Genomic DNA, 144179 nt, shown 5'->3' with positions numbered 1-144179 from the left:
TGTCAAAAAATGTTAGGAATTATGTGATCCTTACTAGCTGGAAGTAAGGGAGTTGGGGCATGAAGGTATTTCTAGGAGTTGGACACATACCAAGTTTAGCACAGTTCTGGGCATCCTTGAAATACCAAACAAACTTGTTCCTACATAGTAACTTGCAACTTTGAATGAGATTGTGCTTGCTTACAGCAACGTGCTACATGTTCTGAATGCCCGAATTGGGAATCTGTGTCAAAACTTTGTTAGGAATTATGTGATCCTTACTAGCTGGAAGTAAGGGAGTTGGGCATGAAGGTATTTCTAGGAGTTGGACACATACCAAGTTTAGCACAGTTCTGGGCATCTTTGAAATACCTATACAAACTTGTTCCTACATAGTAACTTGCAACTTTGAATGAGAATGTGCTTGCTTGCAGCAACGTGCTATACGTTCTGAATGCCCGAATTGGGAATCTGTGTCAATACTTTGTTAGGAATTATGTGATCCTTACTAGTTGGAGTTAAGTGAGATGGGGCATGAAGTTATTTCTAGGAGTTGGAGACATACAACGTTTAGCTCAGTTCTGGGCATCTTTGAAATATCTATACAAACTTGTTCCTACATAGTAACTAGCAACTTTGAATGAGAATGTGCTTGCTTACAGCAACGTGCTATATGTTCTGAATGCCCGAATTGGGAATCTGTGTCAAAACTTTGTTAGGAATTATGTGATCCTTACTAGCTGGAAGTAAGGGAGATGGAGCATGAAGTTATTTCTAGGAGTTGGAGACATACCAAGTTTAGCTCACTTCGGGGCATCTTTGAAATACCTATACAAACTTGTTCCTACATAGTAACTTGCAACTTTGAATGAGAATGTGCTTGCTTGCAGCAACGTGCTATATGTTCTGAATGCCCGAATTGGGAATCTGTGTCAAAACATTGTTAGGAATTATGTGATCCTTACTAGCTGGAAGTAAGGGAGATGGAGCATGAAGTTATTTCTAGGAGTTGGAGACATACCAAGTTTAGCTCAGTTCGGGGCATCTTTGAAATACCTATACAAACTTGTTCCTACATAGTAACTTGCAACTTTGAATGAGAATGTGCTTGCTTACAGCAACCTGCTATATGTTCCGAATGCCCGAATTGGGAATCTGTGTCAAAACTTTGTTAGGAATTATGTGATCCTTACTAGCTGGAAGTAAATGAGATGGGGCATGAAGTTATTTGTAGGAGTTGGAGAAATACAACGTTTGGCTCAGTTCTGGGCATCTTTGAAATACATATACAAACTTGTTCCTACATAGTAACTTGCAACTTTGAATGAGAATGTGCTTGCTTACAGCAACGTGCTATATGTTCTGAATGCCCGATTAGGGAATCTGTGTCAAAACTTTGTTAGGAATTATGTGATCCTTACTCGATGGAAGTAAGGGAGTCGGGGCGTGAAGGTATTTCTAGGAGTTGGACACATACCAAGTTTAGCACAGTTCTGGGCATCTTTGAAATACCTATACAAACTTGTTCCTACATAGTATCTTGCATCTTTGAATGAGAATCTGCTTGCTTACAGCAACTTGCTATATGTTCTGAATGCCCGAATTGGGAATCTGTGTCAAAACTTTGTTAGGAATTATGTGATCCTTACTAGCTGGAAGTAAGGGAGAAGGGGCATGAAGGTATTTCTAGGAGTTGGACACATACAAAGTTTAGCACAGTTCTGGGCATCTTTGAAATACCTACATAGTAACTTGCAACTTTTTATGAGAATGTGCTTGCTTGCAGCAAGGTGCTATATGTTCTGAATGCCCGAATTGGGAATCTGTGTCAAAACTTTGTTAGGAATTATGTGATCCTTACTAGCTGGAAGTAAGGAAGATGGGGCATGAAGTTATTTCTAGGAGTTGGACAGATACCAAGTTTAGCTCAGTTCTGGGCATCTTTGAAATACCTATACAAACTTGTTCCTACATAGTAACTTGCATGTTTGAATGAGAATGTGCTTGCTTACAGCAACGTGCTATATGTTCTGAATGCCCGAATTGGGAATCTGTGTCAAAAAATGTTAGGAATTATGTGATCCTTACTAGCTGGAAGTAAGGGAGTTGGGGCATGAAGGTATTTCTAGGAGTTGGACACATACCAAGTTTAGCACAGTTCTGGGCATCCTTGAAATACCAAACAAACTTGTTCCTACATAGTAACTTGCAACTTTGAATGAGATTGTGCTTGCTTACAGCAACGTGCTACATGTTCTGAATGCCCGAATTGGGAATCTGTGTCAAAACTTTGTTAGGAATTATGTGATCCTTACTAGCTGGAAGTAAGGGAGTTGGGCATGAAGGTATTTCTAGGAGTTGGACACATACCAAGTTTAGCACATTTCTGGGCATCTTTGAAATACCTATACAAACTTGTTCCTACATAGTAACTTGCAACTTTGAATGAGAATGTGCTTGCTTGCAGCAACGTGCTATACGTTCTGAATGCCCGAATTGGGAATCTGTGTCAAAACTTTGTTAGGAATTATGTGATCCTTACTAGTTGGAGTTAAGTGAGATGGGGCATGAAGTTATTTCTAGGAGTTGGAGACATACAACCTTTAGCTCAGTTCTGGGCATCTTTGAAATACCTATACAAACTTGTTCCTACATAGTAACTAGCAACTTTGAATGAGAATGTGCTTGCTTACAGCAACGTGCTATATGTTCTGAATGCCCGAATTGGGAATCTGTGTCAAAACTTTGTTAGGAATTATGTGATCCTTACTAGATGGAAGTAAGGGAGTTGGGACATGAAGGTATTTCTAGGAGTTGGACACATACCAAGTTTAGCTCAGTTCTGGGCATCTTTGAAATACCTATACAAACTTGTTCCTACATAGTAACTTGCAACTTTGAATGAGAATGTGCTTGCTTGCAGCAACGTGCTCTACGTTCTGAATGCCCGAATTGGGAATCTGTGTCAAAACTTTGTTAGGAATTATGTGATCCTTACTAGTTGGAGGTAAGTGAGATGGGGCATGAAGGTATTTCTAGGAGTTGGACACATACCAAGTTTAGCACAGTTCTGGGCATCTTTGAAATACCTATACAAACTTGTTCCTAGATAGTAACTTGCAACTTTGAATGAGAATGTGCTTGCTTACAGCAACGTGCTATATGTTCTGAATGCCCGAATTGGGAATCTGTGTCAAAACTTTGTTAGGAAGTATGTGATCCTTACTAGCTGGAAGTAAGTGAGATGGGGCATGAAATTATTTCTAGGAGTTGGACAGCTACCTAGTTTAGCTCAGTTCTGGGCATCTTTGAAATACCTATACAAACTTGTTCCTACATAGTAACTTGCAACTTTGAATGAGAATGTGCTTGCTTACAGCAACGTGCTATATGTTCTTAATGCCCGAATTGGGAATCTGTGTCAAAACTTTGTTAGAAATTATGTGATCCTTACTAGCTGGTAGTAAGGGAGATGGGGCATGAAGTTATTTCTAGGAGTTGGAGACATACCACGTTTAGCTCAGTTCTGGGCATCTTTGAAATACCTATACAAACTTGTTCCTACATAGTAACTTGCAACTTTAATGAGAATGTGCTTGCTTACAGCAACGTGCTATATGTTCTGAATGCCCGAATTGGGAATCTGTGTCAAAATTTGTTGGGAATTATGTGATCCTTACTAGCTGGAAGTAAGGGAGTTGGGGCATGAAGGTATTTCTAGGAGTTGGACACATCCCATGTTTAGCTCAGTTCTGGGCATCTTTGAAATACCTATACAAACTTGTTCCTACATAGTAACTTGCAACTTTGAATGAGAATGTGCTTGCTTACAGCAACGTGCTATATGTTCTGAATGCCCGAATTGGGAATCTGTGTCAAAACTTTGTTAGGAATTATGTGATCCTTACTAGCTGGAAGTAAGGGAGTTGGGGCATGAAGGTATTTCTAGGAGTTGGACACATACCAAGTTTAGCTCAGTTCTGGGCATCTTTGAAATACCTATACAAACTTGTTCCTACATAGTAACTTGCAACTTTGAATGAGAATGTGCTTGCTTACAGCAACGTGCTATATGTTCTGAATGCCCGAATTGGGAATCTGTGTCAAAACTTTGTTAGGAATTATGTGATCCTTACTAGCTGGAAGTAAGGGAGTTGGGGCATGAAGGTATTTCTAGGAGTTGGACACATACCAAGTTTAGCTCAGTTCTGGGCATCTTTGAAATACCTATACAAACTTGTTCCTACATAGTAACTTGCAACTTTGAATGAGAATCTGCTTGCTTACAGAAACGTGCTATATGTTCCGAATGCCCGAATTGGGAATCTGTGTCAAAACTTTGTTAGGAATTATGTGATCCTTACTAGCTGGAAGTAAATGAGATGGGGCATGAAGTTATTTCTAGGAGTTGGAGAAATACAACGTTTGGCTCAGTTCTGGGCATCTTTGAAATACATATACAAACTTGTTCCTACATAGTAACTTGCAACTTTGAATGAGAATGTGCTTGCTTACAGCAACGTGCTATATGTTCTGAATGCCCGATTAGGGAATCTGTGTCAAAACTTTGTTAGAAATTATGTGATCCTTACTAGATGGAAGTAAGGGAGTCGGGGCATGAAGGTATTTCTAGGAGTTGGACACATACCAAGTTTAGCACAGTTCTGGGCATCTTTGAAATACCTATACAAACTTGTTCCTACATAGTAACTTGCAACTTTGAATGAGAATCTGCTTGCTTACAGCAACTTGCTATATGTTCTGAATGCCCGAATTGGGAATCTGTGTCAAAACTTTGTTAGGAATTATGTGATCCTTACTAGCTGGAAGTAAGGGAGAAGGGGCATGAAGGTATTTCTAGGAGTTGGACACATACAAAGTTTAGCACAGTTCTGGGCATCTTTGAAATACCTACATAGTAACTTGCAACTTTGTATGAGAATGTGCTTGCTTGCAGCAACGTGCTATATGTTCTGAATGCCCGAATTGGGAATCTGTGTCTAAACTTTGTTAGTAATTATGTGATCCTTACTAGCTGGAAGTAAGGAAGATGGGGCATGAAGTTATTTCTAGGAGTTGGACAGATACCAAGTTTAGCTCAGTTCTGGGCATCTTTGAAATACCTATACAAACTTGTTCCTACATAGTAACTTGCATGTTTGAATGAGAATGTGCTTGCTTACAGCAACGTGCTATATGTTCTGAATGCCCGAATTGGGAATCTGTGTCAAAAAATGTTAGGAATTATGTGATCCTTACTAGCTGGAAGTAAGGGAGTTGGGGCATGAAGGTATTTCTAGGAGTTGGACACATACCAAGTTTAGCACAATTCTGGGCATCCTTGAAATACCAAACAAACTTGTTCCTACATAGTAACTTGCAACTTTGAATGAGATTGTGCTTGCTTACAGCAACGTGCTACATGTTCTGAATGACCGAATTGGGAATCTGTGTCAAAACTTTGTTAGGAATTATGTGATCCTTACTAGTTGGAGTTAAGTGAGATGGGGCATGAAGTTATTTCTACGAGTTGGAGACATAAAACGTTTAGCTCAGTTCTGGGCATCTTTGAAATACCTATACAAACTTGTTCCTACATAGTAACTAGCAACTTTGAATGAGAATGTGCTTGCTTACAGCAACGTGTTATATGTTCTGAATGCCCGAATTGGGAATCTGTGTCAAAACTTTGTTAGGAATTATGTGATCCTTACTAGATGGAAGTAAGGGAGTTGGGACATGAAGGTATTTCTAGGAGTTGGACACATACCAAGTTTAGCTCAGTTCTGGGCATCTTTGAAATACCTATACAAACTTGTTCCTAGATAGTCACTTGCAACTTTGAATGAGAATGTGCTTGCTTACAGCAACGTGTTATATGTTCTGAATGCCCGAATTGGGAATCTGTGTCAAAACTTTGTTAGGAATTATGTGATCCTTACTAGCTGGAAGTAAGTGAGATGGGGCATGAAATTATTTCTAGGAGTTGGACAGCTACCAAGTTAACTCAGTTCTGGGCATCTTTGAAATACCTATACAAACTTGTTCCTACATAGTAACTTGCAACTTTGAATGAGAATGTGCTTGCTTACAGCAACGTGCTATATGTTCTTAATGCCCGAATTGGGAATCTGTGTCAAAACTTTGTTAGAAATTATGTGATCCTTACTAGCAGGAAGTAAGGGAGATGGGGCATGAAGTTATTTCTAGGAGTTGGAGACATACCACGTTTAGCTCAGTTCTGGGCATCTTTGAAATACCTATACAAACTTGTTCCTACATAGTAACTTGCAACTTTAATGAGAATGTGCTTGCTTACAGCAACGTGCTATATGTTCTGAATGCCCGAATTGGGAATCTGTGTCAAAACTTTGTTAGGAATTATGTGATCCTTACTAGCTGGATGTAAGGGAGATGGGGCATGAAGTTATTTCTAGGAGTTGGACACATACCAAGTTTAGCTCAGTTCTGGGCATCTTTGAAATACCTATACAAACTTGTTCCTACATAGTAACTTGCAACTTTAATGAGAATGTGCTTGCTTACAGCAACGTGCTATATGTTCTGAATGCCCGAATTGGGAATCTGTGTCAAAATTTATTAGGAATTATGTGATCCTTACTAGCTGGAAGTAAGGGAGTTGGGGCATGAAGGTATTTCTAGGAGTTGGACACATCCCATGTTTAGCTCAGTTCTGGGCATCTTTGAAATACCTATACAAACTTGTTCCTACATAGTAACTTGCAACTTTGAATGAGAATGTGCTTGCTTACAGCAACGTGCTATATGTTCCGAATGCCCGAATTGGGAATCTGTGTCAAAACTTTGTTAGGAATTATGTGATCCTTACTAGCTGGAAGTAAGTGAGATGGGGCATGAAGTTATTTCTAGGAGTTGGAGAAATACAACGTTTGGCTCAGTTCTGGGCATCTTTGAAATACATATACAAACTTGTTCCTACATAGTAACTTGCAACTTTGAATGAGAATGTGCTTGCTTACAGCAACGTGCTATATGTTCTGAATGCCCGAATAGGGAATCTGTGTCAAAACTTTGTTAGAAATTATGTGATCCTTACTAGATGGAAGTAAGGGAGTCGGGGCATGAAGGTATTTCTAGGAGTTGGACACATACCAAGTTTAGCACAGTTCTGGGCATCTTTGAAATACCTATACAAACTTGTTCCTACATAGTAACTTGCGTCTTTGAATGAGAATCTGCTTGCTTACAGCAACTTGCTATATGTTCTGAATGCCCGAATTGGGAATCTGTGTCAAAACTTTGTTAGGAATTATGTGATCCTTACTAGCTGGAAGTAAGGGAGAAGGGGCATGAAGGTAATTCTAGGAGTTGGACACATACAAAGTTTAGCACAGTTCTGGGCATCTTTGAAATACCTACATAGTAACTTGCAACTTTGTATGAGAATGTGCTTGCTTGCAGCAACGTGCTATATGTTCTGAATGCCCGAATTGGGAATCTGTGTCAAAACTTTGTTAGGAATTATGTGATCCTTACTAGCTGGAAGTAAGGGAGATGGGGCATGAAGTTATTTCTAGGAGTTGGACAGATACCAAGTTTAGCTCAGTTCTGGGCATCTTTGAAATACCTATACAAACTTGTTCCTACATAGAAACTTGCAACTTTGAATGAGAATGTGCTTGCTTACAGCAACGTGCTATATGTTCTGAATGCCCGAATTGGGAATCTGTGTCAAAATTTGTTAGGAATTATGTGATCCTTACCAGCTGGAAGTAAGGGAGTTGGGGCATGAAGGTATTTCTAGGAGTTGGACACATACCAAGTTTAGCACAGTTCTGGGCATCCTTGAAATACCAAACAAACTTGTTTCTACATAGTAACTTGCAACTTTGAATGAGAATGTGCTTGCTTACAGCAACGTGCTACATGTTCTGAATGCCCGAATTGGGAATCTGTGTCAAAACTTTGTTAGGAATTATGTGATCCTTACTAGCTCGATGTAAGGGAGTTGGGCATGAAGGTATTTCTAGGAGTTGGACACATACCAAGTTTAGCACAGTTCTGGGCATCTTTGAAATACCTATACAAACTTGTTCCTACATAGTAACTTGCAACTTTGAATGAGAATGTGCTTGCTTGCAGCAACGTGCTATATGTTCTGAATGCCCGAATTGGGAATCTGTGTCAAAACTTTGTTAGGAATTATGTGATCCTTACTAGTTGGAGTTAAGTGAGATGGGGCATGAAGTTATTTCTAGGAGTTGGAGACATACAACGTTTAGCTCAGTTCTGGGCATCTTTGAAATACCTATACAAACTTGTTCCTACATAGTAACTTGCATCTTTGAATGAGAATCTGCTTGCTTACAGCAACGTGCTATATGTTCTGAATGCCCGAATTGGGAATCTGTGTCAAAACTTTGTTAGGAATTATGTGATCCTTACTAGCTGGAAGTAAGGGAGATGGGGCAGGAAGATATTTCTAGGAGTTGGACACATACCAAGTTTAGCTCAGTTCTGGGCATCTTTGAAATACCTATACAAATTTGTTCCTACATAGTAACTTGCAACTTTGAATGAGAATGTGCTTGCCTACAGCAACGTGCTATATGTTCTGAATGCCCGAATTGGGAATCTGTGTCAAAATTTGTTAGGAATTATGTGATCCTTACTAGCTGGAAGTAAGGGAGTTGGGGCATGAAGGTATTTCTAGGAGTTGGACACATCCCATGTTTAGCTCAGTTCTGGGCATCTTTGAAATACCTATACAAACTTGTTCCTACATAGTAACTTGCAACTTTGAATGAGAATGTGCTTGCTTACAGCAACGTGCTATATGTTCTGAATGCCCGAATTGGGAATCTGTGTCAAAATTTGTTAGGAATTATGTGATCCTTACCAGCTGGAAGTAAGGGAGATGGGGCATGAACTTATTTCTAGGAGTTGGAGACATACCACGTTTAGCTCAGTTCTGGGCATCTTTGAAATACCTATACAAACTTGTTCCTACATAGTAACTTGCATCTTTGAATGAGAATCTGCTTGCTTACAGCAACGTGCTATATGTTCTGAATGCCCGAATTGGGAATCTGTGTCAAAACTTTGTTAGGAATTATGTGATCCTTACTAGCTGGAAGTAAGGGAGATGGGGCATGAAGTTATTTCTAGGAGTTGGACACATACTAAGTTTAGCTCAGTTCTGGGCATCTTTGAAATACCTATACAAACTTGTTCCTACATAGTAACTTGCAACTTTGAATGAGAATGTGCTTGCTTACAGCAACGTGCTATATGTTCTGAATGCCCGAATTGGGAATCTGTGTCAAAATTTGTTAGGAATTATGTGATCCTTACTAGCTGGAAGTAAGGGAGTTGGGGCATGAAGGTATTTCTAGGACTTGGACACATCCCATGTTTAGCTCAGTTCTGGGCATCTTTGAAATACCTATACAAACATGTTCCTACATAGTAACTTGCAACTTTGAATGAGAATGTGCTTGCTTACAGCAACGTGCTATATGCTCTGAATGCCCGAATTGGGAATCTGTGTCAAAACTTTGTTAGGAATTATGTGATCCTTACTAGCTGTAAGTAAATGAGATGGGGCATGAAGTTATTTCTAGGAGTTGGAGAAAGACAACGTTTAGCTCAGTTCTGGGCATCTTTGAAATACCTATACAAACTTGTTCCTACATAGTAACTTGCAACTTTGAATGAGAATGTGCTTGCTTACAGCAACGTGCTATATGTTCTGAATGCCCGAATAGGGAATCTGTGTCAAAACTTTGTTAGAAATTATGTGATCCTTACTAGATGGAAGTAAGGGAGTCGGGGCATGAAGGTATTTCTAGGAGTTGGACACATACCAAGTTTAGCACAGTTCTGGGCATCTTTGAAATACCTATACAAACTTGTTCCTACATAGTAACTGGCATCTTTGAATGAGAATCTGCATGCTTACAGCAACGTGCTATATGTTCTGAATGCCCGAATTGGGAATCTGTGTCAAAACTTTGTTAGGAATTATGTGATCCTTACTAGCTGGAAGTAAGGGAGATGGGGCATGAAGGTATTTCTAGGAGTTGGACACATACCAAGTTTAGCTCAGTTCTGGGCATCTTTGAAATACCTACATAGTAACTTGCAACTTTGAATGAGAATGTGCTTGCTTGCAGCAACGTGCTATGTGTTCTGAATGCCCGAATTGGGAATCTGTCTCAAAACTTTGTTAGGAATTATGTGATCCTTACTAGCTGGAAGTAAGGGAGATGGGGCATGAAGTTATTTCTAGGAGTTGGACAGATACCAAGTTTAGCTCAGTTCTGGGCATCTTTGAATACCTATACTAACTTGTTCCTACATAGTAACTTGCATCTTTGAATGAGAATGTGCTTGCTTACAGCAACGTGCTATATGTTCTGAATGTCCGAATTGGGAATCTGTGTCAAAATTTGTTAGGAATTATGTGATCCTTACTAGCTGGAAGTAATGGAGTTGGGGCATGAAGGTATTTCTAGGAGTTGGACACATACCAAGTTTAGCACAGTTCTGGGCATCCTTGAAATACCAAACAAACTTGTTCCTACATAGTAAGTTGCAACTTTGAATGAGAATGTGCTTGCTTACAGCAACGTGCTACATGTTCTGAATGCCCGAATTGGCAATCTGTGTCAAAACTTTGTTAGGAATTATGTGATCCTTACTAGCTGGAAGTAAGGGAGTTGGGCATGAAAGTATTTCTAGGAGTTGGACACATACCAAGTTTAGCACAGTTCTGGGCATCTTTGAAATACCTATACAAACTTGTTCCTACATAGTAACTTGCAACTTTGAATGAGAATGTGCTTGCTTGCAGCAACGTGCTATACGTTCTGAATGCCCGAATTGGGAATCTGTGTCAAAACTTTGTTAGGAATTATGTGATCCTTACTAGTTGGAGTTAAGTGAGATGGGGCATGAAGTTATTTCTAGGAGTTGGAGACATACAACGTTTAGCTCAGTTCTGGGCATCTTTGAAATACCTATACAAACTTGTTCCTACATAGTAACTAGCAACTTTGAATGAGAATGTGCTTGCTTACAGCAACGTGCTATATGTTCTGAATGCCCGAATTGGGAATCTGTGTCAAAACTTTGTTAGGAATTATGTGATCCTTACTAGATGGAAGTAAGGGAGTTGGGGCATGAAGGTATTTCTAGGAGTTGGACACATACCAAGTTAAGCTCAGTTCTGGGCATCTTTGAAATACCTATACAAACTTGTTCCTACATAGTAACTTGCAACTTTGAATGAGAATGTGCTTGCTTGCAGCAACGTGCTATACGTTCTGAATGCCCGAAATGGGAATCTGTGTCAAAACTTTGTTAGGAATTATGTGATCCTTACTAGTTGTAGGTAAGTGAGATGGGGCATGAAGTTATTTCTAGGAGTTGGAGACATACAACGTTTAGCTCAGTTCTGGGCATCTTTGAAATACCTATACAAACTTGTTCCTACATAGTAACTAGCAACTTTGAATGAGAATGTGCTTGCTTACAACAACGTGCTATATGTTCTGAATGCCCGAATAGGGAATCTGTGTCAAAACTTTGTTAGAAATTATGTGATCCTTACTAGATGGAAGTAAGGGAGTCGGGGCATGAAGGTATATCTAGGAGTTGGACACATACCAAGTTTAGCACAGTTCTGGGTATCTTTGAAATACCTATACAAACTTGTTCCTAGATAGTAACTTGCAACTTTGAATGAGAATGTGCTTGCTTACAGCAACGTGCTATATGTTCTGAATGCCCGAATTGGGAATCTGTGTCAAAACTTTGTTAGGAATTATGTGATCCTTACTAGCTGGAAGTAAGTGAGTTGGGGCATGAAATTATTTCTAGGAGTTGGACAGCTACCAAGTTTAGCTCAGTTCTGGGCATCTTTGAAATACCTATACAAACTTGTTCCTACATAGTAACTTGCAACTTTGAATGAGAATGTGCTTGCTTACAGCAACGTGCTATATGTTCTTAATGCCCGAATTGGGAATCTGTGTGAAAACTTTGTTAGAAATTATGTGATCCTTACTAGCTGGAAGTAAGGGAGATGGGGCATGAAGTTATTTCTAGGAGTTGGAGACATACCACGTTTAGCTGAGTTCTGGGCATCTTTGAAATACCTATACAAACTTGTTCCTACATAGTAACTTGCAACTTTGAATGAGAATGTGCTTGCTTACAGCAACGTGCTATATGTTCTGAATGCCCGAATTGGGAATCTGTGTCAAAACTTTGTTAGGAATTATGTGATCCTTACTAGCTGGTAGTAAGGGAGATGGGGCATGAAGTTATTTCTAGGAGTTGGAGACATACCACGTTTAGCTCAGTTCTGGGCATCTTTGAAATACCTATACAAACTTGTTCCTACATAGTAACTTGCAACTTTGAATGAGAATGTGCTTGCTTACAGCAACGTGCTATATGTTCTGAATGCCCGAATAGGGAATCTGTGTCAAAACTTTGTTAGAAATTATGTGATCCTTACTAGATGGAAGTAAGGGAGTCGGGGCATGAAGGTATTTCTAGGAGTTGGACACATACCAAGTTTAGCACAGTTCTGGGCATCTTTGAAATACCTATACAAACTTGTTCCTACATAGTAACTGGCATCTTTGAATGAGAATCTGCATGCTTACAGCAACGTGCTATATGTTCTGAATGCCCGAATTGGGAATCTGTGTCAAAACTTTGTTAGGAATTATGTGATCCTTACTAGCTGGAAGTAAGGGAGATGGGGCATGAAGGTATTTCTAGGAGTTGGACACATACCAAGTTTAGCTCAGTTCTGGGCATCTTTGAAATACCTACATAGTAACTTGCAACTTTGAATGAGAATGTGCTTGCTTGCAGCAACGTGCTATGTGTTCTGAATGCCCGAATTGGGAATCTGTCTCAAAACTTTGTTAGGAATTATGTGATCCTTACTAGCTGGAAGTAAGGGAGATGGGGCATGAAGTTATTTCTAGGAGTTGGACAGATACCAAGTTTAGCTCAGTTCTGGGCATCTTTGAATACCTATACTAACTTGTTCCTACATAGTAACTTGCATCTTTGAATGAGAATGTGCTTGCTTACAGCAACGTGCTATATGTTCTGAATGTCCGAATTGGGAATCTGTGTCAAAATTTGTTAGGAATTATGTGATCCTTACTAGCTGGAAGTAATGGAGTTGGGGCATGAAGGTATTTCTAGGAGTTGGACACATACCAAGTTTAGCACAGTTCTGGGCATCCTTGAAATACCAAACAAACTTGTTCCTACATAGTAAGTTGCAACTTTGAATGAGAATGTGCTTGCTTACAGCAACGTGCTACATGTTCTGAATGCCCGAATTGGCAATCTGTGTCAAAACTTTGTTAGGAATTATGTGATCCTTACTAGCTGGAAGTAAGGGAGTTGGGCATGAAAGTATTTCTAGGAGTTGGACACATACCAAGTTTAGCACAGTTCTGGGCATCTTTGAAATACCTATACAAACTTGTTCCTACATAGTAACTTGCAACTTTGAATGAGAATGTGCTTGCTTGCAGCAACGTGCTATACGTTCTGAATGCCCGAATTGGGAATCTGTGTCAAAACTTTGTTAGGAATTATGTCATCCTTACTAGTTGGAGTTAAGTGAGATGGGGCATGAAGTTATTTCTAGGAGTTGGAGACATACAACGTTTAGCTCAGTTCTGGGCATCTTTGAAATACCTATACAAACTTGTTCCTACATAGTAACTAGCAACTTTGAATGAGAATGTGCTTGCTTACAGCAACGTGCTATATGTTCTGAATGCCCGAATTGGGAATCTGTGTCAAAACTTTGTTAGGAATTATGTGATCCTTACTAGATGGAAGTAAGGGAGTTGGGGCATGAAGGTATTTCTAGGAGTTGGACACATACCAAGTTAAGCTCAGTTCTGGGCATCTTTGAAATACCTATACAAACTTGTTCCTACATAGTAACTTGCAACTTTGAATGAGAATGTGCTTGCTTGCAGCAACGTGCTATACGTTCTGAATGCCCGAAATGGGAATCTGTGTCAAAACTTTGTTAGGAATTATGTGATCCTTACTAGTTGTAGGTAAGTGAGATGGGGCATGAAGTTATTTCTAGGAGTTGGAGACATACAACGTTTAGCTCAGTTCTGGGCATCTTTGAAATACCTATACAAACTTGTTCCTACATAGTAACTAGCAACTTTGAATGAGAATGTGCTTGCTTACAACAACGTGCTATATGTTCTGAATGCCCGAATAGGGAATCTGTGTCAAAACTTTGTTAGAAATTATGTGATCCTTACTAGATGGAAGTAAGGGAGTCGGGGCATGAAGGTATATCTAGGAGTTGGACACATACCAAGTTTAGCACAGTTCTGGGTATCTTTGAAATACCTATACAAACTTGTTCCTAGATAGTAACTTGCAACTTTGAATGAGAATGTGCTTGCTTACAGCAACGTGCTATATGTTCTGAATGCCCGAATTGGGAATCTGTGTCAAAACTTTGTTAGGAATTATGTGATCCTTACTAGCTGGAAGTAAGTGAGTTGGGGCATGAAATTATTTCTAGGAGTTGGACAGCTACCAAGTTTAGCTCAGTTCTGGGCATCTTTGAAATACCTATACAAACTTGTTCCTACATAGTAACTTGCAACTTTGAATGAGAATGTGCTTGCTTACAGCAACGTGCTATATGTTCTTAATGCCCGAATTGGGAATCTGTGTGAAAACTTTGTTAGAAATTATGTGATCCTTACTAGCTGGAAGTAAGGGAGATGGGGCATGAAGTTATTTCTAGGAGTTGGAGACATACCACGTTTAGCTGAGTTCTGGGCATCTTTGAAATACCTATACAAACTTGTTCCTACATAGTAACTTGCAACTTTGAATGAGAATGTGCTTGCTTACAGCAACGTGCTATATGTTCTGAATGCCCGAATTGGGAATCTGTGTCAAAACTTTGTTAGGAATTATGTGATCCTTACTAGCTGGTAGTAAGGGAGATGGGGCATGAAGTTATTTCTAGGAGTTGGAGACATACCACGTTTAGCTCAGTTCTGGGCATCTTTGAAATACCTATACAAACTTGTTCCTACATAGTAACTTGCATCTTTGAATGAGAATCTGCTTGCTTACAGCAACGTGCTATATGTTCTGAATGCCCGAATTGGGAATCTGTGTCAAAACTTTGTTAGGAATTATGTGATCCTTCCTAGCTGGAATTAAGGGAGATGGGGCATGAAGTTATTTCTAGGAGTTGGACACATACCTAGTTTAGCTCAGTTCTGGGCATCTTTGAAATACCTATACAAACTTGTTCCTACATAGTAACTTTCACTTTGAATGAGAATGTGCTTGCTTACAGCAACGTGCTATATGTTCTGAATGCCCGAATTGGGAATCTGTGTCAAAATTTGTTAGGAATTATGTGATCCTTACTAGCTGGAAGTAAGGGAGTTGGGGCATGAAGGTATTTCTAGGAGTTGGACACATCCCATGTTTAGCTCAGTTCTGGGCATCTTTGAAATACCTATACAAACATGTTCCTACATAGTAACTTGCAACTTTGAATGAGAATGTGCTTGCTTACAGCAACGTGCTATATGTTCTGAATGCCCGAATTGGGAATATGTGTCAAAATTTGTTAGGAATTATGTGATCCTTACTAGCTGGAAGTAAGGGAGTTGGGATTGAAGGCATTTCTAGGAGTTGGACACATACCAAGTTTAGCACAGTTCTGGGCATCTTTGAAATACCTATACAAACTTGTTCCTACATAGTAACTTGCAACTTTGAATGAGAATGTGCTTGCTTACAGCAACGTGCTATATGTTCTGAATGCCCGAATTGGGAATCTGTGTCAAAACTTTGTTAGAAATTATGTGATCCTTACTAGCTGGAAGTAAGGGAGATGGGGCATGAAGTTATTTCTAGGAGTTGGAGACATACAACGTTTAGCTCAGTTCTGGGCATCTTTGAAATACCTATACAAACTTGTTCCTACATTGTAACTTGCAACTTTGAATGAGAATGTGCTTGCTTTCAGCAACGTGCTATATGTTCTGAATGCCCGAATTGGGAATCTGTGTCAGAACTTTGTTAGGAATTATGTGATCCTTACTAGCTGGAAGTAAGGGAGATGGGGAATGAAGTTATTTCTAGGAGTTGGAGACATACCAAGTTTAGCTCAGTTCGGGGCATCTTTGAAATACCTATACAACTTGTTCCTACATAGTAACTTGCAACTTTGAATGAGAATGTGCTTGCTTGCAGCAACGTGCTATATGTTCTGAATGCCCGAATTGGAAATCTGTGTCAAAACTTTGTTAGGAATTATGTGATCCTTACTAGCTGGAAGTAAGGGAGATGGGGCATGAAGTTATTTCTAGGATTTGGACACATAGCAAGATTAGCTCAGTTCTGGGCATCTTTGAAATACCTATACAAACTTGTTCCTACATAGTAACTTGCATCTTTGAATGAGAATGTGCTTGCTTACATCAACGTGCTATATGTTCTGAATGCCCGAATTGGGAATCTGTGTCAAAACTTTGTTAGGAATTATGTGATCCTTACTAGCTGGAAGTAAGGGAGAAGGGGCATGAAGTTATATCTAGGAGTTGACACATACCAAGTTTAGCACAGTTCTGGGCATCTTTGAAATACCTATACAAACTTGTTCCTACATATTAGCTTGCAACTTTAAATGAGAATGTGCTTGCTTACAGCAACGTGCTATATGTTCTGAATGCCCGAATTGGGAATCTGTGTCAAAACTTTGTTAGGAATTATGTGATCCTTACTAGCTGGAAGTAAGTGAGATGGGGCATGAAGTTATTTCTAGGAGTTGGAGACATACCACGTTTAGCTCAGTTCTGGGCATCTTTGAAATACCTATACAAACTTGTTCCTACATAGTAACTTGCATCTTTGAATGAGAATCTGCTTGCTTACAGCAACGTGCTATATGTTCTGAATGCCCGAATTGGGAATCTGTGTCAAAACTTTGTTAGGAATTATGTGATCCTTACTAGCTGGAAGTAAGGGAGAAGGGGCATGAAGTTATTTCTAGGAGTTGGACACATACCAAGTTTAGCTCAGTTCTGGGCATCTTTGAAATACCTATACAAACTTGTTCCTACATAGTAACTTGCAACTTTGAATGAGAATGTGCTTGCTTACAGCAACGTGCTATATGTTCTGAATGCCCGAATTGGGAATCTGTGTCAAAACTTTGTTAGGAATTATGTGATCCTTACTAGCTGGAAGTAAGGGAGTTGGGGCGTGAAGGTATTTCTAGGAGTTGGGCACATCCCATGTTTAGCTCAGTTCTGGGCATCTTTGAAATACCTATACAAACTTGTTCCTACATAGTAACTTGCAACTTTGAATGAGAATGTGCTTGCTTACAGCAACGTGCTATATGTTCTGAATGCCCGAATTGGGAATCTGTGTCAAAATTTGTTAGGAATTATGTGATCCTTACTAGCTGGTAGTAAGTGAGTTGGGGCATGAAGGTATTTCTAGGAGTTGGACACATACCAAGTTTAGCTCAGTTCTGGGCATCTTTGAAATACCTATACAAACTTGTTCCTACATAGTAACTTGCAACTTTGAATGAGAATGTGCTTGCTTACAGCAACGTGCTATAAGTTCTGAATGCCCGAATTGGGAATCTGTGACAAATCTTTCTTAGAAATTATGTGATCCTTACTAGCTGGAAGTAAGTGAGATGGGGCATGAAGTTATTTCTAGGAGTTGGAGAAATACAACGTTTAGCACAGTTCTGGGCATCTTTGAAATACCTATACAAACTTGTTCCTACATAGTAACTTGCAACTTTGAATGAGAATGTGCTTGCTTACAGCAACGTGCTATATGATCTGAATGCCCGAATAGGGAATCTGTGTCAAAACTTTGTTAGAAATTATGTGATCCTTACTAGATGGAAGTAAGGGAGTCGGGGTATGAAGGTATTTCTAGGAGTTGGACACAAACCAAGTTTAGCACAGTTCTGGGCATCTTTGAAATACCTATAAAAACTTGTTCCTACATAGTAACTTGCAACTTTGAATGAGAATGTGCTTGCTTACAGCAACGTGCTATATGTTCTGAATGCCCGAATTGGGAATCTGTGTCAAAACTTTGTTAGGAATTATGTGATCCTTACTAGCTGGAAGTAAGTGAGATGGGGCATAAAATTATTTCTAGGAGTTGGACACATACCAAGTTTAGCTCAGTTCTGGGCATCTTTGAAATACCTATACAAACTTGTTCCTACATAGTAACTTGCAACTTTGAATGAGAATGTGCTTGCTTACAGCAACGTGCTATATGTTCTGAATGCCCGAATTGGGAATCTGTGTCAAAACTTTGTTAGGAATTATGTGATCCTTACTAGCTGGAAGTAAGGGAGTTGTGGTATGAAGTTATTTCTAGAGGTTGGACACATACCAAGTTTAGCTCAGTTCTGGGCATCTTTGAAATACCTACATAGTAACTTGCAACTTTGAATGAGAATGTGCTTGCTTCCAGCAACGTGCTACATGTTCTGAATGCCCGAATTGGGAATCTGTGTCAAAATTTGTTAGGAATTATGTGATCCTTACTAGCTGGAAGTAAGTGAGATGGGGCATGAAATTATTTCTATGAGTTGGACACATACCAAGTTTAGCACAGTTCTGGGCATCTTTGAAATACCTATACAAACTTGTTCCTACATAGTAACTTGCAACTTTTAATGAGAATGTGCTTGCTTACAGCAACGTGCTATATGTTCTGAATGCCCGAATTGGGAATCTGTGTCAAAACTTTGTTAGGAATTATGTGATCCTTACTAGCTGGAAGTAAGGGAGATGGGGCATGAAGTTATTTCTAGGAGTTGGAGACATGCCAAGTTTAGCTCAGTTCTGGGCATCTTTGAAATACCTACATAGTAACTTGCAACTTTGAATGAGAATGTGCTTGCTTGCAGCAACGTGCTACATGTTCTGAATGCCCGAATTGGGAATCTGTGTCAAAATTTGTTAGGAATTATGTGATCCTTACTAGCTGGAAGTAAGGGAGATGGGGCATGAAATTATTTCTAGGAGTTGGACACATACCAAGTTTAGCACAGTTCTGGGCATCTTTGAAATACCTATACAAACTTGTTCCTACATAGTAACTTGCAACTTTGAATGAGAATGTGCTTGCTTACAGCAACGTGCTACATGTTCTGAATGCCAGAATTGGGAATCTGTGTCAAAATTTGTTAGGAATTATGTGATCCTTACTAGCTGGAAGTAAGTGAGATGGGGCATGAAATTATTTCTAGGAGTTGGACACATACCAAGTTTAGCACAGTTCTGGGCATCTTTGAAATACCTATACAAACTTGTTCCTACATAGTAACTTGCAACTTTGAATGAGAATGTGCTTGCTTACAGCAACGTGCTATATGTTCTGAATGCCCGAATTGGGAATCTGTGTCAAAACTTTGTTAGGAATTATGTGATCCTTACTAGCTGGAAGTAAGGGAGATGGGGCATGAAGTTATTTCTAGGAGTTGGAGACATACCAAGTTTAGCTCAGTTCTGGGCATCTTTGAAATACCTATACAAACTTGTTCCTACATAGTAACTTGCAACTTTGAATGAGAATGTGCTTGCTTACAGCAACGTGCTACATGTTCTGAATGCCCGAATTGGGAATCTGTGTCAAAATTTTTAGGAATTATGTGATCCTTACTAGCTGGAAGTAAGTGAGATGGGGCTTGAAATTATTTCTAGGAGTTGGACACATACCAAGTTTAGCACAGTTCTGGGCATCTTTGAAATACCTATACAAACTTGTTCCTACATAGTAACTTGCAACTTTGAATGAGAATGTGCTTGCTTACAGCAACGTGCTATATGTTCTGAATGCCCGAATTGGGAATCTGTGTCAAAACTTTGTTAGGAATTATGTGATCCTTACTAGCTGGAAGTAAGGGAGTTGGGGCGTGAAGGTATTTCTAGGAGTTGGGCACATCCCATGTTTAGCTCAGTTCTGGGCATCTTTGAAATGCCTATACAAACTTGTTCCTACATAGTAACTTGCAACTTTGAATGAGAATGTGCTTGCTTACAGCAACGTGCTATATGTTCTGAATGCCCGAATTGGGAATCTGTGTCAAAATTTGTTAGGAATTATGTGATCCTTACTAGCTGGTAGTAAGTGAGTTGGGGCATGAAGGTATTTCTAGGAGTTGGACACATACCAAGTTTAGCTCAGTTCTGGGCATCTTTGAAATACCTATACAAACTTGTTCCTACATAGTAACTTGCAACTTTGAATGAGAATGTGCTTGCTTACAGCAACGTGCTATAAGTTCTGAATGCCCGAATTCGGAATCTGTGACAAAACTTTCTTAGAAATTATGTGATCCTTACTAGCTGGAAGTAAGTGAGATGGGGCATGAAGTTATTTCTAGGAGTTGGAGAAATACAACGTTTAGCACAGTTCTGGGCATCTTTGAAATACCTATACAAACTTGTTCCTACATAGTAACTTGCAACTTTGAATGAGAATGTGCTTGCTTACAGCAACGTGCTATATGATCTGAATGCCCGAATAGGGAATCTGTGTCAAAACTTTGTTAGAAATTATGTGATCCTTACTAGATGGAAGTAAGGGAGTCGGGGTATGAAGGTATTTCTAGGAGTTGGACACAAACCAAGTTTAGCACAGTTCTGGGCATCTTTGAAATACCTATAAAAACTTGTTCCTACATAGTAACTTGCAACTTTGAATGAGAATGTGCTTGCTTACAGCAACGTGCTATATGTTCTGAATGCCCGAATTGGGAATCTGTGTCAAAACTTTGTTAGGAATTATGTGATCCTTACTAGCTGGAAGTAAGTGAGATGGGGCATAAAATTATTTCTAGGAGTTGGACACATACCAAGTTTAGCTCAGTTCTGGGCATCTTTGAAATACCTATACAAACTTGTTCCTACATAGTAACTTGCAACTTTGAATGAGAATGTGCTTGCTTACAGCAACGTGCTATATGTTCTGAATGCCCGAATTGGGAATCTGTGTCAAAACTTTGTTAGGAATTATGTGATCCTTACTAGCTGGAAGTAAGGGAGTTGTGGTATGAAGTTATTTCTAGAGGTTGGACACATACCAAGTTTAGCTCAGTTCTGGGCATCTTTGAAATACCTACATAGTAACTTGCAACTTTGAATGAGAATGTGCTTGCTTCCAGCAACGTGCTACATGTTCTGAATGCCCGAATTGGGAATCTGTGTCAAAATTTGTTAGGAATTATGTGATCCTTACTAGCTGGAAGTAAGTGAGATGGGGCATGAAATTATTTCTATGAGTTGGACACATACCAAGTTTAGCACAGTTCTGGGCATCTTTGAAATACCTATACAAACTTGTTCCTACATAGTAACTTGCAACTTTTAATGAGAATGTGCTTGCTTACAGCAACGTGCTATATGTTCTGAATGCCCGAATTGGGAATCTGTGTCAAAACTTTGTTAGGAATTATGTGATCCTTACTAGCTGGAAGTAAGGGAGATGGGGCATGAAGTTATTTCTAGGAGTTGGAGACATGCCAAGTTTAGCTCAGTTCTGGGCATCTTTGAAATACCTACATAGTAACTTGCAACTTTGAATGAGAATGTGCTTGCTTGCAGCAACGTGCTACATGTTCTGAATGCCCGAATTGGGAATCTGTGTCAAAATTTGTTAGGAATTATGTGATCCTTACTAGCTGGAAGTAAGGGAGATGGGGCATGAAATTATTTCTAGGAGTTGGACACATACCAAGTTTAGCACAGTTCTGGGCATCTTTGAAATACCTATACAAACTTGTTCCTACATAGTAACTTGCAACTTTGAATGAGAATGTGCTTGCTTACAGCAACGTGCTACATGTTCTGAATGCCAGAATTGGGAATCTGTGTCAAAATTTGTTAGGAATTATGTGATCCTTACTAGCTGGAAGTAAGTGAGATGGGGCATGAAATTATTTCTAGGAGTTGGACACATACCAAGTTTAGCACAGTTCTGGGCATCTTTGAAATACCTATACAAACTTGTTCCTACATAGTAACTTGCAACTTTGAATGAGAATGTGCTTGCTTACAGCAACGTGCTATATGTTCTGAATGCCCGAATTGGGAATCTGTGTCAAAACTTTGTTAGGAATTATGTGATCCTTACTAGCTGGAAGTAAGGGAGATGGGGCATGAAGTTATTTCTAGGAGTTGGAGACATACCAAGTTTAGCTCAGTTCTGGGCATCTTTGAAATACCTATACAAACTTGTTCCTACATAGTAACTTGCAACTTTGAATGAGAATGTGCTTGCTTACAGCAACGTGCTACATGTTCTGAATGCCCGAATTGGGAATCTGTGTCAAAATTTTTAGGAATTATGTGATCCTTACTAGCTGGAAGTAAGTGAGATGGGGCTTGAAATTATTTCTAGGAGTTGGACACATACCAAGTTTAGCACAGTTCTGGGCATCTTTGAAATACCTATACAAACTTGTTCCTACATAGTAACTTGCAACTTTGAATGAGAATGTGCTTGCTTACAGCAACGTGCTATATGTTCTGAATGCCCGAATTGGGAATCTGTGTCAAAACTTTGTTAGAAATTATGTGATCCTTACTAGCTGGAAGTAAGGGAGATGGGGCATGAAGTTATTTCTAGGAGTTGGAGACATACAACGTTTAGCTCAGTTCTGGGCATCTTTGAAATACCTATACAAACTTGTTCCTACATAGTAACTTGCAACTTTGAATGAGAATGTGCTTGCTTACAGCAACGTGCTATATGTTCTGAATGCCCGAATTGGGAATCTGTGTCAAAACCTTGTTAGGAATTATGTGATCCTTACTAGCTGGAAGTAAGGGAGATGGGGCATGAAGTTATTTCTAGGAGTTGGAGACATGCCAAGTTTAGCTCAGTTCTGGGCATCTTTGAAATACCTACATAGTAACTTGCAACTTTGAATGAGAATGTGCTTGCTTGCAGCAACGTGCTATATGTTCTGAATGCCCGAATAGGGAATCTGTGTCAAAACTTTGTTAGAAATTATGTGATCCTTACTAGATGGAAGTAAGGGAATCGGGGCATGATGGTATTTCTAGGAGTTTGACACAAACCAAGTTTAGCACAGTTCTGGGCATCTTTGAAATACCTATACAAACTTGTTCCTACATAGTAACTTGCAACTTTGAATGAGAATGTGTTTGCTTACAGCAACGTGCTATATGTTCTGAATGCCCGAATTGGGAATCTGTGTCAAAAATTTGTTAGGAATTATGTGATCCTTAGTAGCTGGAAGTAAGTGAGATGTGGCATGAAATTATTTCTAGGAGTTGGACACATACCAAGTTTAGCTCACTTCTGGGCATCTTTGAAATACCTATACAAACTTGTTCCTACATAGTAACTTGCAACTTTGAATGAGAATGTGCTTGCTTACAGCAACGTGCTATATGTTCTGAATGCCCGAATTGGAAATCTGTGTCAAAACTTTGTTAGGAATTATGTGATCCTTACTAGCTGGAAGTAAGGGAGATGGGGCATGAAGTTATTTCTAGGAGTTGGAGACATACCACGTTTAGCTCAGTTCTGGGCATCTTTGAAATACCTATACAAACTTGTTCCTACATAGTAACTTGCAACATTGAATTAGAAGGTGCTTGCTTACAGCAACGTGCTACATGTTCTGAATGCCCGAATTGGGAATCTGTGTCAAAACTTTGTTAGGAATTATGTGATCCTTACTAGTTGGAAGTAAGTGAGATGGGGCATGAAGTTATTTCTAGGAGTTGGAGACATACCACGTTTAGCTCACTTCTGGGCATCTTTGAAATACCTATACAAACTTGTTCCTACATAGTAACTTGCATCTTTGAATGAGAATCTGCTTGCTTACAGCAACGTGCTATATGTTCTGAATGCCCGAATTGGGAATCTGTGTCAAACTTTGTTAGGAATTATGTGATCCTTACTAGCTGGAAGTAAGGGAGAAGGGGAATGAAGTTATTTCTAGGAGTTGGACACATAGCAAGTTTAGCTCAGTTCTGGGCATCTTTGAAATACCTATACAAACTTGTTCCTACATAGTAACTTGCAACTTTGAATGAGAATGTACTTGCTTACAGCAACGTGCTACATGTTCTGAATGCCCGAATTGGGAATCTGTGTCAAAATTTGTTAGGAATTATGTGATCCTTACTAGCTGGTAGTAAGGGAGTTGGGGCATGAAGGTATTTCTAGGAGTTGGACACATAGCAAGTTTAGCACAGTTCTGGGCATCTTTGAAATACCTATACAAACTTGTTCCTACATAGTAACTTGCAACTTTGAATGAGAATGTGCTTGCTTACAGCAACGTGCTATATGTTCTGAATGCCCGAATTGGGAATCTGTGTCAAAACTTTGTTAGGAATTATGTGATCCTTACTAGCTGGAAGTAAGGGAGATGGGGCATGAAGTTATTTCTAGGAGTTGGAGACATGCCAAGTTTAGCTCAGTTCTGGGCATCTTTGAAATACCTTCATAGTAACTTGCAACTTTGAATGAGAATGTGCTTGCTTGCAGCAACGTGCTATATGTTCTGAATGCCCGAATTGGGAATCTGTGTCAAAACTTTGTTAGGAATTATGTGATCCTTACTAGCTGGAAGTAAGGGAGATGGGGCATGAAGTTATTTCTAGGAGTTGGACACATACCAAGTTTAGCTCAGTTCTGGGCATCTTTGAAATACCTATACAAACTTGTTCCTACATAGTTACTTGCAACTTTGAATGAGAATGTGCTTGCTTACAGCAACGTGCTATATGTTCTGAATGCCCGAATTGGGAATCTGTGTCAAAACTTTGTTAGGAATTATGTGATCCTTACTAGCTGGAAGTAAGTGAGATGGGGCATGAAATTATTTCTAGGAGTTGGACACATACCAAGTTTAGCTCATTTCTGGGCGTCTTTGAAATACCTATACAAACTTGTTCCTACATAGTAACTTGCAACTTTGAATGAGAATGTGCTTGCTTACAGCAACGTGCTATATGTTCTGAATGCCCGAATTGGGAATCTGTGTCAAAACTTTGTTAGGAATTATGTGATCCTTACTAGCTGGAAGTAAGGGAGATGTGGCATGAAGTTATTTCTAGGAGTTGGACACATACCAAGTTTAGCTCAGTTCTGGGCATCTTTGAAATACCTATACAAACTTGTTCCTACATAGTAACTTGCAGCTTTGAATGAGAATGTGCTTGCTTACAGCAACGTGCTATATGTTCTGAATGCCCGAATTGGGAATCTGTGTCAAAACTTTGTTAGGAATTATGTGATCCTTACTAGCTGGAAGTAAGGGAGATGGGGCATCAAGTTATTTCTGGGAGTTGGAGACATGCCAAGTTTACCTCAATTCTGGGCATCTTTGAAATACCTACATAGTAACTTGCAACTTTGAATGAGAATGTGTTTGCTTGCAGCAACGTGCTATATGTTCTGAATGCCCCAATTGGGAATCTGTGTCAAAACTTTGTTAGGAATTATGTGATCCTTATTAGCTGGAAGTAAGGGAGATGGGGTAGGAAGTTATTTCTAGGAGTTGGACACATACCAAGTTTAGCTCAGTTCTGGGCATCTTTGAAACACCTATACAAACTTGTTCCTACATAGTAACTTGCAACTTTGAATGAGAATGTGCTTGCTTACAGCAACGTGCTACATGTTCTGAATGCCCGAATTGGGAATCTGTGTCAAAATTTGTTAGGAATTATGTGATCCTTACTAGCTGGAAGTAAGGGAGATGGGGCATGAAGTTATTTCTAGGAGTTGGAGACATGCCAAGTTTAGCTCAGTTCTGGTCATCTTTGAAATACCTACATAGTAACTTGCAACTTTGAATGATAATGTGCTTGCTTCCAGCAACGTGCTACATGTTCTGAATGCCCGAATTGGGAATCTGTGTCAAAATTTGTTAGGAATTATGTGATCCTTACTAGCTGGAAGTAAGTGAGATGGGGCATGAAATTATTTCTATGAGTTGGACACATACCAAGTTTAGCACAGTTCTGGGCATCTTTGAAATACCTATACAAACTTGTTCCTACATAGTAACTTGCAACTTTTAATGAGAATGTGCTTGCTTACAGCAACGTGCTATATGTTCTGAATGCCCGAATTGGGAATCTGTGTCAAAACTTTGTTAGGAATTATGTGATCCTTACTAGCTGGAAGTAAGGGAGATGGGGCATGAAGTTATTTCTAGGAGTTGGACACATACCAAGTTTAGCTCAGTTCTGGGCATCTTTGAAATACCTATACAAAATTGTTCCTACATAGTAACTTGCAACTTTGAATCAGAATGTGCTTGCTTACAGCAACGTGCTACATGTTCTGAATGCCGAATTGGGAATCTGTGTCAAAATTTGTTAGGAATTATGTGATCCTTACTAGCTGGAAGTAAGTGAGATGGGGCATGAAATTATTTCTAGGAGTTGGACACATACCAAGTTTAGCACAGTTCTGGGCATCTTTGAAATACCTATACAAACTTGTTCCTACATAGTAACTTGCATCTTTGAATGAGAATCTGCTTGCTTACAGCAACGTGCTATATGTTCTGAATGCCCGAATTGGGAATCTGTGTCAAACTTTGTTAGGAATTATGTGATCCTTACTAGCTGGAAGTAAGGGAGAAGGGGAATGAAGTTATTTCTAGGAGTTGGACACATAGCAAGTTTAGCTCAGTTCTGGGCATCTTTGAAATACCTATACAAACTTGTTCCTACATAGTAACTTGCAACTTTGAATGAGAATGTACTTGCTTACAGCAACGTGCTACATGTTCTGAATGCCCGAATTGGGAATCTGTGTCAAAATTTGTTAGGAATTATGTGATCCTTACTAGCTGGTAGTAAGGGAGTTGGGGCATGAAGGTATTTCTAGGAGTTGGACACATACCAAGTTTAGCACAGTTCTGGGCATCTTTGAAATACCTATACAAACTTGTTCCTACATAGTAACTTGCAACTTTGAATGAGAATGTGCTTGCTTACAGCAACGTGCTATATGTTCTGAATGCCCGAATTGGGAATCTGTGTCAAAACTTTGTTAGGAATTATGTGATCCTTACTAGCTGGAAGTAAGGGAGATGGGGCATGAAGTTATTTCTAGGAGTTGGAGACATGCCAAGTTTAGCTCAGTTCTGGGCATCTTTGAAATACCTTCATAGTAACTTGCAACTTTGAATGAGAATGTGCTTGCTTGCAGCAACGTGCTATATGTTCTGAATGCCCGAATTGGGAATCTGTGTCAAAACTTTGTTAGGAATTATGTGATCCTTACTAGCTGGAAGTAAGGGAGATGGGGCATGATGTTATTTCTAGGAGTTGGACACATACCAAGTTTAGCTCAGTTCTGGGCATCTTTGAAATACCTATACAAACTTGTTCCTACATAGTAACTTGCAACTTTGAATGAGAATGTGCTTGCTTACAGCAACGTGCTATATGTTCTGAATGCCCGAATTGGGAATCTGTGTCAAAACTTTGTTAGGAATTATGTGATCCTTACTAGCTGGAAGTAAGTGAGATGGGGCATGAAATTATTTCTAGGAGTTGGACACATACCAAGTTTAGCTCATTTCTGGGCGTCTTTGAAATACCTATACAAACTTGTTCCTACATAGTAACTTGCAACTTTGAATGAGAATGTGCTTGCTTACAGCAACGTGCTATATGTTCTGAATGCCCGAATTGGGAATCTGTGTCAAAACTTTGTTAGGAATTATGTGATCCTTACTAGCTGGAAGTAAGGGAGATGTGGCATGAAGTTATTTCTAGGAGTTGGACACATACCAAGTTTAGCTCAGTTCTGGGCATCTTTGAAATACCTATACAAACTTGTTCCTACATAGTAACTTGCAGCTTTGAATGAGAATGTGCTTGCTTACAGCAACGTGCTATATGTTCTGAATGCCCGAATTGGGAATCTGTGTCAAAACTTTGTTAGGAATTATGTGATCCTTACTAGCTGGAAGTAAGGGAGATGGGGCATCAAGTTATTTCTGGGAGTTGGAGACATGCCAAGTTTAGCTCAATTCTGGGCATCTTTGAAATACCTACATAGTAACTTGCAACTTTGAATGAGAATGTGTTTGCTTGCAGCAACGTGCTATATGTTCTGAATGCCCCAATTGGGAATCTGTGTCAAAACTTTGTTAGGAATTATGTGATCCTTATTAGCTGGAAGTAAGGGAGATGGGGTAGGAAGTTATTTCTAGGAGTTGGACACATACCAAGTTTAGCTCAGTTCTGGGCATCTTTGAAACACCTATACAAACTTGTTCCTACATAGTAACTTGCAACTTTGAATGAGAATGTGCTTGCTTACAGCAACGTGCTACATGTTCTGAATGCCCGAATTGGGAATCTGTGTCAAAATTTGTTAGGAATTATGTGATCCTTACTAGCTGGAAGTAAGGGAGATGGGGCATGAAGTTATTTCTAGGAGTTGGAGACATGCCAAGTTTAGCTCAGTTCTGGTCATCTTTGAAATACCTACATAGTAACTTGCAACTTTGAATGAGAATGTGCTTGCTTCCAGCAACGTGCTACATGTTCTGAATGCCCGAATTGGGAATCTGTGTCAAAATTTGTTAGGAATTATGTGATCCTTACTAGCTGGAAGTAAGTGAGATGGGGCATGAAATTATTTCTATGAGTTGGACACATACCAAGTTTAGCACAGTTCTGGGCATCTTTGAAATACCTATACAAACTTGTTCCTACATAGTAACTTGCAACTTTTAATGAGAATGTGCTTGCTTACAGCAACGTGCTATATGTTCTGAATGCCCGAATTGGGAATCTGTGTCAAAACTTTGTTAGGAATTATGTGATCCTTACTAGCTGGAAGTAAGGGAGATGGGGCATGAAGTTATTTCTAGGAGTTGGACACATACCAAGTTTAGCTCAGTTCTGGGCATCTTTGAAATACCTATACAAAATTGTTCCTACATAGTAACTTGCAACTTTGAATCAGAATGTGCTTGCTTACAGCAACGTGCTACATGTTCTGAATGCCGAATTGGGAATCTGTGTCAAAATTTGTTAGGAATTATGTGATCCTTACTAGCTGGAAGTAAGTGAGATGGGGCATGAAATTATTTCTAGGAGTTGGACACATACCAAGTTTAGCTCAGTTCTGGGCATCTTTGAAATACCTATACAAACTTGTTCCTACATAGTAACTTGCAGCTTTGAATGAGAATGTGCTTGCTTACAGCAACGTGCTATATGTTCTGAATGCCCGAATTGGGAATCTGTGTCAAAACTTTGTTAGGAATTATGTGATCCTTACTAGCTGGAAGTAAGGGAGATGGGGCATCAAGTTATTTCTGGGAGTTGGAGACATGCCAAGTTTAGCTCAATTCTGGGCATCTTTGAAATACCTACATAGTAACTTGCAACTTTGAATGAGAATGTGTTTGCTTGCAGCAACGTGCTATATGTTCTGAATGCCCCAATTGGGAATCTGTGTCAAAACTTTGTTAGGAATTATGTGATCCTTATTAGCTGGAAGTAAGGGAGATGGGGTAGGAAGTTATTTCTAGGAGTTGGACACATACCAAGTTTAGCTCAGTTCTGGGCATCTTTGAAACACCTATACAAACTTGTTCCTACATAGTAACTTGCAACTTTGAATGAGAATGTGCTTGCTTACAGCAACGTGCTACATGTTATGAATGCCCGAATTGGGAATCTGTGTCAAAATTTGTTAGGAATTATGTGATCCTTACTAGCTGGAAGTAAGGGAGATGGGGCATGAAGTTATTTCTAGGAGTTGGAGACATGCCAAGTTTAGCTCAGTTCTGGTCATCTTTGAAATACCTACATAGTAACTTGCAACTTTGAATGAGAATGTGCTTGCTTCCAGCAACGTGCTACATGTTCTGAATGCCCGAATTGGGAATCTGTGTCAAAATTTGTTAGGAATTATGTGATCCTTACTAGCTGGAAGTAAGTGAGATGGGGCATGAAATTATTTCTATGAGTTGGACACATACCAAGTTTAGCACAGTTCTGGGCATCTTTGAAAGACCTATACAAACTTGTTCCTACATAGTAACTTGCAACTTTTAATGAGAATGTGCTTGCTTACAGCAACGTGCTATATGTTCTGAATGCCCGAATTGGGAATCTGTGTCAAAACTTTGTTAGGAATTATGTGATCCTTACTAGCTGGAAGTAAGGGAGATGGGGCATGAAGTTATTTCTAGGAGTTGGACACATACCAAGTTTAGCTCAGTTCTGGGCATCTTTGAAATACCTATACAAAATTGTTCCTACATAGTAACTTGCAACTTTGAATCAGAATGTGCTTGCTTACAGCAACGTGCTACATGTTCTGAATGCCGAATTGGGAATCTGTGTCAAAATTTGTTAGGAATTATGTGATCCTTACTAGCTGGAAGTAAGTGAGATGGGGCATGAAATTATTTCTAGGAGTTGGACACATACCAAGTTTAGCACAGTTCTGGGCATCTTTGAAATACCTATACAAACTTGTTCCTACATAGTAACTTGCAACTTTGAATGAGAATGTGCTTGCTTACAGCAACGTGCTATATGTTCTTAATGCCCGAATTGGGAATCTGTGTCAAAACTTTGTTAGGAATTATGTGATCCTTACTAGCTGGAAGTAAGGGAGATGGGGCATGAAGTTATTTCTAGGAGTTTGACACATACCAAGTTTAGCTCAGTTCTGGGCATCTTTGAAATACCTATACAAACTTGTTCCTACATAGTAACTTGCAACTTTGAATGAGAATGTGCTTGCTTACAGCAACGTGCTATATGTTCTGAATGCCCGAATTGGGAATCTGTGTCAAAACTTTGTTAGGAATTATGTGATCCTTACTAGCTGGAAGTAAGGGAGATGGGGCATGAAGTTATTTCTAGGAGTTGGAGACATGCCAAGTTTAGCTCAGTTCTGGGCATCTTTGAAACACCTACATAGTAACTTGCAACTTTGAATGAGAATGTGCTTGCTTACAGCAGCGTGCTACTTGTTCTTAATGCCCGAATTGGGAATCTGTGTCAAAACTTTGTTAGGAATTATGTGATCCTTACTAGCTGGAAGTAAGGGAGATGGGGCGTGAAGTTATTTCTAGGAGTTGGACACATACCAAGTTTAGCTCAGTTCTGGGCATCTTTGAAATACCTATACAAACTTGTTCCTACATAGTAACTTGCAACTTTGAATGAGAATGTGCTTGCTTGCAGCAACTTGCTATATGTTCTGAATGCCCGAATTGGGAATCTGTGTCAAAACTTTGTTAGGAATTATGTGATCCTTACTAGCTGGAAGTAAGGGAGATGGGGCATGATGTTATTTCTAGGAGTTGGACACATACCAAGTTTAGCTCAGTTCTGGGCATCTTTGAAATACCTATGCAAACTTGTTCCTACATAGTAACTTGTAACTTTGAATGAGAATGTGCTTGCTTACAGCAACGTGCTATATGTTCTTAATGCCCGAATTGGGAATCTGTGTCAAAACTTTGTTAGGAATTATGTGATCCTTACTAGCTGGAAGTAATGGAGATGGGGCATGAAGTTATTTCTAGGAGTTGGACAGATACCAAGTTTAGCTCAGTTCTGGGCATCTTTGAAATACCTATACAAACTTGTTCCTACATAGTAACTTGCAACTTTGAATGAGAATGTGCTTGCTTACAGCAACGTGCTATATGTTCTGAATGCCCGAATTGGGAATCTGTGTCAAAACTTTGTTTGGAATTATGTGATCCTTACTAGCTGGAAGTAAGGGAGATGGGGCATGAAGTTATTTCTAGGAGTTGGACACATACCAAGTTTAGCTCAGTTCTGGGCATCTTTGAAATACCTATACAAACTTGTTCCTACATAGTACCTGCATCTTTGAATGAGAATGTGCTTGCTTACAGCAACGTGCTATATGTTCTGAATGCCCGAAATTGGATTCTGTGTCAAAACTTTGTTAGGAATTATGTGATCCTTACTAGCTGGAAGTAAGGGAGATGGTGCATGAAGTTATTTCTAGGAGTTGGACAGATACCAAGTTTAGCTCAGTTCTGGGCATCTTTGAAATACCTATACAAACTTGTTCCTACATAGTAACTTGCAACTTTGAATGAGAATGTGCTTGCTTACATCAACGTGCTATATGTTCTGAATGCCCGAATTGGGAATCTGTGTCAAAACTTTGTTTGGAATTATGTGATCCTTACTAGCTGGAAGTAAGGGAGATGGGGCATGAAGTTATTTCTAGGAGTTGGAGACATACCAAGTTTAGCTCAGTTCTGGGCATCTTTGAAATACCTATACAAACTTGTTCCTACATAGTAACTTGCAACTTTGAATGAGAATGTGCTTGCTTGTAGCAACGTGCTATATGTTCTGAATGCCCGAATTGGGAATCTGTGTCAAAACTTTGTTAGGAATTATGTGATCCTTACTAGCTGGAAGTAAGGGAGATGGGGCATGAAGTTATTTCTAGGAGTTGGACACATACCAAGTTTAGCTCAGTTCTGGGCATCTTTGAAATACCTATACAAACTTGTTCCTAGATTGTAACTTGCATCTTTGAATGAGAATGTGCTTGCTTACAGCAACGTGCTATATGTTCTGAATGCCCGAATTGGGAATCTGTGTCAAAACTTTGTTAGGAATTATGTGATCCTTACTAGCTGGAAGTAAGGGAGATGGGGCATGAAGTTATTTCTAGGAGTTGGAGACATGCCAAGTTTAGCTCAGTTCTGGGCATCTTTGAAATACCTTCATAGTAACTTGCAACTTTGAATGAGAATGTGCTTGCTTGCAGCAACGTGCTATATGTTCTGAATGCCCGAATTGGGAATCTGTGTCAAAACTTTGTTAGGAATTATGTGATCCTTACTAGCTGGAAGTAAGGGAGATGGGGCATGAAGTTATTTCTAGGAGTTGGACACATACCAAGTTTAGCTCAGTTCTGGGCATCTTTGAAATACCTATACAAACTTGTTCCTACATAGTAACTTGCAACTTTGAATGAGAATGTGCTTGCTTACAGCAACGTGCTATATGTTCTGAATGCCCGAATTGGGAATCTGTGTCAAAACTTTGTTAGGAATTATGTGATCCTTACTAGCTGGAAGTAAGTGAGATGGGGCATGAAATTATTTCTAGGAGTTGGACACATACCAAGTTTAGCTCATTTCTGGGCGTCTTTGAAATACCTATACAAACTTGTTCCTACATAGTAACTTGCAACTTTGAATGAGAATGTGCTTGCTTACAGCAACGTGCTATATGTTCTGAATGCCCGAATTGGGAATCTGTGTCAAAACTTTGTTAGGAATTATGTGATCCTTACTAGCTGGAAATAAGGGAGATGTGGCATGAAGTTATTTCTAGGAGTTGGACACATACCAAGTTTAGCTCAGTTCTGGGCATCTTTGAAATACCTATACAAACTTGTTCCTACATAGTAACTTGCAGCTTTGAATGAGAATGTGCTTGCTTACAGCAACGTGCTATATGTTCTGAATGCCCGAATTGGGAATCTGTGTCAAAACTTTGTTAGGAATTATGTGATCCTTACTAGCTGGAAGTAAGGGAGATGGGGCATCAAGTTATTTCTGCGAGTTGGAGACATGCCAAGTTTAGCTCAATTCTGGGCATCTTTGAAATACCTACATAGTAACTTGCAACTTTGAATGAGAATGTGTTTGCTTGCAGCAACGTGCTATATGTTCTGAATGCCCCAATTGGGAATCTGTGTCAAAACTTTGTTAGGAATTATGTGATCCTTATTAGCTGGAAGTAAGGGAGATGGGGTAGGAAGTTATTTCTAGGAGTTGGACACATACCAAGTTTAGCTCAGTTCTGGGCATCTTTGAAACACCTATACAAACTTGTTCCTACATAGTAACTTGCAACTTTGAATGAGAATGTGCTTGCTTACAGCAACGTGCTACATGTTCTGAATGCCCGAATTGGGAATCTGTGTCAAAATTTGTTAGGAATTATGTGATCCTTACTAGCTGGAAGTAAGGGAGATGGGGCATGAAGTTATTTCTAGGAGTTGGAGACATGCCAAGTTTAGCTCAGTTCTGGTCATCTTTGAAATACCTACATAGTAACTTGCAACTTTGAATGAGAATGTGCTTGCTTCCAGCAACGTGCTACATGTTCTGAATGCCCGAATTGGGAATCTGTGTCAAAATTTGTTAGGAATTATGTGATCCTTACTAGCTGGAAGTAAGTGAGATGGGGCATGAAATTATTTCTATGAGTTGGACACATACCAAGTTTAGCACAGTTCTGGGCATCTTTGAAATACCTATACAAACTTGTTCCTACATAGTAACTTGCAACTTTTAATGAGAATGTGCTTGCTTACAGCAACGTGCTATATGTTCTGAATGTCCGAATTGGGAATCTGTGTCAAAACTTTGTTAGGAATTATGTGATCCTTACTAGCTGGAAGTAAGGGAGATGGGGCATGAAGTTATTTCTAGGAGTTGGACACATACCAAGTTTAGCTCAGTTCTGGGCATCTTTGAAATACCTATACAAAATTGTTCCTACATAGTAACTTGCAACTTTGAATCAGAATGTGCTTGCTTACAGCAACGTGCTACATGTTCTGAATGCCGAATTGGGAATCTGTGTCAAAATTTGTTAGGAATTATGTGATCCTTACTAGCTGGAAGTAAGTGAGATGGGGCATGAAATTATTTCTAGGAGTTGGACACATACCAAGTTTAGCACAGTTCTGGGCATCTTTGAAATACCTATACAAACTTGTTCCTACATAGTAACTTGCAACTTTGAATGAGAATGTGCTTGCTTACAGCAACGTGCTATATGTTCTTAATGCCCGAATTGGGAATCTGTGTCAAAACTTTGTTAGGAATTATGTGATCCTTACTAGCTGGAAGTAAGGGAGATGGGGCATGAAGTTATTTCTAGGAGTTGGACACATACCAAGTTTAGCTCAGTTCTGGGCATCTTTGAAATACCTATACAAACTTGTTCCTACATAGTAACTTGCAGCTTTGAATGAGAATGTGCTTGCTTACAGCAACGTGCTATATGTTCTGAATGCCCGAATTGGGAATCTGTGTCAAAACTTTGTTAGGAATTATGTGATCCTTACTAGCTGGAAGTAAGGGAGATGGGGCATCAAGTTATTTCTGGGAGTTGGAGACATGCCAAGTTTAGCTCAATTCTGGGCATCTTTGAAATACCTACATAGTAACTTGCAACTTTGAATGAGAATGTGTTTGCTTGCAGCAACGTGCTATATGTTCTGAATGCCCCAATTGGGAATCTGTGTCAAAACTTTGTTAGGAATTATGTGATCCTTATTAGCTGGAAGTAAGGGAGATGGGGTAGGAAGTTATTTCTAGGAGTTGGACACATACCAAGTTTAGCTCAGTTCTGGGCATCTTTGAAACACCTATACAAACTTGTTCCTACATAGTAACTTGCAACTTTGAATGAGAATGTGCTTGCTTACAGCAACGTGCTACATGTTCTGAATGCCCGAATTGGGAATCTGTGTCAAAATTTGTTAGGAATTATGTGATCCTTACTAGCTGGAAGTAAGGGAGATGGGGCATGAAGTTATTTCTAGGAGTTGGAGACATGCCAAGTTTAGCTCAGTTCTGGTCATCTTTGAAATACCTACATAGTAACTTGCAACTTTGAATGAGAATGTGCTTGCTTCCAGCAACGTGCTACATGTTCTGAATGCCCGAATTGGGAATCTGTGTCAAAATTTGTTAGGAATTATGTGATCCTTACTAGCTGGAAGTAAGTGAGATCGGGCATGAAATTATTTCTATGAGTTGGACACATACCAAGTTTAGCACAGTTCTGGGCATCTTTGAAATACCTATACAAACTTGTTCCTACATAGTAACTTGCAACTTTTAATGAGAATGTGCTTGCTTACAGCAACGTGCTATATGTTCTGAATGCCCGAATTGGGAATCTGTGTCAAAACTTTGTTAGGAATTATGTGATCCTTACTAGCTGGAAGTAAGGGAGATGGGGCATGAAGTTATTTCTAGGAGTTGGACACATACCAAGTTTAGCTCAGTTCTGGGCATCTTTGAAATACCTATACAAAATTGTTCCTACATAGTAACTTGCAACTTTGAATCAGAATGTGCTTGCTTACAGCAACGTGCTACATGTTCTGAATGCCGAATTGGGAATCTGTGTCAAAATTTGTTAGGAATTATGTGATCCTTACTAGCTGGAAGTAAGTGAGATGGGGCATGAAATTATTTCTAGGAGTTGGACACATACCAAGTTTAGCACAGTTCTGGGCATCTTTGAAATACCTATACAAACTTGTTCCTACATAGTAACTTGCAACTTTGAATGAGAATGTGCTTGCTTACAGCAACGTGCTATATGTTCTTAATGCCCGAATTGGGAATCTGTGTCAAAACTTTGTTAGGAATTATGTGATCCTTACTAGCTGGAAGTAAGGGAGATGGGGCATGAAGTTATTTCTAGGAGTTTGACACATACCAAGTTTAGCTCAGTTCTGGGCATCTTTGAAATACCTATACAAACTTGTTCCTACATAGTAACTTGCAACTTTGAATGAGAATGTGCTTGCTTACAGCAACGTGCTATATGTTCTGAATGCCCGAATTGGGAATCTGTGTCAAAACTTTGTTAGGAATTATGTGATCCTTACTAGCTGGAAGTAAGGGAGATGGGGCATGAAGTTATTTCTAGGAGTTGGAGACATGCCAAGTTTAGCTCAGTTCTGGGCATCTTTGAAACACCTACATAGTAACTTGCAACTTTGAATGAGAATGTGCTTGCTTACAGCAACGTGCTACTTGTTCTTAATGCCCGAATTGGGAATCTGTGTCAAAACTTTGTTAGGAATTATGTGATCCTTACTAGCTGGAAGTAAGGGAGATGGGGCGTGAAGTTATTTCTAGGAGTTGGACACATACCAAGTTTAGCTCAGTTCTGGGCATCTTTGAAATACCTATACAAACTTGTTCCTACATAGTAACTTGCAACTTTGAATGAGAATGTGCTTGCTTGCAGCAACTTGCTATATGTTCTGAATGCCCGAATTGGGAATCTGTGTCAAAACTTTGTTAGGAATTATGTGATCCTTACTAGCTGGAAGTAAGGGAGATGGGGCATGATGTTATTTCTAGGAGTTGGACACATACCAAGTTTAGCTCAGTTCTGGGCATCTTTGAAATACCTATGCAAACTTGTTCCTACATAGTAACTTGTAACTTTGAATGAGAATGTGCTTGCTTACAGCAACGTGCTATATGTTCTTAATGCCCGAATTGGGAATCTGTGTCAAAACTTTGTTAGGAATTATGTGATCCTTACTAGCTGGAAGTAATGGAGATGGGGCATGAAGTTATTTCTAGGAGTTGGACAGATACCAAGTTTAGCTCAGTTCTGGGCATCTTTGAAATACCTATACAAACTTGTTCCTACATAGTAACTTGCAACTTTGAATGAGAATGTGCTTGCTTACAGCAACGTGCTATATGTTCTGAATGCCCGAATTGGGAATCTGTGTCAAAACTTTGTTTGGAATTATGTGATCCTTACTAGCTGGAAGTAAGGGAGATGGGGCATGAAGTTATTTCTAGGAGTTGGACACATACCAAGTTTAGCTCAGTTCTGGGCATCTTTGAAATACCTATACAAACTTGTTCCTACATAGTACCTGCATCTTTGAATGAGAATGTGCTTGCTTACAGCAACGTGCTATATGTTCTGAATGCCCGAAATTAGATTCTGTGTCAAAACTTTGTTAGGAATTATGTGATCCTTACTAGCTGGAAGTAAGGGAGATGGTGCATGAAGTTATTTCTAGGAGTTGGACAGATACCAAGTTTAGCTCAGTTCTGGGCATCTTTGAAATACCTATACAAACTTGTTCCTACATAGTAACTTGCAACTTTGAATGAGAATGTGCTTGCTTACATCAACGTGCTATATGTTCTGAATGCCCGAATTGGGAATCTGTGTCAAAACTTTGTTTGGAATTATGTGATCCTTACTAGCTGGAAGTAAGGGAGATGGGGCATGAAGTTATTTCTAGGAGTTGGAGACATACCAAGTTTAGCTCAGTTCTGGGCATCTTTGAAATACCTATACAAACTTGTTCCTACATAGTAACTTGCAACTTTGAATGAGAATGTGCTTGCTTGTAGCAACGTGCTATATGTTCTGAATGCCCGAATTGGGAATCTGTGTCAAAACTTTGTTAGGAATTATGTGATCCTTACTAGCTGGAAGTAAGGGAGATGGGGCATGAAGTTATTTCTAGGAGTTGGACACATACCAAGTTTAGCTCAGTTCTGGGCATCTTTGAAATACCTATACAAACTTGTTCCTAGATTGTAACTTGCATCTTTGAATGAGAATGTGCTTGCTTACAGCAACGTGCTATATGTTCTGAATGACCGAATTGGGAATCTGTGTCAAAACTTTGTTAGGAATTATGTGATCCTTACTAGCTGGAAGTAAGGGAGATGGGGCATGAAGTTATTTCTAGGAGTTGGACACATACCAAGTTTAGCTCAGTTCTGGGCATCTTTGAAATACCTATACAAACTTGTTCCTACATAGTACCTGCATCTTTGAATGAGAATGTGCTTGCTTACAGCAACGTGCTATATGTTCTGAATGCCCGAATTGAGAATCTGTGTCAAAACTTTGTTAGGAATTATGTGATCCTTACTAGCTGGAAGTAAGGGAGATGGGGCATGAAGTTATTTCTAGGAGTTGGACAGATACCAAATTTAGCTCAGTTCTGGGCATCTTTGAAATACCTATACAAACTTGTTCCTACATAGTAACTTGCAACTTTGAATGAGAATGTACTTGCTTACAGCAACGTGCTACATGTTCTGAATGCCCGAATTGGGAATCTGTGTCAAAATTTGTTAGGAATTATGTGATCTTTACTAGCTGGAAGTGAGGGAGTTGGGGCATGAAGGTATTTCTAGGAGTTGGACACATACCAAGTTTAGCACAGTTCTGGGCATCTTTGAAATACCTATACAAACTTGTTCCTACATAGTAACTTGCAACTTTGAATGAGAATGTGCTTGCTTACAGCAACGTGCTATATGTTCTGAATGCCCGAATTGGGAATCTGTGTCAAAACTTTGTTAGGAATTATGTGATCCTTACTAGCTGGAAGTAAGTGAGATGGGGCATGAAATTATTTCTAGGAGTTGGACACATACCAAGTTTAGCTCAGTTCTGGGCATCTTTGAAATACCTATACAAACTTGTTCCTACATAGTAACTTGCAACTTTGAATGAGAATGTGCTTGCTTACAGCAACGTGCTATATGTTCTGAATACCCGAATTGGGAATCTGTGTCAAAACTTTGTTAGGGATTATGTAATCCTTACTAGCTGGAAGTAAGGGAGATGGGGCATGAAGTTATTTCTAGGAGTTGGAGACATGCCAAGTTTAGCTCAGTTCTGGGCATCTTTGAAATACCTACATAGTAAATTGCAACTTTGAATGAGAATGTGCTTGCTTGCAGCAACGTGCTATATGTTCTGAATGCCCGAATTGGGAATCTGTGTCAAAACTTTGTTAAGAATTATGTGATCCTTACTAGCTGGAAGTAAGGGAGATGGGGCGTGAAGTTATTTCTAGGAGTTGGACACATACCAAGTTTAGCTCAGTTCTGGGCATCTTTGAAATACCTATACAAACTTGTTCCTACATAGTAACTTGCAACTTTGAATGAGAATGTGCTTGCTTGCAGCAACTTGCTATATGTTCTGAATGCCCGAATTGGGAATCTGTGTCAAAACTTTGTTAGGAATTATGTGATCCTTACTAGCTGGAAGTAAGGGATATGGGGCATGATGTTATTTCTAGGAGTTGGACACATACCAAGTTTAGCTCAGTTCTGGGCATCTTTGAAATACCTATACAAACTTGTTCCTACATAGTAACTTGCAACTTTGAATGAGAATGTGCTTGCTTACAGCAACGTGCTATATGTTCTGAATGCCCGAATTGGGAATCTGTGTCAAAATTTTGTTAGAAATTATGTGATCCTTACTAGCTGGAAGTAAGGGAGATGGGGCATGAAGTTATTTCTAGGAGTTGGACAGATACCAAGTTTAGCTCAGTTCTGGGCATCTTTGAAATACCTATACAAACTTGTTCCTACATAGTAACTTGCAACTTTGAATGAGAATGTGCTTGCTTACAGCAACGTGCTATATGTTCTGAATGCCCGAATTGGGAATCTGTTTCAAAACTTTGTTAGGAATTATGTGATCCTTACTAGCTGGAAGTAAGTGAGATGGGGCATGAAATTATTTCTAGGAGTTGGACACATACCAAGTTTAGCTCAGTTTTGGGCATCTTTGAAATACCTATGCAAACTTGTTCCTACATAGTAACTTGTAACTTTGAATGAGAATGTGCTTGCTTACAGCAACGTGCTATATGTTCTTAATGCCCGAATTGGGAATCTGTGTCAAAACTTTGTTAGGAATTATGTGATCCTTACTAGCTGGAAGTAAGGGAGATGGGGCATGAAGTTATTTCTAGGAGTTGGACAGATACCAAGTTTAGCTCAGTTCTGGGCATCTTTGAAATACCTATACAAACTTGTTCCTACATAGTAACTTGCAACTTTGAATGAGAATGTGCTTGCTTACAGCAACGTGCTATATGTTCTGAATGCCCGAATTGGGAATCTGTGTCAAAATTTGTTAGGAATTATGTGATCCTTACTAGCTGGAAGTAAGGGAGTTGGGGCATGAAGGTATTTCTAGGAGTTGGACACATCCCATGTTTAGCTCAGTTCTGGGCATCTTTGAAATACCTATACAAACATGTTCCTACATAGTAACTTGCAACTTTGAATGAGGATGTGCTTGCTTACAGCAACGTGCTATATGTTCTGAATGCCCGAATTGGGAATCTGTGTCAAAATTTGTTAGGAATTATGTGATCCTTACTAGCTGGAAGTAAGGGAGTTGGAAATGAAGGTATTTCTAGGAGTTGGACACATACCAAGTTTAGCACAGTTCTGGGCATCTTTGAAATACCTATACAAACTTGTTCCTACATAGTAACTTGCAACTTTGAATGAGAATGTGCTTGCTTACAGCAACGTGCTATATGTTCTGAATGCCCGAATTGGGAATCTGTGTCAAAACTTTGTTAGGAATTATGTGATCCTTACTAGCTGGAAGTAAGGGAGATGGGGCATGAAGGTATTTCTAGGAGTTGGACACATACCAAGTTTAGCTCAGTTCTGGGCGTCTTAGAAATACCTATACAAACTTGTTCCTACATAGTAACTTGCAACTTTGAATGAGAATGTGCTTGCTTGCAGCAACGTGCTATATGTTCTTAATGCCCGAATTGGGAATCTGTGTCAAAACTTTGTTAGGAATTATGTGATCCTTACTAGCTGGAAGTAAGGGAGATGGGGCATGAAGTTATTTCTAGGAGTTGGACACATACCAAGTTTAGCTCAGTTCTGGGCATCTTTGAAATACCTATACAAACTTGTTCCTACATAGTAACTTGCAACTTTGAATGAGAATGTGCTTGCTTACAGCAACGTGCTATATGTTCTGAATGCCCGAATTGGGAATCTGTGTCAAACCTTTGTTAGGAATTATGTGATCCTTACTAGCTGGAAGTAAGTGAGATGGGGCATGAAATTATTTCTAGGAGTTGGACACATACCAAGTTTAGCTCAGTTCTGGGCATCTTTGAAATACCTATACAAACTTGTTCCTACATAGTAACTTGCAACTTTGAATGAGAATGTGCTTGCTTACAGCAACGTGCTATATGTTCTTAATGCCCGAATTGGGAATCTGTGTCAAAACTTTGTTAGAAATTATGTGATCCTTACTAGCTGGAAGTAAGGGAGATGGGACATGAAGTTATTTCTAGGAGTTGGAGACATACAACGTTTAGCTCAGTTCTGGGCATCTTTGAAATACCTATACAAACTTGTTCCTACATAGTAACTTGCAACTTTGAATGAGAATGTGCTTGCTTACAGCAACGTGCTATATGTTCTGAATGCCCGAATTGGGAATCTGTGTCAAAACTTTGTTAGGAATTATGTGATCCTTACTAGCTGGAAGTAAGGGAGATGGGGAATGAAGTTATTTCTAGGAGTTGGAGACATACCAAGTTTAGCTCAGTTCGGGGCATCTTTGAAATACCTATACAAACTTGTTCCTGCATATTAGCTTGCAACTTTGAATGAGAATGTGCTTGCTTACAGCAACGTGCTATATGTTCTGAATGCCCGAATTGGGAATCTGTGTCAAAACTTTGCTAGGAATTATGTGATCCTTACTAGCTGGAAGTAAGGGAGATGGGGCATGAAGTTATTTCTAGGAGTTGGACAGATACCAAGTTTAGCTCAGTTCTGGGCATATTTGAAATACCTATAGAAACTTGTTCCTACATAGTAACTTGCATCTTTGAATGAGAATGTGCTTGCTTACAGCCACGTGCTATATGTTCTGAATGCCCGAATTGGGAATCTGTGTCAAAATTTGTTAGGAATTATGTGATCCTTACTAGCTGGAAGTAAGGGAGTTGGGGCATGAAGGTATTTCTAGTAGTTGGACACATAACAAGTTTAGCACAGTTCTCGGCATCCTTGAAATACCAAACAAACTTGTTCCTACATAGTAACTTGCAACTTTGAATGAGAATGTACTTGCTTACAGCAACGTGCTACATGTTCTGAATGCCCGAATTGGGAATCTGTGTCAAAACTTTGTTAGGAATTATGTGATCCTTACTAGCTGGATGTAAGGGAGTTGAGCATGAAGGTATTTCTAGGAGTTGGACACATACCAAGTTTAGCACAGTTCTGAGCATCTTTGAAATACCTATACAAACTTGTTCCTACATAGTAACTTGCAACTTTGAATGAGAATGTGCTTGCTTGCAGCAACGTGCTATGTGTTCTGAATGCCCGAATTGGGAATCTGTGTCAAAACTTTGTTAGGAATTATGTGATCCTTACTAGCTGGAAGTAAGGGAGATGTGGCATGAAGTTACTTCTAGGAGTTGGAGACATACCACGTTTAGCTCAGTTCTGGGCATCTTTGAAATACCTATACAAACTTGTTCCTACATAGTAACTTGCATCTTTGAATGAGAATCTGCTTGCTTACATCAACGTGCTATATGTTCTGAATGCCCGAATTGGGAATCTGTGTCAAAACTTTGTTAGGAATTATGTGATCCTTACTAGCTGGAAGTAAGGGAGATGGGGCATGAAGTTATTTCTAGGAGTTGGACACATACCAAGTTTAGCTCAGTTCTGGGCATCTTTGAAATACCTATACAAACTTGTTCCTACATAGTAACTTGCAACTTTGAATGAGAATGTGCTTGCTTACAGAAACGTGCTATATGTTCTGAATGCCCGAATTGGGAATCTGTGTCAAAATTTGTTAGGAATTATGTGATCCTTACTAGCTGGAAGTAAGGAAGTTGGGGCATGAAGGTATTTCTAGGAGTTGGACACATAGCAAGATTAGCTCAGTTCTGGGCATCTTTGAAATACCTATACAAACTTGTTCCTACATAGTAACTTGCAACTTTGAATGAGAATGTGCTTGCTTACAGCAACCTGCTATATGTTCTGAATGCCCGAATTGGGAATCTGTGTCAAAACTTTGTTAGGAATTATGTGATCCTTACTAGCTGGAAGTAAGGGAGATGGGGCATGAAGTTATTTCTAGGAGTTGGAGACATACCAAGTTTAGCTCAGTTCTGGGCATCTTTGAAATACCTATAAAAACTTGTTCCTACATAGTTACTTGCAACTTTGAATGAGAATGTGCTTACTTGCAGCAACATGTTATACGTTCTGAATGCCCGAATTGGGAATCTGTGCCAAAACTTTGTTAGGAATTATGTGATCCTTACTAGCTGGAAGTAAGGGAGATGGGGCATGAAGTTATTTCTAGGAGTTGGACACATACCAAGTTTAGCTCAGTTCTGGGCATCTTTGAAATACCTATACAAACTTGTTCCTACATAGTAACTTGCAACTTTGAATGAGAATGTGCTTGCTTACAGCAACGTGCTATATGTTCTTAATGCACGAATTGGGAATCTGTGTCAAAATTTGGTAGGAATTATGTGATCCTTACTAGCTGGAAGTAAGGGAGTTGGGGCATGAAGGTATTTCTAGGAGTTGAACACATACCAAGTTTAGCACAGTTCTGGGCATCTTTGAAATACCTATACAAACTTGTTCCTACATAGTAACTTCCAACTTTGAATGAGAATGTGCTTGCTCACAGCAACGTGCTATATGTTCTTAATGCCCGAATTGGGAATCTGTCTCAAAACTTTGTTAGGAATTATGTGATCCTAACTAGCTGGAAGTAAGTGAGATGGGGCATCAAGTTATTTCTAGGAGTTGGAGACATACCAAGTTTAGCTCAGTTCGGGGCATCTTTGAAATACCTACATAGTAACTTGCAACTTTGAATGAGAATGTGCTTGCTTGCAGCAACTTGCTATATGTTCTGAATGCCCGAATTGGGAATCTGTGTCAAAACTTTGTTAGGAATTATGTGATCCTTACTAGCTGGAAGTAAGGGAGATGGGGCATGAAGTTATTTCTAGGAGTTGGACACATACCAAGTTTAGCTCAGTTCTGGGCATCTTTGAAATACCTATACAAACTTGTTCCTACATAGTAACTTGCAACTTTGAATGAGAATGTGCTTGCTTGCAGCAACGTGCTATATGTTCTGAATGCCCGAATTGGGAATCTGTGTCAAAATTTTGTTAGAAATTATGTGATCCTTACTAGCTGGAAGTAAGGGAGATGGGGCATGAAGTTATTTCTAGGAGTTGGATAGATACCAAGTTTAGCTCAGTTCTGGGCATCTTTGAAATAGCTATACATACTTGTTCCTACATAGTAACTTGCAACTTTGAATGAGAATGTGCTTGCTTACAGCAACGTGTTATATGTTCTGAATGCCCGAATTGGGAATCTGTGTCAAACCTTTGTTAGGAATTATGTGATCCTTACTAGCTGGAAGTAAGTGAGATGGGGCATAAAATTATTTCTAGGAGTTGGACACATACCAAGTTTAGCTCAGTTTTGGGCATCTTTGAAATACCTATGCAAACTTGTTCCTACATAGTAACTTGTAACTTTGAATGAGAATGTGCTTGCTTACAGCAACGTGCTATATGTTCTTAATGCCCGAATTGGGAATCTGTGTCAAAACTTTGTTAGGAATTATGTGATCCTTACTAGCTGGAAGTAAGGGAGATGGGGCATGAAGTTATTTCTAGGAGTTGGACAGATACCAAGTTTAGCTCAGTTCTGGGCATCTTTGAAATACCTATACAAACTTGTTCCTACATAGTAACTTGCAACTTTGAATGAGAATGTGCTTGCTTACAGCAACGTGCTATATGTTCTGAATGCCCGAATTGGGAATCTGTGTCAAAACTTTGTTTGGAATTATGTGATCCTTACTAGCTGGAAGTAAGGGAGATGGGGCATGAAGTTATTTCTAGGAGTTGGAGACATACCAAGTTTAGCTCAGTTCTGGGCATCTTTGAAATACCTATACAAACTTGTTCCTACATAGTAACTTGCAACTTTGAATGAGAATGTGCTTGCTTGCAGCAACGTGCTATATGTTCTGAATGCCCGAATTGGGAATCTGTGTCAAAATTTTGTTAGAAATTATGTGATCCTTACTAGCTGGAAGTAAGCGAGATGGGGCATGAAGTTATTTCTAGGAGTTGGATAGATACCAAGTTTAGCTCAGTTCTGGGCATCTTTGAAATACCTATACATACTTGTTCCTACATAGTAACTTGCAACTTTGAATGAGAATGTGCTTGCTTATAGCAACGTGTTATATGTTCTGAATGCCCGAATTGGGAATCTGTGTCAAACCTTTGTTAGGAATTATGTGATCCTTACTAGCTGGAAGTAAGTGAGATGGGGCATAAAATTATTTCTAGGAGTTGGACACATACCAAGTTTAGCTCAGTTTTGGGCATCTTTGAAATACCTATGCAAACTTGTTCCTACATAGTAACTTGTAACTTTGAATGAGAATGTGCTTGCTTACAGCAACGTGCTATATGTTCTTAATGCCCGAATTGGGAATCTGTGTCAAAACTTTGTTAGGAATTATGTGATCCTTACTAGCTGGAAGTAAGGGAGATGGGGCATGAAGTTATTTCTAGGAGTTGGACAGATACCAAGTTTAGCTCAGTTCTGGGCATCTTTGAAATACCTATACAAACTTGTTCCTAGATTGTAACTTGCATCTTTGAATGAGAATGCGCTTGCTTACAGCAACGTGCTATATGTTCTGAATGCCCGAATTGGGAATCTGTGTCAAAACTTTGTTAGGAATTATGTGATCCTTACTAGCTGGAAGTAAGGGAGATGGGGCATGAAGTTATTTCTAGGAGTTGGACACATACCAAGTTTAGCTCAGTTCTGGGCATCTTTGAAATACCTATACAAACTTGTTCCTACATATTAACCTGCAACTTTGAATGAGAATGTGCTTGCTTACAGCAACGTGCTATATGTTCTGAATGCCCGAATTGGGAATCTGTCAAAATTTGTTAGGAATTATGTGATCCTTACGAGCTGGAAGTAAGGGAGTTGGGGCTTGAAGGTATTTCTAGGAGTTGGACACAAACCAATTTAGCACAGTTCTGGGCATCTTAGAAATACCTATACAAACTTGTGCCTACATAGTAACTTGCAACTTTGAATGAGAATGTGCTTGCTTACAGCAACGTGCTATATGTTCTGAATGCCCGAATTGGGAATCTGTGTCAAAACTTTGTTTGGAATTATGTGATCCTTACTAGCTGGAAGTAAGGGATATGGGGCATGATGTTATTTCTAGGAGTTGGACACATACCAAGTTTAGCTCAGTTCTGGGCATCTTTGAAATACCTATACAAACTTGTTCCTACATAGTAACTTGCAACTTTGAATGAGGATGTGCTTGCTTACAGCAACGTGCTATATGTTCTGATTGCCCGAATTGGGAATCTGTGTCAAAATTTGTTAGGAATTATGTGATCCTTACTAGCTGGAAGTAAGGGAGTTGGAAATGAAGGTATTTCTAGGAGTTGGACACATACCAAGTTTAGCACAGTTCTGGGCATCTTTGAAATACCTATACAAACTTGTTCCTACATAGTAACTTGCAACTTTGAATGAGAATGTGCTTGCTTACAGCAACGTGCTATATGTTCTGAATGCCCGAATTGGGAATCTGTGTCAAAACTTTGTTAGGAATTATGTGATCCTTACTAGTTGGAAGTAAGGGAGATGGGGCATGAAGGTATTTCTAGGAGTTGGACACATACCAAGTTTAGCTCAGTTCTGGGCGTCTTAGAAATACCTATACAAACTTGTTCCTACATAGTAACTTGCAACTTTGAATGAGAACGTGCTTGCTTGCAGCAACGTGCTATATGTTCTTAATGCCCGAATTGGGAATCTGTGTCAAAACTTTGTTAGGAATTATGTGATCCTTACTAGCTGGAAGTAAGGGAGATGGGACATGAAGTTAGTTCTAGGAGTTGGACACATACCAAGTTTAGCTCAGTTCTGGGCATCTTTGAAATACCTATACAAACTTGTTCCTACATAGTAACTTGCAACTTTGAATGAGAATGTGCTTGCTTACAGCAACGTGCTATATGTTCTGAATGCCCGAATTGGGAATCTGTGTCAAACCTTTGTTAGGAATTATGTGATCCTTACTAGCTGGAAGTAAGTGAGATGGGGCATGAAATTATTTCTAGGAGTTGGACACATAACAAGTTTAGCACAGTTCTCGGCATCCTTGAAATACCAAACAAACTTGTTCCTTCATAGTAACTTGCAACTTTGAATGAGAATGTACTTGCTTACAGCAACGTGCTACATGTTCTGAATGCCCGAATTGGGAATCTGTGTCAAAACTTTGTTAGGAATTATGTGATCCTTACTAGCTGGATGTAAGGGAGTTGAGCATGAAGGTATTTCTAGGAGTTGGACACATACCAAGTTTAGCACAGTTCTGAGCATCTTTGAAATACCTATACAAACTTGTTCCTACATAGTAACTTGCAACTTTGAATGAGAATGTGCTTGCTTGCAGCAACGTGCTATGTGTTCTGAATGCCCGAATTGGGAATCTGTGTCAAAACTTTGTTAGGAATTATGTGATCCTTACTAGCTGGAAGTAAGGGAGATGTGGCATGAAGTTATTTCTAGGAGTTGGAGACATACCACGTTTAGCTCAGTTCTGGGCATCTTTGAAATACCTATACAAACTTGTTCCTACATAGTAACTTGCATCTTTGAATGAGAATCTGCTTGCTTACATCAACGTGCTATATGTTCTGAATGCCCGAATTGGGAATCTGTGTCAAAACTTTGTTAGGAATTATGTGATCCTTACTAGCTGGAAGTAAGGGAGATGGGGCATGAAGTTATTTCTAGGAGTTGGACACATACCAAGTTTAGCTCAGTTCTGGGCATCTTTGAAATACCTATACAAACTTGTTCCTACATAGTAACTTGCATCTTTGAATGAGAATGTGCTTGCTTACAGAAACGTGCTATATGTTCTGAATGCCCGAATTGGGAATCTGTGTCAAAATTTGTTAGGAATTATGTGATCCTTACTAGCTGGAAGTAAGGGAGTTGGGGCATGAAGGTATTTCTAGGATTTGGACACATAGCAAGATTAGCTCAGTTCTGGGCATCTTTGAAATACCTATACAAACTTGTTCCTACATAGTAACTTGCAACTTTGAATGAGAATGTGCTTGCTTACAGCAACCTGCTATATGTTCTGAATGCCCGAATTGGGAATCTGTGTCAAAACATTGTTAGGAATTATGTGATCCTTACTAGCTGGAAGTAAGGGAGATGGGGCATGAAGTTATTTCTAGGAGTTGGACAGATACCAAGTTTAGCTCAGTTCTGGGCCTCTTTGAAATACCTATACAAACATGTTCCTACATAGTAACTTGCAACTTTGAATGAGAATGTGCTTGCTTACAGCAACGTGCTATATGTTCTGAATGCCCAAATTGGGAATCTGTGTCAAAACTTTGTTAGGAATTATGTGATCCTTACTAGCTGGAAGTAAGGGAGATGGGGAATGAAGGTATTTATAGGAGTTGGAGACATACCAAGTTTAGCTCAGTTCTGGGCATCTTTGAAATACCTATAAAAACTTGTTCCTACATAGTAACTTGCAACTTTGAATGAGAATGTGCTTACTTGCAGCAACGTGTTATACGTTCTGAATGCCCGAATTGGGAATCTGTGCCAAAACTTTGTTAGGAATTATGTGATCCTTACTAGCTGGAGGTAAGTGAGATGGGTCATGAAGTTATTTCTAGGAGTTGGAGACACACAACGTTTAGCTCAGTTCTGGGCATCTTTGAAATACCTATACAAACTTGTTCCTACATAGTAACTAGCAACTTTGAATGAGAATATGCTTGCTTACAGCAACGTGCTATATGTTCTGAATGCCCGAATTGGGAATCTGTGTCAAAACTTTGTTAGGAATTATGTGATCCTTACTAGCTGGAAGTAAGGGAGATGGGGCATGAAGTTATTTCTAGGAGTTGGACAGATACCAAGTTTAGCTCAGTTCTGGGCATCTTTGAAATACCTATACAAACTTGTTCCTACATAGTAACTTGCAACTTTGAATGAGAATGTGCTTGCTTACAGCAACGTGCTATATGTTCTGAATGCCCGAATTGGGAATCTGTGTCAAAACTTTGTTTGGAATTATGTGATCCTTACTAGCTGGAAGTAAGGGAGATGGGGCATGAAGTTATTTCTAGGAGTTGGAGACATACCAAGTTTAGCTCAGTTCTGGGCATCTTTGAAATACCTATACAAACTTGTTCCTACATAGTAACTTGCAACTTTGAATGAGAATGTGCTTGCTTGCAGCAACGTACTATATGTTCTGAATGCCCGAATTGGGAATCTGTGTCAAAACTTTGTTAGGAATTATGTGATCCTTACTAGCTGGAAGTAAGGGAGATGGGGCATGAAGTTATTTCTAGGAGTTGGACACATACCAAGTTTAGCTCAGTTCTGGGCATCTTTGAAATACCTATACAAACTTGTTCCTACATAGTACCTGCATCTTTGAATGAGAATGTGCTTGCTTACAGCAACGTGCTATATGTTCTGAATGCCCGAATTGGGAATCTGTGTCAAAACTTTGTTAGGAATTATGTGATCCTTACTAGCTGGAAGTAAGGGAGATGGGGCATGAAGTTATTTCTAGGAGTTGGACAGATACCAAGTTTAGCTCAGTTCTGGGCATCTTTGAAATACCTATACAAACATGTTCCTACATAGTAACTTGCAACTTTGAATGAGAATGTGCTTGCTTACAGCAACGTGCTATATGTTCTGAATGCCCGAATTGGGAATCTGTGTCAAAACTTTGTTTGGAATTATGTGATCCTTACTAGCTGGAAGTAAGGGAGATGGGGCATGAAGTTATTTCTAGGAGTTGGAGACATACCAAGTTTAGCTCAGTTCTGGGCATCTTTGAAATACCTATACAAACTTGTTCCTACATAGTAACTTGCAACTTTGAATGAGAATGTGCTTGCTTGCAGCAACGTGCTATATGTTCTGAATGCCCGAATTGGGAATCTGTGTCAAAACTTTGTTAGGAATTATGTGATCCTTACTAGCTGGAAGTAAGGGAGATGGGGCATGAAGTTATTTCTAGGAGTTGGAGACATACAACGTTTAGCTCAGTTTTGGGCATCTTTGAAATACCTATACAAACTTGTTCCTACATAGTACCTGCATCTTTGAATGAGAATGTGCTTGCTTACAGCAACGTGCTATATGTTCTGAATGCCCGAATTGGGAATCTGTGTCAAAACTTTGTTAGGAATTATGTGATCCTTACTAGCTGGAAGTAAGGGAGATGGGGCATGAAGTTATTTCTAGGAGTTGGACAGATACCAAGTTTAGCTCAGTTCTGGGCATCTTTGAAATACCTATACAAACTTGTTCCTACATAGTAACTTGCAACTTTGAATGAGAATGTACTTGCTTACAGCAACGTGCTACATGTTCTGAATGCCCGAATTGGGAATCTGTGTCAAAATTTGTTAGGAATTATGTGATCTTTACTAGCTGGAAGTGAGGGAGTTGGGGCATGAAGGTATTTCTAGGAGTTGGACACATACCAAGTTTAGCACAGTTCTGGGCATCTTTGAAATACCTATACAAACTTGTTCCTACATAGTAACTTGCAACTTTGAATGAGAATGTGCTTGCTTACAGCAACGTGCTATATGTTCTGAATGCCCGAATTGGGAATCTGTGTCAAAACTTTGTTAGGAATTATGTGATCCTTACTAGCTGGAAGTAAGGGAGATGGGGCATGAAGTTATTTCTAGGAGTTGCAGACATACAACGTTTAGCTCAGTTCTGGGCATCTTTGAAATACCTATACAAACTTGTTCCTACATAGTAACTTGCAACTTTGAATGAGAATGTGCTTGCTTACAGCAACGTGCTATATGTTCTGAATGCCAGAATTGGGTATCTGTGTCAAAACTTTGTTAGGAATTATGTGATCCTTACTAGCTGGAAGTAAGGGAGATGGGGCATGAAGTTATTTCTAGGAGTTGGAGACATACAACGTTTAGCTCAGTTCTGGGCATCTTTGAAATACCTATACAAACTTGTTCCTACATAGTAACTTGCAACTTTGAATGAGAATGTGCTTGCTTAGAGCAACGTGCTATATGTTCTGAATGCCCGAATAGGGAATCTGTGTCAAAACTTTGTTAGGAATAATGTGATCCTCACTAGCTGGAAGTAAGGGAGATGGGGCATGAAGTTATATCTAGGAGTTGGAGACATACAACGTTTAGCTCAGTTCTGGGCATCTTTGAAATACCTATACAAACTTGTTCCTACATAGTAACTTGCAACTTAGAATGAGAATGTGCTTGCTTACAGCAACGTGCTATATGTTCTGAATGCCCGAATTGGGAATCAGTGTCAAAACTTTGTTAGGAATTATGTGATCCTCACTAGCTGGTTGTAAGGGAGATGGGGCATGAAGTTATTTCTAGGAGTTGGAGACATACAAACTTCAGCTCAGTTCTGGGCATCTTTGAAAGTCCTATACAAACTTGTTCCTACATAGTAACTTGCATCTTTGAATGAGAATGTGCTTGCTTACAGCAACGTGCTATATGTTTTGAATGCCCGAATTGGGAATCTGTGGAAAAACTTTGTTAGGAATTATGTGATCCTTACTAGCTGGAAGTAAGGGAGATGGGGCATGAAGTTATTTCTAGGAGTTGGAGACATACAACGTTTAGCTCAGTTCTGGGCATCTTTGAAATACCTATACAAACTTGTTCCTACATAGTAACTTGCAACTTTGAATGACAATGTGCTTGCTTACAGCAACGTGCTAAATGTTCTGAATGCCCGAATTGGGAATCTGTGTCAAAACTTTGTCAGGAATTATGTGATCCTTACTAGCTGGAAGTAAGGGAGATGGGGCATGAAGTTTTTCTAGGAGTTGGAGACATACAACGTTTAGCTCAGTTCTGGGCATCTTTGAAAGTCCTATACAAACTTGTTCCTACATAGTAACTTGCAACTTTGAATGAGAATGTGCTTGCTTACAGCAACGTGCTATATGTTCTGAATGCCCGAATTGGGAATCTGTGTCATAACTTTGTTAGTAATTATGTGATCCTTACTAGATGGAAGTAAGGGAGATGGGTCATGAAGTTATTTCTAGGAGTTGGAGACATACAACGTTTAGCTCAGTTCTGGGCATCTTTGAAATACCTATACAAACTTGTTCCTACATAGTAACTTGCAACTTTGAATGAGAATGTGCTTGCTTACAGCAACGTGCTATATGTTCTGAATGCCCGAATTGGGAATCTGTGTCAAAACTTTGTTAGGAATTATGTGATCCTTACTGGCTGGAAGTAAGGGAGATGTGGCATGAAGTTATTTCTAGGAGTTGCAGACATACAACTTTTAGCTCAGTTCTGGGCATCTTTGAAATACCTATACAAACTTGTTCCTACATAGTAACTTGCAACTTTGAATGAGAATGTGCTTGCTTACAGCAACGTGCTTTATGTTCTGAATGCCCGAATTGGGAATCTGTGTCAAAACTTTGTTAGGAATTATGTGATCCTTACTAGCTGGAAGTAAGGGAGATGGGGCATGAAGTTATTTCTAGGAGTTGGACACATGCCAAGTTTAGCTCAGTTCTGGGCATCTTTGAAATACCTACATAGTAACTTGCAACTTTGAATGAGAATGTGCTTGCTTGCAGCAACTTGCTATATGTTCTGAATGCCCGAATTGGGAATCTGTGTCAAAACTTTGTTAGGAATTATGTGATCCTTACTAGCTGGAAGTAAGGGAGATGGGGCATGAAGTTATTTCTAGGAGTTGGACACATACCAAGTTTAGCTCAGTTCTGGGCATCTTTGAAATACCTATACAAACTTGTTCCTACATAGTAACTTGCAACTTTGAATGAGAATGTGCTTGCTTGCAGCAACGTGCTATATGTTCTGAATGCCCGAATTGGGAATCTGTGTCAAAACTTTGTTAGAAATTATGTGATCCTTACTAGCTGGAAGTAAGGGAGATGGGGCATAAAATTATTTCTAGGAGTTGGACACATACCAAGTTTAGCTCAGTTTTGGGCATCTTTGAAATACCTATGCAAACTTGTTCCTACATAGTAACTTGTAACTTTGAATGAGAATGTGCTTGCTTACAGCAACGTGCTATATGTTCTTAATGCCCGAATTGGGAATCTGTGTCAAAACTTTGTTAGGAATTATGTGATCCTTACTAGCTGGAAGTAAGGGAGATGGGGCATGAAGTTATTTATAGGAGTTGGAGACATACCAAGTTTAGCTCAGTTCTGGGCATCTTTGAAATACCTATACAAACTTGTTCCTACATAGTAACTTGCAACTTTGAATGAGAATGTTCTTGCTTGCAGCAACGTGCTATATGTTCTGAATGCCCGAATTGGGAATCTGTGTCAAAACTTTGTTAGGAATTATGTGATCCTTACTAGCTGGAAGTAAGGGAGATGGGGCATGAAGTTATTTCTAGGAGTTGGAGACATACCAAGTTTAGCTCAGTTCTGGGCATCTTTGAAATACCTATACAAACTTGTTCCTAGATTGTAACTTGCATCTTTGAATGAGAATGTGCTTGCTTACAGCAACGTGCTATATGTTCTGAATGCCCGAATTGGGAATCTGTGTCAAAACTTTGTTAGGAATTATGTGATCCTTACTAGCTGGAAGTAAGGGAGATGGGGCATGAAGTTATTTCTAGGAGTTGGACACATACCAAGTTTAGCTCAGTTCTGGGCATCTTTGAAATACCTATACAAACTTGTTCCTACATAGTACCTGCATCTTTGAATGAGAATGTGCTTGCTTACAGCAACGTGCTATATGTTCTGAATGCCCGAATTGGGAATCTGTGTCAAAACTTTGTTAGGAATTATGTGATCCTTACTAGCTGGAAGTAAGGGAGATGGGGCATGAAGTTATTTCTAGGAGTTGGACAGATACCAAGTTTAGCTCAGTTCTGGGCATCTTTGAAATACCTATACAAACTTGTTCCTACATAGTAACTTGCAACTTTGAATGAGAATGTGCTTGCTTACAGCAACGTGCTATATGTTCTGAATGCCCGAATTGGGAATCTGTGTCAAAACTTTGTTTGGAATTATGTGATCCTTACTAGCTGGAAGTAAGGGAGATGGGGCATGAAGTTATTTCTAGGAGTTGGAGACATACCAAGTTTAGCTCAGTTCTGGGCATCTTTGAAATACCTATACAAACTTGTTCCTACATAGTAACTTGCAACTTTGAATGAGAATGTGCTTGCTTGCAGCAACGTGCTATATGTTCTGAATGCCCGAATTGGGAATCTGTGTCAAAACTTTGTTAGGAATTATGTGATCCTTACTAGATGGAAGTAAGGGAGATGGGGCATGAAGTTATTTCTAGGAGTTGGACACATACCAAGTTTAGCTCAGTTCTGGGCATCTTTGAAATACCTATACAAACTTGTTCCTAGATTGTAACTTGCATCTTTGAATGAGAATGTGCTTGCTTACAGCAACGTGCTATATGTTCTGAATGCCCGAATTGGGAATCTGTGTCAAAACTTTGTTAGGAATTATGTGATCCTTACTAGCTGGAAGTAAGGGAGATGGGGCATGAAGTTATTTCTAGGAGTTGGACACATACCAAGTTTAGCTCAGTTCTGGGCATCTTTGAAATACCTATACAAACTTGTTCCTACATAGTACCTGCATCTTTGAATGAGAATGTGCTTGCTTACAGCAACGTGCTATATGTTCTGAATGCCCGAATTGGGAATCTGTGTCAAAACTTTGTTAGGAATTATGTGATCCTTACTAGCTGGAAGTAAGGGAGATGGGGCATGAAGTTATTTCTAGGAGTTGGACAGATACCAAGTTTAGCTCAGTTCTGGGCATCTTTGAAATACCTATACAAACTTGTTCCTACATAGTAACTTGCAACTTTGAATGAGAATGTACTTGCTTACAGCAACGTGCTACATGTTCTGAATGCCCGAATTGGGAATCTGTGTCAAAATTTGTTAGGAATTATGTGATCTTTACTAGCTGGAAGTGAGGGAGTTGGGGCATGAAGGTATTTCTAGGAGTTGGACACATACCAAGTTTAGCACAGTTCTGGGCATCTTTGAAATACCTATACAAACTTGTTCCTACATAGTAACTTGCAACTTTGAATGAGAATGTGCTCGCTTAGAGCAACGTGCTATATGTTCTGAATGCCCGAATAGGGAATCTGTGTCAAAACTTTGTTAGGAATAATGTGATCCTCACTAGCTGGAAGTAAGGGAGATGGGGCATGAAGTTATATCTAGGAGTTGGAGACATACAACGTTTAGCTCAGTTCTGGGCATCTTTGAAATACCTATACAAACTTGTTCCTACATAGTAACTTGCAACTTAGAATGAGAATGTGCTTGCTTACAGCAACGTGCTATATGTTCTGAATGCCCGAATTGGGAATCAGTGTCAAAACTTTGTTAGGAATTATGTGATCCTCACTAGCTGGTTGTAAGGGAGATGAGGCATGAAGTTATTTCTAGGAGTTGGAGACATACAAACTTCAGCTCAGTTCTGGGCATCTTTGAAAGTCCTATACAAACTTGTTCCTACATAGTAACTTGCATCTTTGAATGAGAATGTGCTTGCTTACAGCAACGTGCTATATGTTTTGAATGCCCGAATTGGGAATCTGTGGAAAAACTTTGTTAGGAATTGTGTGATCCTTACTAGCTGGAAGTAAGGGAGATGGGGCATGAAGTTATTTCTAGGAGTTGGAGACATACAACGTTTAGCTCAGTTCTGGGCATCTTTGAAATACCTATACAAACTTGTTCCTACATAGTAACTTGCAACTTTGAATGACAATGTGCTTGCTTACAGCAACGTGCTAAATGTTCTGAATGCCCGAATTGGGAATCTGTGTCAAAACTTTGTCAGGAATTATGTGATCCTTACTAGCTGGAAGTAAGGGAGATGGGGCATGAAGTTTTTCTAGGAGTTGGAGACATACAACGTTTAGCTCAGTTCTGGGCATCTTTGAAAGTCCTATACAAACTTGTTCCTACATAGTAACTTGCAACTTTGAATGAGAATGTGCTTGCTTACAGCAACGTGCTATATGTTCTGAATGCCCGAATTGGGAATCTGTGTCATAACTTTGTTAGTAATTATGTGATCCTTACTAGATGGAAGTAAGTGAGATGGGTCATGAAGTTATTTCTAGGAGTTGGAGACATACAACGTTTAGCTCAGTTCTGGGCATCTTTGAAATACCTATACAAACTTGTTCCTACATAGTAACTTGCAACTTTGAATGAGAATGTGCTTGCTTACAGCAACGTGCTATATGTTCTGAATGCCTGAATTGGGAATCTGTGTCAAAACTTTGTTAGGAATTATGTGATCCTTACTAGCTGGAAGTAAGGGAGATGGGGCATGAAGTTATTTCTAGGAGTTGCAGACATACAACTTTTAGCTCAGTTCTGGGCATCTTTGAAATACCTATACAAACTTGTTCCTACATAGTAACTTGCAACTTTGAATGAGAATGTGCTTGCTTACAGCAACGTGCTATATGTTCTGAATGCCCGAATTGGGAATCTGTGTCAAAACTTTGTTAGGAATTATGTGATCCTTACTAGCTGGAAGTAAGGGAGATGGGGCATGAAGTTATTTCTAGGAGTTGGACAGATACCAAGTTTAGCTCAGTTCTGGACATCTTTGAAATACCTATACAAACTTGTTCCTACATAGTAACTTGCAACTTTGAATGAGAATGTGCTTGCTTACAGCAACGTGCTATATGTTCTGAATGCCCGAATTGGGAATCTGTGTCAAAACTTTGTTTGGAATTATGTGATCCTTACTAGCTGGAAGTAAGGGAGATGGGGCATGAAGTTATTTATAGGAGTTGGAGACATACCAAGTTTAGCTCAGTTCTGGGCATCTTTGAAATACCTATACAAACTTGTTCCTACATAGTAACTTGCAACTTTGAATGAGAATGTTCTTGCTTGCAGCAACGTGCTATATGTTCTGAATGCCCGAATTGGGAATCTGTGTCAAAACTTTGTTAGGAATTATGTGATCCTTACTAGCTGGAAGTAAGGGAGATGGGGCATGAAGTTATTTCTAGGAGTTGGAGACATACCAAGTTTAGCTCAGTTCTGGGCATCTTTGTAATACCTATACAAACTTGTTCCTAGATTGTAACTTGCATCTTTGAATGAGAATGTGCTTGCTTACAGCAACGTGCTATATGTTCTGAATGCCCGAATTGGGAATCTGTGTCAAAACTTTGTTAGGAATTATGTGATCCTTACTAGCTGGAAGTAAGGGAGATGGGGCATGAAGTTATTTCTAGGAGTTGGACACATACCAAGTTTAGCTCAGTTCTGGGCATCTTTGAAATACCTATACAAACTTGTTCCTACATAGTACCTGCATCTTTGAATGAGAATGTGCTTGCTTACAGCAACGTGCTATATGTTCTGAATGCCCGAATTGGGAATCTGTGTCAAAACTTTGTTAGGAATTATGTGATCCTTACTAGCTGGAAGTAAGGGAGATGGGGCATGAAGTTATTTCTAGGAGTTGGACAGATACCAAGTTTAGCTCAGTTCTGGGCATCTTTGAAATACCTATACAAACTTGTTCCTACATAGTAACTTGCAACTTTGAATGAGAATGTGCTTGCTTACAGCAACGTGCTATATGTTCTGAATGCCCGAATTGGGAATCTGTGTCAAAACTTTGTTTGGAATTATGTGATCCTTACTAGCTGGAAGTAAGGGAGATGGGGCATGAAGTTATTTCTAGGAGTTGGAGACATACCAAATTTAGCTCAGTTATGGGCATCTTTGAAATACCTATACAAACTTGTTCCTACATAGTAACTTGCAACTTTGAATGAGAATGTGCTTGCTTGCAGCAACGTGCTATATGTTCTGAATGCCCGAATTGGGAATCTGTGTCAAAACTTTGTTAGGAATTATGTGATCCTTACTAGATGGAAGTAAGGGAGATGGGACATGAAGTTATTTCTAGGAGTTGGACACATACCAAGTTTAGCTCAGTTCTGGGCATCTTTGAAATACCTATACAAACTTGTTCCTAGATTGTAACTTGCATCTTTGAATGAGAATGTGCTTGCTTACAGCAACGTGCTATATGTTCTGAATGCCCGAATTGGGAATCTGTGTCAAAACTTTGTTAGGAATTATGTGATCCTTACTAGCTGGAAGTAAGGGAGATGGGGCATGAAGTTATTTCTAGGAGTTGGACACATACCAAGTTTAGCTCAGTTCTGGGCATCTTTGAAATACCTATACAAACTTGTTCCTACATAGTACCTGCATCTTTGAATGAGAATGTGCTTGCTTACAGCAACGTGCTATATGTTCTGAATGCCCGAATTGGGAATCTGTGTCAAAACTTTGTTAGGAATTATGTGATCCTTACTAGCTGGAAGTAAGGGAGATGGGGCATGAAGTTATTTCTAGGAGTTGGACAGATACCAAGTTTAGCTCAGTTCTGGGCATCTTTGAAATACCTATACAAACTTGTTCCTACATAGTAACTTGCAACTTTGAATGAGAATGTACTTGCTTACAGCAACGTGCTACATGTTCTGAATGCCCGAATTGGGAATCTGTGTCAAAATTTGGTAGGAATTATGTGATCTTTACTAGCTGGAAGTGAGGGAGTTGGGGCATGAAGGTATTTCTAGGAGTTGGACACATACCAAGTTTAGCACAGTTCTGGGCATCTTTGAAATACCTATACAAACTTGTTCCTACATAGTAACTTGCAACTTTGAATGAGAATGTGCTTGCTTAGAGCAACGTGCTATATGTTCTGAATGCCCGAATAGGGAATCTGTGTCAAAACTTTGTTAGGAATAATGTGATCCTCACTAGCTGGAAGTAAGGGAGATGGGGCATGAAGTTATATCTAGGAGTTGGAGACATACAACGTTTAGCTCAGTTCTGGGCATCTTTGAAATACCTATACAAACTTGTTCCTACATAGTAACTTGCAACTTAGAATGAGAATGTGCTTGCTTACAGCAACGTGCTATATGTTCTGAATGCCCGAATTGGGAATCAGTGTCAAAACTTTGTTAGGAATTATGTGATCCTCACTAGCTGGTTGTAAGGGAGATGGGGCATGAAGTTATTTCTAGGAGTTGGAGACATACAAACTTCAGCTCAGTTCTGGGCATCTTTGAAAGTCCTATACAAACTTGTTCCTACATAGTAACTTGCATCTTTGAATGAGAATGTGCTTGCTTACAGCAACGTGCTATATGTTTTGAATGCCCGAATTGGGAATCTGTGGAAAAACTTTGTTAGGAATTATGTGATCCTTACTAGCTGGAAGTAAGGGAGATGGGGCATGAAGTTATTTCTAGGAGTTGGAGACATACAACGTTTAGCTCAGTTCTGGGCATCTTTGAAATACCTATACAAACTTGTTCCTACATAGTAACTTGCAACTTTGAATGACAATGTGCTTGCTTACAGCAACGTGCTAAATGTTCTGAATGCCCGAATTGGGAATCTGTGTCAAAACTTTGTCAGGAATTATGTGATCCTTACTAGCTGGAAGTAAGGGAGATGGGGCATGAAGTTTTTCTAGGAGTTGGAGACATACAACGTTTAGCTCAGTTCTGGGCATCTTTGAAAGTCCTATACAAACTTGTTCCTACATAGTAACTTGCAACTTTGAATGAGAATGTGCTTGCTTACAGCAACGTGCTATATGTTCTGAATGCCCGAATTGGGAATCTGTGTCATAACTTTGTTAGTAATTATGTGATCCTTACTAGATGGAAGTAAGGGAGATGGGTCATGAAGTTATTTCTAGGAGTTGGAGACATACAACGTTTAGCTCAGTTCTGGGCATCTTTGAAATACCTATACAAACTTGTTCCTACATAGTAACTTGCAACTTTGAATGAGAATGTGCTTGCTTACAGCAACGTGCTATATGTTCTGAATGCCCGAATTGGGAATCTGTGTCAAAACTTTGTTAGGAATTATGTGATCCTTACTAGCTGGAAGTAAGGGAGATGGGGCATGAAGTTATTTCTAGGAGTTGCAGACATACAACTTTTAGCTCAGTTCTGGGCATCTTTGAAATACCTATACAAACTTGTTCCTACATAGTAACTTGCAACTTTGAATGAGAATGTGCTTGCTTACAGCAACGTGCTATATGTTCTGAATGCCCGAATTGGGAATCTGTGTCAAAACTTTGTTAGGAATTATGTGATCCTTACTAGCTGGAAGTAAGGGAGATGGGGCATGAAGTTATTTCTAGGAGTTGGACACATACCAAGTTTAGCTCAGTTCTGGGCATCTTTGAAATACCTACATAGTAACTTGCAACTTTGAATGAGAATGTGCTTGCTTGCAGCAACTTGCTATATGTTCTGAATGCCCGAATTGGGAATCTGTGTCAAAACTTTGTTAGGAATTATGTGATCCTTACTAGCTGGAAGTAAGGGAGATGGGGCATGAAGTTATTTCTAGGAGTTGGACACATACCAAGTTTAGCTCAGTTCTGGGCATCTTTGAAATACCTATACAAACTTGTTCCTACATAGTAACTTGCAACTTTGAATGAGAATGTGCTTGCTTGCAGCAACGTGCTATATGTTCTGAATGCCCGAATTGGGAATCTGTGTCAAAACTTTGTTAGAAATTATGTGATCCTTACTAGCTGGAAGTAAGGGAGATGGGGCATAAAATTATTTCTAGGAGTTGGACACATACCAAGTTTAGCTCAGTTTTGGGCATCTTTGAAATACCTATGCAAACTTGTTCCTACATAGTAACTTGTAACTTTGAATGAGAATGTGCTTGCTTACAGCAACGTGCTATATGTTCTTAATGCCCGAATTGGGAATCTGTGTCAAAACTTTGTTAGGAATTATGTGATCCTTACTAGCTGGAAGTAAGGGAGATGGGGCATGAAGTTATTTCTAGGAGTTGGAGACATGCAAAGTTTAGCTCAGTTCTGGGCATCTTTGAAATACCTATACAAACTTGTTCCTACATAGTAACTTGCAACTTTGAATGAGAATGTTCTTGCTTGCAGCAATGTGCTATATGTTCTGAATGCCCGAATTGGGAATCTGTGTCAAAACTTTGTTAGGAATTATGTGATCCTTACTAGCTGGAAGTAAGGGAGATGGGGCATGAAGTTATTTCTAGGAGTTGGAGACATACCAAGTTTAGCTCAGTTCTGGGCATCTTTGAAATACCTATACAAACTTGTTCCTAGATTGTAACTTGCATCTTTGAATGAGAATGTGCTTGCTTACAGCAACGTGCTATATGTTCTGAATGCCCGAATTGGGAATCTGTGTCAAAACTTTGTTAGGAATTATGTGATCCTTACTAGCTGGAAGTAAGGGAGATGGGGCATGAAGTTATTTCTAGGAGTTGGACACATACCAAGTTTAGCTCAGTTCTGGGCATCTTTGAAATAGCTATACAAACTTGTTCCTACATAGTACCTGCATCTTTGAATGAGAATGTGCTTGCTTACAGCAACGTGCTATATGTTCTGAATGCCCGAATTGGGAATCTGTGTCAAAACTTTGTTAGGAATTATGTGATCCTTACTAGCTGGAAGTAAGGGAGATGGGGCATGAAGTTATTTCTAGGAGTTGGACAGATACCAAGTTTAGCTCAGTTCTGGGCATCTTTGAAATACCTATACAAACTTGTTCCTACATAGTAACTTGCAACTTTGAATGAGAATGTACTTGCTTACAGCAACGTGCTACATGTTCTGAATGCCCGAATTGGGAATCTGTGTCAAAATTTGTTAGGAATTATGTGATCTTTACTAGCTGGAAGTGAGGGAGTTGGGGCATGAAGGTATTTCTAGGAGTTGGACACATACCAAGTTTAGCACAGTTCTGGGCATCTTTGAAATACCTATACAAACTTGTTCCTACATAGTAACTTGCAACTTTGAATGAGAATGTGCTTGCTTACAGCAACGTGCTATATGTTCTGAATGCCCGAATTGGGAATCTGTGTCAAAACTTTGTTAGGAATTATGTGATCCTTACTAGCTGGAAGTAAGGGAGATGGGGCATGAAGTTATTTCTAGGAGTTGGAGACATACAACGTATAGCTCAGTTCTGGGCATCTTTGAAATACCTATACAAACTTGTTCCTACATAGTAACTTGCAACTTTGAATGAGAATGTGCTTGCTTACAGCAACGTGCTATATGTTCTGAATGCCCGAATTGGGAATCTGTGTCAAAACTTTGTTAGGAATTATGTGATCCTGACTAGCTGGAAGTAAGGGAGATGGGGCATGAAGTTATTTCTAGAAGTTGGACACATACAACGTTTAGCTCAGTTCTGGGCATCTTTCAAATACCTATACAAACTTGTTCCTACATAGTAACTTGCAACTTTGAATGAGAATGTGCTTGCTTACAGCAACGTGCTATATGTTCTGAATGCCCGAATTGGGAATCTGTGTCAAAACTTTGTTAGGAATTATGTGATCCTTACTAGCTGGAAGTAAGGGAGATGGGGCATGAAGTTATTTCTAGGAGTTGCAGACATACAACGTTTTGCTCAGTTCTGGGCATCTTTGAAATACCTATACAAACTTGTTCCTACATAGTCACTTGCAACATTGAATGAGAAAGTGCTTGCTTACAGCAACGTGCTTTATGTTCTGAATGCCCGAATTGGGAATCTGTGTCAAAACTTTGTTAGGAATTATGTGATCCTCACTAGCTGGAAGTAAGGGAGATGGGGCATGAAGTTATTTCTAGGAGTTGGAGACATACAACGTTTAGCTCAGTTCTGGGCATCTTTGAAATACCTATACAAACTTGTTCCTACATAGTAACTTGCTTCTTAGAATGAGAATGTGCTTGCTTACAGCAACGTGCTATATGTTCTGAATGCCCGAATTGGGAATCTGTGTCAAAACTTTGTTAGGAATTATGTGATCCTCACTAGCTGGAAGTAAGGGAGATGGGGCATGAAGTTATTTCTAGGAGTTGGAGACATACAACGTTTAGCTCAGTTCTGGGCATCTTTGAAATACCTATACAAACTTGTTCCTACATAGTAACTTGCTTCTTAGAATGAGAATGTGCTTGCTTACAGCAACGTGCTATATGTTCTGAATGCCCGAATTGGGAATCTGTGTCAAAACTTTGTTAGGAATTATGTGATCCTCACTAGCTGGAAGTAAGGGAGATGGGTCATGCAGTTATTTCTAGGAGTTGGTGACATACAAACTTCAGCTCAGTTCTGGGCATCTTTGAAAGTCCTATGCAAACTTGTTCCTACATAGTAACTTGCATCTTTGAATGAGACTGTGCTTGCTTACAGCAACGTGCTATATGTTCTGAATGCCCGAATTGGGAATCTGTGTTAAAACTTTGTTAGGAATTATGTGATCCTTACTAGCTGGAAGTAAGGGAGATGGGGCATGAAGTTATTTCTAGGAGTTGGAGACATATAACGTTTAGCTCAGTTCTGGGCATCTTTGAAATACCTATACAAACTTGTTCCTACATAGTAACTTGCAACTTTGAATGAGAATGTGCTTGCTTACAGCAACGTGCTATATGTTCTGAATGCCCGTATTGGGAATCTGTGTCAAAACATTGTTAGGAATTATGTGATCCTTACTAGCTGGAAGTAAGGGAGATGGGGCATGAAGTTATTTCTAGGAGTTGGAGACATGCAAAGTTTAGCTCAGTTCTGGGCATCTTTGAAATACCTATACAAACTTGTTCCTACATAGTAACTTGCAACTTTGAATGAGAATGTGCTTGCTTACAGCAACGTGCTATATGTTCTGAATGCCCGAATTGGGAATCTGTGTCAAAACTTTGTTAGGAATTATGTGATCCTTACTAGCTGGAAGTAAGGGAGATGGGGCATGAAGTTATTTCTAGGAGTTGGAGACATACAACGTTTAGCTCAGTTCTGGGCATCTTTGAAATACCTATACAAACTTGTTCTTACATAGTAACTTGCAACTTTGAATGAGAATGTGCTTGCTTACAGCAACGTGCTATATGTTCTGAATGCCCGAATTGGGAATCTGTGTCAAAACTTTGTTGGGAATTATGTGATCCTTACTAGCTGGAAGTAAGGGAGATGGGGCATGAAGTTATTTCTAGGAGTTGCAGACATACAACGTTTAGCTCAGTTCTGGGCATCTTTGAAAGTCCTATACAAACTTGTTCCTACATAGTAACTTGCAACTTTGAATGAGAATATGCTTGCTTACAGCAACGTGCTATATGTTCTGAATGCCCGAATTGGGAATCTGTGTCAAAACTTTGTTAGGAATTATGTGATCCTTACTAGCTGGAAGTAAGGGAGTTGGGGCATGAAGTTATTTCTAGAGGTTGGACACATACCAAGTTTAGCTCAGTTCTGAGCATCTTTGAAATACCTATACAAACTTGTTCCTACATAGTAACTTGCAACTTTGAATGAGAATGTGCTTGCTTACAGCAACGTGCTATATGTTCTGAATGCCCGAATTGGGAATCTGTGTCAAAACTTTGTTAGGAATTATGTGATCCTTACTAGATGGAAGTAAGGGAGATGGGGCATGAAGTTATTTCTAGGAGTTGGAGACATACAACGTTTAGCTCAGTTCTGGGCATCTTTGAAATACCTATACAAACTTGTTCCTACATAGTAACTTGCAACTTTGAATGAGAATGTGCTTGCTTACAGCAACGTGCTAAATGTTCTGAATGCCCGAATTGGGAATCTGTGTCAAAACTTTGTCAGGAATTATGTGATCCTTACTAGCTGGAAGTAAGGGAGATGGGGCATGAAGTTATTTCTAGGAGTTGGAGACATACAACGTTTAGCTCAGTTCTGGGCATCTTTGAAAGTCCTATACAAACTTGTTCCTACATAGTAACTTGCAACTTTGAATGAGAATGTGCTTGCTTACAGCAACGTGCTATATGTTCTGAATGCCCGAATTGGGAATCTGTGTCAAAACTTTGTTAGGAATTATGTGATCCTTACTAGCTGGAAGTAAGTGAGTTGGGGCATGAAGTTATTTCTAGAGGTTGGACACATACCAAGTTTAGCTCAGTTCTGGGCATCTTTGAAATACCTATACAAACTTGTTCCTACATAGTAACTTGCAACTTTGAATGAGAATGTGCTTGCTTACAGCAACGTGCTATATGTTCTGAATGCCCGAATTGGGAATCTGTGTCATAACTTTGTTAGTAATTATGTGATCCTTACTAGATGGAAGTAAGGGAGATGGGTCATGAAGTTATTTCTAGGAGTTGGAGACATACAACGTTTAGCTCAGTTCTGGGCATCTTTGAAATACCTATACAAACTTGTTCCTACATAGTAACTTGCAACTTTGAATGAGAATGTGCTTGCTTACAGCAACGTGCTATATGTTCTGAATGCCCGAATTGGGAATCTGTGTCAAAACTTTGTTAGGAATTATGTGATCCTTACTAGCTGGAAGTAAGGGAGATGGGGCATGAAGTTATTTCTAGGAGTTGGAGACATACAACGTTTAGCTCAGTTCTGGGCATCTTTGAAATACCTATACAAACTTGTTCCTACATAGTAACTTGCAACTTTGAATGAGAATGTGCTTGCTTACAGCAACGTGCTATATGTTCTGAATCCCCGTATTGGGAATCTGTGTCAAAACATTGTTAGGAATTATGAGATCCTTACTAGCTGGAAGTAAGGGAGATGGGGCATGAAGTTATTTCTAGGAGTTGGAGACATACAAAGTTTAGCTCAGTTCTGGGCATCTTTGAAATACCTATACAAACTTGTTCCTACATAGTAACTTGCAACTTTGAATGAGAATGTGCTTGCTTACAGCAACGTGCTATATGTTCTGAATGCCCGAATTGGGAATCTGTGTCAAAACTTTGTTAGGAATTATGTGATCCTTACTAGCTGGAAGTAAGGGAGATGGGGCATGAAGTTATTTCTAGGAGTTGGAGACATACAACGTTTAGCTCAGTTCTGGGCATCTTTGAAATACCTATACAAACTTGTTCTTACATAGTAACTTGCAACTTTGAATGAGAATGTGCTTGCTTACAGCAACGTTCTATATGTTCTGAATGCCCGAATTGGGAATCTGTGTCAAAACTTTGTTAGGAATTATGTGATCCTTACTAGCTGGAAGTAAGGGAGATGGGGCATGAAGTTATTTCTAGGAGTTGGAGACATACAACGTTTAGCTCAGTTCTGGCCATCTTTGAAAGTCCTATACAAACTGGTTCCTACATAGTAACATGCAACTTGGAATGAGAATGTGCTTGCTTACAGCAACGTGCTATATGTTCTGAATGCCAGAATTGGGAATCTGTGTCAAAACTTTGTTAGGAATTATGTGATCCTTACTAGCTGGAAGAAAGGGAGTTGGGGCATGAAGTTATTTCTAGAGGTTGGACACATACCAAGGTTAGCTCAGTTCTGGGCATCTTTGAAATACCTATACAAACTTGTTCCTACATAGTAACTTGCAACTTTGAATGAGAATGTGCTTGCTTACAGCAACGTGCTATATGTTCTGAATGCCCGTATTGGGAATCTGTGTCAAAACATTGTTAGGAATTATGTGATCCTTACTAGCTGGAAGTAAGGGAGATGGGGCATGAAGTTATTTCTAGGAGTTGGAGACATGCAAAGTTTAGCTCAGTTCTGGGCATCTTTGAAATACCTATACAAACTTGTTCCTACATAGTAACTTGCAACTTTGAATGAGAATGTGCTTGCTTACAGCAACGTGCTATATGTTCTGAATGCCCGAATTGGGAATCTGTGTCAAAACATTGTTAGGAATTATGTGATCCTTACTAGCTGGAAGTAAGGGAGATGGGGCATGAAGTTATTTCTAGGAGTTGGAGACATACAACGTTTAGCTCAGTTCTGGGCATCTTTGAAATACCTATACAAACTTGTTCCTACATAGTAACTTGCAACTTTGAATGAGAATGTGCTTGCTTACAGCAACGTGCTATATGTTCTGAATGCCCATATTGGGAATCTGTGTCAAAACTTTGTTAGGAATTATGTGATCCTTACTAGCTGCAAGTAAGGGAGATGGGGCATGAAGTTATTTCTAGGAGTTGGAGACATACAACGTTTAGCTCAGTTCTGGGCATCTTTGAAAGTCCTATACAAACTTGTTCCTACATAGTAACTTGCAACTTTGAATGAGAATGTGCTTGCTTACAGCAACGTGCTATATGTTCTGAATCCCCGTATTGGGAATCTGTGTCAAAACATTGTTAGGAATTATGTGATCCTTACTAGCTGGAAGTAAGGGAGATGGGGCATGAAGTTATTTCTAGGAGTTGGAGACATAGAAAGTTTAGCTCAGTTCTGGGCATCTTTGAAATACCTATACAAACTTGTTCCTACATAGTAACTTGCAACTTTGAATGAGAATGTGCTTGCTTACAGCAACGTGCTATATGTTCTGAATGCCCGAATTGGGAATCTGTGTCAAAACTTTGTTAGGAATTATGTGATTCTTACTAGCTGGAAGTAAGGGAGATGGGGCATGAAGTTATTTCTAGGAGTTGGAGACATACAACGTTTAGCTCAGTTCTGGGCATCTTTGAAATACCTATACAAACTTGTTCTTACATAGTAACTTGCAACTTTGAATGAGAATGTGCTTGCTTACAGCAACGTGCTAAATGTTCTGAATGCCCGAATTGGGAATCTGTGTCAAAACTTTGTCAGGAATTATGTGATCCTTACTAGCTGGAAGTAAGGGAGATGGGGCATGAAGTTATTTCTAGGAGTTGGAGACATACAACGTTTAGCTCAGTTCTGGGCATCTTTGAAAGTCCTATACAAACTTGTTCCTACATAGTAACTTGCAACTTTGAATGAGAATGTGCTTGCTTACAGCAACGTGCTATATGTTCTGAATGCCCGAATTGGGAATCTGTGTCAAAACTTTGTTAGGAATTATGTGATCCTTACTAGCTGGAAGTAAGTGAGTTGGGGCATGAAGTTATTTCTAGAGGTTGGACACATACCAAGTTTAGCTCAGTTCTGGGCATCTTTGAAATACCTATACAAACTTGTTCCTACATAGTAACTTGCAACTTTGAATGAGAATGTGCTTGCTTACAGCAACGTGCTATATGTTCTGAATGCCCGAATTGGGAATCTGTGTCATAACTTTGTTAGGAATTATGTGATCCTTACTAGATGGAAGTAAGGGAGATGGGTCATGAAGTTATTTCTAGGAGTTGGAGACATACAACGTTTAGCTCAGTTCTGGGCATCTTTGAAATACCTATACAAACTTGTTCCTACATAGTAACTTGCAACTTTGAATGAGAATGTGCTTGCTTACAGCAACGTGCTATATGTTCTGAATGCCCGAATTGGGAATCTGTGTCAAAACTTTGTTAGGAATTATGTGATCCTTACTAGCTGGAAGTAAGGGAGATGGGGCATGAAGTTATTTCTAGGAGTTGGAGACATACAACGTTTAGCTCAGTTCTGGGCATCTTTGAAATACCTATACAAACTTGTTCCTACATAGTAACTTGCAACTTTGAATGAGAATGTGCTTGCTTACAGCAACGTGCTATATGTTCTGAATGCCCGAATTGGGAATCTGTGTCAAAACTTTGTTAGGAATTATGTGATCCTTACTAGCTGCAAGTAAGGAAGATGGGGCATGGCGTTATTTCTAGGAGTTGGAGACATAGAACTTTTAGCTCAGTTCTGGGCATCTTTGAAATACCTATACAAACTAGTTCCTACATAGTAACTTGCATCTTTGAATGAGAATCTGCTTGCTTACAGCAACGTGCTATATGTTCTGAATGCCCGAATTGGGAATCTGTCTCAAAACTTTGTTAGGAATTATGTGATCCTCACTAGCTGGAAGTAAGGGAGATGGGTCATGCAGTTATTTCTAGGATTTGGTGACATACAAACTTCAGCTCAGTTCTGGGCATCTTTGAAAGTCCTATGCAAACTTGTTCCTACATAGTAACTTGCATCTTTGAATGAGAATGTGCTTGATTACAGCAACGTGCTATATGTTCTGAATGCCCGAATTGGGAATCTGTGTCAAAACTTTGTTAGGAATTATGTGATCCTCACTAGATGGAAGTAAGGGAGATGGGGCATGAAGTTATTTGTAGGAGTTGGAGACATACAAACTTCAGCTCATTTCTGTGCATCTTTGAAAGTCCTATACAAACTTGTTCCTACATAGTAACTTGCATCTTTGAATGAGAATGTGCTTGCTTACAGCAACGTGCTATATGTTCTTAATGCCCGAATTGGGAATCTGTGTCAAAACTTTGTTAGGAATTATGTGATCCTTACTAGCTGGAAGTAAGGGAGATGGGGCATGAAGTTATTTCTAGGAGTTGGAGACATACAACGTTTAGCTCAGTTCTGGGCATCTTTGAAATACCTATACAAACTTGTTCCTACATAGTAACTTACAAATTTGAATGAGAATGTGCTTGCTTACAGCAACGTGCTATATGTTCTGAATGCCCGAATTGGGAATCTGTGTCAAAACATTTTTAGGAATTATGTGATCCTTACTAGCTGGAAGTAAGGGAGATGGGGCATGAAGTTATTTCTAGGAGTTGGAGACATACAACGTTTAGCTCAGTTCTGGGCATCTTTGAAATACCTATACAAACTTGTTCCTACATAGTAACTTGCAACTTTGAATGAGAAAGTGCTTGCTTTCAGCAACGTGCTATATGTTCTGAATGCCCGAATTTGGAATCTGTGTCAAAACTTTGTTAGGAATTATGTGATCATTACTAGCTGGACGTAAGGGAGTTGGGGCATGAAGTTATTTCTAGAGGTTGGACACATACCAAGTTTAGCTCAGTTCTGGGCATCTTTGAAATACCTATACAAACTTGTTCCTACATAGTAACTTGCAACTTTGAATGAGAATGTGCTTGCTTACAGCAACGTGCTATATGTTCTGAATGCCCGAATTGGGAATCTGTGTCAAAACTTTGTTAGGAATTATGTGATCCTTACTAGCTGGAAGTAAGTGAGATGGGGCATGAAGTTATTTCTAGGAGTTGGAGACATACAACGTTTAGCTCAGTTCTGGGCATCTTTGAAATACCTATACCAACATGTTCCTACATAGTAACTTGCTTCTTAGAATGAGAATGTGCTTCCTTACAGCAACGTGCTATATGTTCTGAATGCCCGAATTGGGAATCTGTGTCAAAACTTTGTTAGGAATTATGTGATTCTCACTAGCTGGAAGTAAGGGAGATGGGGCATGAAGTTATTTCTAGGAGTTGGAGACATACAAACTTCAGCTCAGTTCTGGGCATCTTTGAAATACCTATACAAACTTGTTCCTACATAGTAACTTGCAACTTTGAATGAGAATGTGCTTGCTTACAGCAACGTGCTATATGTTCTGAATGCCCAAATTGGGAATCTGTGTCAAAACTTTGTTAGGAATTATGTGATCCTTACTAGCTGGAAATAAGGGAGATGGGGCATGAAGTTATTTCTAGGAGTTGGAGACATACAACGTTTAGCTCAGTTCTGGGCATCTTTGAAATACCTATACAAACTTGTTCCTACATAGTAACTTGCAACTTTGAATGAGAAAGTGCTTGCTTACAGCAACGTGCTATATATTCTGAATGCCCGAATTGGGAATCTGTGTCAAAACTTTGTTAGGAATTATGTGATCCTTACTAGCTGGAAGTAAGGGAGATGGGGCATGAAGTTATTTCTAGGAGTTGGAGACATACAACGTTTAGCTCAGTTCTGGGCATCTTTGAAATACCTATACAAACATGTTCCTACATAGTAACTTGCATCTTAGAATGAGAATGTGCTTGCTTACAGCAACGTGCTATATGTTCTGAATGCCCGAATTGGGAATCTGTGTCAAAACTTTGTTAGGAATTATGTGATCCTCACTAGCTGGAAGTAAGGGAGATGGGGCATGAAGTTATTTCTAGGAGTTGGAGTTATACAAACTTCAGCTCAGTTTTGGGCATCTTTGAAAGTCCTATACAAACTTATTCCTACATAGTAACTTGCATCTTTGAATGAGAATGTGCTTGCTTACAGCAACGTGCTATATGTTCTGAATGCCCGAATTGGGAATCTGTGTCAAAACTTTGTTAGGAATTATGTGATACTTACTAGCTGGAAGTAAGGGAGATGAGGCATGAAGTTATTTCTAGGAGTTGGAGACATACAACGTTTAGCTCAGTTCTGGGCATCGTTGAAATACCTATACAAACTTGTTCCTACATAGTAACTTGCAACGTTGAATGAGAATGTGCTTGCTTACAGCAACGTGCTATATGTTCTGAATGCCCGAATTGGGAATCTGTGTCAAAACTTTGTTAGGAATTATGTGATTCTTACTAGCTGGAAGTAAGGGAGATGGGGCATGAAGTTATTTCTAGGAGTTGCAGACATACAGCGTTTAGCTCAGTTCTGGGCATCTTTGAAATACCTATACAAACTTGTTCCTACATAGTAACTTGCAACTTTGAATGAGAATGTGCTTGCTTACAGCAACGTGCTATATGTTCTGAATGTCCGAATTGGGAATCTGTGTCAAAACTTTGTTAGGAATTATGTGATCCTTAGTAGCTGGAAGTAAGGGAGATGGGGCATGAAGTTATTTCTAGGAGTTGGACACATACCCACTTTAGCTCAGTTCTGGGCATCTTTGAAATACCTATACAAACTTGTTCCTACATAGTAACTTGCAACTTTGAATGAGAATGTGCTTGCTTACAGCAACGTGCTATATGTTCTGAATGCCCGAATTGGGAATCTGTGTCAAAACTTTGTTAGGAATTATGTGATCCTTACTAGCTGGAAGTAAGGGAGATGGGGCATGAAGTTATTTCTAGGAGTTGGAGACATACAACTTTTAGCTCAGTTCTGGGCATCTTTGAAATACCTATACAAACTTGTTCCTACATAGTAACTTGCAACTTTGAATGAGAATGTGCTTGCTTACAGCAACGTGCTATATGTTCTGAATGCCCGAATTGGGAATCTGTGTCAAACTTTGTTAGGAATTATGTGATCATTACTAGCTGGAAGTAAGGGAGATGGGGCATGAAGTTATTTCTAGGAGTTGGACACATACCCACTTAAGCTCAGTTCTGGGCATCTTTGAAATACCTATACAAACTTGTTCCTACATAGTAACTTGCTTCTTAGAATGAGAATGTGCTGCTTACAGCAACGTGCTATATGTTCTGAATGCCCGAATTGGGAATCTGTGTCAAAACTTTGTTAGGAATTATGTGATCCTCACTAGCTGGAAGTAAGGGAGATGGGGCATGAAGTTATTTCTAGGAGTTGGAGACATACAAACTTCAGCTCAGTTCTGGGCATCTTTGAAAGTCCTATACAAACTTATTCCTACATAGTAACTTGCATCTTTGAATGAGAATGTGCTTGCTTACAGCAACGTGCTATATGTTCTGAATGCCCGAATTGGGAATCTGTGTCAAATGTTTGTTAGGAATTATGTGATCTTTACTAGCTGGAAGTAAGGGAGATGAGGCATGAAGTTATTTCTAGGAGTTGGAGACATACAACGTTTAGCTCAGTTCTGGGCATCGTTGAAATACCTATACAAACTTGTTCCTACATAGTAACTTGCAACTTTGAATGAGAATGTGCTTGCTTACAGCAACGTGCTACATGTTCTGAATGCCCGAATTGGGAATCTGTGTCAAAACTTTGTTAAGAATTATGTGATCCTTACTAGCTGGAAGTAAGTGAGATGGGGCATGAAGTTATTTCTAGGAGTTGGACACATACCCACTTTAGCTCAGTTCTGGGCATCTTTGAAATACCTATACAATCTTGTTCCTACATTGTAACTTGCTTCTTAGAATGAGAATGTCCTTGCTTACAGGAACGTGCTATATGTTCTGAATGCCCGAATTGGGAATCTTTGTCAAAACTTTGTTAGGAATTATGTGATCCTTACTAGCTGGAAGTAAGGGAGATGGGGCATGAAGTTATTTCTAGGAGTTGGAGACATACAAACTTCAGCTCAGTTCTGGGCATCTTTGAAATACCTATACAAACTTGTTCCTACATAGTAACTTGCAACTTTGAATGAGAATGTGCTTGCTTACAGCAACGTGCTATATGTTCTGAATGCCCGAATTGGGAATCTGTGTCAAAACTTTGTTAGGAATTATGTGATCCTTACTAGCTGGAAGTAAGGGAGATGGGGCATGAAGTTATTTCTAGGAGTTGGAGACATACAAAGTTTAGCTCAGTTCTGGGCATCTTTGAAATACCTATACAAACTTGTTCCTACATAGTAACTTGCAACTTTGAATGAGAATGTGCTTGCTTACAGCAACGTGCTATATGTTCTGAATGCCCGAATTGGGAATCTGTGTCAAACTTTGTTAGGAATTATGTGATCATTACTAGCTGGAAGTAAGGGAGATGGGGCATGAAGTTATTTCTAGGAGTTGGACACATACCCACTTAAGCTCAGTTCTGGGCATCTTTGAAATACCTATACAAACTTGTTCCTACATAGTAACTTGCTTCTTAGAATGAGAATGTGCTTGCTTACAGCAACGTGCTATATGTTCTGAATGCCCGAATTGGGAATCTGTGTCAAAACTTTGTTAGGAATTATGTGATCCTCACTAGCTGGAAGTAAGGGAGATGGGGCATGATGTTATTTCTAGGAGTTGGAGACATACAACGTTTAGCTCAGTTCTGGGCATCTTTGAAATACCTATACAAACTTGTTCCTACATAGTAACTTGCAACTTTGAATGAGAACGTGCTTCCTTACAGCAACGTGCTATATGTTCTGAATGCCCGAATTGGGAATCTGTGTCAAATCTTTTTTAGGTATTATGTCATCCTTACTAGCTGGAAGTAAGGGAGATGGGGCATGAAGTTATTTCTGGGAGTTGGAGACATACAACGTTTAGCTCAGTTCTGGGCATCATTGAAATACCTATATAAACTTGTTCCTACATAGTAACTTGCAACTTTGAATGAGAATGTGCTTGCTTACAGCAACGTGCTATATGATCTGAATGCCCGAATTGGGAATCTGTGTCAAAACTTTTTAGGAATTATGTGATCCTTACAAGCTGAAAGTAAGGGAGATGGGTCATGAAGTTATTTCTAGGAGTTGGAGACATACAACCTTTAGCTCAGTTCTGGGCATCTTTGAAATACCTATACAAACTTGTTCCTACATAGTAACTTGCAACTTTGAATGAGAATGTGCTTGCTTACAGCAACGTGCTATATGTTCTGAATTCCCGAATGGGAATCTGTGTCAAAACATTGTTAGGAATTATGTGATCCTTACTAGATGGAAGTAAGAGAGATGGGGCATGAAGTTATTATTCGAAGTTGCAGACATACAACGTTTAGCTCAGTTCTGGGCATCTTTGAAATACCTATACAAACTTGTTCCTACATAGTAACTTGCAACTTTGAATGAGAATGTGCTTGCTTACAGCAAGGTGCTATATGTTCTGAATGCCCGAATTGGGAATCTGTGTCAAAACTTGGTTAGGAATTATGTGATCCTTACTAGCTGGAAGTAAGGGAGATGGGGCATGAAGATATTTCTAGGAGTTGGAGACATTCAAACTTCAGCTCAGTTCTGGGCATCTTTGAAATACCTATACAAACTTGTTCCTACATAGTAACTTGCAACTTTGAATGAGAACGTGCTTGCTTACAGCAACGTGCTATAGGTTCTGAATGCCCGAATTGGGAATCTGTGTCAAAACTTTGTTAGGAATTATGTGATCCTTACTAGCTGGAAGTAAGGGAGTTGGGGTATGAAGTTATTTCTAGGAGTTGGAGACATACCAAGTTTAGCTCAGTTCTGGGCATCTTTGAAATACCTATAAAAACTTGTTCCTACATAGTAACTTGCAACTTTGAATGAGAATGTGCTTGCTTACAGCAACATGGTATATGTTCTTAATGCCCGAATTGGGAATCTGTGTGAAAACTTTGTTAGGAATTATGTGATCCTCACTAGCTGGAAGTAAGGGAGATGGGGCATGAAGTTATTTCTAGGAGTTGGAGACATACAAACTTCAGCTCAGTTCTGGGCATCTTTGAAATACCTATACAAACTTGTTCCTACATAGTAACTTGCAACTTTGAATGAGAACGTGCTTGCTTACAGCAACGTGCTATATGTTCTGAATGCCCGAATTGGGAATCTGTGTCAAAACTTTGTTAGGAATTATGTGATCCTTACTAGCTGGAAGTAAGGGAGATGGGGCATGAAGTTATTTCTGGGAGTTGGAGACATACAACGTTTAGCTCAGTTCTGGGCATCTTTGAAATACCTATACAAACTTGTTCCTACATAGTAACTTGCAACTTTGAATCAGAATGTGCTTGCTTACAGCAACGTGCTATATGTTCTGAATGCCCGAATTGGGAATCTGTGTCAAAACTTTGTTAGGAATTATGTGATACTTCCAAGCTGGAATTAAGGGAGTTGGGGCATGATGTTATTTCTAGAGGTTGGACACATACCAAGTTTAGCTCAGTTCTGGGCATCTTTGAAATACCTATACAAACTTGTTCCTACATAGTAACTTGCAACTTTGAATGAGAATGTGCTTGCTTACAGCAACGTGCTATATGTTCTGAATGCCCGAATTGGGAATCTGTGTCAAAACTTTGTTAGGAATTATGTGATCCTTACTAGATGGAAGTAAGAGAGATGGGGCATGAAGTTATTATTAGGAGTTGCAGACATACAACGTTTAGCTCAGTTCTGGGCATCTTTGAAATACCTATACAAACTTGTTCCTACATAGTAACTTGCAACTTTGAATCAGAATGTGCTTGCTTACAGCAACGTGCTATATGTTCTGAATGCCTGAATTGGGAATCTGTGTCAAAACTTTGTTAGGAATTATGTGATCCTTACTAGATGGAAGTAAGAGAGATGGGGCATGAAGTTATTATTAGGAGTTGCAGACATACAACGTTTAGCTAAGTTCTGGGCATCTTTGAAATACCTATACAAACTTGTTCCTACATAGTAACTTGCAACTTTGAATCAGAATGTGCTTGCTTACAGCAACGTGCTATATGTTCTGAATGCCCGAATTGGGAATCTGTGTCAAAACTTTGTTAGGAATTATGTGATCCTTACTAGCTGGAAGTAAGGGAGATGTGGCATGAATTTATTTCTAGGAGTTGGAGACATACAACGTTTAGCTCAGTTCTGGGCATCTTTGAAATACCTATACAAACTTGTTCCTACATAGTAACTTGCAACTTTGAATGAGAATGTGCTTGCTTACAGCAACGTGCTATATGTTCTGAATGCCCGCATTGGGAATCTGTGTCAAACTTTGTTAGGAATTATGTGATAATTACTAGCTGGAAGTAAGGGAGATGGGGCATGAAGTTATTTCTAGGAGTTGGACACATACCCACTTAAGCTCAGTTCTGGGCATCTTTGAAATACCTATACAAACTTGTTCCTACATAGTAACTTGCTTCTTAGAATGAGAATGTGCTTGCTTACAGCAACGTGCTATATGTTCTGAATGCCCGAATTGGGAATCTGTGTCAAATCTTTGTTAGGAATTATGTGATCCTCACTAGCTGGAAGTAAGGGAGATGGGGCATGAAGTTATTTCTAGGAGTTGGAGACATACAACGTTTAGCTCAGTTCTGGGCATCTTTGAAATACCTATACAAACTTGTTCCTACATAGTAACTTGCAACTTTGAATGAGAACGTGCTTGCTTACAGCAACGTGCTATATGTTCTGAATGCCCGAATTGGGAATCTGTGTCAAATCTTTGTTAGGAATTATGTCATCCTTACTAGCTGGAAGTAAGGGAGATGGGGCATGAAGTTATTTCTGGGAGTTGGAGACATACAACGTTTAGCTCAGTTCTGGGCATCATTGAAATACCTATACAAACTTGTTCCTACATAGTAACTTGCAACTTTGAATGAGAATGTGCTTGCTTACAGCAACGTGCTATATGTTCTGAATGCCCGAATTGGGAATCTGTGTCAAAACTTTTTAGGAATTATGTGATCCTTACAAGCTGAAAGTAAGGGAGATGGGTCATGAAGTTATTTCTAGGAGTTGGAGACATACAACGTTTAGCTCAGTTCTGGGCATCTTTGAAATACCTATACAAACTTGTTCCTACATAGTAACTTGCAACTTTGAATGAGAATGTGCTTGCTTACAGCAACGTGCTATATGTTCTGAATGCCCGAATGGGAATCTGTGTCAAAACTTTGTTAGGAATTATGTGATCCTTACTAGCTGGAAGTAAGGGAGATGGGGCATGAAGATATTTCTAGGAGTTGGAGACATACAAAGTTTAGCTCAGTTCTGGGCATCTTTGAAATACCTATACAAACTTGTTCTAACACAGTAACTTGCAACTTTGAATGAGAATGTGCTTGCTTACAGCAACGTGCTATATGTTCTGAATGCCCGAATTGGGAATCTGTGTCAAAACTTTGTTAGGAATTATGTGATCCTTACTAGATGGAAGTAAGAGAGATGGGGCATGAAGTTATTATTAGGAGTTGCAGACATACAACGTTTAGCTCAGTTCTGGGCATCTTTGAAATACCTATACAAACTTGTTCCTACATAGTAACTTGCATCTTTGAATGAGAATGTGCTTGCTTACAGCAACGTGCTATATGTTCTGAATGCCCGAATTGGGAATCTGTGTCAAAATTTTGTTAGGAATTATGTGATCCTTCCAAGCTGGAAGTAAGGGAGATGGGGCATGAAGTTATTTCTAGGAGTTGGAGACATACAACGTTTAGCTCAGTTCTGGGCATCTTTGAAATACCTATACAAACTTGTTCCTACATTGTAACTTGCTTCTTAGAATGAGAATGTGCTTGCTTACAGCAACGTGCTATATGTTCTGAATGCCCGAATTGGGAATCTGTGTCAAAACTTTGTTAGGAATTATGTGATCCTCACTAGCTGGAAGTAAGGGAGATGGGGCATGAAGTTATTTCTAGGATTTGGAGACATACAAACTTCAGCTCAGTTCTGGGCATCTTTGAAATACCTATACAAACTTGTTCCTACATAGTAACTTGCAACTTTGAATGAGAATGTGCTTGCTTACAGCAACGTGCTATATGTTCTGAATGCCCGAATTGGGAATCTGTGTCAAAACTTTGTTAGGAATTATGTGATCCTTACTAGCTGGAAGAAAGAGAGATGGGGCATGAAGTTATTTCTAGGAGTTGGAGACATACAACGTTTAGCTCAGTTCTGGGCATCTTTGAAATACCTATACAAACTTGTTCCTACATAGTAACTTGCAACTTTGAATGAGAATGCGCTTGCTTACAGCAACGTGCTATATGTTCTGAATACCCGAATTCGGAATCTGTGTCAAAACTTTGTTAGGAATTATGTGATCCTTACTAGCTGGAAGTAAGGGAGATGGGTCATGAAGTTATTTCTAGGAGTTGGAGACATACAAACTTCAGCTCAGTTCTGGGCATCTTTGAAAGTCCTATACAAACTTGTTCCTACATAGTAACTTGCATCTTTGAATGAGAATGTGCTTGCTTACAGCAACGTGCTATATGTTCTGAATGCCCGAATTGGGAATCTGTGTCAAAACTTTGTTAGGAATTATGTGATCCTTACTAGATGGAAGTAAGGGAGATGGGGCATGAAGTTATTTCTAGGAGTGGGAGACATACAACGTTTAGCTCAGTTCTGGGCATCTTTGAAATACCTATACAAACTTGTTCCTACATAGTAACTTGCAACTTTGAATGGGAATGTGCTTGCTTACAGCAACGTGCTATATGTTCTGAATGCCCGAATTGGGAATCTGTGTCAAAACATTTTTAGGAATTATGTGATCCTTACTAGCTGGAAGTAAGGGAGATGGGGCATGAAGTTATTTCTAGGAGGTGGAGACATACAACGTTTAGCTCAGTTCTGGGCATCTTTGAAATACCTATACAAACTTGTTCCTACATAGTAACTTGCAAATTTGAATGAGAATGTGCTTGCTTACAGCAACGTGCTATATGTTCTGAATGCCCGAATTGGGAATCTGTGTCAAAACTTTGTTAGGAATTATGTGATCCTTCCTAGCTGGAAGTAAGGGAGATGCGGCATGAAGTTATTTCTAGGAGTTGGAGACATACAACGTTTAGCTCAGTTCTGGGCATCTTTGAAATACCTATACAAACTTGTTCCTACATAGTAACTTGCAACTTTGAATGAGAAAGTGCTTGCTTACAGCAACGCGCTATATGTTCTGAATGCCCGAATTGGGAATCTGTGTCAAAACTTTGTTAGGAATTATGTGATCCTTACTAGCTGGAAGTAAGTGAGATGGGGCATGAAGTTATTTCTAGGAGTTGGAGACATACAACTTTTAGCTCAGTTCTGGGCATCTTTGAAATACCTATACAAACTTGTTCCTACATAGTAACTTGCTTCTTAGAATGAGAATGTGCTTGCTTACAGCAACGTGCTATATGTTCTGAATGCCCGAATTGGGAATCTGTGTCAAATCTTTGTTAGGAATTATGTGATCCTCACTAGCTGGAAGTAAGGGAGATGGGGCATGAAGTTATGTCTAGGAGTTGGAGACATACAAACTTCAGCTCAGTTCTGGGCATCTTTGAAAGTCCTATACAAACTTATTCCTACATAGTAACTTGCATCTTTGAATGAGAATGTGCTTGCTTACAGCAACGTGCTATATGTTCTGAATGCACGAATTGGGAATCTGTGTCAAAACTTTGTTAGGAATTATGTGATCCTCACTAGCTGGAAGTAAGGGAGATGGGTCATGAAGTTATTTCTAGGAGTTGGAGACATACAAACTTCAGCTCAGTTCTGGGCATCTTTGAAAGTCCTATACAAACTTGTTCCTACATAGTAACTTGCATCTTTCAATGAGAATGTGCTTGCTTACAGCAACGTGCTATATGTTCTGAATGCCCGAATTGGGAATCTGTGTCAAAACTTTGTTAGGAATTATGTGATCCTTACTAGATGGAAGTAAGGGAGATGGGGCATGAAGTTATTTCTAGGAGTTGGAGACATACAACGTTTAGCTCAGTTCTGGGCATCTTTGAAATAACTATACAAACTTGTTCCTACATAGTAACTTGCAACTTTGAATGAGAATGTGCTTGCTTACAGCAACGTGCTATATGATCTGAATGCCCATATTGGGAATCTGTGTCAAAACTTTGTTAGGAATTATGTGATCCTTACTAGCTGGAAATAAGGGAGATGGGTCATGAAGTTATTTCTAGGAGTTGGAGACATACAACGTTTAGCTCAGTTCTGGGCATCTTTGAAATACCTATACAAACTTGTTCCTACATAGTAATTTGCAACTTTGAATGAGAAAGTGCTTGCTTACAGCAACGTGCTATATGTTCTGAATGCCCGTATTGGGAATCTGTGTCAAAACATTTTTAGGAATTATGTGATCCTTACTAGCTGGAAGTAAGGGAGATGGGGCATGAAGTTATTTCTAGGAGTTGGAGACATACAACGTTTAGCTCAGTTCTGGGCATCTTTGAAATACCTATACAAACTTGTTCCTACATAGTAACTTGCAACTTTGAATGAGAATGTGCTTGCTTACAGCAACGTGCTATATGTTCTGAATGCCCGAATTGGGAATCTGTGTCAAAACTTTGTTAGGAATTATGTGATCCTTACTAGATGGAAGTAAGGGAGATGGGGCATGAAGTTATTTCTAGGAGTTGCAGACATACAACGTTTAGCTCAGTTCTGGGCATCTTTGAAATACCTATACAAACTTGTTCCTACATAGTAACTTGCAACTTTGAATGAGAATGTGCTTGCTTACAGCAACGTGCTATATGTTCTGAATGCCCGAATTGGGAATCTGTGTCAAAACTTGGTTAGGAATTATGTGATCATTACCAGCTGGAAGTAAGTGAGTTGGGGCATGAAGTTATTTCTAGAGGTTGGACACATACCAAGTTCAGCTCAGTTCTGGGCATCTTTGAAATACCTATACAAACTTGTTCCTACATAGTAACTTGCATCTTTGAATGAGAATGTGCTTGCTTACAGCAACGTGCTATATGTTCTGAATGCCCGAATTGGGAATCTGTGTCAAAACTTTGTTAGGAATTATGTGATCCTCACTAGATGGAAGTAAGGGAGATGGGGCATGAAGTTATTTCTAGGAGTTGGAGACATACAACGTTTAGCTCAGTTCTGTTCATCTTTGAAATACCTATACAAACTTGTTCCTACATAGTAACTTGCAACTTTGAATGAGAATGTGCTTGCTTACAACAACGTGCTATATGTTCTGAATGCCCGAATTGGGAATCTGTGTCAAAACTTTGTTAGGAATTATGTGATCCTTACTAGATGGAAGTAAGGAAGATGGGACATGAAGTTATTTCTAGGAGCTGCAGACATACAACGTTTAGCTCAGTTCTGGGCATCTTTGAAATACCTATACAAACTTGTTCCTACATAGTAACTTGCAACTTTGAATAAGAAAGTGCTTGCTTACAGCAACGTGCTATATGTTCTGAATGCCCGAATTGGGAATCTGTGTCAAATCTTTGTTAGGAATTATGTGATCATTACTAGCTGGAAGTAAGGGAGTTGGGGCATGAAGTTATTTCTAGAGGTTGGACACATACCAAGTTTAGCTCAGTTCTGGGCATCTTTGAAATACCTATACACACTTGTTCCTACATACTAACTTGCAACTTTGAATGAGAATGTGCTTGCTTACAGCAACGTGCTATATGTTCTGAATGCCCGAATTGGGAATCTGTGTCAAAACTTTGTTAGGAATTATGTGATCCTTACTAGATGGAAGTAAGAGAGATGGGGCATGAAGTTATTATTAGGAGTTGCAGACACACAACGTTTAGCTCAGTTCTGGGCATCTTTGAAATACCTATACAAACTTGTTCCTACATAGTAACTTGCAACTTTGAATCAGAATGTGCTTGCTTACAGCAACGTGCTATATGTTCTGAATGCCTGAATTGGGAATCTGTGTCAAAACTTTGTTAGGAATTATGTGATCCTTACTAGATGGAAGTAAGAGAGATGGGGCATGAAGTTATTATTAGGAGTTGCAGACATACAACGTTTAGCTAAGTTCTGGGCATCTTTGAAATACCTATACAAACTTGTTCCTACATAGTAACTTGCAACTTTGAATCAGAATGTGCTTGCTTACAGCAACGTGCTATATGTTCTGAATGCCCGAATTGGGAATCTGTGTCAAAACTTTGTTAGGAATTATGTGATCCTTACTAGCTGGAAGTAAGTGAGATGGGGCATGAAGTTATTTCTAGGAGTTGGACACATACCCACTTTAGCTCAGTTCTGGGCATCTTTGAAATACCTATACAAACTTGTTCCTACATAGTAACTTGCTTCTTAGAATGAGAATGTGCTTGCTTACAGCAACGTGCTATATGTTCTGAATGCCCGAATTGGGAATCTGTGTCAAATCTTTGTTAGGAATTATGTGATCCTCACTAGCTGGAAGTAAGGGAGATGGGGCATGAAGTTATTTCTAGGAGTTGGAGACATACAACGTTTAGCTCAGTTCTGGGCATCTTTGAAATACCTATACAAACTTGTTCCTACATAGTAACTTGCAACTTTGAATGAGAACGTGCTTGCTTACAGCAACGTGCTATATGTTCTGAATGCCCGAATTGGGAATCTGTGTCAAATCTTTGTTAGGAATTATGTCATCCTTACTAGCTGGAAGTAAGGGAGATGGGGCATGAAGTTATTTCTGGGAGTTGGAGACATACAACGTTTAGCTCAGTTCTGGGCATCATTGAAATACCTATACAAACTTGTTCCTACATAGTAACTTGCAACTTTGAATGAGAATGTGCTTGCTTACAGCAACGTGCTATATGTTCTGAATGCCCGAATTGGGAATCTGTGTCAAAACTTTTTAGGAATTATGTGATCCTTACAAGCTGAAAGTAAGGGAGATGGGTCATGAAGTTATTTCTAGGAGTTGGAGACATACAACGTTTAGCTCAGTTCTGGGCATCTTTGAAATACCTATACAAACTTGTTCCTACATAGTAACTTGCAACTTTGAATGAGAATGTGCTTGCTTACAGCAACGTGCTATATGTTCTGAATGCCCGAATGGGAATCTGTGTCAAAACTTTGTTAGGAATTATGTGATCCTTACTAGCTGGAAGTAAGGGAGATGGGGCATGAAGATATTTCTAGGAGTTGGAGACATACAAAGTTTAGCTCAGTTCTGGGCATCTTTGAAATACCTATACAAACTTGTTCTAACACAGTAACTTGCAACTTTGAATGAGAATGTGCTTGCTTACAACAACGTGCTATATGTTCTGAATGCCCGAATTGGGAATCTGTGTCAAAACTTTGTTAGGAATTATGTGATCCTTACTAGATGGAAGTAAGAGAGATGGGGCATGAAGTTATTATTAGGAGTTGCAGACATACAACGTTTAGCTCAGTTCTGGGCATCTTTGAAATACCTATACAAACTTGTTCCTACATAGTAACTTGCATCTTTGAATGAGAATGTGCTTGCTTACAGCAACGTGCTATATGTTCTGAATGCCCGAATTGGGAATCTGTGTCAAAACTTTGTTAGGAATTATGTGATCCTTCCAAGCTGGAAGTAAGGGAGATGGGGCATGAAGTTATTTCTAGGAGTTGGAGACATACAACGTTTAGCTCAGTTCTGGGCATCTTTGAAATACCTATACAAACTTGTTCCTACATTGTAACTTGCTTCTTAGAATGAGAATGTGCTTGCTTACAGCAACGTGCTATATGTTCTGAATGCCCGAATTGGGAATCTGTGTCAAAACTTTGTTAGGAATTATGTGATCCTCACTAGCTGGAAGTAAGGGAGATGGGGCATGAAGTTATTTCTAGGATTTGGAGACATACAAACTTCAGCTCAGTTCTGGGCATCTTTGAAATACCTATACAAACTTGTTCCTACATAGTAACTTGCAACTTTGAATGAGAATGTGCTTGCTTACAGCAACGTGCTATATGTTCTGAATGCCCGAATTGGGAATCTGTGTCAAAACTTTGTTAGGAATTATGTGATCCTTACTAGCTGGAAGTAAGAGAGATGGGGCATGAAGTTATTTCTAGGAGTTGGAGACATACAAAGTTTAGCTCAGTTCTGGGCATCTTTGAAATACCTATACAAACTTGTTCCTACATAGTAACTTGCAACTTTGAATGAGAATGCGCTTGCTTACAGCAACGTGCTATATGTTCTGAATGCCCGAATTCGGAATCTGTGTCAAAACTTTGTTAGGAATTATGTGATCCTTACTAGCTGGAAGTAAGGGAGATGGGTCATGAAGTTATTTCTAGGAGTTGGAGACATACAAACTTCAGCTCAGTTCTGGGCATCTTTGAAAGTCCTATACAAACTTGTTCCTACATAGTAACTTGCATCTTTGAATGAGAATGTGCTTGCTTACAGCAACGTGCTATATGTTCTGAATGCCCGAATTGGGAATCTGTGTCAAAACTTTGTTAGGAATTATGTGATCCTTACTAGATGGAAGTAAGGGAGATGGGGCATGAAGTTATTTCTAGGAGTGGGAGACATACAACGTTTAGCTCAGTTCTGGGCATCTTTGAAACACCTATACAAACTTGTTCCTACATAGTAACTTGCAACTTTGAATGAGAATGTGCTTGCTTACAGCAACGTGCTATATGTTCTGAATGCCCGAAATGGGAATCTGTGTCAAAACATTTTTAGGAATTATGTGATCCTTACTAGCTGGAAGTAAGGGATATGGGGCATGAAGTTATTTCTAGGAGTTGGAGACATACAACGTTTAGCTCAGTTCTGGGCATCTTTGAAATACCTATACAAACTTGTTCCTACATAGTAACTTGCAAATTTGAATGAGAATGTGCTTGCTTACAGCAACGTGCTATATGTTCTGAATGCCCGAATTGGGAATCTGTGTCAAAACTTTGTTAGGAATTATGTGATCCTTCCTAGCTGGAAGTAAGGGAGATGGGGCATGAAGTTATTTCTAGGAGTTGGAGACATACAACGTTTAGCTCAGTTCTGGGCATCTTTGAAATACCTATACAAACTTGTTCCTACATAGTAACTTGCAACTTTGAATGAGAATGTGCTTGCTTACAGCAACGTGCTATATGTTCTGAATGCCCGAATTGGGAATCTGTGTCAAAACTTTGTTAGGAATTATCTGATCCTTACTAGCTGGATGTAAGGGAGATGGGGCATGAAGTTATTTCTAGGAGTTGGAGACATACAACGTTTAGCTCAGTTCTGGGCATCTTTGAAATACCTATACAAACTTGTTCCTACATAGTAACTTGCAACTTTGAATGAGAAAGTGCTTGCTTACAGCAACGCGCTATATGTTCTGAATGCCCGAATTGGGAATCTGTGTCAAAACTTTGTTAGGAATTATGTGATCCTTACTAGCTGGAAGTAAGTGAGATGGGGCATGAAGTTATTTCTAGGAGTTGGAGACATACAACTTTTAGCTCAGTTCTGGGCATCTTTGAAATACCTATACAAACTTGTTCCTACATAGTAACTTGCTTCTTAGAATGAGAATGTGCTTGCTTACAGCAACGTGCTATATGTTCTGAATGCCCGAATTGGGAATCTGTGTCAAAACTTTGTTAGGAATTATGTGATCCTCACTAGCTGGAAGTAAGGGAGATGGGGCATGAAGTTATGTCTAGGAGTTGGAGACATACAAACTTCAGCTCAGTTCTGGGCATCTTTGAAAGTCCTATACAAACTTATTCCTACATAGTAACTTGCATCTTTGAATGAGAATGTGCTTGCTTACAGCAACGTGCTATATGTTCTGAATGCACGAATTGGGAATCTGTGTCAAAACTTTGTTAGGAATTATGTGATCCTCACTAGCTGGAAGTAAGGGAGATGGGTCATGATGTTATTTCTAGGAGTTGGAGACATACAAACTTCAGCTCAGTTCTGGGCATCTTTGAAAGTCCTATACAAACTTGTTCCTACATAGTAACTTGCATCTTTGAATGAGAATGTGCTTGCTTACAGCAACGTGCTATATGTTCTGAATGCCCGAATTGGGAATCTGTGTCAAAACTTTGTTAGGAATTATGTGATCCTTACTAGATGGAAGTAAGGGAGATGGGGCATGAAGTTATTTCTAGGAGTTGGAGACATACAACGTTTAGCTCAGTTCTGGGCATCTTTGAAATAACTATACAAACTTGTTCCTACATAGTAACTTGCAACTTTGAATGAGAATGTGCTTGCTTACAGCAACGTGCTATATGATTTGAATGCCCATATTGGGAATCTGTGTCAAAACTTTGTTAGGAATTATGTGATCCTTACTAGCTGGAATTAAGGGAGATGGGTCATGAAGTTATTTCTAGGAGTTGGAGACATACAACGTTTAGCTCAGTTCTGGGCATCTTTGAAATACCTATACAAACTTGTTCCTACATAGTAATTTGCAACTTTGAATGAGAAAGTGCTTGCTTACAGCAACGTGCTATATGTTCTGAATGCCCGTATTGGGAATCTGTGTCAAAACATTTTTAGGAATTATGTGATCCTTACTAGCTGGAAGTAAGGGAGATGGGGCATGAAGTTATTTCTAGGAGTTGGAGACATACAACGTTTAGCTCAGTTCTGGGCATCTTTGAAATACCTATACAAACTTGTTCCTACATAGTAACTTGCAACTTTGAATGAGAATGTGCTTGCTTACAGCAACGTGCTATATGTTCTGAATGCCCGAATTGGGAATCTGTGTCAAACTTTGTTAGGAATTATGTGATCCTTACTAGATGGAAGTAAGGGAGATGGGGCATGAAGTTATTTCTAGGAGTTGCAGACATACAACGTTTAGCTCAGTTCTGGGCATCTTTGAAATACCTATACAAACTTGTTCCTACATAGTAACTTGCAACTTTGAATGAGAATGTGCTTGCTTACAGCAACGTGCTATATGTTCTGAATGCCCGAATTGGGAATCTGTGTCAAAACTTGGTTAGGAATTATGTGATCATTACCAGCTGGAAGTAAGTGAGTTGGGGCATGAAGTTATTTCTAGAGGTTGGACACATACCAAGTTTAGCACAGTTCTGGGCATCTTTGAAATACCTATACACACTTGTTCCTACATACTAACTTGCAACTTTGAATGAGAATGTGCTTGCTTACAGCAACGTGCTATATGTTCTGAATGCCCGAATTGGGAATCTGTGTCAAAACTTTGTTAGGAATTATGTGATCCTTACTAGCTGGAAGTAAGGGAGATGGGGCATGAAGTTATTTCTAGGAGTTGGAGACATACAACGTTTAGCTCAGTTCTGGGCATCTTTGAAATACCTATACAAACTTGTTCCTACATAGTAACTTGCAACTTTGAATGAGAATGTGCTTGCTTACAGCAACGTGCTATATGTTCTGAATGCCCGAATTGGGAATCTGTGTCAAAACTTTGTTAGGAATTATGTGATCCTTACTAGCTGGAAATAAGGGAGATGGGGCATGAAGTTATTTCTAGGAGTTGGAGACATACAACGTTTAGCTCAGTTCTGGGCATCTTTGAAATACCTATACAAACTTGTTCCTACATAGTAACTTGCAACTTTGAATGAGAATGTGCTTGCTTACAGCAACGTGCTATATGTTCTGAATGCCCGAATTGGGAATCTGTGTCAAAACTTTGTTAGGAATTATGTGATCCTTACTAGCTGGAAGTAAGGGAGATGGGGCATGAAGTTATTTCTAGGAGTTGGAGACATACAACGTTTAGCTCAGTTCTGGGCATCTTTGAAATACCTATACAAACATGTTCCTACATAGTAACTTGCATCTTAGAATGAGAATGTGCTTGCTTACAGCAACGTGCTATATGTTCTGAATGCCCGAATTGGGAATCTGTGTCAAAACTTTGTTAGGAATTATGTGATCCTCACTAGCTGGAAGTAAGGGAGATGGGGCATGAAGTTATTTCTAGGAGTTGGAGACATACAAACTTCAGCTCAGTTCTGGGCATCTTTGAAAGTCCTATACAAACTTATTCCTACATAGTAACTTGCATCTTTGAATGAGAATGTGCTTGCTTACAGCAACGTGCTATATGTTCTGAATGCCCGAATTGGGAATTTGTGTCAAAACTTTGTTAGGAATTATGTGATCCTTACTAGATGGAAGTAAGAGAGATGGGGCATAAAGTTATTATTAGGAGTTGCAGACATACAACGTTTAGCTCAGTTCTGGGCATCTTTGAAATACCTATACAAACTTGTTCCTACATAGTAACTTGCAACTTTGAATCAGAATGTGCTTGCTTACAGCAACGTGCTATATGTTCTGAATGCCCGAATTGGGAATCTGTGTCAAAACTTTGTTAGGAATTATGTGATTCTTACTCGCTGGATGTAAGGGAGATGGGGCATGAAGTTATTTCTAGGAGTTGGAGACATACAACGTTTAGCTCAGTTCCAGGCATCTTTGAAATACCTATACAAACTTGTTCCTACATAGTAACTTGCAACTTTGAATGAGAATGTGTTTGCTTACAGCAACGTACTATATGTTCTGAATGCCCGAATTGGGAATCTGTGTCAAAACTTTGTTAGGAATTATGTGATCCTTACTAGCTGGAAGTAAGGGAGATGGGGCATGAAGTTATTTCTAGGAGTTGCAGACATACAGCGTTTAGCTCAGTTCTGGGCATCTTTGAAATACCTATACAAACTTGTTCCTACATAGTAACTTGCAACTTTGAATGAGAATGTGCTTGCTTACAGCAACGTGCTATATGTTCTGAATGCCCGAATTGGGAATCTGTGTCAAAACTTTGTTAGGAATTATGTGATCCTTACTAGCTGGAAGTAAGGGAGATGGGGCATGAAGTTATTTCTAGGAGTTGGACACATACCCACTTTAGCTCAGTTCTGGGCATCTTTGAAATACCTATACAAACTTGTTCCTACATAGTAACTTGCAACTTTGAATGAGAATGTGCTTGCTTACAGCAACGTGCTATATGTTCTGAATGCCCGAATTGGGAATCTGTGTCAAAACTTTGTTAGGAATTATGTGATCCTTACTAGCTGGAAGTAAGGGAGATGGGGCATGAAGTTATTTCTAGGAGTTGGAGACATACAACTTTTAGCTCAGTTCTGGGCATCTTTGAAATACCTATACAAACTTGTTCCTACATAGTAACTTGCAACTTTGAATGAGAATGTGCTTGCTTACAGCAACGTGCTATATGTTCTGAATGCCCGAATTGGGAATCTGTGTCAAACTTTGTTAGGAATTATGTGATCATTACTAGCTGGAAGTAAGGGAGATGGGGCATGAAGTTATTTCTAGGAGTTGGACACATACCCACTTAAGCTCAGTTCTGGGCATCTTTGAAATACCTATACAAACTTGTTCCTACATAGTAACTTGCTTCTTAGAATGAGAATGTGCTTGCTTACAGCAACGTGCTATATGTTCTGAATGCCCGAATTGGGAATCTGTGTCAAAACTTTGTTAGGAATTATGTGATCCTCACTAGCTGGAAGTAAGGGAGATGGGGCATGAAGTTATTTCTAGGAGTTGGAGACATACAAACTTCAGCTCAGTTCTGGGCATCTTTGAAAGTCCTATACAAACTTATTCCTACATAGTAACTTGCATCTTTGAATGAGAATGTGCTTGCTTACAGCAACGTGCTATATGTTCTGAATGCCCGAATTGGGAATCTGTGTCAAATGTTTGTTAGGAATTATGTGATCTTTACTAGCTGGAAGTAAGGGAGATGAGGCATGAAGTTATTTCTAGGAGTTGGAGACATACAACGTTTAGCTCAGTTCTGGGCATCGTTGAAATACCTATACAAACTTGTTCCTACATAGTAACTTGCAACTTTGAATGAGAATGTGCTTGCTTACAGCAACGTGCTATATGTTCTGAATGCCCGAATTGGGAATCTGTGTCAAAACTTTGTTAGGAATTATGTGATCCTTACTAGATGGAAGTAAGAGAGATGGGGCATGAAGTTATTATTAGGAGTTGCAGACATACAACGTTTAGCTCAGTTCTGGGCATCTTTGAAATACCTATACAAACTTGTTCCTACATAGTAACTTGCAACTTTGAATCAGAATGTGCTTGCTTACAGCAACGTGCTATATGTTCTGAATGCCCGAATTGGGAATCTGTGTCAAAACTTTGTTAGGAATTATGTGATCCTTACTAGCTGGATGTAAGGAAGATGGGGCATGAAGTTATTTCTAGGACTTGGAGACATACAACGTTTAGCTCAGTTCCAGGCATCTTTGAAATACCTATACAAACTTGTTCCTACATAGTAACTTGCAACTTTGAATGAGAATGTGTTTGCTTACAGCAACGTGCTATATGTTCTGAATGCCCGAATTGGGAATCTGTGTCAAAACTTTGTTAGGAATTATGTGATACTTACTAGCTGGAAGTAAGGGAGATGGGGCATGAAGTTATTTCTAGGAGTTGCAGACATACAGCGTTTAGCTCAGTTCTGGGCATCTTTGAAATACCTATACAAACTTGTTCCTACATAGTAACTTGCAACTTTGAATGAGAATGTGCTTGCTTACAGCAACGTGCTACATGTTCTGAATGCCCGAATTGGGAATCTGTGTCAAAACTTTGTTAAGAATTATGTGATCCTTACTAGCTGGAAGTAAGTGAGATGGGGCATGAAGTTATTTCTAGTAGTTGGACACATACCCACTTTAGCTCAGTTCTGGGCATCTTTGAAATACCTATACAAACTTGTTCCTACATTGTAACTTGCTTCTTAGAATGAGAATGTCCTTGCTTACAGCAACGTGCTATATGTTCTGAATGCCCGAATTGGGAATCTGTGTCAAAACTTTGTTAGGAATTATGTGATCCTTACTAGCTGGAAGTAAGGGAGATGGGGCATGAAGTTATTTCTAGGAGTTGGAGACATACAACGTTTAGCTCAGTTCTGGGCATCTTTGAAATACCTATACAAACTTGTTCCTACATAGTAACTTGCAACTTTGAATGAGAATGTGCTTGCTTACAGCAACGTGCTATATGTTCTGAATGCCCGAATTGGGAATCTGTGTCAAACTTTGTTAGGAATTATGTGATCATTACTAGCTGGAAGTAAAGGAGATGGGGCATGAAGTTATTTCTAGGAGTTGGACACATACCCACTTAAGCTCAGTTCTGGGCATCTTTGAAATACCTATACAAACTTGTTCCTACATAGTAACTTGCTTCTTAGAATGAGAATGTGCTTGCTTACAGCAACGTGCTATATGTTCTGAATGCCCGAATTGGGAATCTGTGTCAAAACTTTGTTAGGAATTATGTGATCCTCACTAGCTGGAAGTAAGGGAGATGGGGCATGATGTTATTTCTAGGAGTTGGAGACATACAACGTTTAGCTCAGTTCTGGGCATCTTTGAAATACCTATACAAACTTGTTCCTACATAGTAACTTGCAACTTTGAATGAGAACGTGCTTCCTTACAGCAACGTGCTATATGTTCTGAATGCCCGAATTGGGAATCTGTGTCAAATCTTTATTAGGAATTATGTCATCCTTACTAGCTGGAAGTAAGGGAGATGGGGCATGAAGTTATTTCTGGGAGTTGGAGACATACAACGTTTAGCTCAGTTCTGGGCATCATTGAAATACCTATATAAACTTGTTCCTACATAGTAACTTGCTTCTTAGAATGAGAATGTGCTTGCTTACAGCAACGTGCTATATGATCTGAATGCCCGAATTGGGAATCTGTGTCAAAACTTTTTAGGAATTATGTGATCCTTACAAGCTGAAAGTAAGGGAGATGGGTCATGAAGTTATTTCTAGGAGTTGCAGACATACAGCGTTTAGCTCAGTTCTGGGCATCTTTGAAATACCTATACAAACTTGTTCCTACATAGTAACTTGCAACTTTGAATGAGAATGTGCTTGCTTACAGCAACGTGCTACATGTTCTGAATGCTCGAATTGGGAATCTGTGTCAAAACTTTGTTAAGAATTATGTGATCCTTACTAGCTGGAAGTAAGTGAGATGGGGCATGAAGTTATTTCTAGGAGTTGGACACATACCCACTTTAGCTCAGTTCTGGGCATCTTTGAAATACCTATACAATCTTGTTCCTACATTGTAACTTGCTTCTTAGAATGAGAATGTCCTTGCTTACAGCAACGTGCTATATGTTCTGAATGCCCGAATTGGGAATCTGTGTCAAAACTTTGTTAGGAATTATGTGATCCTCACTAGCTGGAAGTAAGGGAGATGGGGCATGAAGTTATTTCTAGGAGTTGGAGACATACAAACTTCAGCTCAGTTCTGGGCATCTTTGAAATACCTATACAAACTTGTTCCTACATAGTAACTTGCAACTTTGAATGAGAATGTGCTTGCTTACAGCAACGTGCTATATGTTCTGAATGCCCGAATTGGGAATCTGTGTCAAAACTTTGTTAGGAATTATGTGATCCTTACTAGCTGGAAGTAAGGGAGATGGGGCATGAAGTTATTTCTAGGAGTTGGAGACATACAACGTTTAGCTCAGTTCTGGGCATCTTTGAAATACCTATACAAACTTGTTCCTACATAGTAACTTGCAACTTTGAATGAGAATGTGCTTGCTTACAGCAACGTGCTATATGTTCTGAATGCCCGAATTGGGAATCTGTGTCAAACTTTGTTAGGAATTATGTGATCATTACTAGCTGGAAGTAAAGGAGATGGGGCATGAAGTTATTTCTAGGAGTTGGACACATACCCACTTAAGCTCAGTTCTGGGCATCTTTGAAATACCTATACAAACTTGTTCCTACATAGTAACTTGCTTCTTAGAATGAGAATGTGCTTGCTTACAGCAACGTGCTATATGTTCTGAATGCCCGAATTGGGAATCTGTGTCAAAACTTTGTTAGGAATTATGTGATCCTCACTAGCTGGAAGTAAGGGAGATGGGGCATGATGTTATTTCTAGGAGTTGGAGACATACAACGTTTAGCTCAGTTCTGGGCATCTTTGAAATACCTATACAAACTTGTTCCTACATAGTAACTTGCAACTTTGAATGAGAACGTGCTTCCTTACAGCAACGTGCTATATGTTCTGAATGCCCGAATTGGGAATCTGTGTCAAATCTTTATTAGGAATTATGTCATCCTTACTAGCTGGAAGTAAGGGAGATGGGGCATGAAGTTATTTCTGGGAGTTGGAGACATACAACGTTTAGCTCAGTTCTGGGCATCATTGAAATACCTATATAAACTTGTTCCTACATAGTAACTTGCTTCTTAGAATGAGAATGTGCTTGCTTACAGCAACGTGCTATATGATCTGAATGCCCGAATTGGGAATCTGTGTCAAAACTTTTTAGGAATTATGTGATCCTTACAAGCTGAAAGTAAGGGAGATGGGTCATGAAGTTATTTCTAGGAGTTGCAGACATACAGCGTTTAGCTCAGTTCTGGGCATCTTTGAAATACCTATACAAACTTGTTCCTACATAGTAACTTGCAACTTTGAATGAGAATGTGCTTGCTTACAGCAACGTGCTACATGTTCTGAATGCCCGAATTGGGAATCTGTGTCAAAACTTTGTTAAGAATTATGTGATCCTTACTAGCTGGAAGTAAGTGAGATGGGGCATGAAGTTATTTCTAGGAGTTGGACACATACCCACTTTAGCTCAGTTCTGGGCATCTTTGAAATACCTATACAATCTTGTTCCTACATTGTAACTTGCTTCTTAGAATGAGAATGTCCTTGCTTACAGCAACGTGCTATATGTTCTGAATGCCCGAATTGGGAATCTGTGTCAAAACTTGGTTAGGAATTATGTGATCATTACCAGCTGGAAGTAAGTGAGTTGGGGCATGAAGTTATTTCTAGAGGTTGGACACATACCAAGTTTAGCTCAGTTCTGGGCATCTTTGAAATACCTATACACACTTGTTCCTACATACTAACTTGCAACTTTGAATGAGAATGTGCTTGCTTACAGCAACGTGCTATATGTTCTGAATGCCCGAATTGGGAATCTGTGTCAAAACTTTGTTAGGAATTATGTGATCCTTACTAGCTGGAAGTAAGGGAGATGGGGCATGAAGTTATTTCTAGGAGTTGGAGACATACAACGTTTAGCTCAGTTCTGGGCATCTTTGAAATACCTATACAAACTTGTTCCTACATAGTAACTTGCAACTTTGAATGAGAATGTGCTTGCTTACAGCAACGTGCTATATGTTCTGAATGCCCGAATTGGGAATCTGTGTCAAAACTTTGTTAGGAATTATGTGATCCTTACTAGCTGGAAATAAGGGAGATGGGGCATGAAGTTATTTCTAGGAGTTGGAGACATACAACGTTTAGCTCAGTTCTGGGCATCTTTGAAATACCTATACAAACTTGTTCCTACATAGTAACTTGCAACTTTGAATGAGAAAGTGCTTGCTTACAGCAACGTGCTATATGTTCTGAATGCCCGAATTGGGAATCTGTGTCAAAACTTTGTTAGGAATTATGTGATCCTCACTAGCTGGAAGTAAGGGAGATGGGGCATGAAGTTATTTCTAGGAGTTGGAGACATACAAACTTCAGCTCAGTTCTGGGCATCTTTGAAAGTCCTATACAAACATATTCCTACATAGTAACTTGCATCTTTGAATGAGAATGTGCTTGCTTACAGCAACGTGCTATATGTTCTGAATGCCCGAATTGGGAATCTGTGTCAAAACTTTGTTAGGAATTATGTGATCCTTACTAGATGGAAGTAAGAGAGATGGGGCATAAAGTTATTATTAGGAGTTGCAGACATACAACGTTTAGCTCAGTTCTGGGCATCTTTGAAATACCTATACAAACTTGTTCCTACATAGTAACTTGCAACTTTGAATCAGAATGTGCTTGCTTACAGCAACGTGCTATATGTTCTGAATGCCCGAATTGGGAATCTGTGTCAAAACTTTGTTAGGAATTATGTGATTCTTACTCGCTGGATGTAAGGGAGATGGGGCATGAAGTTATTTCTAGGAGTTGGAGACATACAACGTTTAGCTCAGTTCCAGGCATCTTTGAAATACCTATACAAACTTGTTCCTACATAGTAACTTGCAACTTTGAATGAGAATGTGTTTGCTTACAGCAACGTACTATATGTTCTGAATGCCCGAATTGGGAATCTGTGTCAAAACTTTGTTAGGAATTATGTGATCCTTACTAGCTGGAAGTAAGGGAGATGGGGCATGAAGTTATTTCTAGGAGTTGCAGACATACAGCGTTTAGCTCAGTTCTGGGCATCTTTGAAATACCTATACAAACTTGTTCCTACATAGTAACTTGCAACTTTGAATGAGAATGTGCTTGCTTACAGCAACGTGCTATATGTTCTGAATGCCCGAATTGGGAATCTGTGTCAAAACTTTGTTAGGAATTATGTGATCCTTACTAGCTGGAAGTAAGGGAGATGGGGCATGAAGTTATTTCTAGGAGTTGGACACATACCCACTTTAGCTCAGTTCTGGGCATCTTTGAAATACCTATACAAACTTGTTCCTACATAGTAACTTGCAACTTTGAATGAGAATGTGCTTGCTTACAGCAACGTGCTATATGTTCTGAATGCCCGAATTGGGAATCTGTGTCAAAACTTTGTTAGGAATTATGTGATCCTTACTAGCTGGAAGTAAGGGAGATGGGGCATGAAGTTATTTCTAGGAGTTGGAGACATACAACTTTTAGCTCAGTTCTGGGCATCTTTGAAATACCTATACAAACTTGTTCCTACATAGTAACTTGCAACTTTGAACGAGAATGTGCTTGCTTACAGCAACGTGCTATATGTTCTGAATGCCCGAATTGGGAATCTGTGTCAAACTTTGTTAGGAATTATGTGATCATTACTAGCTGGAAGTAAGGGAGATGGGGCATGAAGTTATTTCTAGGAGTTGGACACATACCCCCAAAGCTCAGTTCTGGGCATCTTTGAAATACCTATACAAACTTGTTCCTACATAGTAACTTGCTTCTTAGAATGAGAATGTGCTTGCTTACAGCAACGTGCTATATGTTCTGAATGCCCGAATTGGGAATCTGTGTCAAAACTTTGTTAGGAATTATGTGATCCTCACTAGCTGGAAGTAAGGGAGATGGGGCATGAAGTTATTTCTAGGAGTTGGAGACATACAAACTTCAGCTCAGTTCTGGGCATCTTTGAAAGTCCTATACAAACTTATTCCTACATAGTAACTTGCATCTTTGAATGAGAATGTGCTTGCTTACAGCAACGTGCTATATGTTCTGAATGCCCGAATTGGGAATCTGTGTCAAATGTTTGTTAGGAATTATGTGATCTTTACTAGCTGGAAGTAAGGGAGATGAGGCATGAAGTTATTTCTAGGAGTTGGAGACATACAACGTTTAGCTCAGTTCTGGGCATCGTTGAAATACCTATACAAACTTGTTCCTACATAGTAACTTGCAACTTTGAATGAGAATGTGCTTGCTTACAGCAACGTGCTATATGTTCTGAATGCCCGAATTGGGAATCTGTGTCAAAACTTTGTTAGGAATTATGTGATCCTTAATAGATGGAAGTAAGAGAGATGGGGCATGAAGTTATTATTAGGAGTTGCAGACATACAACGTTTAGCTCAGTTCTGGGCATCTTTGAAATACCTATACAAACTTGTTCCTACATAGTAACTTGCAACTTTGAATCAGAATGTGCTTGCTTACAGCAACGTGCTATATGTTCTGAATGCCCGAATTGGGAATCTGTGTCAAAACTTTGTTAGGAATTATGTGATCCTTACTAGCTGGATGTAAGGGAGATGGGGCATGAAGTTATTTCTAGGAGTTGGAGACATACAACGTTTAGCTCAGTTCCAGGCATCTTTGAAATACCTATACAAACTTGTTCCTACATAGTAACTTGCAACTTTGAATGAGAATGTGTTTGCTTACAGCAACGTGCTATATGTTCTGAATGCCCGAATTGGGAATCTGTGTCAAAACTTTGTTAGGAATTATGTGATACTTACTAGCTGGAAGTAAGGGAGATGGGGCATGAAGTTATTTCTAGGAGTTGCAGACATACAGCGTTTAGCTCAGTTCTGGGCATCTTTGAAATACCTATACAAACTTGTTCCTACATAGTAACTTGCAACTTTGAATGAGAATGTGCTTGCTTACAGCAACGTGCTACATGTTCTGAATGCCCGAATTGGGAATCTGTGTCAAAACTTTGTTAAGAATTATGTGATCCTTACTAGCTGGAAGTAAGTGAGATGGGGCATGAAGTTATTTCTAGGAGTTGGACACATACCCACTTTAGCTCAGTTCTGGGCATCTTTGAAATACCTATACAAACTTGTTCCTACATTGTAACTTGCTTCTTAGAATGAGAATGTCCTTGCTTACAGCAACGTGCTATATGTTCTGAATGCCCGAATTGGGAATCTGTGTCAAAACTTTGTTAGGAATTATGTGATCCTCACTAGCTGGAAGTAAGGGAGATGGGGCATGAAGTTATTTCTAGGAGTTGGAGACATACAAACTTCAGCTCAGTTCTGGGCATCTTTGAAATACCTATACAAACTTGTTCCTACATAGTAACTTGCAACTTTGAATGAGAATGTGCTTGCTTACAGCAACGTGCTATATGTTCTTAATGCCCGAATTGGGAATCTGTGTCAAAACTTTGTTAGGAATTATGTGATCCTTACTAGCTGGAAGTAAGGGAGATGGGGCATGAAGTTATTTCTAGGAGTTGGAGACATACAACGTTTAGCTCAGTTCTGGGCATCTTTGAAATACCTATACAAACTTGTTCCTACATAGTAACTTGCAACTTTGAATGAGAATGTGCTTGCTTACAGCAACGTGCTATATGTTCTGAATGCCCGAATTGGGAATCTGTGTCAAACTTTGTTAGGAATTATGTGATCATTACTAGCTGGAAGTAAAGGAGATGGGGCATGAAGTTATTTCTAGGAGTTGGACACATACCCACTTAAGCTCAGTTCTGGGCATCTTTGAAATACCTATACAAACTTGTTCCTACATAGTAACTTGCTTCTTAGAATGAGAATGTGCTTGCTTACAGCAACGTGCTATATGTTCTGAATGCCCGAATTGGGAATCTGTGTCAAAACTTTGTTAGGAATTATGTGATCCTCACTAGCTGGAAGTAAGGGAGATGGGGCATGATGTTATTTCTAGGAGTTGGAGACATACAACGTTTAGCTCAGTTCTGGGCATCTTTGAAATACCTATACAAACTTGTTCCTACATAGTAACTTGCAACTTTGAATGAGAACGTGCTTCCTTACAGCAACGTGCTATATGTTCTGAATGCCCGAATTGGGAATCTGTGTCAAATCTTTATTAGGAATTATGTCATCCTTACTAGCTGGAAGTAAGGGAGATGGGGCATGAAGTTATTTCTGGGAGTTGGAGACATACAACGTTTAGCTCAGTTCTGGGCATCATTGAAATACCTATATAAACTTGTTCCTACATAGTAACTTGCTTCTTAGAATGAGAATGTGCTTGCTTACAGCAACGTGCTATATGATCTGAATGCCCGAATTGGGAATCTGTGTCAAAACTTTTTAGGAATTATGTGATCCTTACAAGCTGAAAGTAAGGGAGATGGGTCATGAAGTTATTTCTAGGAGTTGCAGACATACAGCGTTTAGCTCAGTTCTGGGCATCTTTGAAATACCTATACAAACTTGTTCCTACATAGTAACTTGCAACTTTGAATGAGAATGTGCTTGCTTACAGCAACGTGCTACATGTTCTGAATGCCCGAATTGGGAATCTGTGTCAAAACTTTGTTAAGAATTATGTGATCCTTACTAGCTGGAAGTAAGTGAGATGGGGCATGAAGTTATTTCTAGGAGTTGGACACATACCCACTTTAGCTCAGTTCTGGGCATCTTTGAAATACCTATACAATCTTGTTCCTACATTGTAACTTGCTTCTTAGAATGAGAATGTCCTTGCTTACAGCAACGTGCTATATGTTCTGAATGCCCGAATTGGGAATCTGTGTCAAAACTTTGTTAGGAATTATGTGATCCTCACTAGCTGGAAGTAAGGGAGATGGGGCATGAAGTTATTTCTAGGAGTTGGAGACATACAAACTTCAGCTCAGTTCTGGGCATCTTTGAAATACCTATACAAACTTGTTCCTACATAGTAACTTGCAACTTTGAATGAGAATGTGCTTGCTTACAGCAACGTGCTATATGTTCTGAATGCCCGAATTGGGAATCTGTGTCAAAACTTTGTTAGGAATTATGTGATCCTTACTAGCTGGAAGTAAGGGAGATGGGGCATGAAGTTATTTCTAGGAGTTGGAGACATACAACGTTTAGCTCAGTTCTGGGCATCTTTGAAATACCTATACAAACTTGTTCCTACATAGTAACTTGCAACTTTGAATGAGAATGTGCTTGCTTACAGCAACGTGCTATATGTTCTGAATGCCCGAATTGGGAATCTGTGTCAAACTTTGTTAGGAATTATGTGATCATTACTAGCTGGAAGTAAAGGAGATGGGGCATGAAGTTATTTCTAGGAGTTGGACACATACCCACTTAAGCTCAGTTCTGGGCATCTTTGAAATACCTATACAAACTTGTTCCTACATAGTAACTTGCTTCTTAGAATGAGAATGTGCTTGCTTACAGCAACGTGCTATATGTTCTGAATGCCCGAATTGGGAATCTGTGTCAAAACTTTGTTAGGAATTATGTGATCCTCACTAGCTGGAAGTAAGGGAGATGGGGCATGATGTTATTTCTAGGAGTTGGAGACATACAACGTTTAGCTCAGTTCTGGGCATCTTTGAAATACCTATACAAACTTGTTCCTACATAGTAACTTGCAACTTTGAATGAGAACGTGCTTCCTTACAGCAACGTGCTATATGTTCTGAATGCCCGAATTGGGAATCTGTGTCAAATCTTTATTAGGAATTATGTCATCCTTACTAGCTGGAAGTAAGGGAGATGGGGCATGAAGTTATTTCTGGGAGTTGGAGACATACAACGTTTAGCTCAGTTCTGGGCATCATTGAAATACCTATATAAACTTGTTCCTACATAGTAACTTGCTTCTTAGAATGAGAATGTGCTTGCTTACAGCAACGTGCTATATGATCTGAATGCCCGAATTGGGAATCTGTGTCAAAACTTTTTAGGAATTATGTGATCCTTACAAGCTGAAAGTAAGGGAGATGGGTCATGAAGTTATTTCTAGGAGTTGCAGACATACAGCGTTTAGCTCAGTTCTGGGCATCTTTGAAATACCTATACAAACTTGTTCCTACATAGTAACTTGCAACTTTGAATGAGAATGTGCTTGCTTACAGCAACGTGCTACATGTTCTGAATGCCCGAATTGGGAATCTGTGTCAAAACTTTGTTAAGAATTATGTGATCCTTACTAGCTGGAAGTAAGTGAGATGGGGCATGAAGTTATTTCTAGGAGTTGGACACATACCCACTTTAGCTCAGTTCTGGGCATCTTTGAAATACCTATACAATCTTGTTCCTACATTGTAACTTGCTTCTTAGAATGAGAATGTCCTTGCTTACAGCAACGTGCTATATGTTCTGAATGCCCGAATTGGGAATCTGTGTCAAAACTTTGTTAGGAATTATGTGATCCTCACTAGCTGGAAGTAAGGGAGATGGGGCATGAAGTTATTTCTAGGAGTTGGAGACATACAAACTTCAGCTCAGTTCTGGGCATCTTTGAAATACCTATACAAACTTGTTCCTACATAGTAACTTGCAACTTTGAATGAGAATGTGCTTGCTTACAACAACGTGCTATATGTTCTGATTGCCCGAATTGGGAATCTGTGTCAAAACTTTGTTAGGAATTATGTGATCCTTACTAGCTGGAAGTAAGGGAGATGGGGCATGAAGTTATTTCTAGGAGTTGGAGACATACAACGTTTAGCTCAGTTCTGGGCATCTTTGAAATACCTATACAAACTTGTTCCTACATAGTAACTTGCAACTTTGAATGAGAATGTGCTTGCTTACAGCAACGTGCTATATGTTCTGAATGCCCGAATTGGGAATCTGTGTCAAACTTTGTTAGGAATTATGTGATCATTACTAGCTGGAAGTAAGGGAGATGGGGCATGAAGTTATTTCTAGGAGTTGCAGACATACAGCGTTTAGCTCAGTTCTGGGCATCTTTGAAATACCTATACAAACTTGTTCCTACATAGTAACTTGCAACTTTGAATGAGAATGTGCTTGCTTACAGCAACGTGCTACATGTTCTGAATGCCCGAATTGGGAATCTGTGTCAAAACTTTGTTAAGAATTATGTGATCCTTACTAGCTGGAAGTAAGTGAGATGGGGCATGAAGTTATTTCTAGGAGTTGGACACATACCCACTTTAGCTCAGTTCTGGGCATCTTTGAAATACCTATACAAACTTGTTCCTACATTGTAACTTGCTTCTTAGAATGAGAATGTCCTTGCTTACAGCAACGTGCTATATGTTCTGAATGCCCGAATTGGGAATCTGTGTCAAAACTTTGTTAGGAATTATGTGATCCTCACTAGCTGGAAGTAAGGGAGATGGGGCATGAAGTTATTTCTAGGAGTTGGAGACATACAAACTTCAGCTCAGTTCTGGGCATCTTTGAAATACCTATACAAACTTGTTCCTACATAGTAACTTGCAACTTTGAATGAGAATGTGCTTGCTTACAGCAACGTGCTATATGTTCTTAATGCCCGAATTGGGAATCTGTGTCAAAACTTTGTTAGGAATTATGTGATCCTTACTAGCTGGAAGTAAGGGAGATGGGGCATGAAGTTATTTCTAGGAGTTGGAGACATACAACGTTTAGCTCAGTTCTGGGCATCTTTGAAATACCTATACAAACTTGTTCCTACATAGTAACTTGCAACTTTGAATGAGAATGTGCTTGCTTACAGCAACGTGCTATATGTTCTGAATGCCCGAATTGGGAATCTGTGTCAAACTTTGTTAGGAATTATGTGATCATTACTAGCTGGAAGTAAAGGAGATGGGGCATGAAGTTATTTCTAGGAGTTGGACACATACCCACTTAAGCTCAGTTCTGGGCATCTTTGAAATACCTATACAAACTTGTTCCTACATAGTAACTTGCTTCTTAGAATGAGAATGTGCTTGCTTACAGCAACGTGCTATATGTTCTGAATGCCCGAATTGGGAATCTGTGTCAAAACTTTGTTAGGAATTATGTGATCCTCACTAGCTGGAAGTAAGGGAGATGGGGCATGATGTTATTTCTAGGAGTTGGAGACATACAACGTTTAGCTCAGTTCTGGGCATCTTTGAAATACCTATACAAACTTGTTCCTACATAGTAACTTGCAACTTTGAATGAGAACGTGCTTCCTTACAGCAACGTGCTATATGTTCTGAATGCCCGAATTGGGAATCTGTGTCAAATCTTTATTAGGAATTATGTCATCCTTACTAGCTGGAAGTAAGGGAGATGGGGCATGAAGTTATTTCTGGGAGTTGGAGACATACAACGTTTAGCTCAGTTCTGGGCATCATTGAAATACCTATATAAACTTGTTCCTACATAGTAACTTGCTTCTTAGAATGAGAATGTGCTTGCTTACAGCAACGTGCTATATGATCTGAATGCCCGAATTGGGAATCTGTGTCAAAACTTTTTAGGAATTATGTGATCCTTACAAGCTGAAAGTAAGGGAGATGGGTCATGAAGTTATTTCTAGGAGTTGCAGACATACAGCGTTTAGCTCAGTTCTGGGCATCTTTGAAATACCTATACAAACTTGTTCCTACATAGTAACTTGCAACTTTGAATGAGAATGTGCTTGCTTACAGCAACGTGCTACATGTTCTGAATGCCCGAATTGGGAATCTGTGTCAAAACTTTGTTAAGAATTATGTGATCCTTACTAGCTGGAAGTAAGTGAGATGGGGCATGAAGTTATTTCTAGGAGTTGGACACATACCCACTTTAGCTCAGTTCTGGGCATCTTTGAAATACCTATACAATCTTGTTCCTACATTGTAACTTGCTTCTTAGAATGAGAATGTCCTTGCTTACAGCAACGTGCTATATGTTCTGAATGCCCGAATTGGGAATCTGTGTCAAAACTTTGTTAGGAATTATGTGATCCTCACTAGCTGGAAGTAAGGGAGATGGGGCATGAAGTTATTTCTAGGAGTTGGAGACATACAAACTTCAGCTCAGTTCTGGGCATCTTTGAAATACCTATACAAACTTGTTCCTACATAGTAACTTGCAACTTTGAATGAGAATGTGCTTGCTTACAGCAACGTGCTATATGTTCTGAATGCCCGAATTGGGAATCTGTGTCAAAACTTTGTTAGGAATTATGTGATCCTTACTAGCTGGAAGTAAGGGAGATGGGGCATGAAGTTATTTCTAGGAGTTGGAGACATACAACGTTTAGCTCAGTTCTGGGCATCTTTGAAATACCTATACAAACTTGTTCCTACATAGTAACTTGCAACTTTGAATGAGAATGTGCTTGCTTACAGCAACGTGCTATATGTTCTGAATGCCCGAATTGGGAATCTGTGTCAAACTTTGTTAGGAATTATGTGATCATTACTAGCTGGAAGTAAAGGAGATGGGGCATGAAGTTATTTCTAGGAGTTGGACACATACCCACTTAAGCTCAGTTCTGGGCATCTTTGAAATACCTATACAAACTTGTTCCTACATAGTAACTTGCTTCTTAGAATGAGAATGTGCTTGCTTACAGCAACGTGCTATATGTTCTGAATGCCCGAATTGGGAATCTGTGTCAAAACTTTGTTAGGAATTATGTGATCCTCACTAGCTGGAAGTAAGGGAGATGGGGCATGATGTTATTTCTAGGAGTTGGAGACATACAACGTTTAGCTCAGTTCTGGGCATCTTTGAAATACCTATACAAACTTGTTCCTACATAGTAACTTGCAACTTTGAATGAGAACGTGCTTCCTTACAGCAACGTGCTATATGTTCTGAATGCCCGAATTGGGAATCTGTGTCAAATCTTTATTAGGAATTATGTCATCCTTACTAGCTGGAAGTAAGGGAGATGGGGCATGAAGTTATTTCTGGGAGTTGGAGACATACAACGTTTAGCTCAGTTCTGGGCATCATTGAAATACCTATATAAACTTGTTCCTACATAGTAACTTGCTTCTTAGAATGAGAATGTGCTTGCTTACAGCAACGTGCTATATGATCTGAATGCCCGAATTGGGAATCTGTGTCAAAACTTTTTAGGAATTATGTGATCCTTACAAGCTGAAAGTAAGGGAGATGGGTCATGAAGTTATTTCTAGGAGTTGCAGACATACAGCGTTTAGCTCAGTTCTGGGCATCTTTGAAATACCTATACAAACTTGTTCCTACATAGTAACTTGCAACTTTGAATGAGAATGTGCTTGCTTACAGCAACGTGCTACATGTTCTGAATGCCCGAATTGGGAATCTGTGTCAAAACTTTGTTAAGAATTATGTGATCCTTACTAGCTGGAAGTAAGTGAGATGGGGCATGAAGTTATTTCTAGGAGTTGGACACATACCCACTTTAGCTCAGTTCTGGGCATCTTTGAAATACCTATACAATCTTGTTCCTACATTGTAACTTGCTTCTTAGAATGAGAATGTCCTTGCTTACAGCAACGTGCTATATGTTCTGAATGCCCGAATTGGGAATCTGTGTCAAAACTTTGTTAGGAATTATGTGATCCTCACTAGCTGGAAGTAAGGGAGATGGGGCATGAAGTTATTTCTAGGAGTTGGAGACATACAAACTTCAGCTCAGTTCTGGGCATCTTTGAAATACCTATACAAACTTGTTCCTACATAGTAACTTGCAACTTTGAATGAGAATGTGCTTGCTTACAACAACGTGCTATATGTTCTGATTGCCCGAATTGGGAATCTGTGTCAAAACTTTGTTAGGAATTATGTGATCCTTACTAGCTGGAAGTAAGGGAGATGGGGCATGAAGTTATTTCTAGGAGTTGGAGACATACAACGTTTAGCTCAGTTCTGGGCATCTTTGAAATACCTATACAAACTTGTTCCTACATAGTAACTTGCAACTTTGAATGAGAATGTGCTTGCTTACAGCAACGTGCTATATGTTCTGAATGCCCGAATTGGGAATCTGTGTCAAACTTTGTTAGGAATTATGTGATCATTACTAGCTGGAAGTAAGGGAGATGGGGCATGAAGTTATTTCTAGGAGTTGGACACATACCCACTTAAGCTCAGTTCTGGGCATCTTTGAAATACCTATACAAACTTGTTCCTACATAGTAACTTGCTTCTTAGAATGAGAATGTGCTTGCTTACAGCAACGTGCTATATGTTCTGAATGCCCGAATTGGGAATCTGTGTCAAAACTTTGTTAGGAATTATGTGATCCTCACTAGCTGGAAGTAAGGGAGATGGGGCATGATGTTATTTCTAGGAGTTGGAGACATACAACGTTTAGCTCAGTTCTGGGCATCTTTGAAATACCTATACAAACTTGTTCCTACATAGTAACTTGCAACTTTGAATGAGAACGTGCTTCCTTACAGCAACGTGCTATATGTTCTGAATGCCCGAATTGGGAATCTGTGTCAAATCTTTTTTAGGAATTATGTCATCCTTACTAGCTGGAAGTAAGGGAGATGGGGCATGAAGTTATTTCTGGGAGTTGGAGACATACAACGTTTAGCTCAGTTCTGGGCATCATTGAAATACCTATATAAACTTGTTCCTACATAGTAACTTGCAACTTTGAATGAGAATGTGCTTGCTTACAGCAACGTGCTATATGATCTGAATGCCCGAATTGGGAATCTGTGTCAAAACTTTTTAGGAATTATGTGATCCTTACAAGCTGAAAGTAAGGGAGATGGGTCATGAAGTTATTTCTAGGAGTTGGAGACATACAACGTTTAGCTCAGTTCTGGGCATCTTTGAAATACCTATACAAACTTGTTCCTACATAGTAACTTGCAACTTTGAATGAGAATGTGCTTGCTTACAGCAACGTGCTATATGTTCTGAATGCCCGAATGGGAATCTGTGTCAAAACATTGTTAGGAATTATGTGATCCTTACTAGATGGAAGTAAGAGAGATGGGGCATGAAGTTATTATTAGAAGTTGCAGACATACAACGTTTAGCTCAGTTCTGGGCATCTTTGAAATACCTATACAAACTTGTTCCTACATAGTAACTTGCAACTTTGAATGAGAATGTGCTTGCTTACAGCAAGGTGCTATATGTTCTGAATGCCCGAATTGGGAATCTGTGTCAAAACTTGGTTAGGAATTATGTGATCCTTACTAGCTGGAAGTAAGGGAGATGGGGCATGAAGTTATTTCTAGGAGTTGGAGACATTCAAACTTCAGCTCAGTTCTGGGCATCTTTGAAATACCTATACAAACTTGTTCCTACATAGTAACTTGCAACTTTGAATGAGAACGTGCTTGCTTACAGCAACGTGCTATAGGTTCTGAATGCCCGAATTGGGAATCTGTGTCAAAACTTTGTTAGGAATTATGTGATCCTTACTAGCTGGAAGTAAGGGAGTTGGGGCATGAAGTTATTTCTAGGAGTTGGAGACATACCAAGTTTAGCTCAGTTCTGGGCATCTTTGAAATACCTATAAAAACTTGTTCCTACATAGTAACTTGCAACTTTGAATGAGAATGTGCTTGCTTACAGCAACATGCTATATGTTCTTAATGCCCGAATTGGGAATCTGTGTCAAAACTTTGTTAGGAATTATGTGATCCTCACTAGCTGGAAGTAAGGGAGATGGGGCATGAAGTTATTTCTAGGAGTTGGAGACATACAAACTTCAGCTCAGTTCTGGGCATCTTTGAAATACCTATACAAACTTGTTCCTACATAGTAACTTGCAACTTTGAATGAGAACGTGCTTGCTTACAGCAACGTGCTATATGTTCTGAATGCCCGAATTGGGAATCTGTGTCAAAACTTTGTTAGGAATTATGTGATCCTTACTAGCTGGAAGTAAGGGAGATGGGGCATGAAGTTATTTCTGGGAGTTGGAGACATACAACGTTTAGCTCAGTTCTGGGCATCTTTGAAATACCTATACAAACTTGTTCCTACATAGTAACTTGCAACTTTGAATCAGAATGTGCTTGCTTACAGCAACGTGCTATATGTTCTGAATGCCCGAATTGGGAATCTGTGTCAAAACTTTGTTAGGAATTATGTGATACTTCCAAGCTGGAATTAAGGGAGTTGGGGCATAATGTTATTTCTAGAGGTTGGACACATACCAAGTTTAGCTCAGTTCTGGGCATCTTTGAAATACCTATACAAACTTGTTCCTACATAGTAACTTGCAACTTTGAATGAGAATGTGCTTGCTTACAGCAACGTGCTATATGTTCTGAATGCCCGAATTGGGAATCTGTGTCAAAACTTTGTTAGGAATTATGTGATCCTTACTAGATGGAAGTAAGAGAGATGGGGCATGAAGTTATTATTAGGAGTTGCAGACATACAACGTTTAGCTCAGTTCTGGGCATCTTTGAAATACCTATACAAACTTGTTCCTACATAGTAACTTGCAACTTTGAATCAGAATGTGCTTGCTTACAGCAACGTGCTATATGTTCTGAATGCCTGAATTGGGAATCTGTGTCAAAACTTTGTTAGGAATTATGTGATCCTTACTAGATGGAAGTAAGAGAGATGGGGCATGAAGTTATTATTAGGAGTTGCAGACATACAACGTTTAGCTAAGTTCTGGGCATCTTTGAAATACCTATACAAACTTTTTCCTACATAGTAACTTGCAACTTTGAATCAGAATGTGCTTGCTTACAGCAACGTGCTATATGTTCTGAATGCCCGAATTGGGAATCTGTGTCAAAACTTTGTTAGGAATTATGTGAACCTTACTAGCTGGAAGTAAGGGAGATGTGGCATGAAGTTATTTCTAGGAGTTGGAGACATACAACGTTTAGCTCAGTTCTGGGCATCTTTGAAATACCTATACAAACTTGTTCCTACATAGTAACTTGCAACTTTGAATGAGAATGTGCTTGCTTACAGCAACGTGCTATATGTTCTGAATGCCCGCATTGGGAATCTGTGTCAAACATTGTTAGGAATTATGTGATAATTACTAGCTGGAAGTAAGGGAGATGGGGCATGAAGTTATTTCTAGGAGTTGGACACATACCCACTTAAGCTCAGTTCTGGGCATCTTTGAAATACCTATACAAACTTGTTCCTACATAGTAACTTGCTTCTTAGAATGAGAATGTGCTTGCTTACAGCAACGTGCTATATGTTCTGAATGCCCGAATTGGGAATCTGTGTCAAATCTTTGTTAGGAATTATGTGATCCTCACTAGCTGGAAGTAAGGGAGATGGGGCATGAAGTTATTTCTAGGAGTTGGAGACATACAACGTTTAGCTCAGTTCTGGGCATCTTTGAAATACCTATACAAACTTGTTCCTACATAGTAACTTGCAACTTTGAATGAGAACGTGCTTGCTTACAGCAACGTGCTATATGTTCTGAATGCCCGAATTGGGAATCTGTGTCAAATCTTTGTTAGGAATTATGTCATCCTTACTAGCTGGAAGTAAGGGAGATGGGGCATGAAGTTATTTCTGGGAGTTGGAGACATACAACGTTTAGCTCAGTTCTGGGCATCATTGAAATACCTATACAAACTTGTTCCTACATAGTAACTTGCAACTTTGAATGAGAATGTGCTTGCTTACAGCAACGTGCTATATGTTCTGAATGCCCGAATTGGGAATCTGTGTCAAAACTTTTTAGGAATTATGTGATCCTTACAAGCTGAAAGTAAGAGAGATGGGGCATGAAGTTATTATTAGGAGTTGCAGACATACAACGTTTAGCTCAGTTCTGGGCATCTTTGAAATACCTATACAAACTTGTTCCTACATAGTAACTTGCATCTTTGAATGAGAATGTGCTTGCTTACAGCAACGTGCTATATGTTCTGAATGCCCGAATTGGGAATCTGTGTCAAAACTTTGTTAGGAATTATGTGATCCTTCCAAGCTGGAAGTAAGGGAGATGGGGCATGAAGTTATTTCTAGGAGTTGGAGACATACAACGTTTAGCTCAGTTCTGGGCATCTTTGAAATACCTATACAAACTTGTTCCTACATTGTAACTTGCTTCTTAGAATGAGAATGTGCTTGCTTACAGCAACGTGCTATATGTTCTGAATGCCCGAATTGGGAATCTGTGTCAAAACTTTGTTAGGAATTATGTGATCCTCACTAGCTGGAAGTAAGGGAGATGGGGCATGAAGTTATTTCTAGGATTTGGAGACATACAAACTTCAGCTCAGTTCTGGGCATCTTTGAAATACCTATACAAACTTGTTCCTACATAGTAACTTGCAACTTTGAATGAGAATGTGCTTGCTTACAGCAACGTGCTATATGTTCTGAATGCCCGAATTGGGAATCTGTGTCAAAACTTTGTTAGGAATTATGTGATCCTTACTAGCTGGAAGTAAGAGAGATGGGGCATGAAGTTATTTCTAGGAGTTGGAGACATACAACGTTTAGCTCAGTTCTGGGCATCTTTGAAATACCTATACAAACTTGTTCCTACATAGTAACTTGCAACTTTGAATGAGAATGCGCTTGCTTACAGCAACGTGCTATATGTTCTGAATGCCCGAATTCGGAATCTGTGTCAAAACTTTGTTAGGAATTATGTGATCCTTACTAGCTGGAAGTAAGGGAGATGGGTCATGAAGTTATTTCTAGGAGTTGGAGACATACAAACTTCAGCTCAGTTCTGGGCATCTTTGAAAGTCCTATACAAACTTGTTCCTACATAGTAACTTGCATCTTTGAATGAGAATGTGCTTGCTTACAGCAACGTGCTATATGTTCTGAATGCCCGAATTGGGAATCTGTGTCAAAACTTTGTTAGGAATTATGTGATCCTTACTAGATGGAAGTAAGGGAGATGGGGCATAAAGTTATTTCTAGGAGTGGGAGACATACAACGTTTAGCTCAGTTCTGGGCATCTTTGAAATACCTATACAAACTTGTTCCTACATAGTAACTTGCAACTTTGAATGAGAATGTGCTTGCTTACAGCAACGTGCTATATGTTCTGAATGCCCGAATTGGGAATCTGTGTCAAAACATTTTTAGGAATTATGTGATCCTTACTAGCTGGAAGTAAGGGAGATGGGGCATGAAGTTATTTCTAGGAGTTGGAGACATACAACGTTTAGCTCAGTTCTGGGCATCTTTGAAATACCTATACAAACTTGTTCCTACATAGTAACTTGCAAATTTGAATGAGAATGTGCTTGCTTACAGCAACGTGCTATATGTTCTGAATGCCCGAATTGGGAATCTGTGTCAAAACTTTGTTAGGAATTATGTGATCCTTCCTAGCTGGAAGTAAGGGAGATGCGGCATGAAGTTATTTCTAGGAGTTGGAGACATACAACGTTTAGCTCAGTTCTGGGCATCTTTGAAATACCTATACAAACTTGTTCCTACATAGTAACTTGCAACTTTGAATGAGAATGTGCTTGCTTACAGCAACGTGCTATATGTTCTGAATGCCCGAATTGGGAATCTGTGTCAAAACTTTGTTAGGAATTATCTGATCCTTACTAGCTGGATGTAAGGGAGATGGGGCATGAAGTTATTTCTAGGAGTTGGAGACATACAACGTTTAGCTCAGTTCTGGGCATCTTTGAAATACCTATACAAACTTGTTCCTACATAGTAACTTGCAACTTTGAATGAGAAAGTGCTTGCTTACAGCAACGCGCTATATGTTCTGAATGCCCGAATTGGGAATCTGTGTCAAAACTTTGTTAGGAATTATGTGATCCTTACTAGCTGGAAGTAAGTGAGATGGGGCATGAAGTTATTTCTAGGAGTTGGAGACATACAACTTTTAGCTCAGTTCTGGGCATCTTTGAAATACCTATACAAACTTGTTCCTACATAGTAACTTGCTTCTTAGAATGAGAATGTGCTTGCTTACAGCAACGTGCTATATGTTCTGAATGCCCGAATTGGGAATCTGTGTCAAAACTTTGTTAGGAATTATGTGATCCTCACTAGCTGGAAGTAAGGGAGATGGGGCATGAAGTTATGTCTAGGAGTTGGAGACATACAAACTTCAGCTCAGTTCTGGGCATCTTTGAAAGTCCTATACAAACTTATTCCTACATAGTAACTTGCATCTTTGAATGAGAATGTGCTTGCTTACAGCAACGTGCTATATGTTCTGAATGCACGAATTGGGAATCTGTGTCAAAACTTTGTTAGGAATTATGTGATCCTCACTAGCTGGAAGTAAGGGAGATGGGTCATGAAGTTATTTCTAGGAGTTGGAGACATACAAACTTCAGCTCAGTTCTGGGCATCTTTGAAAGTCCTATACAAACTTGTTCCTACATAGTAACTTGCATCTTTCAATGAGAATGTGCTTGCTTACAGCAACGTGCTATATGTTCTGAATGCCCGAATTGGGAATCTGTGTCAAAACTTTGTTAGGAATTATGTGATCCTTACTAGATGGAAGTAAGGGAGATGGGGCATGAAGTTATTTCTAGGAGTTGGAGACATACAACGTTTAGCTCAGTTCTGGGCATCTTTGAAATAACTATACAAACTTGTTCCTACATAGTAACTTACAACTTTGAATGAGAATGTGCTTGCTTACAGCAACGTGCTATATGATCTGAATGCCCATATTGGGAATCTGTGTCAAAACTTTGTTAGGAATTATGTGATCCTTACTAGCTGGAATTAAGGGAGATGGGTCATGAAGTTATTTCTAGGAGTTGGAGACATACAACGTTTATCTCAGTTCTGGGCATCTTTGAAATACCTATACAAACTTGTTCCTACATAGTAATTTGCAACTTTGAATGAGAAAGTGCTTGCTTACAGCAACGTGCTATATGTTCTGAATGCCCGTATTGGGAATCTGTGTCAAAACATTTTTAGGAATTATGTGATCCTTACTAGCTGGAAGTAAGGGAGATGGGGCATGAAGTTATTTCTAGGAGTTGGAGACATACAACGTTTAGCTCAGTTCTGGGCATCTTTGAAATACCTATACAAACTTGTTCCTACATAGTAACTTGCAACTTTGAATGAGAATGTGCTTGCTTACAGCAACGTGCTATATGTTCTGAATGCCCGAATTGGGAATCTGTGTCAAAACTTTGTTAGGAATTATGTGATCCTTACTAGATGGAAGTAAGGGAGATGGGGCATGAAGTTATTTCTAGGAGTTGCAGACATACAACGTTTAGCTCAGTTCTGGGCATCTTTGAAATACCTATACAAACTTGTTCCTACATAGTAACTTGCAACTTTGAATGAGAATGTGCTTGCTTACAGCAACGTGCTATATGTTCTGAATGTCAGAATTGGGAATCTGTGTCAAAACTTGGTTAGGAATTATGTGATCATTACCAGCTGGAAGTAAGTGAGTTGGGGCATGAAGTTGTTTCTAGAGGTTGGACACATACCAAGTTCAGCTCAGTTCTGGGCATCTTTGAAATACCTATACAAACTTGTTCCTACATAGTAACTTGCATCTTTGAATGAGAATGTGCTTGCTTACAGCAACGTGCTATATGTTCTGAATGCCCGAATTGGGAATCTGTGTCAAAACTTTGTTAGGAATTATGTGATCCTCACTAGATGGAAGTAAGGGAGATGGGGCATGAAGTTATTTCTAGGAGTTGGAGACATACAACGTTTAGCTCAGTTCTGTTCATCTTTGAAATACCTATACAAACTTGTTCCTACATAGTAACTTGCAACTTTGAATGAGAATGTGCTTGCTTACAACAACGTGCTATATGTTCTGAATGCCCGAATTGGGAATCTGTGTCAAAATTTTGTTAGTAATTATGTGATCCTTACTAGATGGAAGTAAGGAAGATGGGACATGAAGTTATTTCTAGGAGCTGCAGACATACAACGTTTAGCTCAATTCTGGGCATCTTTGAAATACCTATACAAACTTGTTCCTACATAGTAACTTGCAACTTTGAATGAGAATGTGCTTGCTTACAGCAACGTGCTATATGTTCTGAATGCCCGAATTGGGAATCTGTGTCAAAACTTTGTTAGGAATTATGTGATCATTACTAGCTGGAAGTAAGGGAGTTGGGGCATGAAGTTATTTCTAGAGGTTGGACACATACCAAGTTTAGCTCAGTTCTGGGCATCTTTGAAATACCTATACACACTTGTTCCTACATACTAACTTGCAACTTTGAATGAGAATGTGCTTGCTTACAGCAACGTGCTATATGTTCTGAATGCCCGAATTGGGAATCTGTGTCAAAACTTTGTTAGGAATTATGTGATCCTTACTAGATGGAAGTAAGAGAGATGGGGCATGAAGTTATTATTAGGAGTTGCAGACATACAACGTTTAGCTCAGTTCTGGGCATCTTTGAAATACCTATACAAACTTGTTCCTACATAGTAACTTGCAACTTTGAATCAGAATGTGCTTGCTTACAGCAACGTGCTATATGTTCTGAATGCCTGAATTGGGAATCTGTGTCAAAACTTTGTTAGGAATTATGTGATCCTTACTAGATGGAAGTAAGAGAGATGGGGCATGAAGTTATTATTAGGAGTTGCAGACATACAACGTTTAGCTAAGTTCTGGGCATCTTTGAAATACCTATACAAACTTGTTCCTACATAGTAACTTGCAACTTTGAATCAGAATGTGCTTGCTTACAGCAACGTGCTATATGTTCTGAATGCCCGAATTGGGAATCTGTGTCAAAACTTTGTTAGGAATTATGTGATCCTTACTAGCTGGAAGTAAGTGAGATGGGGCATGAAGTTATTTCTAGGAGTTGGACACATACCCACTTTAGCTCAGTTCTGGGCATCTTTGAAATACCTATACAAACTTGTTCCTACATTGTAACTTGCTTCTTAGAATGAGAATGTCCTTGCTTACAGCAACGTGCTATATGTTCTGAATGCCCGAATTGGGAATCTGTGTCAAAACTTTGTTAGGAATTATGTGATCCTCACTAGCTGGAAGTAAGGGAGATGGGGCATGAAGTTATTTCTAGGAGTTGGAGACATACAAACTTCAGCTCAGTTCTGGGCATCTTTGAAATACCTACACAAACTTGTTCCTACATAGTAACTTGCAACTTTGAATGAGAATGTGCTTGCTTACAGCAACGTGCTATATGTTCTGAATGCCCGAATTGGGAATCTGTGTCAAAACTTTGTTAGGAATTATGTGATCCTTACTAGCTGGAAGTAAGGGAGATGTGGCATGAAGTTATTTCTAGGAGTTGGAGACATACAACGTTTAGCTCAGTTCTGGGCATCTTGAAATACCTATACAAACTTGTTCCTACATAGTAACTTGCAACTTTGAATGAGAATGTGCTTGCTTACAGCAACGTGCTATATGTTCTGAATGCCCGCATTGGGAATCTGTGTCAAACTTTGTTAGGAATTATGTGATAATTACTAGCTGGAAGTAAGGGAGATGGGGCATGAAGTTATTTCTAGGAGTTGGACACATACCCACTTAAGCTCAGTTCTGGGCATCTTTGAAATACCTATACAAACTTGTTCCTACATAGTAACTTGCTTCTTAGAATGAGAATGTGCTTGCTTACAGCAACGTGCTATATGTTCTGAATGCCCGAATTGGGAATCTGTGTCAAATCTTTGTTAGGAATTATGTGATCCTCACTAGCTGGAAGTAAGGGAGATGGGGCATGAAGTTATTTCTAGGAGTTGGAGACATACAACGTTTAGCTCAGTTCTGGGCATCTTTGAAATACCTATACAAACTTGTTCCAACATAGTAACTTGCAACTTTGAATGAGAACGTGCTTGCTTACAGCAACGTGTTATATGTTCTGAATGCCCGAATTGGGAATCTGTGTCAAATCTTTGTTAGGAATTATGTCATCCTTACTAGCTGGAAGTAAGGGAGATGGGGCATGAAGTTATTTCTGGGAGTTGGAGACATACAACGTTTAGCTCAGTTCTGGGCATCATTGAAATACCTATACAAACTTGTTCCTACATAGTAACTTGCAACTTTGAATGAGAATGTGCTTGCTTACAGCAACGTGCTATATGTTCTGAATGCCCGAATTGGGAATCTGTGTCAAAACTTTTTAGGAATTATGTGATCCTTACAAGCTGAAAGTAAGGGAGATGGGTCATGAAGTTATTTCTAGGAGTTGGAGACATACAACGTTTAGCTCAGTTCTGGGCATCTTTGAAATACCTATACAAACTTGTTCCTACATAGTAACTTGCAACTTTGAATGAGAATGTGCTTGCTTACAGCAACGTGCTATATGTTCTGAATGCCCGAATGGGAATCTGTGTCAAAACTTTGTTAGGAATTATGTGATCCTTACTAGCTGGAAGTAAGGGAGATGGGGCATGAAGATATTTCTAGGAGTTGGAGACATACAAAGTTTAGCTCAGTTCTGGGCATCTTTGAAATACCTATACCAACTTGTTCTAACACAGTAACTTGCAACTTTGAATGAGAATGTGCTTGCTTACAGCAACGTGCTATATGTTCTGAATGCCCGAATTGGGAATCTGTGTCAAAACTTTGTTAGGAATTATGTGATCCTTACTAGATGGAAGTAAGAGAGATGGGGCATGAAGTTATTATTAGGAGTTGCAGACATACAACGTTTAGCTCAGTTCTGGGCATCTTTGAAATACCTATACAAACTTGTTCCTACATCGTAATTTGCATCTTTGAATGAGAATGTGCTTGCTTACAGCAACGTGCTATATGTTCTGAATGCCCGAATTGGGAATCTGTGTCAAAACTTTGTTAGGAATTATGTGATCCTTCCAAGCTGGAAGTAAGAGAGATGGGGCATGAAGTTATTTCTAGGAGTTGGAGACATACAACGTTTAGCTCAGTTCTGGGCATCTTTGAAATACCTATACAAACTTGTTCCTACATTGTAACTTGCTTCTTAGAATGAGAATGTGCTTGCTTACAGCAACGTGCTATATGTTCTGAATGCCCGAATTGGGAATCTGTGTCAAAACTTTGTTAGGAATTATGTGATCCTCACTAGCTGGAAGTAAGGGAGATGGGGCATGAAGTTATTTCTAGGATTTGGAGACATACAAACTTCAGCTCAGTTCTGGGCATCTTTGAAATACCTATACAAACTTGTTCCTACATAGTAACTTGCAACTTTGAATGAGAATGTGCTTGCTTACAGCAACGTGCTATATGTTCTGAATGCTCGAATTGGAAATCTGTGTCAAAACTTTGTTAGGAATTATGTGATCCTTACTAGCTGGAAGTAAGAGAGATGGGGCATGAAGTTATTTCTAGGAGTTGGAGACATACAACGTTTAGCTCAGTTCTGGGCATCTTTGAAATACCTATACAAACTTGTTCCTACATAGTAACTTGCAACTTTGAATGAGAATGCGCTTGCTTACAGCAACGTGCTATATGTTCTGAATGCCCGAATTCGGAATCTGTGTCAAAACTTTGTTAGGAATTATGTGATCCTTACTAGCTGGAAGTAAGTGAGATGGGTCATGAAGTTATTTCTAGGAGTTGGAGACATACAAACTTCAGCTCAGTTCTGGGCATCTTTGAAAGTCCTATACAAACTTGTTCCTACATAGTAACTTGCATCTTTGAATGAGAATGTGCTTGCTTACAGCAACGTGCTATATGTTCTGAATGCCCGAATTGGGAATCTGTGTCAAAACTTTGTTAGGAATTATGTGATCCTTACTAGATGGAAGTAAGGGAGATGGGGCATGAAGTTATTTCTAGGAGTGGGAGACATACAACGTTTAGCTCAGTTCTGGGCATCTTTGAAATACCTATACAAACTTGTTCCTACATAGTAACTTGCAAATTTGAATGAGAATGTGCTTGCTTACAGCAACGTGCTATATGTTCTGAATGCCCGAATTGGGAATCTGTGTCAAAACTTTGTTAGGAATTATGTGATCCTTCCTAGCTGGAAGTAAGGGAGATGGGGCATGAAGTTATTTCTAGGAGTTGGAGACATACAACGTTTAGCTCAGTTCTGGGCATCTTTGAAATACCTATACAAACTTGTTCCTACATAGTAACTTGCAACTTAGAATGAGAATGTGCTTGCTTACAGCAACGTGCTATATGTTCTGAATGCCCGAATTGGGAATCTGTGTCAAAACTTTGTTAGGAATTATCTGATCCTTACTAGCTGGATGTAAGGGAGATGGGGCATGAAGTTATTTCTAGGAGTTGGAGACATACAACGTTTAGCTCAGTTCTGGGCATCTTTGAAATACCTATACAAACTTGTTCCTACATAGTAACTTGCAACTTTGAATGAGAAAGTGCTTGCTTACAGCAACGCGCTATATGTTCTGAATGCCCGAATTGGGAATCTGTGTCAAAACTTTGTTAGGAATTATGTGATCCTTACTAGCTGGAAGTAAGTGAGATGGGGCATGAAGTTATTTCTAGGAGTTGGAGACATACAACTTTTAGCTCAGTTCTGGGCATCTTTGAAATACCTATACAAACTTGTTCCTACATAGTAACTTGCTTCTTAGAATGAGAATGTGCTTGCTTACAGCAACGTGCTATATGTTCTGAATGCCCGAATTGGGAATCTGTGTCAAAACTTTGTTAGGAATTATGTGATCCTCACTAGCTGGAAGTAAGGGAGATGGGGCATGAAGTTATGTCTAGGAGTTGGAGACATACAAACTTCAGCTCAGTTCTGGGCATCTTTGAAAGTCCTATACAAACTTATTCCTACATAGTAACTTGCATCTTTGAATGAGAATGTGCTTGCTTACAGCAACGTGCTATATGTTCTGAATGCACGAATTGGGAATCTGTGTCAAAACTTTGTTAGGAATTATGTGACCCTCACTAGCTGGAAGTAAGGGAGATGGGTCATGAAGTTATTTCTAGGAGTTGGAGACATACAAACTTCAGCTCAGTTCTGGGCATCTTTGAAAGTCCTATACAAACTTGTTCCTACATAGTAACTTGCATCTTTGAATGAGAATGTGCTTGCTTACAGCAACGTGCTATATGTTCTGAATGCCCGAATTGGGAATCTGTGTCAAAACTTTGTTAGGAATTATGTGATCCTTACTAGATGGAAGTAAGGGAGATGGGGCATGAAGTTATTTCTAGGAGTTGGAGACATACAACGTTTAGCTCAGTTCTGGGCATCTTTGAAATAACTATACAAACTTGTTCCTACATAGTAACTTGCAACTTTGAATGAGAATGTGCTTGCTTACAGCAACGTGCTATATGATCTGAATGCCCATATTGGGAATCTGTGTCAAAACTTTGTTAGGAATTATGTGATCCTTACTAGCTGGAATTAAGGGAGATGGGTCATGAAGTTATTTCTAGGAGTTGGAGACATACAACGTTTAGCTCAGTTCTGGGCATCTTTGAAATACCTATACAAACTTGTTCCTACATAGTAATTTGCAACTTTGAATGAGAAAGTGCTTGCTTACAGCAACGTGCTATATGTTCTGAATGCCCGTATTGGGAATCTGTGTCAAAACATTTTTAGGAATTATGTGATCCTTACTAGCTGGAAGTAAGGGAGATGGGGCATGAAGTTATTTCTAGGAGTTGGAGACATACAACGTTTAGCTCAGTTCTGGGCATCTTTGAAATACCTATACAAACTTGTTCCTACATAGTAACTTGCAACTTTGAATGAGAATGTGCTTGCTTACAGCAACGTGCTATATGTTCTGAATGCCCGAATTGGGAATCTGTGTCAAAACTTTGTTAGGAATTATGTGATCCTTACTAGATGGAAGTAAGGGAGATGGGGCATGAAGTTATTTCTAGGAGTTGCAGACATACAACGTTTAGCTCAGTTCTGGGCATCTTTGAAATACCTATACAAACTTGTTCCTACATAGTAACTTGCAACTTTGAATGAGAATGTGCTTGCTTACAGCAACGTGCTATATGTTCTGAATGCCAGAATTGGGAATCTGTGTCAAAACTTGGTTAGGAATTATGTGATCATTACCAGCTGGAAGTAAGTGAGTTGGGGCATGAAGTTATTTCTAGAGGTTGGACACATACAAAGTTCAGCTCAGTTCTGGGCATCTTTGAAATACCTATACAAACTTGTTCCTACATAGTAACTTGCATCTTTGAATGAGAATGTGCTTGCTTACAGCAACGTGCTATATGTTCTGAATGCCCGAATTGGGAATCTGTGTCAAAACTTTGTTAGGAATTATGTGATCCTCACTAGATGGAAGTAAGGGAGATGGGGCATGAAGTTATTTCTAGGAGTTGGAGACATACAACGTTTAGCTCAGTTCTGTTCATCTTGGAAATACCTATACAAACTTGTTCCTACATAGTAACTTGCAACTATGAATGAGAATGTGCTTGCTTACAACAACGTGCTATATGTTCTGAATGCCCGAATTGGGAATCTGTGTCAAAACTTTGTTAGGAATTATGTGATCCTTACTAGATGGAAGTAAGGAAGATGGGACATGAAGTTATTTCTAGGAGCTGCAGACATACAACGTTTAGCTCAGTTCTGGGCATCTTTGAAATACCTATACAAACTTGTTCCTACATAGTAACTTGCAACTTTGAATGAGAAAGTGCTTGCTTACAGCAACGTGCTATATGTTCTGAATGCCCGAATTGGGAATCTGTGTCAAAACTTTGTTAGGAATTATGTGATCATTACTAGCTGGAAGTAAGGGAGTTGGGGCATGAAATTATTTCTAGAGGTTGGACACATACCAAGTTTAGCTCAGTTCTGGGCATCTTTGAAATACCTATACAAACTTGTTCCTACATAGTAACTTGCAACTTTGAATGAGAAAGTGCTTGCTTACAGCAACGTGCTATATGTTCTGAATGCCCGAATTGGGAATCTGTGTCAAAACTTTGTTAGGAATTATGTGATCCTTACTAGCTGGAAGTAAGGGAGATGGGGCATGAAGTTATTTCTAGGAGTTGGAGACATACAACGTTTAGCTCAGTTCTGGGCATCTTTGAAATACCTATACAAACATGTTCCTACATAGTAACTTGCATCTTAGAATGAGAATGTGCTTGCTTACAGCAACGTGCTATATGTTCTGAATGCCCGAATTGGGAATCTGTGTCAAAACTTTGTTAGGAATTATGTGATCCTCACTAGCTGGAAGTAAGGGAGATGGGGCATGAAGTTATTTCTAGGAGTTGGAGACATACAAACTTCAGCTCAGTTCTGGGCATCTTTGAAAGTCCTATACAAACTTATTCCTACATAGTAACTTGCATCTTTGAATGAGAATGTGCTTGCTTACAGCAACGTGCTATATGTTCTGAATGCCCGAATTGGGAATCTGTGTCAAAACTTTGTTAGGAATTATGTGATCCTTAATAGATGGAAGTAAGAGAGATGGGGCATAAAGTTATTATTAGGAGTTGCAGACATACAACGTTTAGCTCAGTTCTGGGCATCTTTGAAATACCTATACAAACTTGTTCCTACATAGTAACTTGCAGCTTTGAATCAGAATGTGCTTGCTTACAGCAACGTGCTATATATTCTGAATGCCCGAATTGGGAATCTGTGTCAAAACTTTGTTAGGAATTATGTGATCCTTACTAGCTGGATGTAAGGGAGATGGGGCATGAAGTTATTTCTAGGAGTTGGAGACATACAACGTTTAGCTCAGTTCCAGGCATCTTTGAAATACCTATACAAACTTGTTCCTACATAGTAACTTGCAACTTTGAATGAGAATGTGTTTGCTTACAGCAACGTACTATATGTTCTGAATGCCCGAATTGGGAATCTGTGTCAAAACTTTGTTAGGAATTATGTGATCCTTACTAGCTGGAAGTAAGGGAGATGGGGCATGAAGTTATTTCTAGGAGTTGCAGACATACAGCGTTTAGCTCAGTTCTGGGCATCTTTGAAATACCTATACAAACTTGTTCCTACATAGTAACTTGCAACTTTGAATGAGAATGTGCTTGCTTACAGCAACGTGCTATATGTTCTGAATGCCCGAATTGGGAATCTGTGTCAAAACTTTGTTAGGAATTATGTGATCCTTACTAGCTGGAAGTAAGGGAGATGGGGCATGAAGTTATTTCTAGGAGTTGGACACATACCCACTTTAGCTCAGTTCTGGGCATCTTTGAAATACCTATACAAACTTGTTCCTACATAGTAACTTGCAACTTTGAATGAGAATGTGCTTGCTTACAGCAACGTGCTATATGTTCTGAATGCCCGAATTGGGAATCTGTGTCAAAACTTTGTTAGGAATTATGTGATCCTTACTAGCTGGAAGTAAGGGAGATGGGGCATGAAGTTATTTCTAGGAGTTGGAGACATACAACTTTTAGCTCAGTTCTGGGCATCTTTGAAATACCTATACAAACTTGTTCCTACATAGTAACTTGCAACTTTGAATGAGAATGTGCTTGCTTACAGCAACGTGCTATATGTTCTGAATGCCCGAATTGGGAATCTGTGTCAAACTTTGTTAGGAATTATGTGATCATTACTAGCTGGAAGTAAGGGAGATGGGGCATGAAGTTATTTCTAGGAGTTGGACACATACCCACTTAAGCTCAGTTCTGGGCATCTTTGAAATACCTATACAAACTTGTTCCTACATAGTAACTTGCTTCTTAGAATGAGAATGTGCTTGCTTACAGCAACGTGCTATATGTTCTGAATGCCCGAATTGGGAATCTGTGTCAAAACTTTGTTAGGAATTATGTGATCCTCACTAGCTGGAAGTAAGGGAGATGGGTCATGAAGTTATTTCTAGGAGTTGGAGACATACAACGTTTAGCTCAGTTCTGGGCATCTTTGAAATACCTATACAAACTTGTTCCTACATAGTAACTTGCAACTTTGAATGAGAAAGTGCTTGCTTACAGCAACGTGCTATATGTTCTGAATGCCCATATTGGGAATCTGTGTCAAAACTTTGTTAGGAATTATGTGATCCTTACTAGCTGCAAGTAAGAGAGATGGGGCATGAAGTTATTTCTAGGAGTTGGAGACATACAACGTTTAGCTCAGTTCTGGGCATCTTTGAAATACCTATACAAACTTGTTCCTACATAGTAACTTGCAACTTTGAATGAGAATGTGCTTGCTTACAGCAACGTGCTATATGTTCTGAATGCCCGAATTGGGAATCTGTGTCAAAACTTTGTTAGGAATTATGTGATCCTCACTAGCTGGAAGTAAGGGAGATGGGGCATGAAGTTATTTCTAGGAGTTGGAGACATACAAACTTCAGCTCAGTTCTGGGCATCTTTGAAAGTCCTATACAAACTTATTCCTACATAGTAACTTGCATCTTTGAATGAGAATGTGCTTGCTTACAGCAACGTGCTATATGTTCTGAATGCCCGAATTGGGAATCTGTGTCAAAACTTTGTTAGGAATTATGTGATCCTTACTAGATGGAAGTAAGAGAGATGGGGCATAAAGTTATTATTAGGAGTTGCAGACATACAACGTTTAGCTCAGTTCTGGGCATCTTTGAAATACCTATACAAACTTGTTCCTACATAGTAACTTGCAGCTTTGAATCAGAATGTGCTTGCTTACAGCAACGTGCTATATATTCTGAATGCCCGAATTGGGAATCTGTGTCAAAACTTTGTTAGGAATTATGTGATCCTTACTAGCTGGATGTAAGGGAGATGGGGCATGAAGTTATTTCTAGGAGTTGGAGACATACAACGTTTAGCTCAGTTCCAGGCATCTTTGAAATACCTATACAAACTTGTTCCTACATAGTAACTTGCAACTTTGAATGAGAATGTGTTTGCTTACAGCAACGTACTATATGTTCTGAATGCCCGAATTGGGAATCTGTGTCAAAACTTTGTTAGGAATTATGTGATCCTTACTAGCTGGAAGTAAGGGAGATGGGGCATGAAGTTATTTCTAGGAGTTGCAGACATACAGCGTTTAGCTCAGTTCTGGGCATCTTTGAAATACCTATACAAACTTGTTCCTACATAGTAACTTGCAACTTTGAATGAGAATGTGCTTGCTTACAGCAACGTGCTATATGTTCTGAATGCCCGAATTGGGAATCTGTGTCAAAACTTTGTTAGGAATTATGTGATCCTTACTAGCTGGAAGTAAGGGAGATGGGGCATGAAGTTATTTCTAGGAGTTGGACACATAACCACTTTAGCTCAGTTCTGGGCATCTTTGAAATACCTATACAAACTTGTTCCTACATAGTAACTTGCAACTTTGAATGAGAATGTGCTTGCTTACAGCAACGTGCTATATGTTCTGAATGCCCGAATTGGGAATCTGTGTCAAAACTTTGTTAGGAATTATGTGATCCTTACTAGCTGGAAGTAAGGGAGATGGGGCATGAAGTTATTTCTAGGAGTTGGAGACATACAACTTTTAGCTCAGTTCTGGGCATCTTTGAAATACCTATACAAACTTGTTCCTACATAGTAACTTGCAACTTTGAATGAGAATGTGCTTGCTTACAGCAACGTGCTATATGTTCTGAATGCCCGAATTGGGAATCTGTGTCAAACTTTGTTAGGAATTATGTGATCATTACTAGCTGGAAGTAAGGGAGATGGGGCATGAAGTTATTTCTAGGAGTTGGACACATACCCACTTAAGCTCAGTTCTGGGCATCTTTGAAATACCTATACAAACTTGTTCCTACATAGTAACTTGCTTCTTAGAATGAGAATGTGCTTGCTTACAGCAACGTGCTATATGTTCTGAATGCCCGAATTGGGAATCTGTGTCAAACTTTGTTAGGAATTATGTGATCCTCACTAGCTGGAAGTAAGGGAGATGGGTCATGAAGTTATTTCCAGGAGTTGGAGACATACAACGTTTAGCTCAGTTCTGGGCATCTTTGAAATACCTATACAAACTTGTTCCTACATAGTAACTTGCAACTTTGAATGAGAATGTGCTTGCTTACAGCAACGTGCTATATGTTCTGAATGCCCGAATGGGAATCTGTGTCAAAACTTTGTTAGGAATTATGTGATCCTTACTAGCTGGAAGTAAGGGAGATGGGGCATGAAGATATTTCTAGGAGTTGGAGACATACAAAGTTTAGCTCAGTTCTGGGCATCTTTGAAAAACCTATACAAACTTGTTCTAACACAGTAACTTGCAACTTTGAATGAGAATGTGCTTGCATACAGCAACGTGCTATATGTTCTGAATGCCCGAATTGGGAATCTGTGTCAAAACTTTGTTAGGAATTATGTGATCCTCACTAGCTGGAAGTAAGGGAGATGGGGCATGAAGTTATGTCTAGGAGTTGGAGACATACAAACTTCAGCTCAGTTCTGGGCATCTTTGAAAGTCCTATACAAACTTATTCCTACATAGTAACTTGCATCTTTGAATGAGAATGTGCTTGCTTACAGCAACGTGCTATATGTTCTGAATGCACGAATTGGGAATCTGTGTCAAAACTTTGTTAGGAATTATGTGATCCTCACTAGCTGGAAGTAAGGGAGATGGGTCATGAAGTTATTTCTAGGAGTTGGAGACATACAAACTTCAGCTCAGTTCTGGGCATCTTTGAAATTCCTATACAAACTTGTTCCTACATAGTAACTTGCATCTTTCAATGAGAATGTGCTTGCTTACAGCAACGTGCTATATGTTCTGAATGCCCGAATTGGGAATCTGTGTCAAAACTTTGTTAGGAATTATGTGATCCTTACTAGATGGAAGTAAGGGAGATGGGGCATGAAGTTATTTCTAGGAGTTGGAGACATACAACGTTTAGCTCAGTTCTGGGCATCTTTGAAATAACTATACAAACTTGTTCCTACATAGTAACTTGCAACTTTGAATGAGAATGTGCTTGCTTACAGCAACGTGCTATATGATTTGAATGCCCATATTGGGAATCTGTGTCAAAACTTTGTTAGGAATTATGTGATCCTTACTAGCTGGAATTAAGGGAGATGGGTCATGAAGTTATTTCTAGGAGTTGGAGACATACAACGTTTAGCTCAGTTCTGGGCATCTTTGAAATACCTATACAAACTTGTTCCTACATAGTAATTTGCAACTTTGAATGAGAAAGTGCTTGCTTACAGCAACGTGCTATATGTTCTGAATGCCCGTATTGGGAATCTGTGTCAAAACATTTTTAGGAATTATGTGATCCTTACTAGCTGGAAGTAAGGGAGATGGGGCATGAAGTTATTTCTAGGAGTTGGAGACATACAACGTTTAGCTCAGTTCTGGGCATCTTTGAAATACCTATACAAACTTGTTCCTACATAGTAACTTGCAACTTTGAATGAGAATGTGCTTGCTTACAGCAACGTGCTATATGTTCTGAATGCCCGAATTGGGAATCTGTGTCAAAACTTTGTTAGGAATTATGTGATCCTTACTAGATGAAAGTAAGGGAGATGGGGCATGAAGTTATTTCTAGGAGTTGCAGACATACAACGTTTAGCTCAGTTCTGGGCATCTTTGAAATACCTATACAAACTTGTTCCTACATAGTAACTTGCAACTTTGAATGAGAATGTGCTTGCTTACAGCAACGTGCTATATGTTCTGAATGCCCGAATTGGGAATCTGTGTCAAAACTTGGTTAGGAATTATGTGATCATTACCAGCTGGAAGTAAGTGAGTTGGGGCATGAAGTTATTTCTAGAGGTTGGACACATACCAAGTTTAGCTCAGTTCTGGGCATCTTTGAAATACCTATACACACTTGTTCCTACATACTAACTTGCAACTTTGAATGAGAATGTGCTTGCTTACAGCAACGTGCTATATGTTCTGAATGCCCGAATTGGGAATCTGTGTCAAAACTTTGTTAGGAATTATGTGATCCTTACTAGCTGGAAGTAAGGGAGATGGGGCATGAAGTTATTTCTAGGAGTTGGAGACATACAACGTTTAGCTCAGTTCTGGGCATCTTTGAAATACCTATACAAACTTGTTCCTACATAGTAACTTGCAACTTTGAATGAGAATGTGCTTGCTTACAGCAACGTGCTATATGTTCTGAATGCCCGAATTGGGAATCTGTGTCAAAACTTTGTTAGGAATTATGTGATCCTTACTAGCTGGAAATAAGGGAGATGGGGCATGAAGTTATTTCTAGGAGTTGGAGACATACAACGTTTAGCTCAGTTCTGGGCATCTTTGAAATACCTATACAAACTTGTTCCTACATAGTAACTTGCAACTTTGAATGAGAAAGTGCTTGCTTACAGCAACGTGCTATATGTTCTGAATGCCCGAATTGGGAATCTGTGTCAAAACTTTGTTAGGAATTATGTGATCCTTACTAGCTGGAAGTAAGGGAGATGGGGCATGAAGTTATTTCTAGGAGTTGGAGACATACAACGTTTAGCTCAGTTCTGGGCATCTTTGAAATACCTATACAAACTTGTTCCTACATAGTAACTTGCAACTTTGAATCAGAATGTGCTTGCTTACAGCAACGTGCTATATGTTCTGAATGCCCGAATTGGGAATCTGTGTCAAAACTTTGTTAGGAATTATGTGATTCTTACTCGCTGGATGTAAGGGAGATGGGGCATGAAGTTATTTCTAGGAGTTGGAGACATACAACGTTTAGCTCAGTTCCAGGCATCTTTGAAATACCTATACAAACTTGTTCCTACATAGTAACTTGCAACTTTGAATGAGAATGTGTTTGCTTACAGCAACGTACTATATGTTCTGAATGCCCGAATTGGGAATCTGTGTCAAAACTTTGTTAGGAATTATGTGATCCTTACTAGCTGGAAGTAAGGGAGATGGGGCATGAAGTTATTTCTAGGAGTTGCAGACATACAGCGTTTAGCTCAGTTCTGGGCATCTTTGAAATACCTATACAAACTTGTTCCTACATAGTAACTTGCAACTTTGAATGAGAATGTGCTTGCTTACAGCAACGTGCTATATGTTCTGAATGCCCGAATTGGGAATCTGTGTCAAAACTTTGTTAGGAATTATGTGATCCTTACTAGCTGGAAGTAAGGGAGATGGGGCATGAAGTTATTTCTAGGAGTTGGAGACATACAACTTTTAGCTCAGTTCTGGGCATCTTTGAAATACCTATACAAACTTGTTCCTACATAGTAACTTGCAAATTTGAATGAGAATGTGCTTGCTTACAACAACGTGCTATATATTCTGAATGCCCGAATTGGGAATCTGTGTCAAACTTTGTTAGGAATTATGTGATCATTACTAGCTGGAAGTAAGGGAGATGGGGCATGAAGTTATTTCTAGGAGTTGGACACATACCCACTTAAGCTCAGTTCTGGGCATCTTTGAAATACCTATACAAACTTGTTCCTACATAGTAACTTGCTTCTTAGAATGAGAATGTGCTTGCTTACAGCAACGTGCTATATGTTCTGAATGCCCGAATTGGGAATCTGTGTCAAAACTTTGTTAGGAATTATGTGATCCTCACTAGCTGGAAGTAAGGGAGATGGGGCATGAAGTTATTTCTAGGAGTTGGAGACATACAAACTTCAGCTCAGTTCTGGGCATCTTTGAAAGTCCTATACAAACTTATTCCTACATAGTAACTTGCATCTTTGAATGAGAATGTGCTTGCTTACAGCAACGTGCTATATGTTCTGAATGCCCGAATTGGGAATCTGTGTCAAATGTTTGTTAGGAATTATGTGATCTTTACTAGCTGGAAGTAAGGGAGATGAGGCATGAAGTTATTTCTAGGAGTTGGAGACATACAACGTTTAGCTCAGTTCTGGGCATCGTTGAAATACCTATACAAACTTGTTCCTACATAGTAACTTGCAACTTTGAATGAGAATGTGCTTGCTTACAGCAACGTGCTATATGTTCTGAATGCCCGAATTGGGAATCTGTGTCAAAACTTTGTTAGGAATTATGTGATCCTTACTAGATGGAAGTAAGAGAGATGGGGCATGAAGTTATTATTAGGAGTTGCAGACATACAACGTTTAGCTCAGTTCTGGGCATCTTTGAAATACCTATACAAACTTGTTCCTACATAGTAACTTGCAACTTTGAATCAGAATGTGCTTGCTTACAGCAACGTGCTATATGTTCTGAATGCCCGAATTGGGAATCTGTGTCAAAACTTTGTTAGGAATTATGTGATCCTTACTAGCTGGATGTAAGGGAGATGGGGCATGAAGTTATTTCTAGGAGTTGGAGACATACAACGTTTAGCTCAGTTCCATGCATCTTTGAAATACCTATACAAACTTGTTCCTACATAGTAACTTGCAACTTTGAATGAGAATGTGTTTGCTTACAGCAACGTGCTATATGTTCTGAATGCCCGAATTGGGAATCTGTGTCAAAACTTTGTTAGGAATTATGTGATACTTACTAGCTGGAAGTAAGGGAGATGGGGCATGAAGTTATTTCTAGGAGTTGCAGACATACAGCGTTTAGCTCAGTTCTGGGCATCTTTGAAATACCTATACAAACTTGTTCCTACATAGTAACTTGCAACTTTGAATGAGAATGTGCTTGCTTACAGCAACGTGCTACATGTTCTGAATGCCCGAATTGGGAATCTGTGTCAAAACTTTGTTAAGAATTATGTGATCCTTACTAGCTGGAAGTAAGTGAGATGGGGCATGAAGTTATTTCTAGGAGTTGGACACATACCCACTTTAGCTCAGTTCTGGGCATCTTTGAAATACCTATACAAACTTGTTCCTACATTGTAACTTGCTTCTTAGAATGAGAATGTCCTTGCTTACAGCAACGTGCTATATGTTCTGAATGCCCGAATTGGGAATCTGTGTCAAAACTTTGTTAGGAATTATGTGATCCTCACTAGCTGGAAGTAAGGGAGATGGGGCATCAAGTTATTTCTAGGAGTTGGAGACATACAAACTTCAGCTCAGTTCTGGGCATCTTTGAAATACCTATACAAACTAGTTCCTACATAGTAACTTGCAACTTTGAATGAGAATGTGCTTGCTTACAGCAACGTGCTATATGTTCTGAATGCCCGAATTGGGAATCTGTGTCAAAACTTTGTTAGGAATTATGTGATCCTTACTAGCTGGAAGTAAGGGAGATGGGGCATGAAGTTATTTCTAGGAGTTGGAGACATACAACGTTTAGCTCAGTTCTGGGCATCTTTGAAATACCTATACAAACTTGTTCCTACATAGTAACTTGCAACTTTGAATGAGAATGTGCTTGCTTACAGCAACGTGCTATATGTTCTGAATGCCCGAATTGGGAATCTGTGTCAAACTTTGTTAGGAATTATGTGATCATTACTAGCTGGAAGTAAAGGAGATGGGGCATGAAGTTATTTCTAGGAGTTGGACACATACCCACTTAAGCTCAGTTCTGGGCATCTTTGAAATACCTATACAAACTTGTTCCTACATAGTAACTTGCTTCTTAGAATGAGAATGTGCTTGCTTACAGCAACGTGCTATATGTTCTGAATGCCCGAATTGGGAATCTGTGTCAAAACTTTGTTAGGAATTATGTGATCCTCACTAGCTGGAAGTAAGGGAGATGGGGCATGATGTTATTTCTAGGAGTTGGAGACATACAACGTTTAGCTCAGTTCTGGGCATCTTTGAAATACCTATACAAACTTGTTCCTACATAGTAACTTGCAACTTTGAATGAGAACGTGCTTCCTTACAGCAACGTGCTATATGTTCTGAATGCCCGAATTGGGAATCTGTGTCAAATCTTTATTAGGAATTATGTCATCCTTACTAGCTGGAAGTAAGGGAGATGGGGCATGAAGTTATTTCTGGGAGTTGGAGACATACAACGTTTAGCTCAGTTCTGGGCATCATTGAAATACCTATACAAACTTGTTCCTACATAGTAACTTGCTTCTTAGAATGAGAATGTGCTTGCTTACAGCAACGTGCTATATGATCTGAATGCCCGAATTGGGAATCTGTGTCAAAACTTTGTTAGGAATTATGTGATCCTTACTAGCTGGAAGTAAGGGAGATGGGGCATGAAGTTATTTCTAGGAGTTGGAGACATACAACGTTTAGCTCAGTTCTGGGCATCTTTGAAATACCTATACAAACTTGTTCCTACATAGTAACTTGCAACTTTGAATGAGAATGTGCTTGCTTACAGCAACGTGCTATATGTTCTGAATGCCCGAATTGGGAATCTGTGTCAAAACTTTGTTAGGAATTATGTGATCCTTACTAGCTGGAAATAAGGGAGATGGGGCATGAAGTTATTTCTAGGAGTTGGAGACATACAACGTTTAGCTCAGTTCTGGGCATCTTTGAAATACCTATACAAACTTGTTCCTACATAGTAACTTGCAACTTTGAATGAGAAAGTGCTTGCTTACAGCAACGTGCTATATGTTCTGAATGCCCGAATTGGGAATCTGTGTCAAAACTTTGTTAGGAATTATGTGATCTTTACTAGCTGGAAGTAAGGGAGATGGGGCATGAAGTTATTTCTAGGAGTTGGAGACATACAACGTTTAGCTCAGTTCTGAGCATCTTTGAAATACCTATACAAACTTGTTCCTACATAGTAACTTGCAACTTTGAATCAGAATGTGCTTGCTTACAGCAACGTGCTATATGTTCTGTATGCCCGAATTGGGAATCTGTGTCAAAACTTTGTTAGGAATTATGTGATTCTTACTCGCTGGATGTAAGGGAGATGGGGCATGAAGTTATTTCTAGGAGTTGGAGACATACAACGTTTAGCTCAGTTCCAGGCATCTTTGAAATACCTATACAAACTTGTTCCTACATAGTAACTTGCAACTTTGAATGAGAATGTGTTTGCTTACAGCAACGTACTATATGTTCTGAATGCCCGAATTGGGAATCTGTGTCAAAACTTTGTTAGGAATTATGTGATCCTTACTAGCTGGAAGTAAGGGAGATGGGGCATGAAGTTATTTCTAGGAGTTGCAGACATACAGCGTTTAGCTCAGTTCTGGGCATCTTTGAAATACCTATACAAACTTGTTCCTACATAGTAACTTGCAACTTTGAATGAGAATGTGCTTGCTTACAGCAACGTGCTATATGTTCTGAATGCCCGAATTGGGAATCTGTGTCAAAACTTTGTTAGGAATTATGTGATCCTTACTAGCTGGAAGTAAGGGAGATGGGGCATGAAGTTATTTCTAGGAGTTGGAGACATACAACTTTTAGCTCAGTTCTGGGCATCTTTGAAATACCTATACAAACTTGTTCCTACATAGTAACTTGCAAATTTGAATGAGAATGTGCTTGCTTACAACAACGTGCTATATATTCTGAATGCCCGAATTGGGAATCTGTGTCAAACTTTGTTAGGAATTATGTGATCATTACTAGCTGGAAGTAAGGGAGATGGGGCATGAAGTTATTTCTAGGAGTTGGACACATACCCACTTAAGCTCAGTTCTGGGCATCTTTGAAATACCTATACAAACTTGTTCCTACATAGTAACTTGCTTCTTAGAATGAGAATGTGCTTGCTTACAGCAACGTGCTATATGTTCTGAATGCCCGAATTGGGAATCTGTGTCAAAACTTTGTTAGGAATTATGTGATCCTCACTAGCTGGAAGTAAGGGAGATGGGGCATGAAGTTATTTCTAGGAGTTGGAGACATACAAACTTCAGCTCAGTTCTGGGCATCTTTGAAAGTCCTATACAAACTTATTCCTACATAGTAACTTGCATCTTTGAATGAGAATGTGCTTGCTTACAGCAACGTGCTATATGTTCTGAATGCCCGAATTGGGAATCTGTGTCAAATGTTTGTTAGGAATTATGTGATCTTTACTAGATGGAAGTAAGGGAGATGAGGCATGAAGTTATTTCTAGGAGTTGGAGACATACAACGTTTAGCTCAGTTCTGGGCATCGTTGAAATACCTATACAAACTTGTTCCTACATAGTAACTTGCAACTTTGAATGAGAATGTGCTTGCTTACAGCAACGTGCTATATGTTCTGAATGCCCGAATTGGGAATCTGTGTCAAAACTTTGTTAGGAATTATGTGATCCTTACTAGATGGAAGTAAGAGAGATGGGGCATGAAGTTATTATTAGGAGTTGCAGACATACAACGTTTAGCTCAGTTCTGGGCATCTTTGAAATACCTATACAAACTTGTTCCTACATAGTAACTTGCAACTTTGAATCAGAATGTGCTTGCTTACAGCAACGTGCTATATGTTCTGAATGCCCGAATTGGGAATCTGTGTCAAAACTTTGTTAGGAATTATGTGATCCTTACTAGCTGGATGTAAGGGAGATGGGGCATGAAGTTATTTCTAGGAGTTGGAGACATACAACGTTTAGCTCAGTTCCAGGCATCTTTGAAATACCTATACAAACTTGTTCCTACATAGTAACTTGCAAGTTTGAATGAGAATGTGTTTGCTTACAGCAACGTGCTATATGTTCTGAATGCCCGAATTGGGAATCTGTGTCAAAACTTTGTTAGGAATTATGTGATACTTACTAGCTGGAAGTAAGGGAGATGGGGCATGAAGTTATTTCTAGGAGTTGCAGACATACAGCGTTTAGCTCAGTTCTGGGCATCTTTGAAATACCTATACAAACTTGTTCCTACATAGTAACTTGCAACTTTGAATGAGAATGTGCTTGCTTACAGCAACGTGCTACATGTTCTGAATGCCCGAATTGGGAATCTGTGTCAAAACTTTGTTAAGAATTATGTGATCCTTACTAGCTGGAAGTAAGTGAGATGGGGCATGAAGTTATTTCTAGGAGTTGGACACATACCCACTTTAGCTCAGTTCTGGGCATCTTTGAAATACCTATACAAACTTGTTCCTACATTGTAACTTGCTTCTTAGAATGAGAATGTCCTTGCTTACAGCAACGTGCTATATGTTCTGAATGCCCGAATTGGGAATCTGTGTCAAAACTTTGTTAGGAATTATGTGATCCTCACTAGCTGGAAGTAAGGGAGATGGGGCATCAAGTTATTTCTAGGAGTTGGAGACATACAAACTTCAGCTCAGTTCTGGGCATCTTTGAAATACCTATACAAACTAGTTCCTACATAGTAACTTGCAACTTTGAATGAGAATGTGCTTGCTTACAGCAACGTGCTATATGTTCTGAATGCCCGAATTGGGAATCTGTGTCAAAACTTTGTTAGGAATTATGTGATCCTTACTAGCTGGAAGTAAGGGAGATGGGGCATGAAGTTATTTCTAGGAGTTGGAGACATACAACGTTTAGCTCAGTTCTGGGCATCTTTGAAATACCTATACAAACTTGTTCCTACATAGTAACTTGCAACTTTGAATGAGAATGTGCTTGCTTACAGCAACGTGCTATATGTTCTGAATGCCCGAATTGGGAATCTGTGTCAAACTTGGTTAGGAATTATGTGATCATTACTAGCTGGAAGTAAAGGAGATGGGGCATGAAGTTATTTCTAGGAGTTGGACACATACCCACTTAAGCTCAGTTCTGGGCATCTTTGAAATACCTATACAAACTTGTTCCTACATAGTAACTTGCTTCTTAGAATGAGAATGTGCTTGCTTACAGCAACGTGCTATATGTTCTGAATGCCCGAATTGGGAATCTGTGTCAAAACTTTGTTAGGAATTATGTGATCCTCACTAGCTGGAAGTAAGGGAGATGGGGCATGATGTTATTTCTAGGAGTTGGAGACATACAACGTTTAGCTCAGTTCTGGGCATCTTTGAAATACCTATACAAACTTGTTCCTACATAGTAACTTGCAACTTTGAATGAGAACGTGCTTCCTTACAGCAACGTGCTATATGTTCTGAATGCCCGAATTGGGAATCTGTGTCAAATCTTTATTAGGAATTATGTCATCCTTACTAGCTGGAAGTAAGGGAGATGGGGCATGAAGTTATTTCTGGGAGTTGGAGACATACAACGTTTAGCTCAGTTCTGGGCATCATTGAAATACCTATACAAACTTGTTCCTACATAGTAACTTGTAACTTTGAATGAGAATGTGCTTGCTTACAGCAACGTGCTATATGTTCTGAATGCCCGAATTGGGAATCTGTGTCAAAACTTTGTTAGGAATTATGTGATCCTTACTAGATGGAAGTAAGAGAGATGGGGCATGAAGTTATTATTAGGAGTTGCAGACATACAACGTTTAGCTCAGTTCTGGGCATCTTTGAAATACCTATACAAACTTGTTCCTACATAGTAACTTGCAACTTTGAATCAGAATGTGCTTGCTTACAGCAACGTGCTATATGTTCTGAATGCCCGAATTGGGAATCTGTGTCAAAACTTTGTTAGGAATTGTGTGATCCTTACTAGCTGGAAGTAAGGGAGTTGGGGCATGAAGTTATTTCTAGAGGTTGGACACATACCAAGTTTAGCTCAGTTCTGGGCATCTTTGAAATACCTATACAAACTTGTTCCTACATAGTAACTTGCAACTTTGAATGAGAATGTGCTTGCTTACAGCAACGTGCTATATGTTCTGAATGCCCGAATTGGGAATCTGTGTCAAAACTTTGTTAGGAATTATGTGATCCTTACTAGCTGGAAGTAAGGGAGATGGGGCATGAAGTTATTTCTAGGGGTTTGAGACATACCAAGTTTAGCTCAGTTCTGGGCATCTTTGAAATACCTATTCAAACTTGTTCCTACATAGTAACTTGCAACTTTGAATGAGAATGTGCTTGCTTACAGCAACGTGCCATATGTTCTGAATGCCCGAATTGGGAATCTGTGTCAAAACTTTGTTAGGAATTCTGTGATCCTTACTAGCTGGAAGTAAGGGAGATGGGGCATGAAGTTATTTCTAGGAGTTGGACACATACCCACTTTAGCTCAGTTCTGGGCATCTTTGAAATACCTATACAAACTTGTTCCTACATAGTAACTTGCAACTTTGAATGAGAATGTGCTTGCTTACAGCAACGTGCTATATGTTCTGAATGCCCGAATGGGAATCTGTGTCAAAACTTTGTTAGGAATTATGTGATCCTTACTAGCTGGAAGTAAGGGAGATGGGGCATGATGTTATTTCTAGGAGTTGGAGACATACAACGTTTAGCTCAGTTCTGGGCATCTTTGAAATACCTATACAAACTTGTTCTTACATAGTAACTTGCAACTTTGAATGAGAATGTGCTTGCTTACAGCAACGTGCTATATGTTCTGAATGCCCGAATTGGGAATCTGTGTCAAATCTTTGTTATGAATTATGTGATCCTTACTAGATGGAAGTAAGAGAGATGGGACATGAAGTTATTATTAGGAGTTGCAGACATACAACGTTTAGCTCAGTTCTGGGCATCTTTGAAATACCTATACAAACTTGTTCCTACATAGTAACTTGCAACTTTGAATGAGAATGTGCTTGCTTACAGCAACGTGCTATATGTTCTGAATGCCCGAATTGGGAATCTGTGTCAAAACTTTGTTAGGAATTATGTGATCCTTACTAGCTGGAAGTAAGGGAGATGGGGCATGAAGTTATTTCTAGGGGTTTGAGACATACCAAGTTTAGCTCAGTTCTGGGCATCTTTGAAATACCTATTCAAACTTGTTCCTACATAGTAACTTGCAACTTTGAAAGAGAATGTGCTTGCTTACTGCAACGTGCTATATGTTCTGAATGCCCGAATTGGGAATCTGTGTCAAAACTTTGTTAGGAATTCTGTGATCCTTACTAGCTGGAAGTAAGGGAGATGGGGCATGAAGTTATTTCTAGGAGTTGGACACATACCCACTTTAGCTCAGTTCTGGGCATCTTTGAAATACCTATACAAACTTGTTCCTACATAGTAACTTGCAACTTTGAATGAGAATGTGCTTGCTTACAGCAACGTGCTATATGTTCTGAATGCCCGAATGGGAATCTGTGTCAAAACTTTGTTAGGAATTATGTAATCCTTACTAGCTGGAAGTAAGGGAGATGGGCATGATGTTATTTCTAGGAGTTGGAGACATACAACGTTTAGCTCAGTTCTGGGCATCTTTGAAATACCTATACAAACTTGTTCTTACATAGTAACTTGCAACTTTGAATGAGAATGTGCTTGCTTACAGCAACGTGCTATATGTTCTGAATGCCCGAATTGGGAATCTGTGTCAAAACTTTGTTAGGAATTATGTGATCCTTACTAGATGGAAGTAAGAGAGATGGGACATGAAGTTATTATTAGGAGTTGCAGACATACAACGTTTAGCTCAGTTCTGGGCATCTTTGAAATACCTATACAAACTTGTTCCTACATAGTAACTTGCAACTTTGAATGAGAATGTGCTTGCTTACAGCAACGTGCTATATGTTCTGAATGCCCGAATTGGGAATCTGTGTCAAAACTTTGTTAGGAATTATGTGATCTCACTAGCTGGAAGTAAGGGAGATGGGGCATGAAGTTATTTCTAGGAGTTGGAGACATTCAAACTTCAGCTCAGTTCTGGGCATCTTTGAAATACCTATACAAACTTGTTCCTATATAGTAACTTGCAACTTTGAATGAGAACGTGCTTGCTTACAGCAACGTGCTATATGTTCTGAATGCCCGAATTGGGAATCTGTGTCAAAACTTTGTTAGGAATTATGTGATCCTTACTAGCTGGAAGTAAGGGAGTTGGGGCATGAAGTTATTTCTAGGAGTTGGAGACATACCAAGTTTAGCTCAGTTCTGGGCATCTTTGAAATACCTATACAAACTTGTTCCTACATAGTAACTTGCAACTTTGAATGAGAATGTGCTTGCTTCAGCAACGTGCTATATGTTCTGAATGCCCGAATTGGGAATCTGTGTCAAAACTTTGTTAGGAATTATGTGATCCTCACTAGCTGGAAGTAAGGGAGATGGGGCATGAAGTTATTTCTAGGAGTTGGAGACATACAAACTTCAGCTCAGTTCTGGGCATCTTTGAAATACCTATACAAACTTGTTCCTACATAGTAACTTGCAACTTTGAATGAGAACGTGCTTGCTTACAGCAACGTGCTATATGTTCTGAATGCCCGAATTGGGAATCTGTGTCAAAACTTTGTTAGGAATTATGTGATCCTTACTAGCTGGAAGTAAGGGAGATGGGGCATGAAGTTATTTCTGGGAGTTGGAGACATACAACGTTTAGCTCAGTTCTGGGCATCTTTGAAATACCTATACAAACTTGTTCCTACATAGTAACTTGCAACTTTGAATGAGAATGTGCTTGCTTACAGCAACGTGCTATATGTTCTGAATGCCCGAATTGGGAATCTGTGTCAAAACTTTGTTAGGAATTATGTGATCCTTCCAAGCTGGAAGTAAGGGAGATGGGGCATGAAGTTATTTCTAGGAGTTGGAGACATACAACGTTTAGCTCAGTTCTGGGCATCTTTGAAATACCTATACAAACTTGTTCCTACATAGCAACTTGCAACTTTGTATGAGAATGTGCTTGCTTACAGCAACGTGCTATATGTTCTGAATGCCCGAATTGGGAATCTGTGTCAAAACTTTGTTAGGAATTATGTGATCCTTACTAGCTGGAAGTAAGGGAGATGGGGCATGAAGTTATTTCTAGGGGTTGGAGACATACCAAGTTTAGCTCAGTTCTGGGCATCTTTGAAATACCTATTCAAACTTGTTCCTACATAGTAACTTGCCACTTTGAATGAGAATGTGCTTGCTTACAGCAACGTGCTATATGTTCTGAATGCCCGAATTGGGAATCTGTGTCAAAACTTTGTTAGGAATTATGTGATCCTTACTAGCTGGAAGTAAGGGAGATGGGTCATGATGTTATTATTAGGAGTTGGAGACATACAACGTTTAGCTCAGTTCTGGGCATCTTTGAAATACCTATACAAACTTGTTCCTACATAGTAACTTGCAACTTTGAAGGAGAAAGTGCTTGCTTACAGCAACGTGCTATATGTTCTGAATGCCCGAATTGGGAATCTGTTTCAAAACTTTGTTAGGAATTATGTGATCCTTACTAGCTGGAAGTAAGGGAGTTGGGGCATGAAGTTATTTCTAGAGGTTGGACACATACCAAGTTTAGCTCAGTTCTGGGCATCTTTGAAATACCTATACAATCTTGTTCCTACATAGTAACTTGCAACTTTGAATGAGAATGTGCTTGCTTACAGCAACGTGCTATATGTTCTGAAAGCCCGAATTGGGAATCTGTGTCAAAACTTTGTTAGGAATTATGTGATCCTTACTAGCTGGAAGTAAGGGAGATGGGGCATGAAGTTATCTAGGAGTTGGAGTCATACAACGCTTAGCTCAGTACTGGGCATCTTTGAAATACCTATACAAACTTGTTCCTACATAGTAACTTGCAACTTTGAATGAGAATGTGCTTGCTTACAGCAACGTGCTATATGTTCTGAATGCCCGAATTGGGAATCTGTGTCAAAACATTGGTAGGAATTATGTGATCCTTACTAGCTGGAAGTAAGGGAGTTGGGGCATGAATTTATTTCTAGAGGTTGGACACATACCAAGTTTAGCTCAGTTCTGGACATCTTTGAAATACCTATACAAACTTGTTCCTAAATAGTAACTTGCAACTTTGAATGAGAATGTGCTTTCTTACAGCAACGTGCTATATGTTCTGAATGCCCGAATTGGGAATCTGTGTCAAAACTTTGTTAGGAATTATGTGATCCTCACTAGCTGGAAGTAAGGGAGATGGGGCATGAAGTTATTTCTAGGAGTTGGAGACATACAAACTTCAGCTCAGTTATGGGCATCTTTAAAAGTCCTATACAAACTTGTTCCTACATAGTAACTTGCAACTTTGAATGAGAACGTGCTTGCTTACAGCAACGTGCTATATGTTCTGAATGCCCGAATTGGGAATCTGTGTCAAAACTTTGTTAGGAATTCTGTGATCCTTACTAGCTGGAAGTAAGGGAGATGGGGCATGAAGTTATTTCTAGGGGTTGGAGACCTACCAAGTTTAGCTCAGTTCTGGGCATCTTTGAAATACCTATTCAAACTTGTTCCTACATAGTAACTTGCAACTTTGAATGAGAATGTGCTTGCTTACAGCAACGTGCTATATGTTCTGAATGCCCGAATTGGGAATCTGTGTCAAAACTTTGTTAGGAATTATGTGATCCTTACTAGCTGGAAGTAAGGGAGATGGGGCATGATGTTATTATTAGGAGTTGGAGACATACAACGTTTAGCTCAGTTCAGGGCATCTTTGAAATACCTATACAAACTTGTTCCTACATAGTAACTTGCAAGTTTGAATCAGAATGTGCTTGCTTACAGCAACGTGCTATATGTTCTGAATGACCAAATTGGGAATCTGTGTCAAAACTTTGTTAGGAATTATGTGATCCTTACTAGCTGGATGTAAGGGAGATGGGGCATGAAGTTATTTCTAGGAGTTGGAGACATACAATGTTTAGCTCAGTCTGGGCATCTTTGAAATACCTATACAAACTTGTTCCTACATAGTAACTTGCAATTGTGAATGAGAATGTGCTTGCTTACAGCAACGTGCTATATGTTCTGAATGCCCGAATTGGGAATCTGTGTCAAAACTTTGTTAGGAATTATGTGATCCTTATTAGATGGAAGTAAGGGAGATGGGGCATGAAGTTATTTCTAGGAGTTGGAGACATACAAAGTTTAGCTCAGTTCTGGGCATCTTTGAAATACCTATACAAAATTGTTCCTACATAGTAACTTGCAACTTTGAATGAGAATGTGCTTGCTTACAGCAACGTGCTATATGTTCTGAATGCCCGAATTGGGAATCTATGTCAAAACTTTGTTAGGAATTATGTGATCCTTACTAGCTGGAAGTAAGGGAGATGGGGCATGAAGTTATTTCTAGGAGTTGGAGATATACCACGTTTAGCTCAGTTCTGGGCATCTTTGAAATACCTATACAAACTTGTTCCTACATAGTAACTTGCAACTTTGAATGAGAATGTGCTTGCTTATAGCAACGTGCTATATGTTCTGAATGCCCGAATTGGGAATCTATGTCAAAACTTTGTTAGGAATTATGTGATCCTTACGAGCTGGAAGTAAGGGAGATGGGGCATGAAGTTATTTCTAGGAGTTGGAGACATACCGACTTTACCTCACTTCTGGGCATCTTTGAAATATCTATACAAAATTGTTCCTACATAGTAACTTGCAACTTTGAATGAGAATGTGCTTGCTTACAGCAACGTGCTATATGTTCTGAATGCCCGAATTGGGAATCTGTGTCAAAACTTTGTTAGGAATTATGTGATCCTCACTAGCTGGAAGTAAGGGAGATGGGGCATGAGTTATTTCTAGGAGTTGGAGACATACAAACTTCAGCTCAGTTCTGGGCATCTTTGAAATACCTATACAAACTTGTTCCTACATAGTAACTTGCAACTTTGAAGGAGAACGTGCTTGCTTACAGCAACGTGCTATATGATCTGAATGCCCGAATTAGGAATCTCTGTCAAAACTTTGTTAGGAATTATGTGATCCTTACTAGCTGGAAGTAAGGGAGTTGGGGCATGAAGTTATTTCTAGGAGTTGGAGACATACCAAGTTTAGCTCAGTTCTGGGCATCTTTGAAATACCTATACAAACTTGTTCCTACATAGTAACTTGCAACTTTCAATGAGAATGTGGTTGCTTACAGCAACGTGCTATATGTTCTGAATGCCCGAATTGGGAATCTGTGTCAAAACTTTGTTAGGAATTATGTGATCTCACTAGCTGGAAGTAAGGGAGATGGGGCATGAAGTTATTTCTAGGAGTTGGAGACATTCAAACTTCAGCTCAGTTCTGGGCATCTTTGAAATACCTATACAAACTTGTTCCTATATAGTAACTTGCAACTTTGAATGAGAACGTGCTTGCTTACAGCAACGTGCTATATGTTCTGAATGCCAGAATTGGGAATCTGTGTCAAAACTTTGTTAGGAATTATGTGATCCTTACTAGCTGGAAGTAAGGGAGTTGGGGCATGAAGTTATTTCTAGGAGTTGGAGACATACCAAGTTTAGCTCAGTTCTGGGCATCTTTGAAATACCTATACAAACTTGTTCCTACATAGTAACTTGCAACTTTGAATGAGAATGTGCTTGCTTCAGCAACGTGCTATATGTTCTGAATGCCCGAATTGGGAATCTGTGTCAAAACTTTGTTAGGAATTATGTGATCCTCACTAGCTGGAAGTAAGGGAGATGGGGCATGAAGTTATTTCTAGGAGTTGGAGACATACAAACTTCAGCTCAGTTCTGGGCATCTTTGAAATACCTATACAAACTTGTTCCTACATAGTAACTTGCAACTTTGAATGAGAACGTGCTTGCTTACAGCAACGTGCTATATGTTCTGAATGCCCGAATTGGGAATCTGTGTCAAAACTTTGTTAGGAATTATGTGATCCTTACTAGCTGGAAGTAAGGGAGATGGGGCATGAAGTTATTTCTGGGAGTTGGAGACATACAACGTTTAGCTCAGTTCTGGGCATCTTTGAAATACCTATACAAACTTGTTCCTACATAGTAACTTGCAACTTTGAATGAGAATGTGCTTGCTTACAGCAACGTGCTATATGTTCTGAATGCCCGAATTGGGAATCTGTGTCAAAACTTTGTTAGGAATTATGTGATCCTTCCAAGCTGGAAGTAAGGGAGATGGGGCATGAAGTTATTTCTAGGAGTTGGAGACATACAACGTTTAGCTCAGTTCTGGGCATCTTTGAAATACCTATACAAACTTGTTCCTACATAGCAACTTGCAACTTTGTATGAGAATGTGCTTGCTTACAGCAACGTGCTATATGTTCTGAATGCCCGAATTGGGAATCTGTGTCAAAACTTTGTTAGGAATTATGTGATCCTTACTAGCTGGAAGTAAGGGAGATGGGGCATGAAGTTATTTCTAGGGGTTGGAGACATACCAAGTTTAGCTCAGTTCTGGGCATCTTTGAAATACCTATTCAAACTTGTTCCTACATAGTAACTTGCCACTTTGAATGAGAATGTGCTTGCTTACAGCAACGTGCTATATGTTCTGAATGCCCGAATTGGGAATCTGTGTCAAAACTTTGTTAGGAATTATGTGATCCTTACTAGCTGGAAGTAAGGGAGATGGGTCATGATGTTATTATTAGGAGTTGGAGACATACAACGTTTAGCTCAGTTCTGGGCATCTTTGAAATACCTATACAAACTTGTTCCTACATAGTAACTTGCAACTTTGAAGGAGAAAGTGCTTGCTTACAGCAACGTGCTATATGTTCTGAATGCCCGAATTGGGAATCTGTTTCAAAACTTTGTTAGGAATTATGTGATCCTTACTAGCTGGAAGTAAGGGAGTTGGGGCATGAAGTTATTTCTAGAGGTTGGACACATACCAAGTTTAGCTCAGTTCTGGGCATCTTTGAAATACCTATACAATCTTGTTCCTACATAGTAACTTGCAACTTTGAATGAGAATGTGCTTGCTTACAGCAACGTGCTATATGTTCTGAAAGCCCGAATTGGGAATCTGTGTCAAAACTTTGTTAGGAATTATGTGATCCTTACTAGCTGGAAGTAAGGGAGATGGGGCATGAAGTTATCTAGGAGTTGGAGTCATACAACGCTTAGCTCAGTACTGGGCATCTTTGAAATACCTATACAAACTTGTTCCTACATAGTAACTTGCAACTTTGAATGAGAATGTGCTTGCTTACAGCAACGTGCTATATGTTCTGAATGCCCGAATTGGGAATCTGTGTCAAAACATTGGTAGGAATTATGTGATCCTTACTAGCTGGAAGTAAGGGAGTTGGGGCATGAATTTATTTCTAGAGGTTGGACACATACCAAGTTTAGCTCAGTTCTGGACATCTTTGAAATACCTATACAAACTTGTTCCTAAATAGTAACTTGCAACTTTGAATGAGAATGTGCTTTCTTACAGCAACGTGCTATATGTTCTGAATGCCCGAATTGGGAATCTGTGTCAAAACTTTGTTAGGAATTATGTGATCCTCACTAGCTGGAAGTAAGGGAGATGGGGCATGAAGTTATTTCTAGGAGTTGGAGACATACAAACTTCAGCTCAGTTATGGGCATCTTTAAAAGTCCTATACAAACTTGTTCCTACATAGTAACTTGCAACTTTGAATGAGAACGTGCTTGCTTACAGCAACGTGCTATATGTTCTGAATGCCCGAATTGGGAATCTGTGTCAAAACTTTGTTAGGAATTCTG

The sequence above is a fragment of the Diceros bicornis genome, chromosome 38 (assembly GCF_020826845.1).
Source record: "Diceros bicornis minor isolate mBicDic1 chromosome 38, mDicBic1.mat.cur, whole genome shotgun sequence".
NCBI classification, from domain to species: Eukaryota; Metazoa; Chordata; class Mammalia; order Perissodactyla; family Rhinocerotidae; genus Diceros; species Diceros bicornis.
The sequence above is the reverse complement of the archived record's forward strand: the minus strand, read 5'-3'. Positions refer to the sequence as shown.